Here is a 144,179-nt window from a genome sequence, read left to right as displayed (position 1 = left end):
TCCCCATTCTGTAGTTCATTTCCATCTTGAAAAATGTGATTTTCGGTACCATCTGCAGACCTGCAGCTTGGGTGTGGTAATCTGCTTCTTCATTTTCAAACTGAAGAGGTTACAGGTAAGATGTTATATCTCTGCAGATTTTATTGATCAACAAACCTTTTATCTGGGAGGATAGGACTGACTAATGAACACCTTCATCATAAGCAGTACTGAGTCATAAGCAGTCAGAAAATCCAAGTGACTTTCCAGTTATTTCATTCTTCTGAAAATTTCTGAAATAATTAAACATGATAAGAAGTACATACTTTCTCTTACATCCCCAGAGTTAGTGAAAAATCACTGGAAAGCAACTGTTGTGTCTTAGGAACGACACTCTCCAATTTAGTACCTTCTTCATCCCCCAAACAAGACTTTCTGAATGCAGACACCACCTGCTTGCTCCCCACTCCATGCCCTCCCCCTTCCCACTCAGGGGATGGAGTTCAGAATTGGAGGCACAAAAAGGTGGAATTTACAGGCTGAGATAGGAAAAATTTACGGGAAACACCAATGAGATAAGAAAACGAACAGTGACACCAACAACATTAATAACAAAAGCTACAAGACAAACAATTTACACAGAAGAATCGCAATACCAACCTTCCCCCCAAAAATGCCAGTCCCTTACTTTTGCCACTTGCAAGTGCAAGATGGTATCAAATAGTATTATGCCCTTCCTGACTACTACCAAAATATTAACCCTGTCCTGCCCAAAATCAGTTCACCAACACAGCCGTTTTCTTTTCCAGACAGCATAAGGTTGAACTCAAAACTGGGTACAAGCCTAGGAATGGAATACTTGAGCAGCTGAAGGAGGTTACACTACAGCCCCTGACCAGAGTGACTAATTATATTCAAAATTATTTTACTTTTGCTTTTTCTGTAGTTATTCTTTGGGCTCATTTGTGTGCAATGTTCTATGTTATAATTGTTTTGCCTCCATAGCTCTTGATGAAATGTCAAATTAGTTGATACTGTAAATTGGCAGAATATTTAAGAACCATGAAGAAGATTTTCTTCAACCTCTTCTGGCTTCTATATGTAAATGTCTCCTTGTCTCCTTCAACAAAATTTAGGCTATTTTAGGGGTTCTTTACCTCTGGACATGCTTTCAAATCTCATTATGCAAATCCAGTATGTGACACATAAGCAAAAATAAAATATATTCAAGTTATTAAATGCAAACCTGAATTCTTTTCAAATAGAAGTTAGATACCCAGTAATAGAAATTAGAAATGTTAACTGAAAATCAATTTTCCGGCTGTCAGTTTAACAAACAACAATGAAAGTTTTTTAATCAACTCAGTTGGCTACCTGATGTTTCTTTCAACAAGAGGCATTCTTCCCATGACAGGTTATTGGGAGGAGGCATGACAAACCCCATACACATGAGTAGAATTCCCATAACAAAAGACATCCTGCTAGCAACAGCCCCTGGAAGATCCCAGATCTGACACCCTACAAAGGGGTCAAACAGGAAGTAGAAGGTATCCAGTGCTGAGTGAGAAGAGGAAATGGGGGCACTGTAGTCACAGTGAGCAGAAAAAAAACAGATGGTGCCAGTAGGCTGTAGGATTGTTGATTTTGGTTTGTAATTACAACTGGGAATCATTTTGAACCGCTGCTGTTTTTTTAATTATTGTACTTAGATTGCAACTACCAGCCAAAATCAACAATCCTAGTAATAGAGCTCAGAGTTTTCTGATGAAATGGTTAAACTCCCAAGTGTTTGCACCCAGACCTTACAAACCTGCAATTTAACAGGAAAACTTATTAACAAGAAAACTTCTTGGATCAAAAGTTGTATGCCAATGTATTCATAGCCTAGAACCATGAGAGTAAGAAGATTATGGTGAGAACAGTTGAAACTTTCTTTAGGAAGTTGAATTACAGTCAGCAAAGGCAACACTCACCAAAGTGCAAACAATTTTATGCACTGTTTTGCTGTAGAGCATAGTTTAAGGCAAATGAGTGTCTCAAGACAAACCAAAGCCTGAGGTTTTCCAAAGCAGTAACATTTTTTGAAAATATCACATTGACTTCTATCGCATTGGAAACTATGTTGTGTATACGACAAAACTCATCAAATTTCTTAAGAATTTGCAAGTAGGGCAGGAGTATTTGAAGTCTACCTACTAGGCTCAGCCAGCACCACAGGCTCACACAGGACGCAAAAAATCCATTTTGAGCATGTGAGAGGTGATTGAGCATGTGAGCATGTGAGCACATAAGTGGAAATCAAGTCAAATAAATCTCTTTTTCCTGCTAAATAACATCTCTCACCTCACAGTTGCTTTTAAGAAGGAATCTCATCTTGAAAGGAAAATAAGAACAGAATCAGCAAAAATATTATGGAAAACCCTACTAAAATTACCTCAAGAGTACATTGAATCCTTCTCCTTGCTGAACTATACCCAAGCCATGCCAGACAGACAAGTTCTTCACATGGAGATTTCACAACCTTTCACAGATTGTGCTAAAGTTCTCCTGTCTTTGTTCTCATTATATTATTCCTAACTTTCAGTGGGAATCCTCATTACACCAGTTAAAGCCTGTTATTTCTCATTCTATCAGTAGAATGTGAAAGGAATAGTTTTCCACCCTCCTTTAAGTTATGCAAAGACTGTTATGTTTCCTGCTAATGTTCTTCTTTCTTTACCTAACCATTCCAATTTCTTAAGCTTTTCTTCATAAATCACATTTTCTGCTCCTACAATTGTTGTTTTCAGTAATCTCTTCAGTTGAGCCAGGTGTTTGTTAAAAGTTAGTACTCAAAACTGGGCATAATATTCTAAATGAACCTTTACCAAAACTTAATAGGCTAGAAGATTATTTCAAATACCTTATAGGTAATAGTCTTGTGCAACTAACCTATTAACTCCCAACAAAATCACTTTTTTCTTATCCTGTCAGTAGGTGATTCAGTGTGACGGGAGATTCAACCTAACCTTATATTCTCCAGTGAGGAGGACACTCAATTTTCCAGCCTCTTATTCTCTCTCTGTGGGTGTAAGAAGATTATTCCTGTCCAAGCATAATATCTTGAAATTCTTCTTGTTGAACTGCTGCTGCCTTAGACTGCATCTTTAATGTGTCAAACTCTTTCTCAAGATTAATCCTGTCCTACAGTATGCTCCTTAAATGTTGATAACTTATGAAAGTTCACAAAAAATACTGAAAAGTGATAGTGAGCTTTTAAAAACTTTTTAAATGCAGTTTTACAAAGAGAGTACAACTAGTCTTATTATAATCTGTAGAGTGATTCCTTAGCTAGTTTATGAAATGTCATGAGAGATAAAATCAGAATTTGTCAGGAGAAAGCAGCGTGTCATAGCCTGTTTCTTTCCTATCTATAAGAGAAGTTATTATTTAGTTCCAGAAGGAAATTAGATGACGGACTTTACAGATTTTGGAAAATCTATAATGGCTGTTAATTCATCTCCTCATCATCCTGCAGATCTTTAAAAGATACTTTGAATACTTGTTCCAGTATTACTGCAGAAACTAAAGCCTAGCAGACTAAAGCATTGATTCAAACAGCTGGCGTAAATACAAGGTATGTCATGGTACCTTCGAGTACAATTCTGGTCAGCTGGAGTCAGTAGGTGCACAGCAGTCTGACTTGCAGCAGCCAGTGGCATTTAGGGGTTGTATTGGAGCTCGTGGTTGTAAATGTTTGCAAGTGGAATGAGAGCTGGGATCATGTCACATGCCAAGAAGAGCCACCATCAAAGACATCAGAAGAGCAGATAGCACTCCAGTGTATGACACAGCATCATCTCCCTTCTTCTCTTTATGTGCACATTGGAGGTCAAATGTAGACTGAAAGTGAGGTAATGATGCATTTGGTGGGTTACTGCACCCTGCACCTTGTGAGACATCCCACCCTGTCGTACCTACCTGCAGCTGCCCTTGCTGCACCTGCTGATGACTGCCAGCCTGCCTTTGCCCAAAGCCCCAGGCAGACCTAAAGGTGGACTAAATGGTCCCTTTGCTCTCTATTTTCTTCTCAGTTCCTCATTCTGTAAATAATGAAATCTCTCTCTCCCCCATGCCTCTCCCTCTCTCTGAGCAATGCAATTGGAGCTGTGTCAGGGCAGCTAGTCCTTTCTTTGCTCTGATTGAACAATAATGAAAGGATGGGAAACAAAGACTAGCAGCTTTTGAGATTAATCCCCCTTCTGTTCTCAGCTGTCAGACTTACTTATTTTTTCCTTTTTTCAGCTAAATCAGGTCATTATACTACAAATCTTTACTCTGAATGAAAGATTAAACTCAGGTATTTTATTTTCATCAGGGCATAATATTCACCACAGAATAATTGGCTAGAGTTTCATCTGGATATTTGTATGGGGCCTCCTATCAAATTCCACTAAAACCTTACTGACTCTTTCCGTTTTTTTTGAATTCCTTAGGATCTTACTGTAGTAGACTCCTGGCAAATAGAATCTTTCACTCAGTTATACCTATCTCTACATCTGAGATGTCATGCTTTCATGAAGCCTCTTTAAGCAATCAAGAAAATGAAAAGGTCTTCAGGGTTACCTTGTAATAAAAACAGTAATAGAAAAGTAAAAAATCTATAACCTAACTGTTTGTCCTTGACATAGTTTTTTTTTTTTTCTACAATGAGAAGGAAAAAAAGAGGAAGGAAAAAAAAAGAAGCAGTAAACAAGAAAAGGCTTTCAGACTACATTTAACTGCTTTGAAGACAACAATAAACTTACCACAGTTAAACCAGAAGGCCAACAAGGCATAAGGTCATCAAAACCAAGGCTCATTGAGCCAGTGTGTTTGGAGAGATGCCATTTCCACTTTGTCAGTGCGAAGAGTGCTATATTGAACAGAGAGAACAGAGCTCATGCTGACATAAAATTAAAACCAAAAAACATCAGGTCTATTGTGGTGATCTCACGAGGAGCAGATATGCATTAGTAAACTCTCTGGTGTTACTATTGAATCTACCTTGATGTTTCTTACTTTACTGATTACTTTATTGATAGTGTCTTTTTTTAAAAGACATTATCACACAGGGAATGTGTTTTCTCAACTGAGAAAAGCTGGCTTTATGCCACTTCTGCTCTATCCAAAATCGACCCAACAGTAGCTTTGGGATTTAATTTAAATAGAGATAGACAAAGCATGACAAAGCATAGCACATAATAACGCAACATGGGCCTCTGCTAATACACAAATTTTTGCTGCTGCAACAAATCAGGATATTTCTAGACTTAGTCTTTCTGCTCATGTTTTGCTTTGTTTTCTCTTAAAAAAATATTCTCAATTTAGAAGTAAAATACTACTATAAAGTTCTGCTCCAGAGCTAATAAAAGACAATGGGACTGACTGAAGTTTGGAGCCCTTGAAAAGTTATGCCTTATATTAATGCCTAAAAATATTTATTAAGCATTCCGGGTTATTTCTCTCAGAGGTATCAGATTTTCATAATATAAAGGTCATGGAAAGAGTTCATATCAGAATAGGTCCTGCAAATCCAGTTTTGTTGATTCCTTTGCTCTTATGAATGGACAGCATTTCAGACACATTTTTAGTATATGCAGTGCAAAGCTAAGTTTAGCCCTTGTACTCTATGATACAGGCACTCCATTGACTTTGGGCAGGAGAATCCTAATGAAAATTGCCAGAAATACTGCTTGGATCAGCAGTGGCACTAACAAATTTGAAAGGTACAAGGCAAGCAGTGTCCTCTGAACGTGGAAATTTATAACTCACCTCTTCTTCAGGTTACTCATGTCTTGTCTGATTAATATCCTTCTGGGGTTTTTTTCAGCTTCCTCCTTTGTTTCTCTTGCACATACCACTGCTGGGAAACAAAATATTCTATCATGAGAAACATGCAAATAGGAAATACAACAAGTATAATGTCACAGTGACAGCGGTGGCAAAGGTTTGCTCAAAGGACGATGCTGAGCAGGGGCTGGAGATTCAACCATGGTGCCTCAAAGCCACTGCTCAGGTAGGACTGGGGAAAGCCTTCCTCATAGGCTACCAGCAGGCATGATCCTAAAAAGACAAAATAGATTTTACATCTGAAGAAATGAGGGCCATTATCACCAGTGAGTGAGTGAACCACAGAGAGGAATAAGTGAGGAAACTGGGATGGGGTCCTGAGCAACTGGGTCTAGTGGAAGGTGTCCCTGCCCATGGCAGGGGGGATTGGAACAAGATGATCTTTAAGGTCCTTTTCAAGCCAAATTATTCTATGAATTTTTATTACTCTGAGCTGGCTAAAAGCCACTCAAGATGTCCCAAACCTGAACAAGCCCTCTTTGGTTAGAGCAAGAGCAGGTTGCCCTATTTACATCCTGTAGGCATATCTAGGGACAGTTCTGACACATTTCAATGCAACTGCAGTTTCAAATGTACCCTAGAGAGCACTAGATTGCAGTGATATTAACAAACAGCCCACCAAGCTCTGAAATCCTTTAGAAACCTGTGGGATGTGTGGACCTAACAAACTTCCTCACCTTTCAACATCCCAGGCAGGCAGGCAAACACTATGCCACTATAAAAAATGCCGAATCAAATTTAAACACTACTGAAAACTTCATAAAAGTCAGCGAAGAAATCTTTCTTCTGTTTACTATTAACAGTTGCAAGATAACCTTTATTTATAGTGCCTTGGGGACTTATTCAAGAGGACGTAGTGACACTGATGAGAAGGATTATTTATTGTTTATACAGTTGCTTAAAGATGAAGGCACTGCATAAATACTCTGGAAAGCATAATTCCATGAAAAAAGCTTTTCATAATGCATCAAAATACTTCCTGCATTAAAGTTGTTCTGGACTCACTCTTTGCATCACAAGCCACATTTGCAATGCTCAGAAGGCCTGACTGTATCCTTTATCACACAGCATCTGATATGCAGTCAATGTAAGAATATCATAGTTTCTATCTAGTATTCATGTAGTGCCAATAATCTGCAAGGCATATTGACATCTTTTGAAAAACCAAGGAAACTGTGGGCTTGTTTGACAGAATTTTAAAAAGAAAGTTTCAAAACATACATTAACGGGCCATAGAACTTGCATTCAGAAGTGATAAAATGGTATGATAAGGACTCCATGAGCAACAAAAACCTTCCCATTTTGTGTAAGCACATTAAAATATACCATGTTATTACTAGGTTGTGCATAAGCTCAGAAATATCTTAAGTAATGAAAGACACATTTTTGTTCATAATTTCCAAAACAAATGTAAAAAGAAAATTTATGTACCCAACAGGCAAGTCAGACAGTACTGAACAGAGAGCAAAACCTCTGGTTATCACATTCTTGTTATCATCACTTTCACTCTTGTCACTAGTACCCCAAGCAAATACATTGATCACTGGATAGTTTCCACTGCTTCTGTCCTCACTTTACACCAAGACCACCAACAATAATGACTTAGTGATCAGTTAGATGTGTGAACTATTAGTATGACCTGTAACAGAGCAATTCATGCCAGAAATCGCTCACACTGGAAGGACTTGCTGTTTGGCCCATGAGCCCTTTTGTCTTGCGTTCTGTGAAAATTTGACTTATTTAATTCCTTTATGTGTACTGAATATGAATTTTTATATATTTGAAGAGTGTTATACTAAACTCAACTGGAATCATTCTCCATCACGTTTCTTTTTCCCCTAAACTCCAGGTCCCAGGGTCCAACTTTTCCCAGAGGTAATGTGCGGTCTAAGCTAGTTTTCAATGAATCAATAACATCTAATCAATAGAGCATCTCTAGGGGTTGATTTCAAACACCTAAATCTAAATGGGTGTCTCAGGAAGCAGCCATTCCTCTGTGTCCACTACAGAGCTGGCCACTCAGACCAGGCACTGATTTCTGGTGTCCAGCATCAGGGAAACTGAGTGCCACCATCACTGGGGTCAGCTGAACTAAGCTATAGCAGTACTTAGCCCATAACCTATTACTGTTTCAGAAACTAAAAGTCTGCAAAGCTGTCTTTCTGAAGCCAGAAAATTAATCATAAAATCATAGAATGTTTAGGAGTTGCTATAGTTTTAAAGATCATCTAATCCCAATCTCACTGCCATATGCAGGGACATCTCCCACTTGACCAGGTTGCTCAAGGCTTTATTCAACCTGGCTTTGAACACCACCAGGGCTGGGGCATCTGCAACCTCCCTTGGTTCAGAGAGGTTTAGACCTGTTCCAGTGTCTGAACACACCTCACAGTGAAAAATTTTTATCTTGTTTTTAATGGAGGATTGGGAGAAGAAATGTCTTTATCTTGTGGGAGTCATGGGAACAGAACAAAGAGCCTTTTCAGCTTTTTCTGCGGAAAGCAATCCTCAGTGATATAACTCCTCAGAAATTTTTTGTATGCTGAAAAAGATTTTCCGTTAAACTTTTCTGGGCAAATCCATCTGGGGTGTATTAAGACAAATCTAGTTATACTGATCTATTACTTCTGTCTGAGCACTTAGTTTTCTTCAATTTAAAAACAACATAAGGGAGTAGGAAAATCTTTAACCAATGAGACATGACATACTACACCATGCTGTACTGTTGATTAATGTGTATCCCAGGTGGATGGGGAGTAAGATAAGTGCCTACGCCATATGTGGTGAGTGCATTAATCAATATTAACGTGTATTAACAGGTACAGAGAGAGGGTACTGAAGAAGAGATGGTTTTGGAGCACAATCCTGCTGTGATGGCAATGGGGGATTGAATCTTGTTGACACAAGGAGTCAGCCTGACCTCTGAGACTGTGATCTTAGAAAAGCACGTGCATTTGATGGACTCCACACCACAGGATGTTGCAGAAGCTAAAAGCTTACATGGATCCAAGGAAAGACAGGGAAAGTTCATGGATCAGAATTTTTTTCAGGCTGTAAAATTCAAAGAAATATCTCTAGGTCAGGAAGTTCCTGAGCTGCAAATTATTGGAAGCAGGGAGAGTGCCTAAGGAAGTATCACATACAGTTCACCCTGTTTTTATCCTCTTTTCTAGATACCTCCTTCTGATGGCCATCAGGGACTGGACAAAGAGCTAGAGAGCCATGTGATACAACCCCATTCAGTGCTCTTACAGTTTGATGGTTTATGCCCTAAATTTATGGCATACAATGAGTCCTCATTAAGTCTGTGCAAGTTGTTTGACGTTCAGATTGGAGCAGTGTGTGCAGCTGCATGCATACCTCCACTGATCCACTGGACAGCATGGAGACTCAGGTAACTGCCTCACTGCAAACACTGGCAGGATTCAGCATGGTCTTTTACCACAGAGACCTGGTACCACCAAACATGTGCTGCCAGCATCTCCCATGTCAAAGCTCTGGTGAGGCACCGAGCCTTGAGAGATACTGCCTGCCTGAAGGTAGAAAATCAGCCAAGACACAGACATAAGTCAGTGCAGTGTGGAACACTTCAGGAACCCCACAGCACCACTGCTCCACATACAGGAGAGGACTGGGGTTTTAAGGAATGAGGCAGCAGCTCTTGTTCTCTGTTGAGTTCAGAAACATCCCCATTTTCCACCCTGCCAGACAGAGACCTTATAACACAACTGCCATGTTAGGGAAACCAAAGAAACAACAATAACATATTGCTTATTGGAGCATATTAACATGCCCCACAGCAGTCTCATTATGACTGTTAAACTTTCACCTAAGAGACTGAATTAAATGCGTTTTTTATTTATGGCCTCCTCTCTAGACTCTCTGTTACTTACAGCCCTTCCTACTAGCACAGGAACCAGAGTGGTTCAACAGCCCAACAGCAAAACAATGCTGTCAACTGCCGACTTTCAAAATAAATTAAGCTTCTCTAATGTTTCTAATTTAATGTATTAATGCACACGACAAAAGCAAAGATTTTGGGTTGGCTTTTGTGTGATTCATGTAGTCCTGTGTTTCAAAATCTTTTTTGAGATGCTGAAGTGGGATTTAAATTATAATTTCAACTGATCAGTTAACATATTTGAATGCTGATCCTTTTCCATCACTATAATTTTGAATTTAAAGAACCTTCTATTTTAAAGGCGAAGAACTCTAAAAACTGCACACGGCAGTAAAACATCTCAGCTATGTTTCATCCTTTGTCTCCATTCTAGGCAATATGATGGAGCATCTGTAGCTTACATCCAGCTATTAGGATCTGTCCCTGTGTTGATCAATAAAGACCTCACGACTTTATACTTCGGTTCCAAGCCCTAACTACTCAGTAGACAGCCTGTAATTTCAGCAAGGGAAGAGAACGCCTGCAGGTGTTGAATTAATGCACCATGAAAGCAGAACTCTGCTGTGTTGCAATGGAGTTAAAATCAGGCTTCTCTGCTCTTTCAGGCAGTATTCAGTTCCCAGTATATTTCTGACTTTGGATACATAGGCTACCCAGTAATTTTGTCACATCTTGAAAATAGAGCAGAGGTAAAAATCCAGTAGAGTCTTACGGCCATAGGTTGTATTTACCATTTGCTAACAGGCTACTGTGTTGTGAAAGGAGCCTACTTCCCCAGTCTCACCACAGAAAGTTTCTTTTGTCTCACTAAAACTCTCAGAAAGAAATTCAAAACCTAAAACAGTCACTGATTTCTTAGGAAAATAATGTAAATTGTGATGTTAACCAGGACAATATTCTTAGTAAAAGTCAAACTTCAGGAAAAAAATATATTTTGAAAGAAAAGTGTTTTAATTACTTTTTTTTTAATCAGAGCTGAAACATTGTACTGAGTCTTTTCAATGCCACTGATCCCACTAACTTTGGATGAGAAAATTAACACAAGCAGTGAAGAAAAGCCATCATCAATGCAGCTGTTTTTTAAGCAGACACCTGCTCAGCTATGCCTCTGTGGGTCACATCTAGTTGCCAGTCCATATGTGTGACATTTCTGAGGCCAGATTGTAGCTTCATCTCCCAATACCTCAGTAAAGCTGAGGAAATTCAGATGTCTCACTAAGGCCATGTTGACACCTGTCTCTGCTCCTAACCTGTACCACTGAGCCACCCCATGGGGAGAAAGAGGAAAACCTTCAGTACTGAGGTGGAGATGAAGACGTCTGCTCAGTATTTTGAGTACAGCTGCTCTGTTCCCCAGAGCAAGTTTGCAAGTCCTGAGTAGAACTAGTCATCAAGGTGAGGTGATGTAGGCAGCTGCCTCAGGCAGCAGGCTGCCAGGTGGAAATCAGCCTTTGCTGTGACTACAGCTGGAAACATGAAGGGCAGCAACTACTTCTGGGTGGGAGAATGAGGAGACTTATTCAAGAAAACTACCATTCCCCTCTTCCTCTCAGCAATGATAAACCAGGCTCCCCAGGGGTCTCCCTCTATTCTCTCCACCTTAGTTTTACTTGTCTCCTTGCTAAGAAATCTTACATGCAAAGAAACAGACTCTCCCCAGGTAACTGCTACAGATTTTGATGCCCCAGTGAATGATACAGCTTATGCTACCTGTGACCTTCTGCAAAGCCAGGCCAGGCCAAATGTTCCAGTTAACAAACCTACTCATTGTGTCAGTCCCCTAATATGCCCTGGAGTTCACAGCCTTCTGCAGTCAGAACAGTGCAGGTTGGAAGGGGTCTCCCAAAGTCACCTTGTTCAACATCCCACTTGAAGCAGAGCCACCACAAGCACTAGTCCAGCTTTGCCCACTTAGGGCAAATATCCAACAGTAGAGATCACACAATCTTTCTGAGCAACCTGTTCAGTGTGGCAATTTTGGCACAAGCTTCTTCCTAAAGACAGACCTTGATGCAGTCTCTCCCTGCTGCCCCTGGTTGTATGACCTGCCACCATTGCCAAGCACTGCAGTTATATCATCCTTGTGACTGGCCTCTAACCAATCTACCTTGGTCTAGGTGTAACATTACCAGCTGGGGAAGAGTTATTTTCCTTAGTCTACACACGACACTCCTCCCAACACAGTCTGCATGATATGCCTCCTTTTCAGTGAGGCTGCATTGTCACCTCCTATCCATTTTGGTATCCTCCCAGTCCTTTTCAGCAGTTACCACTTGGCCAGTCAGCTCTCAGTATTATTGGTGAGCTTATTTTAAGCAGAGGAGCAGATCAGGAATAAAAATATGCAAAACACATCCATAGGAGTTCAAAAATAACATGCTCTGTTCCCATTATCCACTTGTTCTCCCTTCTGTACTCACACTGCCCACACTAGGCTCTGCCCCATGTTATTATTAAATTCAGCTGTTGGAACTGCCAGTACCAAAGCATTCACAGACGCTTTTAAAAACAGGCTTAAAATCATGATGTTCCCAAATGTAAATAGGACAACTACTATTGGTTTGATCATTATTTATACATGTACTTACAGCCAGAGTGTATGTAGGCAGGGCAGGGGAAAGAGTCCTCAGTATATTTCCCTGCTAGGTACATACAAGCAAGTGCAGCCCAATAAAGAGGGATTTTTTTTGAGTGAAAGAGCACTGAAGACTCAGCTTACACTTTACCAGAATTTCAGGGCATTTTATTTCTGACTAGCTCCAGTCTATTCCTATGGATTTGATCAGCCATGAACAAAGTGAATCAGGTGCAAAGTGAGAGCACACCTTTCATTTTACTTTCATGCACTCCAAGATGTCTCTACAATGTGAACACAATATTTTAAACTGTAAAGATTATGATTTGTACTCCAGAGGTACTCTCCTGATTTGAATTGAAATGCTAATGAAGAGATACATAAGTTTCTTCTTTGTGCACTTCCTGACCCTACTCCTTGTGTCTCAATAGCAAGAAAAATACAATAACTTAGATTGGAAAACACCTTAAGATCATCAAGTCCAACCTTTAACCTACCACTACCAAGTCCACCACTAAACCATGTCCAGAAGTGCCACATCTACACTTCTTTTAAATACTTCCAGGGATGGTTACTCCACCACAGACCAGCCTATTAAGGGAAAGACGAAAGACAGATATTGCATGAAAAATACTTGTAGTAAAACACAGGCTTTCTGACTGAAAATAATATCTCACGTCTATCAATGTGTGTTTCATTTTACTTTCCTTGACTTGAGCTTGGTTTGCACTCAATTATTCATTTTGCATCATTCAAACAGAAACAAAACAGATAAGAATGTTAAATATAATTATATAAAATGCCTTACTCTGAGGTCCTGAGAATCACTGTGATTACAAGAAAATTTCAGATGTTGAATACCATTTTCTTTATCTCACACCTTCAGCTGAAGAACCACTATTATTCCCTTCTCTGCCTCATGTCTTTCATTGTCCCTTTTTTGCAGCATGTATCAGTGCAAACTTACATCCTTCCTGAAGCATTTGAAGGTTGCTCAGTTTATTTACATCCAGTAGTACATTAATACTTTCCACTGTGCAAATTGAGGTCTTAGCTAATCCTTGGACACTAATTTAGTTGAATAGGATAGTTACAACTCTCTGTCATTGCTAAAGTTAATGATCTGATACTTTACAAGACAAGAGACATTTCAAATGAAATTGATTGTATTAATAGTTTTATTGAGCAATATTAACAGAAGTGTGTTGTTCCGCTGTGTCCTCAAGCAAAGCCTTTATTGGCTCATTAATGGTGACATAATGCCCAAATCCATAGTAAGAGACACATTCTAATTTTTCTAAAATACAATTATGGATAGTCTAAAATTCTACATTAGAAACTGAGAACCATCCCACTCCTCTTGAAAGCCTGTTTTCTGTGGGAATGTTTGGATAACTGCTGCATGCAAATCACCCCATGGCATTGACAGATTCTCTGTTTCCAGCTCTCAGTGCTAGAGAAGAGGAATATCTGGTGGAAATGGATTAATTCATTTGCTTCTGAAGTGTCTGGGAGCTCATTTGCTATTAGGAAGAGGGGAAGGCAGCCAGCATCTTGAAAAATCTTGAAGACTTTTTCAAAGCAGTGATATTAGAGCATTTCTAGTCTATGTGATGAGTGTTGAAAAAAACCTGTGAAGAAGGCAAGAGGGAAGGGAGCTGAGAAGAGCAGGTATACTCTACTTGAGAGAGTCAAAGTAGGCCAGTTTCACAGTCATAATTTAAAGCTGTTGAAAAGCAACTCACACCTTACTTACTGTTTCAGTCTACTGGACCTAAAAGGACTTATTCAAGCCAAAGGTTTTCTTAGCTAGAGGAATGCTGTCCTGGCCCTCATGCATATAGATCAAATGATCTGTTTCTCACAGAGATCACAGCCCTAATTCAAAAACAAGCTTTTCTTCTCACAATGGCCATATCATTTAGGTCAAGTTGAATGCCAAGAATCATTGAAAAATTGTAGAATTTTCAAATTTAAAATTTTCTCCATGTGAGATTGCCAAGGGATCCAGCCTCTGTTTCCAACTCATATATACAGACACCCTTTGTGAAGCTGCATGTAATTATAAACAGCTAGGGTCAATCAACTAATGCCATATAATTTGCAGCAGGTGCAATAGGGTTGTCTGGCGCAGTTAAAGGTGTACTGATGAAGAGAGAGTGTCTTTGCTACATTACTTTAATAACCCAAACAACAGAAAGCAGAAGACAGTACAGCTCAACAAAATTTTTCATCTCCATCTGCCCTTAGCATTGGGTATATTTGCCTACCATGACACATACGGGGAAGAAAACTGAGATCAGGTATGATGTAACAAAATAATGAATTCTGCCTGCAAAGTACTATGTCAGACCAGCACTCAGAGGATTCTACCTTGGGTGCTGTGATTGTTTTTCTCTGCCAATGGCATTAGTTTATCTCTACTGACAGCAACCTGAATTGCACGACTCCCTCAGTGTTAGACACCATAGTAGTCACAAGTCACAGTATAAGAGGCAAACACACCAAGCAGTCTGAATACCACAGAATCATAGTATTGGGCTCTGGTTGGAAGGTAATCTTGAACTTCATCTATGTCCAGTCTCCTTGCCATGGGACACTTTCCAGTTCACCAGGTTGCTCAAGACCCCATCCAATCTGTTCTTGAACACTTCAGGAATGCAGCATCCACAAATCTGGGCAACTTGTTCCAGTGTCTCACTGCTCTCACAATAAAGAATCACTTCCTAATATCTAATCTGCATTTACTCTATCACTCCGAAGAAATATTTTGGATGAGCTTTGAACCTTGCAACAATGGTCAAAACTGCGGCTTGCAAGGGCTTGAAATTTTCAGCTTGTCATCTTTTATAGTTCTTTCAAATAAAAGTGTCAGCCAGTCTGTGGGATGTGGCGAGCATGCACATAACCCACTGAAGAAAAAGGCTTTTGGGGCAAGCCTTGGAGGAGAAGATTCTAGCAGATCATCTCAGCAGCCTTCAGTTACACAGAGTTCTGGTACCCTGCTAGATCAACAAATAGAAAAGGCAATAAAGACCATCCCAACTAATAGGGTAAAGAAGCCTACATGGCAAACACTTTGCCATTTCTTCTGTGTTTTTCTGCTTTCTCCCCAGGTACAAATGATTTCCTGTGCCTACAATTTTCAAGAGAGAGCATTGGAAACTGTGTATGATGCAGCAAAGCTTGACAGCAATCCAGCAAGGTGGGCAGCTGAAAAAGGAGGCAGAGGCAAACAGGGGAGAGCTGCAGACAATTGTTCCACAGCTGAATTGTAAGCCTGCGCCTGTGAACTAAAAAATCTATCTCAGATAATTGACATTTATTTGATTGAAACAGCAGGGTGCCCTCCATCAGAATGGGAGGAGACCATATGGAACAACAGTATGAGTGGAGATAATGTTTGTCTGCTGAGTGTGTCAATGTGTTTAGAGATTATTCATCGGGCTCTAGGGATTCCAGTATGGTAATGTTTCAGCTAAATTAGAATCAGATTAATTGCTCTAATCTAATGGAAAGACAATGTTTATCAAATTATTGCTTCTTCACCACATGATATTGTGGTGTCATTACTCTTTGAGTTAAAAAAAAATAAAATAAAAAGGCTCTCTTGTATCACATCTGCTCATGAGCTCCTTAACAGTGTTGATTACTGCACAAGAGAGACAGTGCAGTTTATAACTCTATAAAGAAATTAATGAATTAGAGGGAAAGTTTGGTAGAAAACAAATTCTCCATACTGTGGGTAGACCTTGAAACTACATTAATTGGAATGACTTTGCCTTGTTTTGGACTTGGGCTTTTTTGGAGGGACTTTATTTTTGTTAAAATTTTGGTGCATTTTTGCCTCTTTCAAATTTTATTTTAGTGGAATGAGCTTGGTTTTTTTCATAGCAAGTGGCACTAAAACTGAACCATATAGCAAAAGAGTTAATGTTTTCTTCATTTTCTTTCATATTCTTTAATTTAAGTTGCATCTGAAAATTGCAATGAAATTACTAAAAAAACAAAATAAGTGTGCAGATGAGATGACTAAAATTCTTCAGATATACTTGCTATTATTTAATGCTTAGGGTCATTTTAGATCACCTGTCAAATTCCAGCCCAGAGGAGATACAGAGCTTTTCAGCTGCATTAAAACAAAATGGAAATCTGCAGTTTTGGTAGCACTACACTGCAAGTGCTGAGCACCTCATAAAGTAAGATACTTCTTTAATCTTTCTGCAGCCTGAATAGTGCAATAGCCTCCAAAAATACCTTTTAAAAGCTGGTTCCAGGCTTTTTACCCTTGGCATTTTAGAACATTTTCAGTACATGTTATACATGCTAAAACACAACATTAAAATATTAGCCCTTTTAAAACTTTATCTAGTAAGCACAATCCTCAAAAGGGGTAGAAGCATGACCTCTTCTCTAAAGAGCTAATAAACCCACCAGGAATACCTCTCCATTCTGATTTTCCACTGTGTTGCCCTGACTTGATGCTACTGAAAAGCGCTGGGACTTTTTCACAAGACTTTGTGTATCACACCAGAACAATAGAAGACAGTCAGGCACTTTGTCTCAGCCTAATTTATAATGGTGACATGGTGTTTGTGAGGCATTCAGGCTACATGCTTAAGAGAGCACTGAACAAATATTTTCTAGGCTTCTATAGTAACTAATAGCTTTTCCTGCCTTAAAAGGGTCATATATCCTCTCAAAACATATTTCAATGAAATTCTATTTAAATAAAAGTGAATACCTTTGTTAGTCAAGCATTCATGATGCCTATTAAACCACATTGTTTATAAAAGTGGGCTAAACACAACCACAAAAGTGATTGAACACTGAGTAGAAAGCACTGCTTATGCATTCTCTCCCCAGTAGCTTTCTCTCCCAGGTACAATTTGGAACAAGGATGCCAAGTTTTTAAGGCCAGGACCTGTGCTGGCAGGATATTTGTTGTGCTTGTATTCTAGGATTAGGCGTTTCCATAACACATTTCCCTCCACATGCATTTTTCTCAGACTTACGCCGCTAAGTTTTCTGGCCTTCTGGAGAGAAAAATTCTCCTTCAAACTTTCTTATTTGTGAGGCATCAGAAGTTCATGGCAACTCTCCCACATAAAGCTTTGAGTTTTAAGTCTTATTTTATAAAATATAGATCAAAAGTGTAGTGACATGTGGAATGCAAATTGGGCTGCATAAACCAGATGCACTCTGAAGCCATGATGACAAAGCCCTAGGCACTTGCTCTTTTCCAAGTTTCAATACAAAGCTGTTGTTAAACCCTTTTTGTATACCCAGGTTTTTATACGTCTGTTTGAAACTAACAGAGAATCTGCCCTCTTTCCCAGAGTCTTCCAACTACTTTTGAAGTGAGTAAGGCTCCAGAACGAGCCATGGTGGATGGCAGACAGACACTTACTCTGTCATCACTTGGTGCTTGGATCTCACTTCATCCCTTTTGTTCCGAGAGCTCCAGCAATAGCTTCCCCATTGTTTGCCCTGCTTTGGGAGCTGTGAACTCCCAGCCTAGCCACTCCCTGCTGGGCTCCTGAGCTCTGTACAGACAAAGATCCACAGTCACGTCGTGCTGGGCACGGAAACATACTTCTCACAGTTATATATAACTTAAGGATGATGAAGCTTGCTGAGGAATACTGTGACTCACTGAATAACCCACATCATAAAAACACTATTCAGGAAAAATACACTAGTTTAGTATGGATCTATAAGCTTTGAAATACAGATGGCTAATCTAAATGCTTAACTTAAACAAATTACTTATTCATGATCTTTAAATTATCCACTACCATTATTTGGAAATGATTTAAAGTAGCTGCAGTCCCACACGGGAGAAATGGTGACATGCTGTCAGGAAACCTTTGTTGGTAAAATATACGGATTTATCTGTTTTGAAGCAAAAAAATGTTGTACACATAGGACACTCCATGTGGTAATGAATTAGAAGATTTGCAAACTAGCAGCAGGGGACAGTGTTTCTGAAGAAAACTCCTTTACTAGAATCGGCAGGGTACTTCAAAATTGCTATTATTACTATCTATTAAAAATCACAGTGTTAAAAATGCATAGAATGCTCTACAAAAAGATTAATGTTATGGTTTATTCCTTGCTCCAAAGAATTTAAAACACAGTTCTGCCTCTGGAGACATTGCCATACTCACAGAAGCCTGAAGGACCCAACAAAGTCGACAGAAGTTGCAGCCTATGATAAAGAGCATGGCTGGGCATTGATTTAATATAGACAAAACAAGAAAAAACTTTAAGAAAAGCAAGATATTCAGATCTGAGAATTTTGACCCTGACTCTTCTTACAGTCTGGTTTAATCGCACTGTATGAAATTCTGCTTTCATTGGGAGTCAATACGACTTTTATCATCTATTTAAATGCAAATTCAATTGACTTCAAGGAGGTTTCTCCAGTTTAGTTTGTGTGTATATATATATATATATATCTTAAACAAACAACAGGAGTAAATTTTGTAAAATAAAACTGTTTGCTTTTTTGATTTTGGCAGTACAGGTTTCCTGCACCCAACCTTTGTCCAAACTGGTATGCACTAAGAAATTACACAACTTATACTTCTTTGGCTTATATACCCAAGCAACATTATAGGAGGAAGATTCCCAGATATCTAATTTTTATTACAGTTTTATTCCAAGTTGTCATTCATACATGCCTAAATAATGCATAAAAATACATGATCTTCTCTCTAGAGAGTCAGAGATAGCTTTAGACCTAAGAATGACTGCAGCGAGAGGAGAATAAGGACTACCACCCTACTTATTTTCCTTTAGTATTTCTTCATTGCTTAGGAGCTGTACCAGCAGAGCAAAAGCCTGTGCTGGCATGATTTGGTAAATATCTCACAACTTCAGTATTCAACCATAGCATCTGCAGAGCCATCACAAACTGTTGCATCAACATGTACAAGGACATACATTCTCAATTACATAGAAGTTTTTTAATGTCTGACATAGATATGTAAAGTACTAAGAGAACGGGTTATATATATGCTATACAGGCAGCAGAGTAGTTTTAAAGCACAAGGGCAACTTTTCACTGTTCAAAAACACAATTTTTATCTAATTATGGCAAATTATAACGCAATTTCTGAGCCAACAACACTGTTGTAACTGATTTTCTGCTTGAGCTGTACAAACACTGAAAAACACCTGAAACTGGCAAGCTCATGTGTGTAATTGAAAAAAAAAACGTTTCTGGTAAACAAAATGTGCCAAGGTTTTTCACCTGGAGCAAATTATTACAGGTGTTAATAAAACCTATTTTAATAGCTTTCCTAATACATGAGAAACTTCTTATATAGCTCTGGATATGGCTCTTTAGTTTTGTTTTATGGGAGCCTAGTAATTGCAGTAGAAATAAAGTGACCATAGAATTCAGTATTGCAGGATTGATGGCTCCTGTAAAGGGATAAACATTGCTGTTTGTCACAGTTGCAGACTTTAAAGACTCACTTGTACTTCTCACCTATGTCGCAAAAAAATCCCAAAAACCAAAACTAAAAAGAGCCCACAACACTTTTTCAATTGATTTGCCCTTTGTCACTGTCACAGATATGTTTTCCCTATTTTGACATGTAGTTGTAATTCTATTAGCAGCCCATTGACTGCCCTGTGAAATCGATCTGTCTTGGGCTAGCTGGGTCTTCTTAAACTAGGTGATTTATTGCTTCTGCCTGCTAAAAAATAAAATAAAATTAAGAATAGGAAAAAAAGAAGAAGGTTTTTTGCCTCCATGGTGAACAAAGTACCTAAGTAGTGTCTGAAAATTAATAATTTTTAGTTTGGCTGCTGGCTGTCCCAGTGGCAGATGAGCTGTGAGCTCTTGCCAGCAGCTTTACTGAGATGCCTCCTGTTGCTGGCATGTAAAAATGATTGTCAATTTCCCTTATTCATTTACCTCAGTGCTTCATATATAAACTAGATCTCATTTACCCAAAATGTTCATCAGTATCAATCTATTGGGTTTACCTAATTTTGTGATTTCTCACTGGGCTGCCCAACTGCCTGACACTGGACAACCACTTGAAAACTATTCAATGCCAATTCACTACTGCAGTCAGAAAACTGGGTGCATTTACCATTGTTGCCATTCTAGTTTAGGTCAGAGAAACAGGTTAGCATCATACTCATTTTATGCAGTGGCATCTGACCTACAATATACCAGGGTCTAAGATTATATCCTGGAACTTTAGATTATGTCCTGGTATCTCCCTTGATTGCACTAATTCTTTCCTCTGGACCAGAAAAATAAATTACTTTTCTACTGGCCAAAAAGCAAATTTATGTTGTTTCAGGTTGTTATGGGGAGCTTTTCTATTATCTGAAAATGTGAATTTATGATTTTGGATACAAAGAGATTAAGAATATTTCATGTACTTGGTTATCTTAACCAAAAGTCAGTTTCCAGATGTGTTTTCTCATAGGTTGTGTAACCAAGCAGAGATTTAAAGAAGGAGAAATTTTTTTTTTCCAAATTTAGTACCCCTGCTTTTTACATAACAGTAGTCATTCCTTTTTTCATCAAATGTGCAATTTGTTAATGAATCCTGAACTATTTTTATCATGTACTAGAAAGGGTTACAAAACTACAGAGATGCTGTATTGTAGATGGTCATCAGGAAGAAAGCTGACCCACCCAAAATGTTGCAGTAGTGAGTTCTTTTTGTCCCAGTCTTTTTTCCCTCTGACTCATTTTAAGATCCATTACGGATCTTAATGCTGACTCAAAAGGCCCAAGGGGTAAAAAAAAAATGTAACCCAGCAGCTGTGTGACTTCAAAAAAGGAGAAAGATGCCTAGAAGAAAGTACACAAGTATGCACTGAAGATAAGGGAAGAAAATTCAATAATATCCACTTGAAGCACTGTAAAATAATACTGCTGGAGGTGGCTATTATAGTTGATACACTATACTTAGTAAAGAAAGAATATACCAAATAAAAGACTGAGATGAGTAGGGAAAGAAGAAGCTGTCTTGCAACACCTACATCAGAAAAAGGATCTAGGACATCTGGGCTTTATTTAGTCCTTTCAAATATTAAAGCTTAAAGAAAAACACAGACCATTGCTTGAGATAACACCTTTTAGAAAGATACTGGAGGAAAGAATTTGAACAAACTAGCAGAAATTTCTCAGGTAAGATTCCAATGAAACATCTCAGAATACAGTGATTGTAGTAATCGTAGGCAAAAGAAACATTACTAGTGAGAAAAGCAGAGCCTGAAAACCAGCAGTAGACAAAAAGGGGTGCATTCAGGGCAGGTTTTGGACAGGACCACATCATGGACCTTCATTCCACAGACACAAAGCTCCCAGCTGGCAAAACACACCCAAAGACCTCAGACTGTATGGTAAAGCAACCCCCTAAACAGAGATGATAGTGGGATCGAGACTAGATGACCTCCCACTTTTCTGGTCTATTCTTTCCTGCCATAGTGCTTTTCTCTGCAGGTGTGGCCCAGGCTTTTGTCAAAAGACAGGGACACATTTACCAGCAGGACCCAGGGCTGGGGTGAGGGTCGTCAAAAAGTCTTCAAAGCCCTACTTATTTTAAAAGCATTGATTTTCTTCCTTGAATTTTATATTGCCAGATGTAGCAGTAATTTTGTTACAGAACATGTTGACTGCCAGAGAACAGTTAGTGAGATGTTCTGGGTGAAACTGAATTGGATTACTCATTATCACAGGAGAAGCTGTCCTTTTGAGAATCTATGGAATCCAGTATTACTTGCAGAGGAGACCTTTTGTAACTGATAAATGTCAACCACACATGGGAGTCTCCACAGAAAACAAGGACCTGCTAGCCCTGGCAGTTGCCCTGTATGGCATTTTACACTAACTTCAGCTGAGTATAAATATAGAGTAGTGTATAAAGGACATTGGCCTGTCAAGCAAGGAGACTCTGAGTTGAATTTAGTTATACAAAAAACAGGTTCTAAGGGAGACTGTGTAGCACAAAAAATTCTTCTTCCTGCCTTCTCTTTTCCCAAAGGATGGGACCTTCAAGCAAACCCATGTTTTTTCCTGTCTTGGAGGTGTATGAAAAGATGGTAGACTGAAGAAATGTAGTGAAGAAAACACAAATGTGAAGATACCAGCAGAGGTTGTCATCCCAAGGGGTGGAAGGAAACCGTAAAGTATGAACTTTACAGAAATAAAAGAGGCAGCAGGTTCAAAATGAGTAAAAGGGTGGGTGACAACAGCAGCAAACTCTACCAATGCTTGAGACATCTTTGCCACAAGAAGCAGTCAGACATATCCCTGAACAGCAGGCTCCTCTTATAATGGTGAAGTTTAAAGGGCAACTCTACCTCACTTAGGTATCTGACTTTAGCCTATATTTTCCACACCAAAAATGGCATTCATGTCGCTCACAGGTCTACACAGCAGACATGAATACATCTGAGTTTATCAGAGGAGTTCAGGAAGCAACTTGTTTGGCCTGCTTTTGGTCAGATGAATGAACTCCACTGATGATCTCGGTTAGATCATCAGCGACCACAGCAGCAAACACGAAACCTACTCACCTAAAATCAGACAAATCAGTCAAGCAGTTCTCTGAAAGAAAGTGCCCAAGCTCACTGAGTAGTGGAGACATGTCCTCTTAAGGGATTTTAGACTTAATTTAGGAGTCCTATAGAAAAAAACTTGTTAGGACTGGTAAGGAAACAATGCAGAAAGTGATTAATGGGGAGCTTGATTTGTTTTGCAAGACAGAACAAATCCTCAAGTTAGAACTGCAGTAAACCTCATCCAGGTTTTAGAGGGAATACAGTCTGTTTGTCTTCACTGAACTGAATCCTCAACATACAACAGCTAATTAAAGACTCCAAAAGTCTGTAAATACTTTGACAAATATTGATATATAAGCTTGTGATGCTCACTTGGCTAGCTGGCTAAGTCCTGCCTCATTTACTTCAGTGATGCTGCAAATGACTGTGATGATCTCATCATCTGAAACTCCGAATAAAACAGCTACTCCAAGATGTATGAAGAGGATCTTTCTGATATAAAAACTGAAGAAATTACTTTTGATAAATGAGGAAAAATGGAATCACTCAGAGTACATGCCTACCGTTGCTAGATATCTGGGAAGAATATTTCCCAAAAACCTTTTCATTAAAATGAACAATAAAACAAATTATCTAATTCAGAGCTGACTTACAGCAGAGAAATGTTATCAAAAATTGGACTCTGCCCGAGTCAAACTATTTACACCACTTAGACCAGTCTGGCCTAAAATACTTAAAACATGGTTGGTTGGATGCTTAGTCTGATGCCTCACATTATAATGTAAGATTTACATACTGAGGAATTAATATTTTTTTCTATGTCTTTTCCTAATTCACAGTGCCACTGGCAGCAAATACCTAGATACCAATTTTTCAAATTACACCTAAATTCTAACGATGGTATCAATTTTTATTATTTTCCTATCCACTTGATAGGTTTACACAGATGTTATAAACATAACACAAGTCAGCAAGCAAAGGTACATAATTAAGATGCATCCAAAATACCCTATGCAGCAAGTAAATATTTTATTTTTAATTATATTATTACCTGGGTTTATGTTACTAAATTGCTACACAATTTCATATATAATTGATTTTCCAAGAAAAGTATTACTGAAGTGATTTTGTAGTTCAAAACAGCATGAACCTAATAATACACAAACAATTTCTATCTCACAGCCTAGAGTGGTGCATGGTATTTGAATGCTGAAAAAAACATTCCTTCATATTAACAGTAATTTTGAATGCAACATAAAAACTCAATGACTTTTTTTCTCTTTATTTGTTAAGAAAAATACTAACAGTGCCTCCTGTGAGGATATATTTTGTAGGTACTTTTGCAGATTATAAAAATAGTTGTGAGGAAATATTTGGATAAAGGAAGACAAAGCTCCAGGTAGCAATAGATTTCATACTGAGTTGATAAATGCAATTAGGGATCAGAAGGATGAACGATTACTTCAGGGGACTTTTGATACCAGAATGCAATATCAGGTGATTAGAAAACTGGAAAAATATCATCTTTTCCCTATCGCAGACACATCCAGCAGCCTCAGCACAAGTGAGAAAACCACTGTGCTATTGCATGCCCTGGAGTGTTCACAGGCCCAGTAATCAAACATGAGCCTAAAGGAATACCTGCCAGATCCTGAGAAACTAAAAAGCTAACATTGCTCCAGCATAATGCAAGGAGTACTGTGAAGAGTTAAAATGAAGAAGATTTGAGGGATATCCTCCTTGGCTTAGAGAGTCCGAGATGGGTGAAAACATTTCCCCCCATGCAGGAGAAGAGCGTGGATGCAGATGACACCACAGTTCTGATGAAAGGTAGATGCACTTCACAACCACTTTTAATGAAGGAACTATGAATGAACCAATGTTAATATCTTGCCAAACCAATTATAGCAATATCACAGGGTTTATGTTACTAATTGCCAATATTTCTTGTCTAATTGATTCTCTGAGAGCAATATTGCCGGCACCATTCCACCACTGCTGAGAGATGCTGAGTGCCTGGGCACTGCCAACTGCCTGAGTTCCTGCCACCTACAGAGGATGCTCAGCCTCCACTAGACTGTGAGGCATGGAATGGGTCCTAACAGTCCTTCAGAGCTGAAGCTTTTGTTTTTGAGGAAAAATTAAACTGAACATGGTAATGGTAACTTAACCTCTGATTTGGTCTCTTACAACTTGAAGAAAAAAAACAAATGAGATAATAAAACCTGTGCTGATTAGCTAAGCAACACTAACTCAGTTTTTGTTTCTATTATATGGCTAATAGTCTCTTCTGAACAGGTTTGATTCTTGTATCTGTTTGCATTAGAGTCAATTTGTGGTATGAGATTGGTATTATTTATTGAATGCTAGACCCAGATATAAAGTTAAAACTATGAAAATCTTCTGTGAATTTAATTACACTACTGTGAGACACAGTCTTGTATAGATGCTATAAATTAAGTTGAGCAAGTATGATTGGTGTGGTGAATGGTTAAATGGAGGTACCAGACCCATGAAGTTTCTCAGTCATTTCAAAAACTTTGTGGACTGTTGTTTTGACCTGCATTGACCAGACATTTTGAACTTTCTTATTTTATGCAGGTATGGATTCAAAATCAAGTCAACTTTACCTAAATATGTAAGGGTGATCTAAGCCTGAATATGTTCAGACTTGGAGGCAGGTTAGTATTCAGTATCACTGAGCAATGTGATTGCATGTTAGTGACTCTTTAATACATTTGGTGCTGCAGAATTTTTTTTCATTACTAAAAATACTTAGTATTCTAAAAGGCAGAATAAATTTGATAGTAACAAACATTAGTGACTTTTTCTATTTTATCTAAACCTTTCTGCTCTAAGTGCTACAGACAGTTTCTCTCTTCTTGATCCAATATGTAATTGACAGCTCAGCCCAATGTTCTTCTCTACCTCTTGATTTTTCCCTGGCTGCTAATAGCATACACCATTTTATACAGCCTCAGTCTATTAACCAAGTGTCTGACCTTGTGGGATGCTGAACACCTGCTGGAATACACTCAGTGCCCGTAATTCTCATTGATTTCATTAGGAGGAGAAAGAACTTGGCCTCTCCCTGGTCATTTAGGCTTACCTCACTCATAAAGACAGAGCTCATGGTGGACTCCTGCTGTTCCAGAAAGTCAGACCAACGTCTGAGGTAGCTGCTTCCAGAGCACCCAACTTGGAACTGATGCCAAACAACATTAATTGTCAGGAAATAGAAATTAGGAGCACAGCTCCTCTTCATTCCTTATGCAGTCAGTGGAGAGAAATGTTAAGAAGTGCCACGCTGGGTCTCTCCAGTAATCCATTTACCCCACTATCATGCTGCTGACTTGCACAAGGAGATATTACTGAGGAAAACACACAAGCCAGGCTGTTTTTACCGCCTTTTCTTTACATAGCCCCAGCACCGACAGCTGTGCTGTAGGTGTGTCAGAAGGAAATACCCTGGTGACTTCAGAAACCTCAGTCTTACCTAGCAGCCTTTTCCTCTCCAGCTGAAGTATTCCACATCTTATAACCCCTCCTCATCAGACAGCTGCCCCTGACTATTAATTATTCTACTCACCCTTGTCTACATCACCCCTAGCCCCCCCATGTCTTTCTTGAAACTGTGCCAGAAGTGCTTACAGTGGTCAAAAATGGGGCACACCAAAGGTATAAAATCAAAATGGTGCCTTCTGCTTATTCTGAGTGATGGAGGATCTGACCTGCAAAGCTTTGTGTTTACATGCCAGTGATCTCCAGCAGCCACATACATCCAAGCCAGTCACCTCAACCTCCTTTTAGGAAGTAGGTCCCTTCAGGCATGAGTTATCTGATTTAAATTCTCATCCATTTTAAGATTAAATAAACAGTACCTTCTAGGTGGCTGCTCCTTCCTGCTGACTGTAAAAGTAGATTATACAGATTAGGCAATTGTGCATGCCTGGGTTATGGCTGTGTCCTGTTGACTCTAAGAACCTCTTCTGGTGTGCCTCTGATTTCCACAGCCACTCCCTGCCTCCTTGCACTGTGATATGGGGAGAAGCAATCTAAGGCATGGGGTCCTGAAGCATCCTGCAGTGAATTAAAACTTGCTTTGACCCAGGCAGGTGTCAGAGAAAAATAGGGGCTCTTCATGTAGGCCACAGGTTTTCTGGGCCAGGCTTGGTTAAAAGGCAGGGGTTTTGGAAAACAAACCCCCATATTTGAAGCATTGTTTGCAGAGTGATGTGAATGAGAATATAAGCTAGTGAGAAAGGAATACTGAAATATGCTCTAATGAAGCCTGCAGCTAAGAACAATGAAAGGGGAAAAGACAGATAAATAACATTTTCTTTTGCTTTGCCCTTTTCTGGAGAACATGTTTTTTGTTTCAGGAATACAACTGGTTTATAATAAAGTGTAGGAAGTTCCAGAGAGAAGAAAAGGTTGAGTGCTAACTGTTACACCACCTATTATGTTCCATTCACTATTGCAAGATTGACTCTTTCTGCTTTAGTTTACATGTCTGTATAAATTTAGCACTACTCAAGAAAATAATTTTGAGGGTTTAGTTTAAAAGAAAAAGAAGAAAGAATTAGTATATGAAAAGATAAAAAATTACCACTACAGTCCAGTCCAGCTTGTTTAAGTATCCTTTAAGCTTGAACAGTGATTAACCTGCAGCAAGACACTTCATGTGTGATTTATTAGGCACCTTGTTTTGGTTTTAGTGGACTTTCCTGGGAGGGAGCACATTATCATCAACTCTGGAACACAGTTAGTCACAACCTCTAACTATGGAGACACAAGCATCCCTTCATAATATTTACTTGTTGAGTTATTTATTTGCAATTCTCAAGGTAGTAAACTAATAAGCTCTCACGAGGCTGCTGAAAGTGATAATATTCTTTCACTGGCATCACTAAATCATGTAATAAGTAACTACAAAACTTTAAAAACCTAGGAATTACAAAGATCAAAGGTGAAAGCTAAGTACATATTCGAAATAACAACAGATGATCCCAGAATTAAAAAAAAAAAAGAAAACACCAGGAGTTTGTAGTTTGTGACTTAAGAGACACCTTCCAGGGAAGTAAAATCATGTATTCACTATGTAGTCACCATTTGTACCAAATCCTTTATACAAATATATCAAATTCTAATAGTAAAAAATATTTCAAAATTTATTTGTTGAAATTTAAGATATAGTTACTAGAAACTACTTGTTCTCCACCATGTGGTATGTCAGCTATGGATCTGTAAAACAGAATTCACCTCATAAAATAATAGCGCATGTACCAATGTTCAAGCACAAATGCAGTGGTGACATCTAAGCTGTGCAGTGCTCCTCCTTATCAGGTCCAAATGATGAAAAATAAGAAATGAAGAATGAATAACAATATAGCTTATGCCAACTGCTTATGCTCTTTTCTCTTCCCATTTGTAATTGAATGAGTGAAACCAAAAGTCAACAAAAACAGCACAGCTGTCTACATGCTCTTCTGTTCCTTTGGTTTTTGGGGGGTTTCTGCCCTGGCTCTAGAGAGGATTAGGTTGGAACACTATGCCACAAAAAAATGTATTGGCTTGCTGAGCACGTATGACTAGAAGCTTCATCTCCTGTAAACTTCAAGAGTTTCCAAGACTTGCTTATCACAGCAGTATATTTCCACATGATATCTGGGAAGTTGATATCTCCTATACGGAAAAGGGCTACTGATTCAGATTTTCCTAATTGTCTATAGAATCATCAATGCTTTCATTCTGGCTGGGCAATCAGTAGTAGGCACAACATTTCCTTTGTTTTCTATCTCTATAGTCCTCACCCAGGGCCCCTATCATCACTAACTATAAGGACTGTGAAGTCAAACTTCTTACATGCAGTGCAAAACTTGCTTGCCCTGCCTATTACTTCTGAACAACCTGTAGCACTCCATCCCAGCATTCCAGTCACAGGACTCAGTCCAACAAGTGATATCACTAACACTAGTGATATCATAGCTCAGATAGCTGACAAATGCCTCCAGACCATCCTCCTTGTTCTTCAAATGCGCTTCTAAAAATTCATGTCATGACAGTATTACTGCTTTTTCCCATCTTTTTGACTGATGAATAAATATTTTTGGGAGTCTCCTCTTCAAACTGCAGCAAAGCTGATGTGGACAGTATATAATTATTGTGGAAGAACTGAGTGATCAATCTGTCCTTCAGTCTATAAACTATTAGAGTAGTGAGTGAAGCTGCTGAATCTGCTAATAATATGCTAAGTATTCACATTTTTTCTTCTCTTGTTTTCATGGGGGTTTTTTTTGTGCAATTGTTACCTGAAATCAATAGGATTTTTCCAGTGACAATTGAAAATACTCCTGAAATATCCTGAGCTGCTATGCAGAAATTTCTTGCTAAAGAGAAAGAAGAGAAAGGCCAAGCTGAGTAAAGAAGCTAATTTTGTTCAGACAAGAAACAAAGTGCACTTTTTCTTTCCCTAAACAAAGCATTTTTAAGAGCAGGATAGAGGACACTTAAATCAATAACCATTAAGAAGCACAAAGCTGCTAAAAGAATATATCTTTGGAGAAAGAAATTATCAGGCTCGGCACAGATATAACTGGATGAAATTCTATTTATGCAGGAGGGATCCAAATTAGATGATCCTAATAGGCCTTTTTGGCATTGAAGGCTGAAAAGCTATGAAACATGAGAACAAAATAAATACTGCTCATCCCTGTCACAGCTTTTACAGAACACTTCCCCAGTGACAAAAAGACTTCACTCATTCGCCTGCTGCACTGAATTTATTGTTTTTCTACATATAGTTTATTAGATTAAGTTTGTCAAATTGTCAGAATCATGGTTTTGATTACTTGAACTCCAAGTCCTTCTCATCTTTTCAGTGAAAGTGAAATATAGAAGAAAGTGAAATATAGAAGAAAGTAAACACAACATCCACACCAACTGACAGCTTTGTCAAGAGCCTGAGACAAAGAGGATATAGGGACAGGACAGGTAAATAACACTACTGGAGTAAAGGATGTTCAATAGATATTAGAATAACCACAAGAGCCTGGAAGCTTCCTCACAGGAAAAGGAGATCCACAACCAACTGAGAGTACCCAAAGCCCAGGAGGCAATAACCAGATCCTGTAGATGCCCTTGGGAATTTTGCCATTCATTGAGGTGAGCTTTATACTATTAAATACTGAATATCTACTTTATTTGTCGCATGAAAAGTGTTAAAACATGGAGCTAGATCCTGCCTAGATCAATACTGGAAGACTTCTATGGTCAAGAAAATATGCAGTCTCAAACATCTGGAAATCTCACTCTCTGTCCATTAATGATTGGATTTAAGGTCTTTAAAAAAATCCTATTTCCCTGGGAAAGATGGACAGCATTTCTCTTTCTGCCTGATGTGGGTTTTCTCAAGCTGCTAGAAGAAAATGGGCAATGATATCCTACAGCCTGGCCTGTAAAAGAAGGTAAAGCATAAATGGCCTCTGTGGTGGCTGTAAACACTCCATTCCTACCCCTGTTCCCACCCTAGTGGGTTACCATGCACTTGTCTCTGGAGCTAAGCAAATACTTGCAGGCCTACCTCAGGAAAGGCCATTTCACTTCCTATGGACAATCCCCAGAGGATGCAGAAACCCTCCATATTTCCACTGGAACAGCTCAGAAGAGTTAAGCTTTCCAGGAAATGCTCTCAGTACTGTGCTTCAGTGTAGCTGACCAAGCATCAGGAGACTTATATCAATGTACAGATATCAGGTTAGCTTCTCTAAGTGCCTCTGCATCTTAGGGTTAAGAGCAGTATGACATAAGCCTCACATTTCTTTTTAAATTCCATAAAGGATATCTAAATACATGTAATCCCTCCAGAACATGATGACACAAAAGATATTCCTGTGCTCAGGGTCGAAGAATATATTGCTTCTCTTCACTGGTAATACATCACAATCTTTAGAATTAGAAATAAATGCCCACTTTTTTTTTTTTACTTTTTTTTTTTCCTTCTAATTTGAGGCAATGGCTTACTTGCAAAACAAAATATATGTATTGATCATTTGGACAGGGGGTGTGCACTGTTCTGGGACATAGCATTTTCATGCCACAAATTGCATTTCAAAGCAAATGAAGATTGAGATTTCCTCACAAGTAAGAGCACTGTGATGTGAATGAGTTCATCACAGATAGGGGCTAGTTCAAGAACTTGAAGGAATAATTTTTAGTGTAAAATTGACTATTGGAATTTCATTAAGGTCAAAATTAACACAACTCATTTCCAAATAGTATCAATCATAGTTACTATAGTTCTGCTTCTGATTGCTCTGATACATCCATCACCCATTTGGAACATAAATAGAAGCTTAGCATACTCACAATTGTTTGTTGTCAATTGACAAAGATGTTACTGAAACAAAATAAAAATTAAGTTGCAGCTTGGAATGATAAAAATGTTTCAATCAATATTCCAGCCATGGTTAAAAATTCTGATTACATGAAGGTATATTATCAGAGTGGAAGTAAAGGCATGGGGAGAAAAAGCAGCATCTAATCCCTCTGTTAAGCAACTTCAATAACTTCACTGTAGTTATACCACTGCCAGGATTAGCCAACGAACTTTGAATTAAAGTATGAACAACATTATTGTATTTTTTTTATTTTAATCCTTGATGAGAGAAAGAAATTGTACAGACTCCAGGAGCACAAAAATAATTGTTACATTTATGATTCTCCAATTATGGCTTATAGGGACTGCTTCTTAGCCATCTCTTTGGTCTTATGAAGGTTTTATAACAAGGTTTTTGAATAAAACAAGTGTTTTCAATAGCACCAGTAAAATAATCACATAATTTTGTAAAAGAGGAATTTTCATTTTGCTTTGATTCATGTTACAACTTATAGAGAATCAACCTTCTATTTGTTCAGATAGCTTAATCCTCACTTATGTTCTTAGTTTAAGTGGATACAAAAAAAAACCTCCAAGGACTGGTCTTTTCTATTTCCACTCCTCCCTACAGCATTGTTGGAAAGAGGACCAACTTTAGGAATGAAGTCTTAAACAGAGAAGAAATGCCAATCCTGTTGTATACTCTACTCAGCCTGAACTACTCTCATAGGGGTCCAGGCTAGAAAAATATCTTCTTTACATCTCAGTGTAGGCTGAGACAGTCAAGCCTGAACCCAGACAGTCACAAGTTACCGTATGTCAGCTGACCTCTTGGTCAGGTCAGCAGGAAGGGATGGCTAAGGGTTTCTACATCCATTTGCTTTACAGTTAATGCTGACTTCTTCAGAAAAGCAGAAAAATTAGTAGCTCACAAATTTTCCCAAGGAATGCTGCTGATTCTCTTCCTGATCTAATAGACTATTCTGCATGAAGTTTCTACACCCAAACACAGATAAAAACAGGAATCAAAATATAGAACTGGCCAAGATTACATAATTTATTCATAAATTACAAGATAATTCATAAATCATAGGTTATATTCTATATGATCTGATGAGTTAATATGACTTTACCCTACAGAACTTTAACAGTAGATTTCTATACCAAGTCTATAATGTCTGTGACCTATAGCCCATATCTAAGAAAAATACTTACCATTGATTCAAAGAATCATGCAGTTGAAAAGATCATATTCCAAGTTAAGTAGATTTATGGATTAATCATCCTCAATACTTAAACCACATCTTGTTTGTTAGTCTTATCTTCTGACTGTTGGACCCCATTATGCCTTTCCACTGCATTAAAGATCTATCTCTACAAATACCTTCCTTACATAGGTGTAAATAATAATCAATTCACTCTTAATAACCTCTTTGGAGAATCAAAATACATGCAGCTTCTTGCATCTCTAAATTTATGACTTTATACATTTTTTGTTAAATCTTGGTGAAAGATTTTTGACAGGGGCCTTAGATTTCCCTGGTTTTCAGAATCCTTCTTGAAGGTATTCCAGCCTGATTTATTAATAGTCCCATAAATATGTCCCCAACACTGAACAATGTGGGACACCAGTTTCCTGTTCATGCTTCATATTTCTTCCTTTCACACCTAAACATTGTGTTGCCCTCGGTCCTTAGCACTTCCCAGTGAGTTCCCCATTCAGTGTCTAAGTACACCATTACTGTTTGTTCAGCCACACATACTTTAGGATATAACTCTAGATTTTTTTTTAACTACAATTGGCCCAATTTTGCTAACATATGAGCTGTTCTGATGAAACTCTGCTATTAAAGAGGCACAACTCAAAGAGCCAGATCCCAATCAGCATCAGTGTACAGAGCTCCGTACCAGTTCATGGTATGACATCAGCTGACACAAATTAAAAGTCTGGCCTTCTGCATTCAACAAGATATTCTTAAAGCCATTTCTCCCACAATCCTTCACATCCTTTTCTACCAAATAGGACAGAAAGAGGGCAAGAGTTCCACTGGTTTTCCCCCAAACACATCTGGAATGTAGGTAGATGACCTGCTTGTCATGGTGACAATAATCATGGAGACCTGACCTGCTGAAATGGAGGCTCAGTTAATTGCTTGGAAACAAGGATACTGCAGATTTCTGTCCTTCAGTGGAGCAAAACTTATTGATTCTGCCCAGCACTTCATCCATTGTGCTGAAAAAATACTAAGAAAAAAAATCTAAACTTATGTCATACTTATATTTGTGCACCCCAGTGCCCAATGACAAGGTTTTGGGGTTTTTTTATCCTCATAGTTACTTTAAGTTTTAACAAAAACACATTTTTGTAACATGCCCCTTTCTAACCTGGTAAGTTTGTCAGCTCTAGAAATCCTTTAGGTTAATAAGGGTCATCAGCAGGGACTAAAGAGGGACAAAGAGGGATTTTAATGTGAAATCAGAGACAGCAATGAGAAGCAAGACACTTGAGAAGTCTGCCAATGTTCGTGCCATAGAAAATAGTGGACCTACATTTAAAAAATTATAGGCCTATTAAAGCACGGAGATATTGCACTAAAGGTGTTAAAATAACCAATTAAACATGCAGTTTTACTCCTGCAAAAATACAGAGCATTTCTGTGGAAAAAAATACCACTGTCAAGAATTCATCATGACTGCTAGAAATCAAAATAAATAAATAGCTTTAATTGGAAAAAGAATATTTGAAACCACAGTGCAGTTTTGTGGGCAATGCAAATCTGTTAGCCAGTCTTTTAATAAGTCCACATTGTACTGGATTCAATTTAGGTTTTCTGTGAACATGGACATAACCTGTTAATAATTTAACACACCTCTGGTAAAGTAGGAATGCAGTAAATAAAAGGTAAACTAATAAAACAAAAGCAGTGGTTGGTTTTTGCAACTAGATGGTAAATTAATGGAAAAGATTGCCATCACAGCACAAAATCTGAAAATGTTATACACACAGAAATCATGAGATCAAAAATTTATGATTCCAAGAGAGGTATTAACTTTATCATGTAGCATAATGCAAATGACATGCTTTTCTTCTGGAAAGGTTTTTATGTATAGTGTGTCCTCTCAGTCCAGCTCAGCAGCACTGCTGTGGGAATTTCATTTTTAGAAATTCTTCACTGCCTTTCTCTACAATTCTTTCTCTACATTTATTTTTTTCTCCAGACAGAAGCAGTGCATATATGATACATGTTCCGAACACATGATTAAGAACATGAATACAAGATCAAACCAGAGCTTTCATACACTCTAAGTATTGCACATTAGTGCAACAAAATTTAATGTATTTATTTGAATGAAGAATGAGGGATAGCTCATAATTGCATCAGGGGTGAAAAAGCACTTTGCGTTAGTTAATCTACCTTGGTATGTTACACTTGCTGATTACTCCAAGCTTTGCACTGAGTGAAGGTGACGGAGGCTATGGAGCAGCAGACCACAGAGGCATGAACAGCCAGCTGCCAGGGTCACCCACTGCTCCCCTAAATTTCTGTCTGAGCAGGCTCCTAGGGTGAGCCCAGGCCACAGCACTGGCAGCCTGCACTGAATACATTTGCTGCATTAGCAAGAGCAGCGTAGCCTGTTGGGCCAATGCCAGCTGGTGAGGGACACACAGTGTGCCTGCTGACTGAGCTGCAGGCAGCTCTGCACACCTTCCCTTCCTGGACTCTGGGGAGCTCTCCCTGAAGGCAGCAGGACACCAAATCTGCTCCCTCCTGACCCCTCAGGGCACCAAGTCCCACCTGAGTCAGCCCAACAAGCCTAGACACTGACTGGCCCCTTTCCTGGAGGTGGGACAGCCTCCCTGGGCTTCATCTGTTCCCAGCATTCAGTGTCCAGACAGCCTGGGCATCTTCTTCACCTGAAGTTTATTCATTATTTATTTATTATTTCCATTATTTCCTTTGCCCTTCAATCTCACTCTTCTCTGTCTAGAAGCAGCTTACAGGCCCAGGGAGGTTCCAGCTGCCAGCACATTTCTGGCTGCATTTGTCACACTCTCGCAGCACTGTGGGTCTGCAGACAGACCCCTTTTGAACAACCCCGGAGGCCAGTGCTGCTCCAGCTCAAAGGAAAGGCAGTCTGAGGAGCACAGCCATCCTCTATGGGATAATTCCTCTATTTGTCAAGCTCTCGTTACCTTCCTCCCATAAATCTTTCCAGTTTCCTTTCCACACACAGTGGAAACTTAAACTGGGCCTGCCTCCACTGTTAAACTTCCACCGGAGGCAAAACTTTGAGTTTAATATATTCTGCCACTTGAGAAAAGCAAGGATTTGAATACTAAATAGAGCTCCATAATCCATAGCCATGTAATTGTATGTTACACCAGTAACTTCTGTTAACAACGGAATTCAGGCAGAGGCACCAAGCTGACATGGAGACAGAGGCTGCTGCTGGGAAAATCAGGGGGAAAAGGATGTTTAGGAGGAAAGGGGGAGGGAGGAGAGAGGAATGTCACTGAGAAATATGTGAGTCCTGGAAAAGCAGTAACAGAGAGCTGATGGGAAAGCAGAGGCAAAGACAGACTGGTCAAGGAGGCTTTATGGCAATATTGTGATGGGAATCTTGGAAGAGCCTGCAGTAGGTGGCTGATGCCACTCAGAGAGACCACAGGAGGGAAACACAAAGACTGGAGCACTGTTTTGGTAGTGTGTTCCCCTGAAAGTCTTACCTACCCTCAGAGGGAATCCGGGAAGTTGAAAAAAATCACTCAAGTGTATCATATCTTTTTTGCGTGATGCACATCTCTAGCAAATGTGGAAGAGTTTTAGACAACTGGTAGTGCAGGGGCACATGGCAGGAGAAAGGCAGATGAAGCTTCCGTGAGGAACTCAAACAGAGGCAGAAATAAACTTGAGAGCTGCTGCCTTCAAACCTGTCCAGCATGGAGTACCCACAAAGGGCTGTGATGTGTTCACTTACACCAGGATGCAGGTGCTGTGGGAAGATGGTGGGGGCAGATGTGAAGACCCAGCAGAAAAGGCAGGATTTTTTTGCAGAGTTGTGAGCCTTGCCATTTGGGCTGAGCTTTGCTAGAGGGTTGCAGATTCTGTGTTTCCTGTATAAGCTCACACAAGCAGCAGCAAAGGCACTGGAACATGTCTGCTTTTCTTATTTCCCTTATACTATATGTCCCTTCTCATTAGACATGAGAGGATCACATTTCCAGTTTAGGATGCATGAGTGAGAACAAGGACAGGAAGATAAGAGAATTGTGCAAAGCCTCATCCCTCTGCTTTTTATTACCCTTGTCATCTATCAAGAGACTGACTGCTTCTCTTGCTTTTGCTTTTTTTTCTTTTTTTTCCTCCAGCATATTTGTAAATGTTATTTACTTATTGTCACTAGCTCCTCCAGGCTGTCTACTTTAATTTTATATCACAAATTGTGACCGGCAGCATTTTGTTGCTGCTGCTTTCTTTATTAATTTGTATCTTACTACTCCAGCAACAATAAACAGTCTTCGGCCCTCACATAATTTGTGCTCCATTTTGGATCCAAATGTCACAGGAATATTGATAGAATTCCAAGCCTAGCAGGGCTGGGAAGGTACTGTGGCACTGCTATGGCATACCCACACTATTGATTCAAGTTCTGGGCCCTTTAACACAGAGGAAAAGATTACGCAACAGTATCATTACCAGCACTATCACACTTCTCTTCACATCACTAAGCATCATCATCAACATATTTTGAAAAATTTTACTAGCATTTAGAGCTTCCATAGTTCAATTATGTTATACAGACTTTAAAATAATGCCTTACCCTTTAAGCACTTTGGAAAGAAAATTTTTTCTGAGTCTTGAGCAGTTCTTCTAGCAGTTCTTTCTAGCAGAAAATCTTCCTTGAACCAATTTACCATGCAGGGTTTATGCCATCAGAATTATTATTCTACTCATGTAATTGGCCTTGCCAAGTTTCTCTTGAGTCAACATGTCCATGTTTATGTACCACTGAATTGACAATCTTTTATCTGTGAATGCGGTAATGGGATTAGAAGCTTGACTCTCCCTATTTATTACTGTGTTTCTGACAGTTCTCATTCCTAATTCTCTTAATTTGGACCATCACATTATCTACAACCAGCCTGTAAACCTGAAGGCAATGGTCTGATTATTAAAAATTACTGAAATCATCTTCTCTTTCCACACTTGATCTTCTTTAAATACCCATGTCTCGCCAGAAATAAAATTTGTAAGAGCAAGTCTTAGTCCTGTCTTTGTGCAGTAGTGCTAATAAAAGCAATAAAAAACATAGGTTTTGTCATTAAAAACTTGTTTGTGTGTGCAGAGTAGGTATTTATATTATGGGATGTTTATTCATGTCTCTTACCAGCAATAATGAAGAAGCTATATTCTGTGAAGGGAAGTTCTCCAGACACATTTGCTGCAGGGATCCCCAGAAGGCACACAGTAGTGCAACAGCTCTGGATTTCTATTCTTTCTCACTAGCATGAATTGAAACTACGGCCTCTGCAGTACATTATATTACATTAAAACATAAAAGAGATATAGCTGAGGGGAATAAGAGGAAGGAAGGCCAGAAATCTGTGATATTAACCCAAAAGAATTAACTTGTTTTCAAATGTGTTTAATTCCTATAGGCTTGAGTTACCATGTTTTAAAGAACCACTCTTTTTCTTAAAGGTATTAGTCAGGGTACAGGAGCTGAGAGATAAAAATAAGATTGGATAAATGTGCCTGTGGCTCAGATCAACACCAGATAAGCAAAAATCTGCCTGTCATTATGCCTGCTTTGTATGCCATCACTGTTGATCCCTGAGTGCAAGGATTCATGGCATTATCACAGCTTCTTTCTCTAGACCTAAATGCTGGCTTCACCACCATTTGTTTTTTTATTATTATACAGTAGGAAAATTGAAAGGCTCACACTGCCCACACACACTGGCTGATGCATTTGTACTCAGCAGTCAGAGCCAAAGGTTGTCTAAATGATACACAGAGTGATGCTTTGAAAATTCACGGCAAAATGAGATCCCCCTCTCATTTCTAAATTACTGTTCTTCCTACTTGCAAATGCATAAGAGGCATCCACACTAGGAAACAAGCTTTTCTGCTATGCCAGGGCTGACCATTCAAATGAGGACTTTTTTTTCCCATCACATCATCAATTTAAAAAGGAAAAAAAACCTCTCTATAGGATTTCACTAGAAATATATAGTGAAAACATCATAAAAAGGCTATTAATGACAATTAATTCTTTGGGGTTTTCAAGTAATTTCTGTAAAACGGCATTATATTTTTACTGAACTTGTTCAGCTTTTTTAATAGATTTAAAGGCTAGAAGGGACTACTGAATCATTTATTCTGACCTCCTGTATTACTGATAAAATAGCATCCAGTTAGTCCTGTCTTGAGCCCATTGCATTTGTCTGAGTCATACACCTTTCTGTTTCAGCTCATTCATTCTGAGGGATCCCTGGGTAGAATTGTTTTTTCAAAATACAGATGGTAATTACATTTGAATTGAAAAGAAAGGAATCTTGTCGCTGTTTTTTTCTAGAGAAGAAAAGGACAGAAATTATGAGAAATACAATTCCTGTAAAGCATTTGAAAATATAGAAATATTGATTACCAGGATTCCTCTTAACAAGTAAAGATATAAATTGCTATCTGTTGTCCCCTAAGCCTTAACAGCCTTTCCCACGGGCTGAACTAATTATAGTGATCTAATTAGGTCACAATTTTTGAAACTAGCAAGTCATAAGACCTCTTGTATTTTTGAGGTGTCTCCTCTGGTATGAAACAAATTGCATCCCAGAAGTGCCTAGTTTTCTTCATTAATTAATGAAGAAAGAAAATTAGCTCAGTTACAGACAGCTGTGCTTGGGCAGATGAGTCTTATTCACAATGACTCGGTATTTAGCTGTCAAAAGGAACAAAAAATTAGAAGACCATTATGTAGCATTTCTCTGCTTCACATAAAGATCAGGGGATCCTCAATACAGTGCATATGAGAACCTGGGATAAACTGCAAATTTAACCTGTTAAAAGGCCTGTCAGGTATTGCTGTCCTGACTAGAAGAAAAAGTCATGAGGAACAGGCTAAAACATTGCTTATTCAGGGTTAGAAGCACCTAACAAGTACCAGTGAGGAAAATGCCTATCCTTCAACAGAATTCTTAAAAGACAGGGCTCTGCAGGAAATAGTTATCTCTCAAGGCTTTGTTAGCAATTATGTGCAGCCATGAAATGGTTGGACCAGACAATAAGGGCAATAATCCAGCAGTGACACACAGCACAGTGCAGCCTTCACTGTCCATCACTCTTGCTCAAATCATGGCTGCACCTTTGTGGTGGCTGAGCCCACTGACAGCAACCCCAGACTGTTAATGGATCATACACCACTGAAAAGTGGAAAAGGTGCCAAAAGTGACCATACCTCTGCTATTGTTATGGGAAATGCTGGGGAACAAGGGAAAGAAAATATACTCACCTCTCACCCCCAGAAGCCAAAAACAGCTCGTATTTGAATAGTGACTGGACAACCTGAAGCCTGTGAGACATAGAGGATCATGCTGGAGGCTCTGCAGCAGACTTCAAGAAGTTTTAGTTACAATACAATAACCTTTCTTTGACACTGTATGCCCACAGTATTTCATTTAGGTTTGGATTTCTCACTCACACCAAGCTCCCAAGGAGCCATATCCATCAATAATGCTTTCTGTTATCTCTGATTGGTTTAAAAACTCCATCCTAAGCAAGTCCAGATTAGTTATATATGCCATCATCAACTCCCATCTGGATTGTACCAGTGCATTTTATTTGAACGTGAAGTAATCAGACCTTCAGAGATACCTACTAGCTGATTACAGTGAACAAATTATATTACTTTCTCCACTGACTCCACAAAATATTGAATTAAGCTCAAGATTGCAGTGTTTATATTCAAAGTACTCCCGGGACCTCACAAAGTTCTGTCACAATGAAGCCTTATGGAGTAAGAAGAAAAGTTATTTGCCTGAAAAAGAACTGCTTTGTGGTCTAATTTGCAGCTCCTGAATTCCACCAAGCATCCCAAAACTTCCTCCACAGTGTATTTTATACTTAAGTAAAAAAATATTCTACAAAATACAAAGCTCATGAACATTCACCCCTTTTCCCCAGGGGTGAACTGGGAGAACAAATGTTATTTGTGGCAGTAAATACTTCAGGATTTTGATGACAGTAAAACTGCTACCGCAGTGAACATGTTCTAGATGTTGCCATCTCTGACAAAAATTGTCTTCTTCAGATGGATTAGTAATCATAGAAACTACAGTAATTCTTCTCCCTTTGCCACTTATTATTCAGCTACTCTTTTCTTGCCTTATTGCAGGTAGAGTTCTGGAATGGACCAGAGAAAGTACATGCAAACAATCTCTTGTATTTACTATGAAATGGCAATATATACTGTGAATAACTTGCTTCTATCAGAAGTTACATTTTCTCAGGCAGACACATGAAGGACAGATTCTCCCCAGTTTACTTCTGCTTAGGAAAGACTCACTTGTCCCCCTTCTTCACCAGACCACTCCTGAGGTTTATTACTAGCTGAAAGATTGTATCTGTAATAATATTATTTTCCTACAAGTAGTGCCCACCAGGAATAACAGATTAAATCGTGTTCAAGCATAGACAACTGTTAGCACACACCACAAGAATTCGTTCCTGCCAGTTTTAATGATTCTGTCCGAGTGTTTACAGAGTCTGTTTCACAAAAGTGCTAACTTGCTTTGCAAACCTTTCACACATAAGAAACTGGGAAATGGGAGAAAGAGAGAGAAAGAGAAAAAAACAATTTTCCATGCAGAGAACAAAGATGCAAAAATTTTGCTGTCAGTAAGGGAAATACTGGAACTAGTTGTGCACAGGGATTTTGGGAAATTTTCAAGGATCATCTCCCCCAAAACAGATTCCACGCTTTCCTCTTGTTTTTCAATCACCTTTAGAGGAGAATTAGCTCCAAAGGTTGGATTTTAAATTGTCCAGTGATGAGGGGCAAGGCAGAGTGACTCTCTGGTGGGGAGGACTGTAAGAGGACAACAGCCCTCAGAGGACAACAGCCATTAACAGCTCTTCCCAAAGAGCCAAGGCAGGGGAACAGCAAGCGTTGTTCCTGAAAACAAATTCATCAATGTCAGTGTCGTCCTTGCTAGCTGAGATGCACAGCTTTCAGCTGGTATATTTATTATTAATTATTATTAAATTTATTTATTTAAGTGTGCTTTGCACAGATAGACACATTGTCAGTCACCAAGGACTTAATATCTAAATTAGTTAGGACAAACAAACACGAGATGAAACAACACTGTAACAAAGAGCATGTGAGGGGATTACTAATGAAGAGAGAAAGAGAGAAGTAACTGTTTGAAGTGGTGAGTTGAGTCTTTAAAAGAAGAACCCACAGATTTTAAAACCAGTGATTATGATCATTAAAATAATCTAGGACAAACATTTTATATGATGCTGAAAACACTCTGTAATGTCCAAATGGACATTCACTGAAATATTTCAACCTAGGTCTTAACCCACCTCACAGGAGCATTTCAATTCCATGTCTATTCAGCTTTTTCTGGGATTATTGTGCTTCCTGAAGAATAGGAAAAAAAAATACTCAGAAGATGAGGACAAAAATGTTTTCCTGATATTAGAAAAAGGATCTAAATTTTAAAGACAATTAAGAAGAACAAAAAAGAAGGCAAGGGAATAAATGGAGCAAGTGAATTTAGAGGGAACCAGAGTATGCCTGCTCAGGTGAGAAACACAGAGTGATCATAGGGTAATTAGCCGTATAGGGTTTTAAAGAGCTAACAGTTGAAAGAGCTGGAGGTAGAAAGACAGTGCAGAATTAATATTATATGTTTAGAGTAGCTGAGAAGGATAATAACTGCATCAGCAAAGCACCACTAGATAAAACAACAAGGAATGAGTAGGGCATGAAGGCCAAATGAGATCTAAAATGTCTTTGGCTCCTTAATAAAGAAAAGCTTTTATCTGATGTCTTTTCCATTTCCAGATAGAACAGACCAGCAATTTCTATCATTTATTAGATAAACCAGAATCCATTCTTCAGTGGGTGACTAGATAAATGTTTGAATTCTTCCCAAAAAAATGATAAAAGCAGAAGAGGAAAGTACAAGGACTCCCAAGCTTTGAAGGTCAGCTACTTCACCCTGGAGCATCCTGTAGACTTGGTCAAAGCAACTGACAAATTACAGGAGAATAAGAGACTTTTCAAAGGTCATTTTATTGGATCTATTCCCTCTTAAGTACATTATTAAAAGATTTCTTTTCATCTGGATCCTGCTGTCCTCTTTGGTGGTCATCTCCAATTGGCAACCCTTCAATTTCTTTCCATAATGCGAAAGCTGTGCTTTAGCAGAGGTTCTCTAAAGCCGTGGCTCATAAAAATGGGGTTACTGCTTGCTTTACATCAGGGTCTGCAGATGTTTCAGAGTGCATGTGAGTTGAGTCTGGCTTGTGCAGGTGTGAGTCCAGCTTAATAGTTTTCTTAGGCTTCAGAAAAGGACCATTTAGGAATAGAAACCAAAACTGGAAGCCAGAAGGCAAATATTTTCAACATCTGCTACTCTTTGTGTGATATTCCTCTGCTTTCAGAAGTAGGATTCTTAGAATTGTTTTTTATGGCTTTGATTCAATCTCTGAAGTGCATTTCTGTAACAAAGAAATACTGTTACTGGGATCTGGTGTCATGGGAAACAAGATTCTCAGATGATAGGGCATAGGCACACCTCCCTTTCCTGCTCATAGCTATGTAGCTCACTTTTCCCCCTGCAAAGATGACTTGTGCCACTGACAGCAAATTCTGACATAGAAAAATGATGTCGGAGAAGCATTTAATCTCTTTTCACCTGTTCTTTATGAACTCTTAAGTCCTGGAAACAAGAACCATACCCATGTTATTAAATATCCCTACCAGCAATCCTATCTATGTACTACTGGCAAACCACTTCAGTGCGATTCCTTCGAGCATATTTTTCCCATCCTCCAGTCTCAAGAGCCTAGCTAAGACACATGCTGATTCTTGTTAGATCTCATTCAAGCACATTTGAGACATTACTACCAGGTCCAGAACACTTTTCCCAGGGCACTGGATATATTTTTCTCTCACAAAGAGCTAATATTATTATCTCCATTAAGAAAAAAATGAAAATCTAAAAAAAGCCCACAGAAAGTGTTATTTTAAGCATTCACATGTGCAGAAAAGTCCCAGAATTCAGGGTACTTCTTTGTGATAAGGGAAAATAGTAGGAAGAAAGAAGCCTTTATCAACAGTAATACATGGAGGTGGTTCAAAAGCAGAGCCAAAAGCTGAAAATGCTGATAGGTCATTTTTCAAGTAGGGTGTGCAGACATTTTATAGACCATAACTTCATGCTTTGAGAAGATATAATCATAGAGAAATTCTTTGCTTGAGATCTGATGCCTAAAGAAAGGGCGCCCATTTGTAAATGTACAAAATGAGCAGAAGCATTTTGTGTACCTCTTCCTATCCCTGCTATCATGTTACCTCTGGCACCATACCATAATACTGGGAACTCTTTTGCAAGCACTACTTTCCAGGAGACCAAGTTCCTTTCAGTTCTTTCAGCCCCTATCTTGTCTCCCCTCATCCATGTCTCCCCTACCCTCATCTCAGTGATAGAAAGCCACATCTTCCAAAAAGAGGAGTATCTCCTGCCATGTTTCCACCCTAGCAGGATCAGTTCTATCCTCTGACCTAGAGGCCATGAAGGGCAAGCTGTTAACATTGACAAATCCTGTTTGTGGATTCAAGGCATTCACTTTGCTTCCAAACAGGTTGTATGGTGCCACATGATTGCACCCCCTTAATTTGGGACTTGCTTGGGGTCTCTCACTTTTCTGATCCACGCTGTTGTGCCTGGCCTTCAATGGAGCCAACAAGGACTTGGATGCTGCTTGAAAGGAAGGTTTGAAAGGTAATAGCAACACTCAGGTCTCCAATTTCTTCCACTCATGAGGAATATATAGAAAATCCAGAGAAAACTAAATAACTTCTTCTTAGAAAGCTCTGAAAGATCACTAAATAAGGCATAGGCCATTGAACATTTTTTTAATAATAGTTAATGTGAGTCTCCATATGTGTTAATTTTTTTTTTAATATAACTGAAGCCCATTCTTATGTCCCTTTCTGCTTTTAAGTATAGATTGTTCATGACACTTGATAATGACCAGCATCTGTAGGATAACTGCTTTATCAAGCTGCCTATGGTATATCCTTGCACAGAGGGTGAATAGAAACAGCCACACAGAGAAACACAATGGATGAAAGGCTGGGCCATAAAAACAGCAGACTGCATTTCTAAAATTGAGCAAAAACCTACCTGAGTCTGTCCTTAGCTTTGAGCATAAGGATTACTCACTGTATCCCAGTGGCTACACTGATACTGATGAATGCAATGGACCAAGGTCTGTCCTCTGCTCTGGAGACCAATAATCCCTGCACAGCACATACCAATACAGCTGAACTCTCTTCCATGCAAAGTACAGCCAAACCCTGATAAACTTTGTCTGGGGAGTCCTTAGCCCTGCCAAGGATTATGCTGACCATTTAGGAGTACACAGACCCCCAGACCTGGGCTAGGGCTCAGGTGTCCCCTAGTCTTATTCCACTTTCTAATATAAATTATAAACTACAAACTACATAGTTTAGAAGTATAGAGATGACCACAGAAAAGTTATAAAATGCAATGGTGGGGTGCAAACACATACAGCTGTTTACAATTGATCCTACAGCCCTCTGCAAGCAACTGGAAGAACCCCACAGACTGCCACAGAGATGGATTAAAACTATTAATGTTTTGTTCCTGTACTTGACAGTGGTTAGGTCTGTTTTCAGGAAAAAAATGCATTCTCCTAAATACTTAATGTTTATAATTTTTTTATGCCTGTAATTAATTGTAGGTACCTCTTTACTTATGTGTAAGTAAAGGGTGACAAAAAGAGATTAATTTCTGAACAAACTTACAACAGCTATTGTTTTAGTTAGAAAACAGAGGAGTCTGAAACAGAGTAATTTTTTTATGCAATAAAAGGTGAAAAAATCTAAACAACAATAATGGAGATTTTTCTGACAATCACAACTTGCAAAAAAAATTTATTTTTAATGAGAAAAAAGTTGAAAAAAGGCAAATTTTAAAAAGAGTCTTAAGAACATTGTGCAATGACATTTGATTTTAACACTGAAGCTTTCTTCTTTGCAAACAAAAGTCCGTCTTTAAAACATGTGCAGAAGAGGATACAAATATAAATCAACTACAGCCAAAACAAGAGCTCTATAGTCAGTACCACAGTACCACCTTGTGGGGAAATAAAAACGGCTTCAGCATTGACTTCTTCCACTGCACAGTTTCAGGAAATACTCATCATATAAACATAAAATTATAACTAAGACAAATGAAACAGATCCAGACATCAGCAATGTATGTGATGCATGATTTCTTCCAGTGTCAAATTACTCTTTTTGAAGAATCCATGTTCCAGATGAAATCTTTCAGTAGTCTACTGTAAAAACTTCCTGGAAGAAAAATGTATCCTTTTACATTTGCTTGCATTCTTTACTTGACTTCCATTTGCTTCAAATTTATTTCTCTAGTTACACTGAATCAAGAGAACAATTGCAACAGGCATGTCAAATTCCACCCACACAAAATGCTTCAAAAAGTTAAAGGCTATGACACAAATAAACTAATGCCAGGATCTTTGAGATGACTTTTTTATTGCTTTTCTGCAACTGATGTAGATATTAGAGACAGTAATATTCCTGACTACATCTGAAGAAATAAGGTTATCAAATCCTCAGATCCCCAAAGGGAATTTTCATCTGCTTTTCTCCATTTCTTTCACATAGTGAAAGAAATTTGTATGATTAAGTAATTGCTGGTTGTCAGAAGAAGTAGTTGCCCAGCCATCATATTTTAAGAACTGTATTAAATGCAATTTTCACCCTTTCAAATATAACTTCTTATAGGCATCTCTGAATTTAATGAATCCCTAATGAAGCAGAACAACTAGTTCTTTCTTTCCCAAGTTGTTTGGATGTTGACCAATGGGGCAGGGGGGGATGGGGAGGGGGGTATTCTTTAGGGATTTTTTTGGACTATTTTATATTTTCCTCCAATATATAAACAAAGTTTAAACTTGCTTGTCTTCTTGCTGTGGAGAATATGCCATTGATGGGTACAGTGCAGAAACAAACTCACAAGAAATTAACAAAATTGTATTCAGGTTTACTCTTCACACAGAGCTAGGTTATGACACTCAGACCTCTAGAGTTTGAGGACTCATCTACAAACAGCTATTCTACCAGGACTTATACTGGCTTTAGCTGGGCTTGGGTCAGATCCCAATGGTGGGATTCTCTTCACCTTACTTTCAGTAAGATATTGGGTAAGCAGCCCAATTGCCCATACATACCTATCTATCATCTCAGATTCCCCAGAATATACTTCCTGGACCTTCAGCTCATGACCTGCATCGCATTTACCAGCCCTATGCAGAGATCACAGAATCCCTGGGGGTCTTCAAAGTCACTAAATGTCTATTAGTAGGAACCAAGCCCTAGAAGTCTAACTGAAGTTTGTCACAGGGGCTTGCAGCAGAGAAAAAGACATCTCCGAAGAGTAATTTGGGAAGAAATGCCCTCTGAAGACACCTGTCTCCCCTTACTGATCAAAGAATGCCCTTTGAAACTAAGTGGGAACTAACTATCAGGGAATTGGGAATTTTGATGAGATTAAACTGAAAGTTAATGTATAACATTTTACAGGCTTCCTATTTCCGCATGCTGACAATATTAGTATTGTTGGCTGTTGTTTCGGTTGCATGTGGTAATGATTTGTACAGTGTGATCTGGCCTATAATTCATACATTATTCCAGGATACCAGTCAGCTCAGATGCCGTTAGTGGTGGCAGTGCCAGCAACTAAGGTCTGATTGCCAGAGATAGTTCATGTGCATGAACAGTGCCTCTGCACCCAGCTGCTCTTTTACAATCACATGCTCTCTTCCCAGTGAAGGCAGCACCCCTCTTCTCCAAATACGCATTTAATTTGCCAGAAAGACAGAAAAAAATTATGCCTCTCTCTCAACATGTTCTCCACAAACCAACACCCTAAAATCATGGCACCACACAAATTCCCCAAGTTCAATCTCCACATTCCCAGTCCCCATCACAGTGGATCTGGCACATGCTCCAGAAGTAGAAGATCAGGCACACGGAACTTGGAGGGCCTGCCATGCCACTAGCCCTGTATGCCCCACAGTCTGGGAGACCCACAGACACTCTCAGATAAAAAGTAAGCAAGTCCTGAAATTAACATTTCAGACTAGCTTTGAAGTTTTGAGTTTTCCACCACAAAACCATGAGATCTAGGTATATATATTTTTTTACTGAAGTTCATTTTCCTTCCTCTTCATGGGTAGAGACCAATGGACACAGATTAAGATTCCCAAGAGGGCAAATACTGCCAGGTCTCATCAAGGTAAATGAATTAGACAATGAAATGCTGAGTTTATGCCAAAAATTAGGTCTTAGCAAGTTAACTGGCTCATCACATCTATTGCATTGATCTGTTGAAGCAACAGCTACAGTAACGGCCTGAAGAAGGCTGACTTTATGAAACCGGACTAGAAGCTTCTAGTCTAGAATAAGAAGTTCTTTCCTTTCTAGAGGAAACACAAAAATTTTTGGTGATTTATCACATCCATATTTACTATGACTTTTGACTATGGTCTCATTTAATTGGGAGCATCATGTATAAAACAGAAGACAATGACTGCCTTTATCATCAAGTGATAAAATGATATAAACTGTTTACTTCCTTCTCCTATAATTTTATTTGCTTTATTCTTCCACTGATAGAAGTATGTTGTCTTGATTACAGATTATTTTTACTGATCATTTTTTAAAGATACCTTATGGAAAGAAGCGCTGTCTTAATGATGCGTGGCAAAGCATGTTAACAAGTACCTCTTTAAAAGAACCAGATCTTTTTGATTTTTATTTTACACTACAGAACACTGACTTACAGCACATATGTGACTCACATATCAATTAGAAATATGATTATCTGGTAGCATCTTTGGGTGCACCATGTACAATCATAGGCTGTTTTCCAAACATACCCACAAGCAACAAGAAAGCAGAGCCACACAGAGGACGTGCCTGTGCACCCAACCAGGCTGGAGCTGCAAGTCCATGTTCCACACTCATTCCATTGGTTATTGCAAACCACACAATAATCAGGGTGCCTTCTGTGAGATGTTTCCAGGTTGCTAGCATATTCTTAGCAGCATAGTACAGCCAAGGTTGGAAGGAACCTTGAAAGATCATCTGCTCCAACCTTGTGTGAGAAAGGGATGCTAGATGCTATCTAGCATCCTGGGATGCTATCTAGCAGTTGTGTCTTGAAAACATCCAGTGAAGGCAACTTCACCATGAACCTGGATGTTGTTCTAGGCAATGGTTATTGTCACTCTTGCATCAAGATGAAACCTGGCACAACCAGCACCCATTGTACCTTTTCTTCCCTATGAAGAGAGGAACTGCATCCTCTCTAGGGAAGCCCTTTAAGTAGTAGAATACTTGTGATGAGATTCTCTTTTGAGCCTTCTCTTCTCAGGGACTAAGGACTGAGAAGGACTAACTGTTTCAGACTTTCCTCATAGGCAAGTTCTCCAATTGACCAAGAGCTCTCTATGTTCCGCGTTTCTGTCAGCTCTAGTTGGTATGAACCAGAAAGTAAGAGCATCTATTCCTGTTTCTCATTTAAATAGCAGAACTGATCTTCTAGAAGAAAAACTTTGAAGGTAAGTTCCTCATACACAGAAGCCTTGGTGTATGTGCTCTCAGACTATATGTCTTATCCCCATTACGTGATAAAGATCATGAACAGTTTCCCCTCTTATTTCCAGTCCACTGCTCCCATGCTTTGTGATACTCCACCCACTTTTGCGTCTTGTATGAAACACACAAGACTGTAAACTCCCTTTTCCAATACTGTTTAAAAATCACACCTGCAACAATTCCTTTCACATGCTCTGATTCATTAATTAGAAGCTTTAAAATGAAAGATATGATATTACTTCCCCAAGAAATAAAATACCAAAAATTTCTCCTACTTCCAATTTAACTTCCTTTTTTAGAATACCACCTTACTCACACAATTCAATGCAATACTTACCTAATCTTAAGAACATGCAGTTCATTTCAATCTATACTCAAGTAAAGAAGTACCACAATAAGAATTTGTTACATTATTAACACTGTTAATAGCACATTTTTATTCAACATATGATTAAAAGATACCACCTTAGGAAATTAATACAATACTTTGCTTTCACAGATAGTTATGACAAATAAATTATTTCATTAATCAGGACCATCCAGTGAAGTGACTTGCCCCAGTTGCAAGGAATATTTACAGGTCTCTAATCTGCATGCATTAGCAGGATTCTTATGCAAAAAGGAGTCTCCTTTTACTTGAATATCACTTTCCATCAGTACTGTTTACCTCCACAATATCTTTATCTTTCCAATCTCTTTAAACAGAGGCAACATATATCCTCTCTGTCTTTGTTTCGCAAGATTAAACATGCCAAGTTGTTTTATATTCCCTTCTGTGGTAAGCCCTCTCTTATCTTGACCATCTTTGTAGCTTTTCTCTGCAACTAGTTAGGTCTCAATTCATTTTTCTTGGAAAGCAGGTATCAACACAATAGAGCCTTTCAGATGAGGTCTGCATAAACTTTTATAGCTTTATTGGTTTTATCAGACAGGATACATAAGCTTGCACATTTTCTAGGTGCCTTCACAGGCCTCCTAAAACTAGTCAAAATATGCAAGTTGTAATTTTCTTCACCTCTTCTTTGTAAGTCTTTCACAGGATAACAAGATGTCATGAGTTTTCAAATTAATTTATGAATGTGTATTCTAATATTTTAAATACTAGCCACTTTATTTCTCTTATCCTTGGAGTCATCTAATTTCCCCCTTTTGATATTCTTATCCTTCTCTCCATCAACTACACAGTCTTAACTTGTGTCTTCAGAAACACTGTCATACTCCTAATTCTCTTATCAACACTGTTAATGAAATTACTAAGAAGCTTTTTCTCAAAATTCAATCCTGAAAAAAGATTTTATTAGTAACTTCATTCCAATACTTCCCTTTTGATAGTCTCTACTGTCTCCTAACCACTCCCCTACTTTCTTTACCCATTTTCAGTTCTTCTAATGATTCTTATCATGTCCAGCTTAATTAACGATTTCCCACAAGACAATATATCAAATACATTCAAGATAGAATAGTTCTACCCATTCTCCTTGCCTAAAAATATCACTGAATTTATCAAAAATGATCTTTTGCTAATCCAAGATAATTGACCTTTGATTAAAAAGATGTGACATTTCATTCCATTTACCTCCATGCTCTTTAGTATTCTCCCCATTACAATTTATTTTAAAGCCTACTGAGAGCAGAGCAAAAGACACTTATATGTCTGCATCTGTTTTTGCATCTTTCGAAAATACCTTTGCTACTTTATAGCTACCACTTTTACACCTCTGCCTAACACATCTTCTATCAGCAGTTTCATGTACCACATCTTTCAGACCTCTCAGTTCAAGATCAGCCAGTCTACGGCCATCTGTCTCCTTCTTCTCTGTGCTAAATTTGTTACTATCTTTCTCCCCCTGGCCACCTAGCCAAGCCCAGCTGCTGATAGCTGTGCCAGAGAAAATGTGTTTCTTTGGTTACAGGACTGAACCTAGATAGTCTCTCACCTTTACTTTGCCCTTACTGCACAGTGGCTGCATTATTTGACTTTCCTGACTCTCTTGGTGATTTAGACAGCTGCAAAACTCTGGGAGATCTAACATGCCCCAGACTAGGAGGCAAAATAAAGTTCAGAAACAAAGTGATCATTTGAGTTTCTGTAATACTCATACAACAGAACTTTTCCTTTTACTAAAGTGAATACAATTCCTTGCATACAACTGAGTTTGCTATTTAGCAAAGCAGCTCATGCATTTATTTTGCAAGGCTTCTTTAGGTTTGTTTTTTTTTTTAATAGATGCATTTTATGACAAATAATAGGGAACACCACCACTGAAGGAATTAATAGCTATTTAGAAGACTTTACATACTATGGGGAAGTCTTCCCAGAATGCAAAAAAAAGCAATAAAAATACATGAAGCATGCTGGAGATACTATCTCAGTGTATTTGGCAGAAGATATCCTTGTTTTGTTTCCCAAGACTTTGAAACCATTAATGCAGGACATAATTGAAGAAGTCATTGAGATTCAAAGTGGAATCTCACACACACACACAATATTGCAACCTGCTCTTGGGAAATATTAATGTACAAGCCAAAGGAGTTGCATGAGAAGAGTGGATTAGGCAACAACTTGGCCATGCAGAGAAACAGAAATCTCTCAATATCATCACAGTGATTTGTCCTCATGAGATATTTCCACCGTACCTGCACTGAAATAAGCAGCAAGCTCCTATGGGATGCCTCCCAGCTGGGACATGAATTTGTGGGGCACCTATGTTTCATAGCGTTCTCCATACTAATGTCACCAGGAACCTGCTCTTTAATCACAAAGGGTTCCCACAAACTGAAATACCATAACTTCATAACAATATTTAACAGGGACAAAATAGAGTCAAACTTGGCAGAAACATATTCCTGTGCTTAATCCAGAAGGGAAACTTTTTTGTTGTAGGCATTCCAGTTGTAGATACCATCCAATATGTTCCACCACTGTTTTCTAGTTTCAATCTTCAATCACCTAAAGTGAGACACTTGAAATATTTTTTTTAAAAATGCATATACTGAAAACAACCAACACAAGTTAAAGTCTTTTGAAAGAAGAAATCCCTTTGTTTTTTTCTAAAGTAAGTCAGTGGAAAATAATGCTTGTCACCTGTCTTTAAAAATTATCAGAGTAATTTGAAGGGAGTTGGACGAAGGGTAATGTATCTGTGCCTTTGTCTGTATTCATGAAAACATGTCCAAATTCTAAGCTGTACAGTCCCATATTATATTGGATAAATTTTCATTAGGATATGCAGATATTAGGGCTAAACCTCAGGTCTGTTAAGATGTCCAGGTGGACTTTGTTTATATTTTGCATCAGACTTAGTGCTGTCTCTTCTGAAAAAACACAGCCCTACACTCTAGGACAGGTGTGAAAAAAGCTCCACAGCAGCTGTCCCAGGTTGGAGTATTTGTGCACACTCTGGCCATGGTACCCAGACGTTTCCAACAGTCTTTACGCAACCTTCCAGGCAATGTAACCACTTTCCAATGTTAGAGAGAGGCTGAGACCCAGAATGTGGACTTCCCAGGTTCTAGGTTTTTCTTCTAAACACAAGAGCTGTTTTTCTCCAAGATAAGCACAGCAGGTGCAGCTTTTCTTTTCCTTTTTCTCCAGTATCTGTTGAATAAATATTTTGGCACTGTACAAGCAATACCCAGTCCACAAAATAGCTAATAGTAACTAATTAAGACTGTGTCAGTCAGGAAAGAAGAAGAAAAAAAAGTAATATCAAAATTACTACATCCTTAAAACCCCTCCTGATCTCCATAGCAGTGACATTTTGATAATGATGGTGACTCTGCCATCACAAAGAAAGAGCTCATTATTTTGGAGATACATATTTCCACATCAATTTCTGAAAGGAAACGAACCTTACAAGCAACTATAATTGGAATGCTCTCTTCTGCTGTCTTAATACCCATCAACAAAATGTAACAAAGGTAACAGAAAAGTCTCTCCACTGAAAAACAGAAGACTGCAACTGCCATTTGCCTGATGCATACCTTCAAGAGAGGTCTGTGAAACATAACAAAAAGCCAAATATTCAGTTACATTTACTGAGATCACCAACTGCCACTCCCTAAAGCACAACCACCCACTCAGCCATCTTTCTAAAAGGTATTGATACAGTTCATCTTTCCCAATGCATATGTGCCCAAAAAAGAAATAAAATGTTAAGCTTTTGGCCTGAGATCATGCGCATGATTGCAACTAAGTATCAAGATGATGGATTTCAAGTATCCAGTGATAGATTTTCACACCTCCCTTTCTTTTCATGCATGCTTTTTCCTTGGCTTCAGTTGACTTCAGGTGCTCTGTGTCTTGATGTACAAGCATTTAGAGAACTGAAGCAATTCATGCAGCAGTATGAAGCCAGTATAAACCAGACTGAAAGGAGTCTGGTTTTCATTGGACTTGCAGCTTTCTCAATACCTCAGAAATCTATATTCTTCATCTTCCAATAACTGATTGCACACTCCAGCAGCTGAGACAGCAGCAGCTGCTTACACAAGTGTTACACTTCCCTGTAAGAAGTTGTGAGGTCCAGGTATAAACGTGATTCTTTATGACTGTGTCACAGCATGACCAAGATGAGCACTACTAGTGGCTTTTGAGAATATGAAAATCAAATGTTTCACTGAGTATAAAGGGGTGCCAGGGTCAGTATGAACATCCATACCTACAAACAACCAGAGAAAGTAGGGGCTCTGGATAACCCCACTGCTGGATGAAGCAGGTATTAGCCAGATTTTGTGGTACTTGGACTAACAGAAGATTCTTTAGATCTTTCTACACCAAATCATTTCAGAAAATCGAAAAGCAACAGCAGAAACTCAGCACATTCAGCATATGAGTCTGCTCCCCCCACACACACAGATTGCTTGGGCAATGTAATTTCACCAACCCAACCAGCCCTGCATACGAGTTCCATCTTGCATGCAACAGAGTCAACATGTACTGTGACTGCTTGGCTGGGATTTCTGGATTGGTGTACCTCTGAAAATTCTGGACAAATTACAAAAGCTGACAGAAAAATACAAGAGGGAAGCAAACAACCCTTAATAGCAACCTGTCACAAAGCGCAGCAGCTCAGGTAGAGGTACTTTCACTTTGGCTTTTTTAACAACAGCTGAGCCACTGTAAGATTAGGTCACTTCCCATATTCATCCTTTTTTTTTTTTTTTTTCCTAGTTAACTGTTTAAGCAGCTTTCTCAGGCTAGCTCTGTAAACCAGATCTCTTTACACTTATGAGACTTCCTTGTGAGGTACAGTCACTGGCAGGCTAGCAGAGGAAGATCTAGGAAAGTTTACTAGATCTACTAAAATTACATACTATTAATAGTATTGTACAATAACATAACTTTTTATATATAGCCTGAAGGCTAAACATATCAAAATGAAGCACAGCTATTCCAGGAGAACACAGCAGCTCTATTCACTCATCTCAGCACTGATTTCACACCACGGACTGCCCTGAGGCATCAGTGTGAGACATTTACCACCGAAACACTAATGAGGTGGGGGCTGCAGCCAAAAGCCGAAGTAGGAGCAGAAGACAGCCCTGGCAAAGAGTGGGTCAACATTCCCTTGGAGAGTGAGCGGTTAAAGTATACGTTCATTCCCCATCCCTTTATTACTAAGCGTTTACATCAACTGCTCCATTGCCCTCCACTCCACGGCCACCCTCCTACACACAGGTTTCCCCTCAGAAAGCACCGCTGAAGAGCACAAGGTCTGCCCTCCTCCCAAGGCCCCGTACACCACCTCCTGCCCTGGAGAAATATAAGCACATATACAGGGGTAAGGGCTGACGCCGGCACTCGCATAGCGGTAACACGCAGCCCCAGGATGGGGCCGCGGCCGGGAGCCGCGCGGAACGCGGGGAGCCCGGCCGGACAGTGCCCTGCAGCCCCGGCTGAGACGCGCGGCCGGGGCGCTGCCCGCCGCTCCTCTCCGCTCCACGCCCGCCGGCGGCTCCCGGCTGGCGGCAGGAACAGGAAGCGGGGCCGGGCAGGGACCGCGGCTGCTCCCCCTGGCGGCAGCGCACGGCGGGGCGGGGCGGGGGCGGTGCCGCCAGCCAGGCCGTGGCCCCGCCGCGGCCGCCCTAGAGGCCGGTGCTGCGGGCGCTTCCCCGCCCGCCCCCGCTTGGCGTTCCCTCCCTCCCTCCCTTCCTTACTCTTTCACTCCGTCCCTCCCTCTTCGGCCGGGGCGGCAGGAAGCGGCTCTGATGTCAGCGGCGGCGGCCGCGGCGCGGCTCTGAGCGGCTCCCCCACCCCCGCCGCGGCCCCCTCTCCCGCTGCCGCCGCTGGGGCTGGCGGCGGAGCCCGGCTGCGGCCCCGGGGGCGCCGTCTTCTCTCGCCCGGGGACGCGCGGCCGAGGCGGTTCCGAGCTGCGCAGAGGCCGCGGCCTAGGGGAGTCGGCGCGGCGCCCCGCGGGGGTGCGGGAGGGCGCGGGATGCGCAGCGGCGGCGCCGGGGCCTGTGCCCGCCGCCAGTGAGGCCCGAGGCCGCCGCGGATGCGGCCCCGGCGGCGCCTCGGCCAGGCCCGCCCCGACCTGCGCCAGGAACCGCCGCCGAGCCCCGCGTAGCCCCGGCTCCGGCCCTCGGCTGCCCGGTGCCGGACCCTCGCGTAGCCCCGGCCCCCTCTCCTCCCTGCGGTGAAAGAGGAGGCATGTCCGCTGCCGCCTCCGCTGAAATGATTGAAACCCCCCCGGTCCTCAACTTCGAAGAAATCGACTACAAAGAGATCGAGGTGGAAGAGGTGAGTGAGGGTCCCGCCGGGTCCCCCTCGCTCCCCGGGCGCGGCCAGCCTGGCCCCGCCACGCAGACCCCGGGGTTCTCCTCCCCAGCGCCGGCCCTGCCCTGCGGAGGGGTCCGCGGAGGCTTCGCGGGTGCGCCGGTGTGCCGTGACCCCCCCGGTGTACCTGACCGGCGCTTCTGTGCTCCCGTGGATGCTACAGTGGCTGGCACCAGCAAACAAAGGCGGTCTGGCTGGGAGCGGAGTGCCAGCTTACTCCTGCCGGCCCTGCTGCTGGATGCCTTCCTGTGGAGTTTTATTTAAACGGGATAGATTTATTCAGGACTTTAAAGTTTCGCCGCCCATTTTGCCACCCGCTTTAGTATGGGTGGCAGGCATAGTTGTCAAGAGGGAACTGTTAATTCTAATGTTTCTTTTAGATCTCTATTTCTCTATGCCCCTGCTTTCACCTTCTGCCACCAAACTGAGCCATTGTATATATGATGATCATAACACTCTTAATGATTTGCTAAATTTACAGCTCTGTGAGCTGTAAGGGTAAACAGGGATTTTTTTTCTTAACATAGGCTAGTGATGTTGCACTCATCGATGTTTAACATTTCATTTATGACCTGTGCCTGTTACGCAGGAAGTGACATTCAGTTATTGTATAACAAAATTGTAAGTGAGTCTTTCTTCTGTGAAATTCACATAGTGAAATTACTTCAAGTGTACCTTTCATCTCTCTGAGGTTCCTGTGAAAGTAAGGGGGGTGTGATCTAGGGTAGCTTGTGTGCTTTAATAACAGGCTCAGTATCTCTATACACTACAGTGTTGTGTGACTCAGAATTACACAAAAATATTGCTACTGTTTTTTCCTTTGTTGCCTGCTAAATTCTCTACGGGAATGAAGTTTTATGAGGCCAGCTTGTAGAGTCTGGACCTAACAGGCACCCAAGATTGCTGAAATAGTCCCTGTGCTTTTATTTGTAGATTACCATCTTTCTTTTAAAGTAATAATTACCCTGTTTTCCTTAAAAAGTTTGTGTGGAAGTGGAGTTTTGTATAGTAGCTTTTATAGGTATGACAACCTGTGTCTCACGTTTTTACAGTTGTTTGCTAGATTCTGGTTTGTTCATAATTATCCTACTGGGCTTGGGTCTCCTGGGATAATTCAGGGACCTTAAAATCTACCATGGAGCACCAGGGTACCTTCTGCTGTATTCAGGTAGTATTGTGGTAACTCTGGCTTTCACCATAGCAGACACTGGGTGCTGGAAATTTTCAGAAGACAGTGTATTACAAAAGATTGCCTTTATCTCTTTCTGTGAATTTGGCAACCAAAAAGACTTTTGTTTCTGTAAGTCTAGTTGTTCTGCCTCCCTTTATGCATTTAGCTATTCTGAAGTGAAGGTATTTTTTGTTGTTTTTGCAACACTTACTAATAGCTGAGGATCAAATCACATGTTTTGGGAGAAATAGCATTTCTCACCCAATGAAGAAAGTTTAAGCAGGTTATCCAGTGTAAAAAGGTTCCCAGTGATGCCTCACTGAAGTGAGTACCACATCTGCTGTTTTAGACATAGCCCTTGAATAAAGTGATATACAAATATTTAATCCTCACAACACCCTTGGGGAGGTGTTAGCAAGGATTGTATTGCTGTTTGACATATAGGAAATGTGGAGCTGCATAGTATGTAATTGGTGTAACTAGCGTCTAGCATTCTAAGGTTTAGTGCTCAGAGCTTGACTGTGTCCCACACATGTGCCTGGCGCTGGCAGAAACAGGACTGTCAGTACAAAAATGTATCTAGAGACAATGCTTTAGTAGAAATTTGTTTAATGCAGTTGTTGTTGTTCTAAACACAGTATCTTCGTAGAGATACAAAACTCATGTGATATAAGCAAGACAACTTTGATAGTGTTGTCTCCATGAAAAAATCTGGTCACAGCTGGCATAGCATTTTGAGTGTACCTGTCTTCCCAGAAGTTCTTACAGGCTAAGGGAATACACTAGTGTTGAACAAAGTCTAAATGTCATTGCACAGAGGAAGAGACAACACTTACTTTACAAGAAAACAGATGGATTGGAGATCCTACTTAGGCCTTGTTTTTCTGAGCTGTGGGTGTTGATTTCTTACTCATGATGCAGTTTCAGCACAAATAGTCAACTTTGTAGTCATAACAAAACACACATCCTTACTGAGGATTTTCTGTGCTCTCACTTTAGGCTCAGAGGTTTTCAAGGATTTTAAGTGGCTGTAATATCTCAAAATGGTCATATTTATGCTTGGCAAACTTCATATGTTTCAAAATGGAGTGTTAAGAGATCTACACTGGAAACTCAACTGCTTTTATAATCATAGCTTTGCTGTTGTATTAACAAGGCTGTCTTGTCAGCAGATAGCAGTCCCACTCTGCCACTGGTTTATTAATAGATATTGAAGTTCTGGAATACTTGCAGGCCCAGAGACCTTGCTAATAAATGTGAGATCTGTAAGTGCACTTTCCTTTAGGTCTGTCTGAACTCTACTAAGATAAAAACAAGAATATACCATATTTTGGTTTAGCTACCATGCACATGACTAACTGTAGTGTTACTTCCCACCAGTCAAACACATCTTCAGCTTCAGGATGCCTTTTTGTTGTTTCAAGTGCTTAAAATGAAGTAAACCATAGAGACAATTATTATGAAAGAGTTGGAGTCAAATCAAAATTGATGTGACACAGCAGGAGCATCTTCAAAACTAGAAGGGGAAAAACAACACAAAACTTTTGTTCAGCAGAAGTGCTCTGTATTTCACTATGCAAGTTTTCGATTGTGAAAATGGCCATTTTAAGTTTTAGTATTGTATAGAAATAATTAGAAACTGAAAAAATGAAATCTACTATAACTGAAATCAAGTCAACAATAAAAAGCTTAATAGCCTTGTTTTAAAATCTCATTTTCAAATCTAGAACAACACTCTGGTTGTTTCTTCCCAGGGGAGTTTCCACATCTAAGCTAAAACAGACTTTGGTTTTTAATTGTTCTGGCAGCCTACTCCCTGCCACTCTTTCCTGAAAATTCCACAGGCCTTCCTCCACCAGGTAACTGGGTAACAGTCCCATACATGACCAAAATATAGACCTCTTCATCACGTGATATGTGTGTATGCTTGGATTGCACAGCCAAAGGTACATGCCTGGTCATGTATACTGCAACCCTGCCCAGTCACTGCCTGATGCAGACAAGTTAAAAAACTAATGCCATATTTGCATAGTTGCAAGTTACTTTTGGATGATCTGAAATGTAAATTATTAGAAAGCTTTTGTTTAATGTTCTACTGGTGTATTGCAGTTTACAATGAAGTTTCTTTTCAACAATATATTTGGGCAGTAGTTAATTCTATGAGAATTAGGGTAATGTTTTCTTTGAGATGAAGAGGTAAGCTTTATAAATATTTATTTTAAAAAATTTACTTAAGGTCCCAGCAACTAAGGACCTATCTTAGTTATTTTTAAAATAGTTGATTAATTTCATTTGCTGAGTAGTGTGCTGAGAACTACATGTGTTCCTTCCAATTCTGGAGCAAAGCAGTTCAGAAGCAAGAGAATGAGCAATACAGCAAGGCACCTGGGTTTTGCTCCCCTTTATATAGTTAACTTTTTAAAAGTTAGTGAGATGCAGTGTCTGATTATGTCCATTACAAGGTAAAGTAGATTTGTGTGAGCTGCTGTTGAACATGGAGCTGTTACCACCTCCATTGTTTCTGTGTCCTGGGGGATCATGCCCACTTGCAGAATACCAGTCTGAAAAATTGGAAGAAATTCCGAGAAGAAACAGATGTGATTTGAGATCTGAACAGCATTATTGGATATCTGACATGAGTACAGAATGATTGGTTCTCAAGAACCAAGGGTGATAGTTAGAAATCCATTTGATCTCAGTCAAACTTCTCAGCCTTTTCCAGTAAGACTTCAAGATGCAAAGCTGGGTATTCAAAAACAAAGGCAAAAAATAAGTACATGGTGAAAACATATGCCAGTATTTTCTCTGATTTTACTCTAAATAAATTTCTGAATTAATTCAAATAACTACTTAAATGTAGTTTAGTTACACCAATGAAAGATATAAGAAAAAGATATAAGAAAATAGCTGAAGTGTCAGTTGGGGTGCAAATTTATAGCGGAAGTTATGCAACGCCTATTCCATGTGGATGAAATTTACTGTGCAGTGAGTTAGAAGATAGCTAATAAGCTAGTTAAACTCTTAATGTGACACTTTACATTCATTTCTACGCATGCAGATATATTCAGTGAATCAGTTTGTATCCTGTAAAAGAGACTCATGCTTTACTTCATAAAGAATACATGGGAAAGAAACCTCATTGATCTTCCTGTTCCAGTGATGAAAGCAAGATCCATATTTATGAGATAATAATAGAGTTCTATGTCTAATACCTTTCCCTAAGAAAAAGACTGAAACAACAGAGAAAGTTTCACATGTCCCTTATTTGTTCAACCCAGTGGATTGTTAGCAGTATTTTACTAGTTGCAGAATGCTTTTTTGTTTTCTGGTTTGGTTTTTTTTCCAAAGACCAGTAATTTTAGACAGTGCCAGCCTAGAAAGCTCATGTTAGAGTCCTGCACCCTGAGTGCTGCATTATCCAACATCTTGTTTCTAAAACAATAATTCACTCTCTGGGCTGTTCTAACAGAATAAATTGATTCATACTAGAACATCAGACAGTTGCTTTGTTAATGTTTTTTAATTGCCGTTAATTAAAATGAGTTCAGTTCTCAAGACAGATGTATAAAACCCTATCAGTGCATAAAAGCTTTTCAATATGTGATAAGCCAGAATGAAAGTATAACTTGATAAACTGCTTACTTTGAGATGCATGCATTTCTTGGAATGACTTGATCTATCAAAATGCAAGGAGGGTTAGTTGCATGTTCAGAGCAAAGGAAGAATTTCTGGAAACATAATTTTCAAGAGCAGGCTGGATAGAGTTCTGAGTAACCTGGTCTAGTGGAAGGTGTCCCTGCCCATGACGAGAGATTGGAACTAGATGATGTTTGAGGTCCCTTCTAATCCAAACCATTCTATGATTCTATAATTTCTGGAACATGTATGATGATACTTTGATTCTTCATAAACATGTTCTAAAAAAGCTGAAAGGAGAATTAGTTCTTAAAACAGAACAAAATTCAGATAGACAAGCCACTGAATGAAAACTGTACAGTGTTATATAGCTCTAACAGATGAAACCCTAGATAGGGACCAACTGTATGAGTTTGTCAAGCAGAAATTGCCTATATTAAGAATCTAAGTTGATTTTAATAACCAGTTTCTTTCAGGAAGAAATATTTTTTTCCTACAGTGTTTGGCATAACTTCTAAGTTCAAACTTGGAAATGAAATCTAAACTAAATTACTTACTTTACTTCAAATTAGTAGGATTGCTTCCAGGGGTTTGGGGGGTGGGGGAGTGGAGAGGATTTGGAGGTTTCTTTATTGCTGTATGAATCCCAGAAAGGAAAAGCAACATTTAGAGTTGTGCTGACACTAGGACAAATAAACTTAACCAGTCAAAGAACATAGCTGTAAGAATTGGCAGATAGATCTGAACTCTTTCCTAAAAGTGCTGCCAGGGTATTGGCCGCAGTCATTTGTGGCATGGGGCCGATTTGCTTCAACCTACTTGATAAAGCATAGCACACACAGAGGAACCAAAGCTGGAATTTGACGCTGGCTGAATGAATGATAGAAAGTGTAGGAATATAATTTTAGACGCTCTAAACTGTTGTTCATGCTTCTTTTGGCACTTTTTTTTAAATTTATACTGCATGTTCCATACATTTCACATATGTGAAAAACTGAAAATATTAGTATACTTTATTGGTGCTGCTGGAGCTCTGGTAGACAGAGAGAGTAGAAGCAACTGAATTTTAAAATATGAATCTTTTTTGTGTTTTTTAGAACACATTATAGAACATTTTTTTCCACTCTGTCTTGGGTAGTGTCTGGAACTTGAGAGATCCAAACATTCAGTTTGCATATATCCCATTTCATTAGCAAATATACCAGTAAACAAAGCAATATAGATATTAAAGATAACTTAAAGCCTATTGTCATTTTGGAAGCATGGGTTTTGTTGGCTTTCTGGTTTTGGATTTTTGTAACTGCTTGTCTTGCTTTCCAAAATCATAAATGAGCACATCATGCAGTAGATACTGAAAATTATGAAGTCAGTTCTCTAAAGAATACTAGGTCTGCTAATCAGGGAGCTATTATATTTTATTGCTGTCTTATATATCCAGTAAGATTTTTTTTTAGAAAGAAAAGCGCTAGGTATCCCGCGTGCAGAACTACCTTACACAGAAACTTTATGGATGAAGAGAAAAACTTTGCATTTTTATGTTTTTGAGTTAATAGAAAACTTGTGGAGTTAAAGCAAAGTTGAAATTAATTCTTCCAAAGTTTTGACATTTGCTAGGGAATTATGGTGCATCTGAATAAATAGAGATGCATTTTTCTAGTTTTACTGGGGGAGGGAAAATTTTTGGTCACATCCTTTAGGACAAAATACATCCTTAAGCTCTTAACATATCTGCAGTCTCTATTTCCTGCATGATTTCTAGTCTACATAACTTACCAGTCAGTATAGTCTACATACTTACAAGTCAGTATCAAGTATCTTTGTTTATGTACAGCATTTGATACTATTTGTACACAGAGACAGAGGTAATGCTTGTTCCAGGGTTCTTGTATGGTTCATATTCTTTAAATAAGACTCTAAATACATTATCTGGAAAACATGCAAGTGGCACTGTCCTTCACCATGTCACTTTGTCACACAGCAAAATGTAACTTTTTACTGGTATTTATTTTACAGGTAGAGGAATAAATTTTAATACACTTTTAAATCTTTGAAACTCTTTAAGTATTACTTCCAGTTTAATATGGTTTTGTGTCGTGTACCAAGTGTTTTTTGACAAACTTAATTCTCTTCTGTGATAAAGGTAGAAGCAGACTTGTTCTTACTCTAATTCTAAATGTTTCATCTACCCTATATCTTCCTTTTTTCTCCTAGAAGATATTTAAAGAAATAGAATCTTTTACTAAAAGAATGTGTTTATTTTTAGATCATTTTCCAAATAAATACAGTTTAACTACAGATCAACTGCTGTTTATTGATTTGTTGTGTCAATAATTCCATTAACTGTGCTTCATATAATTCCGAATATGTGCTATTGCCCAAACATATGGTGTGGCACCAACAGCAGGGGACAAGAAGGAATGGACATGAAGAAACTAAAGTTCAGGCAGTGCCTCCCTCCTGTGATATTAAGTTACTTAGTTCCAGCACGAGGTGCTGAAGGAAACTACATAGTGTTTAAACTGTTCTGACAATATCTAAGACTTACTCCTTTAAAAAATAAATTTAAGGGAAGAAAATTATATGTAAATGGACTCCACCACAATCTGCATTCTGTGGATTATAAAGGGGTTTTTGCTATGAGTAAGGTACTTTTTCCAGATTAAGTAGGAAAAACAGACTGAGTTTTCACATATGGGGAACCAATTTGTGTTGGGTCTGTCATTGTTTCTGATGGTTGGTCCTTTCATGTGCCATCCAAGAGCCTGAGCTGCTTTAATGGAGGATCAGCTCTTCTGTTTTCCCTGTATCCTAGGTAAATATTCACTGCATTCATGTCCTCTTCTCAAGTTCAACCTTCTGCCTAAGCAGGCACCAAGTCACTGATAAATTGTTATGAAACCTTGACTGCATAATCATCTATCAGACTATTTTCACCAACAATAAAATTTACATGCCTGATGGTCTCACAGCTTTCTATTACATAATTAAGGTTTAGATTGCCTGGTAAACTCTTCCTCTTGGTATGCAACACTGAATTTATTTTTTATTATTATTTTTTTCCAGTTATCAGTGGGACTTTTTAAAGTACATCTAATTCTTGGAATTTATTCCACTTTTCATCTAAAACCCAAATATTGTGATATTCATGGCTCAATGTAAAACACTACATGCAGCAGTATACTTGTTTCTGCGAGTTTCTTCATTCAATAGAAACATTGTTAATAAATACAACAGCATTAAAAAATAATTATTTATTTAGTATATTAATTGGAAGTACGTGTACCAGTTCTCAGGATGAAACATGCAAATATTAGTCATGAATTTATCTGCAGGGGAGCACTATGCATTTATATTGACTTATGAGCTGAATTTAACCATGTGGAATCAAATGGAAGAGATACATGGGCTTTCTTTTTTTTTTTTTTGTTATGCATCTCAAAAATAAATATATTTAATGTATAAAAATATATGTAGTATATATTGCATATTCATAATATTAAAATCATATACATAATGCATATAGTGTATTTGTACATATGGACATATACAAGTCTTTTCAGCAGGGAAAGATACAACTAGCCAGAAAAAAAGTAGGCCTGACCCATCACCAACTGTTTTAAGTGATGTAGGCTAAGTGGAAAAAAAAAAGGCAAATTACTTCATTAAATTTTGAGACCAATCTTTTAACTGACATATATCTACTATTTTCAACTCACTCTTTTTGTTTTGGTCGCTGGATTAAATGTAACAGAGTTATAGTTGAAAACTGAAAGCGTGTGAGAAAAGGTATGCTAAGAAAAGGAACCTTAAAAGGTGACTAACAGAGGCTTGAACCATAGGGCCAATTGTATCCCCCTTGGAGAATTAATATATGCCCATCTCCTTTTCCCTAAGTGAAGAGTTCTTTCCACTCACTTGGGTAACCCTGTTTGGATTTCTTGACAGTGTAGGGGGGCAGCAAATGTGGAACTAACTGTATTGCTGCCAATACACTTCATCCTTCACAAGCTGCTCTGTGGCATCCTTCTCTCATTAACTGTCCTTAGTATTCCCAGGTGCTACGTGCTCACTAATCACCATTTCTGTGAAATGCAGACTTAGAGCACACACACCAACTGATGAGATTTTCCTTGTTCAGTAGGTCTGGTCATGTGCCATATAAGGTGGGTAGGGGCTTTGTAACGGACAATTTTTGTAAAGGTGGGGGGCCTGCCAACCCCTAGAAAGTGAGCAATTTTATTCAAAACGTGGTCTGAGAGAAAAGGAAATAACAAGGAAGACTGTTTGGGACTTTTATGTCTTCCAGTGACTCATTGTTTCCAATTTGTTTACGTGTACTATTTTTGTATGCTGCTCATCTATGGTTCATGGCTTGGTGTTTCCAACCTCACGTGTGGAATGCAAGAAAATAGTTAGCGTGTGTTACGTCAGGACAAGATGTAGCAAGGCGCTTTGGCTGGGGGATGAGGTTACAATCAACAGGTTTGGTTCTTTAACAAAGCAGAATTGGGTATGTTCTGTGCATCTCCAGTGCACGTCTTATAACAGACTCTGTCTGTGAATCACTGCTGTGGAAAGTAAACATGAGATGGCAGGAACTTCTGGAAGGCTAAGTGCATGCTGTAATGTAAAAGAGAAAAACATTTCTTACAGTAATAAGGGAATCAGAAGAAGAAAGGGACATTAATCATCATGGCTGTCAGGGAGACAGCTGTATCTTATATCCACATGAAACTTCTAAGAAACATTAAGCATAATTTCCCTTTTTATATCTTTCCTAATTCAAGATCTTGGTGGGGTTTTTTTAATTTATATTTTTCATCTCTTCAAATTGGGGCCTTGATTGTGGACTTTTTCATATCCATCATGACAGCTTAGCAAGTCTTGAGTTATACGTCTACAGCCCTTTCCATCCCACTCCCAGGGGAAATCAGTTTCACTATTTATTTATTTGGAAAGCACATAGTAAGAACCTAACCCAAGGATTACATAAATGGTAGTCAGCCCCTTGTTTTTCCTCCTCTCTTCTACTTCTCATCTTGCCTGCCTTGCATTTTTTGGATTTGGAGAAAGTCCTTTTCCTTCTGTGCCTGTGTGTGCATTAGGTTTCCTTCTCATCATTTTCTTTTGAGCATATGAATAACAACGCACTTGTCTGTGCTTTCCTGTAGTGGCTGCAGTCGCTGTTTTGGCAACACCTTCATTTCAATTTTACAACACACATATATTTTTTTTCATTATTCCTGTATGTTGCCATTTTTCCACAATTAAAAGAAGTGGATTTTCAATTAAACATCATGTGTAATCACCAGTAACTGAAAATGACCTTCTTTCTACCTGCTTTTATTTCTATGCTTGGTTTCAAAGAGCTGCTCTAAATAATGGTGGTGTTGGAGCTTCTTCACAGCAAAAGTTAAGGATTACTTAAACACTATAGTATGCAGAAGCAGCTACTACTGCTTTTGCAAAGTTACAGTGAAGAGTTATGACTCTTGTCTGGGGTTGTTTTTTTCCATAGTTTTAAGTAATGTTAATTCCAAATAAGCTAGAAAGCAGACTTCAACAGAAATAGGGAAAACTTAGTTCATAGACACTTTTAGGAGGACTTGCAGGTTAATTTACTGCTATCACACTCTTGAGTCCTCTGTGAGAAAATGAACTGATAACTTTGAGCACACGGAACATCTTTTCATCATGGTGCAGTTGTGTATGCATTTATATTTCGGAAGTCTTAATTCCTGTTTCTTAGCAAGAATAAACAAATACAGCAGAGATATAATTTCAGGGGTGAAACCTAAAAAAAATAAGGTCTCATTCCTCTAATTTTTTTCTGAGCAAATCTCATTCTTAATAATTGAGATTATACTTTTCTGAGATACTGTCTGCACATTAGTAATAAACTTTTTTGGATGTGTGTTTCCCAATTTTTGCCTAAATGATCTCTTGAGCAAGCTTAGCTAGGACTAGTTATGTTTTAATGACATTCAATTCCTAGTGCAAAACATGAGCCTGTGTATCTTCAATTTTCTAAATTAAATTTCTTTTGTTTGTGAAGTCCTGCACAGCAGATGAAACTGTTTCAAATTTTAACTCCAGTGTTTTATATTTTGTTCTAGGTTGTTGGAAGAGGAGCCTTTGGTGTGGTCTGCAAGGCAAAATGGCGAGCTAAAGATGTAGCCATTAAACAGATAGAAAGTGAATCTGAAAGAAAAGCCTTCATTGTAGAGGTACAGTATGTTTGATGGAAAATATAAGGTTTGGTAGTGCTTGTTTCCTAAAATTCATGGGTGCATTCAGTGTACAAAAAGCTATGTCTTTATCACAAGATAAATGGTCCCTGCAGTACCCAGTTCAGGCCTGGACCCTTGTCTTGCAGAAACGGGACACCTGTCAAAGCACATTGCAGCTCCTTTAGTTTGCTTCTCATAAAAGCTGAGAAGCAAGAGTGTGGAAGAGACAAGGGCACACAAGTAGGGAAATAACAGTTCTTAGATTCTGTCCCAATGTGAAGTCAGGGTGCAGCTGGAATACCCACCAAAGCATTGAAGCTGATTAACACTTCCAGGGGCCACAGCATAGGTTCTCCAGTACAAGCAGGTTGATATTTGAAACTGTTTCTGAGGTTTTTCAACAGTTCTAATAATTTAATTTTTTTCTTCTATGCAAGTATATTGCTACCTTAAAGGCAATTACTGTTTTCATTCAATGTCTGCTTATTTTAAAATGTCTTAAGTAGTTCAGATACACTGATAAACTTCCCAAGATACATAATATTTTCTAGAATCAAAAGCTTAATTTAAATTACATACATTGTGACATGCTGCTTAGTATTTATTCAGTTTTAGCTTAGAATGTTCAGGATACACAAAATATGTTAAAAATAAAACTCTTAAATTTCAAACTAACTCTTACAAAATGTGACACAGTAAAGGGCTGAAAAAAACATGTTTGTAGTAGGCCTTTCTGTAAATATTTATATGTTGTTTATTATGATGGAAAGTTTTTAAGGTTATTAATTTGAGTCTGGTTTAATCCTGAGTAAATCCGATCATTCTCCTGGGATTTTTGTGTTCAAAAGAGATCTGAGTAGATAATCCCAGAAATGCTTCAGTAATTACTGCTATTCGGGAAACCCTGCGCAGTGCAAGCATCAGTTGAAATATTTCATTCTGATTTTTTAGATCTTCTGAAGTGTATAGAAAAAATAACATTTGCTCCAAAGACAGCATAAAGTACTTCAGAAGTCTGTGTACAGGGAAAAAAATGCCTTTTTGCTTGCTTCTACTGTGTACTAGTAAAAAAATCCCAATGCAAAATAATGCAGCTGTCAGTACAAACAGCAATAGGTTCTTGGAACTATGTCATTCTAATATTAAATAATTTTATGGGGCTGTGGGCTTGGGGACTTTAAAACTTTTGTTCTCTATAAAACAGACAGTAATATTCTGATTTTTTAAATTTAATCAGACAATTTTTATGTAGTCCCAAAACTGAAGGCTCCAGGAAGAGCACTGAATCTATAGACATCATAGTTGCACAGTGCTTGTGTCTTGAGTGACTTTACTATAGCCTGACAAAATTACTTTCTTTAAACATAATTTTGTCAAACTTCCTTTTAAAATACAGGTCCAGTTTGGCACAAACCTGACTACATAAATTAAAATGCAAAAAGTGACATAAATCTTGTCATTCGTAAAATCATCATCTGGAGTTATGCAGACATAGAAAACTGTACTTGCTGTTGTGGTGTATTATTTTTAGCTATGAAAATAAAGCATTAGCCTTTTTTTCCTGTGGTTTGAAAATCTGTGTATTGTATTGCAGCTTCGACAACTGTCACGGGTAAACCATCCCAATATTGTCAAGTTATATGGAGCCTGCCTAAACCCAGTAAGTTATAGCTTGTCAGTATGGCAAAAGGTAACTAGCTTAACATATGCAAGCATCAGTGCACAGAACATGTATTTTATATTAAAAATGTATATTTAATATATTTTTCATGTTTTAGCCATAATAAGGAAATATAGAGATATGTAGGTGGGTTGATATTTTCAGGTATTTGTTTTTCCTTTCTACTGCTATAAAAAAATAAATTCTTTCAAGAACACCACAAATCTGTTTCTCAACAGTTATAGTTCAGTTTGTCAAAATGGCATCTAGTGTATTACATAATGTAATTACATTCATATCTACAATTGTATTAATTGTAAATCAATACAAAAAGAAATGCAGTGTCAGGACACAATTGTGTCTTGTAAATCACCTCCTATTTTCATACATGTAATTTTCAGGATTTGCTTGCTTTCTGCCACAGCTGCAAACAGTCTCTCAAATTCTCTAAGCAGAAAAGAGGGTACTGTGACAGGACAGATGTATCCTTAGCTAATTCTTGTATGGACTATTTAATTGCTTAAAATAATGCAACATCCCTTTTCTTTCTTTATACTAGTGAAATTCTTCTGGCATAGTATTGAACAAACTTTTTTTTGTAAGCCACTAAATAAAGTAAAGGAATAAAGTAAAGAGCCATGAATTGCAGTTGGAAGACAGTATTTGCTTTTTAAGCCTGAGGAGGAGGGAGGTCATTCTTTTATTTTCTAACTTCCAGTGGGAACTAAGTGAAAAACAGATTTTTCTTACATGTAAATACACACATTTCAAACTGACTGATGTCTTTTCCATTAGCTTAGGTATGGAGGCTTTGCAGTTGCTCTCAAAGAACTTCTCTTTCAGTTTACAAAAGCTGTTTTCTGCCTCTGCATTGAAAATATGCCTATTTTTTGTCCCCCTTCCCCCCAAAGGTGTGTCTTGTTATGGAGTATGCTGAAGGAGGTTCTCTATACAATGGTGAGTATCATTTCAACTTCCTGGAGTTAAAGTGCTAGTATTAGGGCAAACATGTAAACTACAAGTTGTTTCATAGATATGACTCCATTCTTGGACCTATTCAGAAGCCACCTAAACACAGTCCAGGGCAACTGGCTGGAGGTGGCTTGATGACCTGCTTGGTGGACTTCCAGAGGTCTCTTCCAACTATTATGTGGTTCTTTGAAATTCTTATAATAATTTTAAGGAGAAGGGAGTGTGCCTTTTAAAACCTCTGTTCAGTTCACTGGTTTGTTCTTGATGGCAGTTTCTTATATTTTATATACAAGTAATGTAAAGTTTTCCAGTGGAACATCTGAAAACATTCTTCCTTAATTTGTAAATTCCCTGGGCATTTGTTTAACATAGACTTTACCAGGGATAGCTGAGAACAAGCAACACTTTTCATATTGAATTTTAACATAAATGATTATGGAAAATGTACTAAAAAAATGGGAAATATTTTGACATTTCTGTTATTTTAACAGTCTGCAGAAAGGTATTTTTAGTTCAGTAATGAGGTGTTGGTGATTACTTAGATTCCATAGAGCTTTCTGACTGGTATTTTAACTCCATTGTATCTGTTGTAATATGCAATAAAGTTCTTTTTAGTTTGTGCCTTTGTTTTGCAGTGCTGCATGGTGCTGAACCTCTGCCTCATTATACTGCTGCACATGCCATGAGTTGGTGTTTACAGTGTTCCCAAGGAGTGGCATATCTCCACAGTATGAAACCAAAGGCTCTAATTCACAGAGACCTGAAACCACCAAAGTAGGTTTAGAGTTCATTTTTTATATTTTATTACAATTGGTATTTAAGATCATTTACAATAATTTTATTGCATTTAAAAGAAATACCTTTATTTGGTACTAACTTTTAAATGTACTGTATTCCAAATTAAAGCTGTGCATATGAAACTTCATTTGAAGAATGATGGTTTATGATACAGAAAATTAACTGTATTCAGTTACTTTCTGTTCAATGGGGAAAATACCCTGCTCCTGCAGGGTATCCGTCATGGAAGAGAATTTTTTTAGGAATAGGATTTCTAATCAGAGGCATTTAAAATCTTCCAGTTTTGGAATGGTTATGGTGTTCAATAAGAGAACATTGTGGGGGGGTTGATTGGTTCTGATGTCATATTTAATCTGTTGCATTAGAGCTCTTTCGCCACGTGGCCATCCTCCTTTATCCCCTCCTTCTGCTTGTTTCACTACCCCTGCCAGAAGCTCCCATCACTTTCCACTAAAACAAAATTTAATAGTTTCCTACCCAGTCAGTTTGTTATCCAGCTCTTTTTGCAGCTTCAGATCTGGCTCCACAGATTAGATAGAAACAGATAATAGAGGATCAGCAGAATCATCCCTTTTTGGTGGTAATCTGCAGTTGTTATTACCAGATAAAATTATAACATGAAGCCACAATTTAAATCTTTAGTCCTTTCTTGTATTCCCCATTTTTGATTTAGAGAGTTCACATGTAGCTTCAAGTGCTTCCATTTAAATAAATAGCTACATTGATTGACATTGGTGGGAGTCTTGATTGTTCTTCTTTTGGTAAAATTGTTACAGCACTTGTTGGTTTTCAGCCCCTGGCATCTGAACGTCTACTTTTGTCAGTATATGCTTAGTGGTTTGCTATGGCTAAAGATATTTATTTAAGACCTAGCATATAGAAATATTCATAAATTACATAATATATTGGCTTACTTTAAAATATGTAATATGTTCACATTAGCCATAAATGACCTTCTTTATTTCCCAGATTATAAAACAAAGCCCTGAGATACAAAGCCTAAGATATTCACCTATATTAGAATGATAGTTGTTGGATTAAAAAAAAAAAAAAAAAGTGGTTTAATATCTTTTTTCTTCTTTGACAGTTTGCTCTTGGTAGCTGGGGGGACAGTTCTAAAAATCTGTGACTTTGGTACAGCCTGTGATATTCAAACACACATGACCAACAATAAAGGAAGTGCTGCTTGGATGGCACCTGAAGTTTTTGAAGGTAATAAAAATTCAGTGTTAATATTACATTTTCTTTAAAGGGATGCAACTGTGAATTAATGTGGTGTAAGAATAAGAATGTCATGTAGTCTTTAAAATAAAGTTTACTGAAGTTGTGGCAACTGAAAGAGTTTTGGCAGAAGTCTAACATTTTTTAAAAATTTCTGCAAGTGTATATTGTCGAATAATTGTGCAGAGGTTTGAAGAACAGCACTCTCTGAACCAATTCTCTCATGTTATTATTAGATATTTATTTATGTGAAGATGTAGAATCTTTATTTGTCATTGCTGAGATTTTACATAAGGAGTACCTTTAGACAGCAGCAGTTCCTTCTTTTGTAAGTCAGTAAAATACAGCCAGAGGGCTCTTTCCCCACAGTTTTGCTGTTTCTAAGATTCTTAAATAATTTCAAACTCTTCTGTCATTTAAATACACTGTCAACTACTTTCACTCGCTACTCTGATTTGCTTTTAACTTTAGAATTTCCCTGTTAAGTCTCTAAATTGAACATAATTGCTTTCTTTTTTCATCCCCCACTTTCTTGTAACTCCCATCTTCATCTGCTTTTTGTGTAATCTGGAGATTTGATATACTTCCTCTTTCCTACATACTGAGGAACTTGTTAATACCAGTTAATTTGGTTATGTAGAAAAACAAAGCTATTTCTTGGAGTGTAATTGGGGAAGACTGGTGATACTTGATAATTAGATACCTATAATTGCTGCATGATTATCAGAGAAATAAACCCATAGACATTAAATTGCAGACTAAACACCTTTTCATCTGTCTGTACCTTAATTATCAATGCAATTTAGCAATGGTCTGGAAAAGTCATCCTCCTGCTTTAGGAAGCAGGTATCCTTGATTTGATATATTTGGCAAGTGCCTATGTGCAGCAGTGATTTCCCAGATTCTGGATCCAGGAGGCCTCTTTTCTTTTTACTGTCCTTATTCCAGAGGCTGTCCATTTGCAGTTTTAGGATTCCTCCCAAACATCACCTTTGGAACTTTTGTTCTGAAGGTACCATTTTCTTCCACATATTGCTTAGAGTACCAACTGTAGGATTATTTGTTTCACTGAGATGCCTGAAAATTTTCCATTTTGTCATTTTATATTCAGGCACTTCCTCTATTTTTTTAGCAGGACTGCTTCTTTTCTTAGCACTTGTTTTCTATTAAATTAAATTGTATAAACAAGAGATTTTTTTCTTTTAGAAATAAGTAATTGAACAATCAGTGTTAAAGATAGATTTTTTTTTGTGAAAAATCTTAATATAAAATGGATATAAATAAGTGTATTGTAGTAGGCATTTACAGTTCATATCCTAGATCCTCTAGTTTGAATCCAGCAAGGTAGAAAGAAACCTTGTATTGCAGTTATTGTTGGACAGCACAAGAAGCCTTCAGTTTACAGTTGTTTTTATGTGCTTTTAACTGAAAGCATTTACTGATAAGTAGGCAAATCATTATAAAAACACAAGTATCAAGGAGAGGAAAGAATCTAGTATGATGCATCTTCTACAATGCAGCATATCAAATTACTCTTGGAATAGTCATTAAACTTCTAAAAATAACCACTTTAAATGGCAAAATTGTTAAAAATTTCTTTGCTTGTATTACTGCTTCAGAATTCAACAATGGAATTAAACCTAATATTAATTTGGTGCTGTTCTAGTACTAAGGTTTCTAGGTGAGAACAATAAAGGCATGAGAAGCATCTGTTGCAGAACATGGTGCTTAGTGAACTGGTTACTGTAATATTAAGAATTTTTCCCCCATTTTAAACCTAAGGCTTTAGGGCACCTAAAGCCTTGTATAGATCAAATAATCTAAATGAAAATAATATGCTATAAGTCAGGATGAAGTAAAAGAGAGCAATTCAGGTATAAGAACTCCCATTAGAAGAAACTATTTTTTAAAAAATAAATTGCTTTGGGATAATAAGGAAACAATACAGAATACTTTCTCACTTCTTTTGGACTCTCATTTTTTGAATTAGTCCAAGACTTCTCAGCCATAAAGTAGAATTCCGTTGCTCAAATAGGGGGATAGTACTCCTTTAGTTTTATAGGCTGTGTGTTACAGAAGTTCTGTGACTGCATAGATTAGACTGTTTTGCTTTCCTTAGTGATCTGCCATTGTTTGCATGACTTTTTACTCCTAGCATCTTTGAAAATAAGCTGACTGATAAAGCTGACTTTTTCTTCTTCATACCTTTTGAAGTCATTAGCCACATTCAGCTACTTTGATAGAGGTATAAAGAGTTTTTGAGATCCACATTCTTAGAGAGTTCTGTAAAGTCCAAATTAGTCTCTTCACTTAAAGAGGGCTTGTGGTTCATGCTGTGGCCTGTTTCTTGTGTTTGCCTTGCAAACTGGCTGGACTGGAAAAACTGACCAGAGACCAGGCTGTTTGCCTTGCAGTTTGTCAGAGGTATGGGGGCAGAGGAAGTTGGCTCACAGGTAGTGGATGGAGCCTGTTGCAACTATTGCTATATGGTGGGTATTCACATGGAACTAGACTTCTTTAATTCCGCTGTAACTGAAATGATTACTCTGAATAATGCTTTCTGATTAGGTATAAACAAAAAAAAAACATCTCAGCCACTACATGCCAATTTTAATCCTCCTTTGAAGATAGGTGAGCAAATCTCCTGTAACTCATATTCGTACATTTATTCTCATGTCATTAGCCATTCACATTTCTTATTAGCATTTGCATGAGTTATGGTTACAAAGCATACATTCTTTCTTTGTAGTCACTGAACATTTTTATTTAGTATTCTATGTCTCCATCCTGTCTTCAGCACCTTAGGAGTCTTAGAAATATTGAACTTACAGTCAAAGAATTTTAATTAAGTAATAAAATTACAAAAAGAATGAGAATAATAAACAAGGAGGAAATAAGGTGGTGAGGAATTGAGGACTCTCCTGTTTTGTTCATGTGGTAACTTAGTAGTTCTTCTGAAGACCTGTAATTAATTAAGAGTAATGGATATGAGAGATGTTATTGGCTGGCGCATTGTGACTAAGGTTGGAAGAAGTGAATTGAAGAATATTTAGAGGAAGCAAACACAATCAATTAAACCCTGAATGCAAGAGATTTTTAAAACCTAATAAATTGCAGTTTATATTATATAAGAAAAGTGATGCATTTTATCCTTTCAAGATGACTCCAAATGAAAAGGATTGATTCCCAGAGAGGGGCATTCTTAACAGTCATACTGTCAAGTTATTTCAGACTTACGTTAGCATGAATCAGCCAGCTTTAGAAAAACTGGTTTTTCTCAGCAAAATAAATGTGAAGTGAAAGTAAGTATGTAAAGCTAATTATTTATTGGAGCAAGCTGCCCAGGGGAGCGGTGGAATCAGCATCCCTGGAAGCACTGAAGAAGTGACTCAGCATGACACTTAGAGCCGTGGTTTAGTTGACATTATGGTGTTTAGTGAAAGGTTGGATTCAGTGATCTTGGAGCTCTTTTCCAACCTGATTCTATGATCTGCTCAAACTATATTTCTTTTTGATGTGTTACATAGAAAAGAGTCAAATTATATTGATGGCTTTCTTCCAGGTAGCAATTACAGTGAAAAATGTGACGTTTTCAGTTGGGGTATTATTCTCTGGGAGGTAATCACCCGTAGGAAACCTTTTGATGAGATTGGTGGTCCAGCTTTCCGAATAATGTGGGCAGTTCACAATGGTGAGTTGAAAATACTTTATTGCATTTAAAGTTGTGTATATGACCTATAAATTTGCTAATCACTCTTAACTGTCTAGCTTTAAATTACTAGTGTTTCCATTTTGTGCTGCATTGAATATGCATTTTTGTCACGAAGACTAAACAGTTAGACACTGCCACTTTGTGTCAGTGTGGGTTTTGAGTTACTTGGCTGCTACAGTGTTTGCTACGTGTAACTGGTGTATGAACAAAGAAGGATAAAGAGTAATGTCCACCTTATTACAACACAGCCATTTTAAAAGTGATCTGAGAAAAACCTCTTACCTGGCTGAATGATTTTGTTAGCTTCATTGTCTTTCTTTTACCTTTTTTTTTTTTAACTAGACATCTACAAGAAATGTGTAACTTTAAGTAACTTAACTTGTGTTTAGAAATCTTAGAAACTGTGAAACCTCCTCCAGGACCATTAGGCATTAAAAATGTTACTTTTGTTTTTCATCTGTGGTGTTTTAGGGTTTGTTTTTTTTATTCTGCTGCCTGAATGGTTTTACCTTTATGCCTAGGTACCTCCACTCATGGAGTAGCACTCTACTGTGCTAGGTGCTATGCAGAACAGATTTTCAGGAGCTTAGACTATGAACAGGATGCAGTGGTTGTGTTCAAATGGACTGCTTTCTTTAAAGCAGTAGTGTAACATTGGTCAGTGTAGTAGAGTAGACTGTAGTATCTTCATGCTAGAGGTGTAACTTTTTTACTGCTGTGTTTTTAGGTACCATGGCAAAACAATTTTTTGAGTAATAAAGTAATGATAGTGAAGTAGTTCAGTGAATGTCTGCAAAGAGTTTCTGCCATTTGTGAGAGACAACATCAAGGCAAGCACCAGCTCAAGCAATGAAGGGTAGTATTCTGCCTGAGTGTCATTGCTTCAGTAGTAAATGATAGAAGCATAAGGTGAGCACAGGCATATGCTATTCAAAGAAGAGAATGGGGCAGACAGACAGAATCAATGAGTATTATAGTCTTAATAATACATATAGAAAGATGTTTGCAAATGCCATTTTTGAATGAAGAATGAGATTCTCCAGTTTTTCAAGGACACTGGACATGGAGATGGGAAGTGATAAGTGCCTTGCATAAAAACATTTACTCTAAAATTAGGTGTAAATCTAGTACTAAATTAGGAAGCCTCGGTAAGGTGTGGGAGTACACTTTAAAATTCACTATCTGTATCTTCTTTATATTTTTCCATTTTCTTTTTCCTTTTTCTTAAGAAGGAAGTGTTAGTGCACTTCATCTCACTTAAAACTACTGTGGCATTCTTACTTGATATATTACTTGTTCTGTTTAATATATTCTGAAATATACTTTCTTTGCAAACCATCACTGTGTCTCATATGTCCAGCACAACTGGTTGTCCATTAATAGTTCTTGTAGAAATTGTAATAAGAGGAGGAACTTGATGCAAAAACCAGCTGAATAGTTATACAATAGTTGAAGCAAAATGTTATTAAAAATGAGTATAGACCATGAAAAAGTCTCACCAAATTGGTAGTTCCAGGGCCTGATAATTTTTCAGGATGTTCTTAGGAGCCGCTTTCAAAATCAGCTTTCAAAAATACTTCAAGTCTTTTGGGTTTTTCTGTTTCTTTGTTTTGTTTTGTTTTGTTTTGTTTTGTTTTGTTTCTCTGGGGGTTTTTTTGTTTTGACTTTTTTTTTCTTGTGAATGCAGCCTTATGAACCAAAGACTGTTATTACTTGCTTCCTAGTTTGGCCTAGAACTTTATTTTTCAGAAGAAGTAACATTTCATTACCCTTTGTAATATGCTGCATTTGGTCAGTCAGTAAATGTATTCAAACCTGTACTGAAGGAAAAGTTTAATTTTTTTCTGCTGTGTACTGCAAAGGAACTTTTCTTGTCAGTTTTTGTTTGTGAGAGAGAAAATTAAGTACAAGCCAGTTCATCCAGATTACATTTAATTCTGCATTTTCCTTTGTTTATTTAGCAAAATACTGGAGAGAGATCAGACACATTCAGTTATTTTAGAGTCTGTTTAGAAAGTTTAAAAGTGTTTTCTAATTTCAATTGCAGGTACTCGGCCACCACTGATCAAAAATCTACCTAAACCAATTGAGAGTTTAATGACCCGTTGTTGGTCCAAGGATCCCTCACAACGGCCGTCCATGGAGGAAATTGTTAAAATAATGACACACTTGATGCGGGTATAAAAATTTATTTAAGTATTTTAAACATTCCTTAAACTATTAATCTGGAAAATTCATGTACAATAGGTATGCCTTTCAGTCCACTCCAAAGGTGGGCTTGCCTGTTTTGACTAAAGGTATCTAGTTATTGAACGGAAATAATTTGTCACATGTATGTATGTGTGTGTGTATATATATATATATATATATATATATATATATATTCCCTCTTTGAAGGGGTATAATAACTCATAATAGATTTGAGAAAATAAACAAAGTCATAGGTGTATCTAATGTATTACATTATTAAAAATAATTGCATTCATTTATCTTCTGAATAAATTATTATAAATGTAGTATATAATTTACACTTATAAGTCATGAGGTACTATTTAAATAGTTTTAAAACAATTTTAATTACTTTTTTATTAAATAATTACTGTTTTTTCACAGTACTTTCCAGGAGCTGATGAACCTCTGCAATATCCTTGCCAGTATTCAGATGAAGGCCAAAGCAACTCTGCCACTAGCACAGGTACATTTGAATAAGTTAGAGAAAAAAAACAGCAACATGAAATGATGCAGATAGATTATAAAGCACTTTCTTACATTGATTTTGAGCTCAAAATGGAAAATACTTCCAAAATCTTAAGCATCAGCAGACCCCATTTATTTTGTTAATACCTCATACCATGTCATATTTAGTGTTCTCAGTCAAATGGTTTTGCTGAAGTGTGCTTGTAATGAAGAAAAAGCTTATAATAAAATCTGTCTCCAAATGCCCAGGTTTAATGTCTCCATTTTTTCCCCATGAATGTTGCTAGCAATTGACACTCTTTTACTCATATGTAATGTTTAGGAGTTGTCAATTTAAAATGTTTCACTATTCTTGGAAGCTGCATCTGATTTAAGTTGCAATCTCCACAATTTAAACTTGCATTTGTTTTATGATAAGTTGCAGTAAATACAGTAATTTAAAAGAAGTGCAAGAAAAATCGCTAGAAATTTTGGTGGATGTAACAAAATGTGGGCTAGACTTTCAGGTAGTTTTTCCCTCAAAGAAATCCTTTTAATAATAATAATAAAAAAATCATTGCATTTCTCATTGTTTAGAGTACATTTTTTTCCACTTAAGTAGTTTTCATTTTACATGTCTTCAGCTTCCTCTGCTTGATTGAATTATTTTCTATTACCAAAGAAATTGCTGCTATTTTGGATAAAGCTTCACTGACTACTTTGCAGTTTAGTGATCTTTATATTAAAAAAATCTTCGCAGCTTTAGCATTTCACTAACTTTAGTAGTTTTTCCCCACCTCTCAGCACATGATTTTAAGTGAATCTATCCCTTCAAACTATGAATAGATATTGACTGATATTTTTCAGGTATTTGTGCTGCTCTGTGGTTAATGATGGTGTTTGTCATTAATTGTGAATGAGGTTGCTGTTGTGTTGTTAATATAACAGCTACCCTAAAAATTTCAAAGAGAGGTAAAGATTGGCTTCAGAATGTTATCATAGTATTTAGGTACATATTCTTTTTTCGCTTCTCGTGCCTCTTACACTAATTGATCTGCAGCAGTCTTGCTACTTGTCTTTCATTAAAAGTTTTCAAAAGTGTTGCTTTAAAGGCAAGTTAGACATCTGAGAGCTTTGTTGTGAAGAGATGCACATCAGTATTTTTAGTGGACATTCTCAAATGCTTTTCCTTGTTACTGGTTTCTAGGTTCATTCATGGACATCACTTCTACAAACACAAGTAACAAGAGTGATGCTAACATGGAGCCAAGTGACTTCCAAGGAGCTTCTACCAATGACACTATTAAACGTTTAGAATCAAAATTGGCACAGCAAATCAAAAATACAGCCAAGCAGCCGGTAAGCCAATGTGTGCAATTTTGAACCATAGTATCAAAATAGACATGGGTAGACATAAGTGTTGTGTCTGCTCTGAAACATGTGTCCTCATTCAGAATAGTGCAAAATTGGATCCAGTTAGTTATAGAAGAATATAGAAGAAAAGGGACTGAAAAATGTTTTATGGTACCAAAAAGGTAAACTGGAAGGCTCTAATTTTAATCTAATAAATCCCTTTAAATACATTGGAGATGAATTTAAAGGGATTTATTAGATTAAAAAAGTATGTTTGAAAATTGGTGCCTTAACTTATAACCAAAATAGTAGTATGACATGAAGGGATTTAATATTTTAGGTGAATTTTGAAGTAGAATTCAAGTAGAATGCAAAAATACAAAGATTCTCTTATGACAATATTAGCCTAATTCTGCTGATTTTTTAATCTGTGTGAAATTAGATTATTTTCAAAGCTGCAGATATTTCATTTGTATATACCAAAAATAGTTAAATTATTGCCATTTATTGTGTTGTGAATTTTAAATCTTGTCTCTTTGAAAATGCATATTGCAGAAACATACTGGTGTATAATATGGAGGGGCTTGTGCAGAATTTTGTTTTCACAAAGTGTGACTGTTAAACAGGGTGACCCTGGCCGTTTGAGTTTGCCCCCATCTCGTGGGAGCAGCGTTGAGAGCTTGTCAGATGTTCGCGCACGACCACCATCAGCCCTTGTTGCCGGAGAAGCCAAAAGGATGAGCGCTGACATGTCTGAAATAGAAGCAAGAATAGCTTCCATCACAGGTAAAATTTAATGATGTTTGGGGAGTAAACTAAAGAACTGGAAAGAAATATAGCAGGAAGGAAAATGTAAAACATGCATAGTCTTACAGAAAGTTGACAATAGTAGCCATATTCCTGTAGTCCTGATTGTCCTTTATTAATTGGGGGAGGAAAATGCCTTTATTTATGGTTACACACTCAGCAAGACTGGGTTTTTTAATTGAGTATGTTAAAGGTTTTAGAGATTTTATTGAATTAGATTCTTACCTTTTTAAAAAAAGCATATGAGTCTTCTAAATATCAGTCCTATTCCAAATGCACAATTTTCTCCTTTTTATCTGAAGTAGTGTTATTACATCTCTGCTAGCATAATTATTTATCTAATAATATTTTCTTGAGGGTTGTCTCTATAATACTTTTGAAATTAAGAGGTAGGTTTGAAGTTCATGTTCTCAAATAAGTTAAAAATCCACTGTGACAGATTTCAAAATGAGAAACGTAATTAGACTTTATTCACCAGGTTAAGAAAGCATTGTCTTTTGTTAAAAAAAAGCTGCAGGTGTTTTGCCAGGTTTCCTTCAGATATAAACTGTCATTTCTAAACCTTAAATCTTTGAGAGAATTAGAATTTATGTGTAAGTATAAATACATAATTTTATGGTGAAAGCAATCTTGATTCATCACAGAAGAGTGAATTAATAAAAATGTGTACACTTGGCAAACACTTTCTTGTCTCTTTTCTTCATCAAAGACACTGTTTGTTAATATATGTAAATTTCAGGTTTTAAGTTCCATATGTGAAAGCTTTTTGTGTTATGGTATATAAGTACAGATTTAAATAATTAAGCAAAATTACTTTGGTTAGTTTAGGGTTATTTAGCTGTTTGAGTATTTTTATACCAATATTAAAATTAGTCGAGTAGCTGCAATTAATAAGAAATTACACATCCAAATTCGGGCTTTCTTGTACACCATGGCTGTTTCATTTTTGTTCTTCATTGTGTTATGATTACTCCAGGATCTTGTTTTATTAAATACTGAGGTACTGAAATAATATTTATCTTGCCCTATTTTTTTTTTACTTTAATGTTTTTATTTTAAAACCTTATTCCAAGATCTGTCTTTTGTATTGTCAGTCTTTGACTGGATGACTGTGTAGCACATCTCACCCTGAATATCTATAAAGGTTTCTTAACACAGAAGGCAGCTGTGTACTTACCTGGTAATAACACTGTGCTGGTTTTATTTTAAAACATGTCAGGACTCACTTTGGTCACTGACATTCTTAATGTAACTTTTTGACATTATCAGAAATAGCCTGCCCCTCCTTTGTGCAAGTTTTTGATTTTCCTAGTTTGTCTTCTTAAGTACATTGCTCTGAAATAATAATTACTATTCAGAATAATCTAAGGGCTTTTTGGTGGTTTTTATTATGACTGTAGGGTTTCTTTTCCTTGAAATAAAAGTACATATTGAACATACTATTTTTGGTTCGGGGTTTTTTGGATAATTTTTGGGAAATTACTTCATGCAGTAGTGGACTGTGAGAAATGAGGTCAAGCACATCTGACCATAACTTTTTCAAAAAGAGGTGAAACAGCTCTGTATTGGTTTCTTTTTTTAATCTTGTTAACTGTGTGACAGAAATAATATGCTGTGAGCCTGAAAAAAAATTGCATGGCTGGGTGAGAATTGGGCTGTTGTTAAATCAAGTTGAAAATTATTTAATCTGGTTCCATCGTCCTCTAGATTAATTGTAAGAGTAAATCATGTAATGCACATCACCATTACTTACTGAGATGAGTATGCTACAATGTTCTACTTTTGGGAGATGCATTCAGATTTTTCTCTAAATAGGAACTATTTATCTTAAACTACAGAAGCGGTAAAATAAAAAAAAAAGTATGATTAGATTTTATTTCAAGGTGTATAATGCTTCTTGAACATTATTTAGAAATTAAAAAGCTGGTAGTTATATCCAGTTTTCAAAACAAAAAATATTCACTGGTGGGGCAAAAGAGTAACTGGCAGGAATGATTGTCAAATGTAGTAAAAGTAAATAATTTTTCAGAGATAGATGAGATTTGTTTTGAAAGGAAGTGATTTAAAGGAGCAGAAGTACCTAGCTATTAGACTTTAATAAAATAATTTGTATCTAACACTAAAGAGAAAATGTTAAATTCAGGCAATCATTTTTTTTTCTGGATGTATAGGTGAATTGAAATAATTTAATTTGTTTTCTGTTTGGATAATTACATTTGGTTTTCCCTTCTGTGTTGCCATGCTGCTTTCTGTGTTTGACTTTTGTGTTGCTAACTATAACTAATTACACTGTGTTGTAATGATGGCTAGTTCTGCATTTTTTGCTTTTTAACAGTTGCTTTACTATGTGTAAGCATGAGTGGAAGGCAATGCAGTTTATTCTGCATGACACATTTTTGCATGAACTCTAGTTTAACCAAATATATGAAAAATGCAGTATTAGGAATTTAATAATTTTGCTCTTGCCATTTTAGTGTTTTGCATGTGTATTGTATATGTGTATTTTTTCAGCCTATTCCAAGCCTAAACGAGGCCATCGTAAAACTGCTTCATTTGGCAACATTCTGGATGTCCCTGAGATCATCATACCAGGTATCGCAGACCAGGTGAACGGGTCAATTGGTTAAGATGCCGGAATAATGATCAGACTGCTAAAATACTTCTTGCTCCAGTTGCTTTAGGACAGGCCCAGAAATTATCCCACTAAATTTTTCATAATGCTTCAGTAAAGAGGAGCATGATATTGTATTACAAACTTACTTTTATCAGTAAATTGTTCAATCAATTCTTCTAATCAAATGTATTTCTACTGATAAAGGACTTCTTCCCTTAAGATCTTGATGTTCAGAGTCTTCTTATAGAGAAAAACTGTATATGCAGTCTTCTTATTACAGTACCTCATTTGAAAATTTATGTCAGTGAAAAAAAATTGAAAAGTTGAAAAATTCCTGTCTAGGTAATTGTTTTGCCCTGATCTTTGTTGTATTTAGGCTCCCATTTTTAATCAGATCATAGTAGGAAAAAACCTAAGATAAATGATGTACAGAACTTTAAATCCATGTGATATTTGTCATTAAAACATTAACACTTAGTCTGTGTAATTCTGATATTTGAGTACACTTTTCTAGGGCTAAAATGTGTGTGTGCATGAGGTATTGCTGTTGTGTTTAAGTTAATGCCAACTAAAATTACTAGGAAAGGCTTTTGATAGGAAAAAAAATTAATATAATCAGGCACCATGGATGGGAATATCATTTGGGAATTTAATGAATAATTCTCATGTATTCCAAGTCTTTTTTTAGTTAGTAGAATGACATTTTTCTTTCTTTCATTTCATACTTCTCAAAGCCTAAAAATAAGTATAATCAATCCCAAACTGTGATAGGCATACCATTAACAGTATGCAAGTGACTTCAGAATGATATGTCAGGAGCAGAAAATGAGGAAATGTGAGTGAAAGTATCTAAAAATCCACTAAACCATGGCCCTCCTATTCTAAATTTCTGTCATCTGAGGAATTTTCTTTGTAAATCTTGATATTGTTAGGTATTAAAAAGTTGAATGCAAAAGGTAATTTTGTACAAATGTTTCTTTCAAATAACTTTATTGAAGGTTACAGTAAAAATACAGAATATGAGAAAGTAGATTCCAAAGAGCAATAGCACCCATAAAAAAGAAAACCTCTTTGGCACTGAGGCTAACAAATTGGCAAAAAAGTTTACTAGAGTAGCTTTCCACTGTAACTTTCAAGCAGTCCTAGCCTGCACTGAAATAAATTAAATCCTGAGAAAGCAAGGAATGTGAAAGTGAAGACATCTGTCCAGTTTCAGTGTTAACCCTTGATGAGAGCCTGGTAAATAAGCTCAAGAAGCTAATGAGTGCCTCTTATCTCTAAACACTGTCTGCCCATAACAACATTGGAGCTTCCGAGAAACCTTGAAACTTTTAGACAATAATGAAGAAGTCAGTGAAATAAAATACAATGTTGTTTTCACTAAACAGATTGTATTGTACCAGTCTTTTGGTTTCTTAGTTAAGCAGAGGCAGTCATTAAAAATTCTTCTCCTGGTCTATTTTAATTGAACTTGACAGGATGGGCATTTCAAGAATTTGGAATACATATGAAAGAAATAGAAACCTGTAGAAATAAAAAAAGGTGTAGGGTTGGAGCAAGCATATTAAGGAGTTTTCTCAAAATTTATTCCTAAAGTATTTAAGTGAAATAAGTTTGAGTTAATGCTTTATTGGAAGCAACTATTTTGCTGTGACTGAACAGAAATAGGTAAAATCCAGGGTCATGCACTAACAACAGTTTCTATTAATAAGATGACATGGGATCATAGCACATGCATGCAGATTAATTCCAGGTAGTATGAGCCACGAATCTAATGTAGTTGTGAAAAACTGTGAAATCTCAAGGTGCATTTCTAGGAAAATTAAAGAAGCACTGACACTATTACTGGCCCTTGTTGAGTTTGAATCAGGAATTGAACATACTGTTCTGGTCAGCCATATAAAAGAAACATACATGCACTCAAATAATATGAAGAAGTGTTACTAGGATATGAGGGGTATAGAGAGTATAAAAACAAATCTGAAAGCATGGCTTTTTTTAGCTCACAAAGTGAAAGCTGAGAATGAATAATTATTTTCTATAGAGGAATCTGCTGCTAAGAACTAGGAAGAGATAACTACGTAAGCTAAAAGCACTATTGGCACTACAGAAAAAATATGTAAGTTGTCTGCAAATAAATCTGGGCTTTATATTGAAAATTTTCCAGTTGTCAGAACAGCTTTCCACTAATAATCGCAAAGACAGAAAAAAAAAGAGATTAATCATTACAAGACAGAACATGATCATCTGCCCAGTAAACTAATTATATGCATCTGTATATTTCTCACTTCTTTCCTTTCTTTACTCTTTCAGCACAAGGCTCTCAGTTCTGGCCTCTGAACACACTTTTCACTTTCTATACCCCTAAGCTTCCAAGACCCCCCAAACTGTCACCACCATCTCAATCCCACCCAGTTATGCTCCATGCTACTTCTGCCACAGACCCAGCTCCTCCGGACTTCCCTGGGCACATCCCTCGGTGGGGCGAGCAGCTCGTCCCTGTCCTTGGAGCCGCACAAGTGCCAGTCTGTGCTGCTGCCTGGAGTTGTGCTGAGCACATGGTAGAGCAGCTGCTGCCCGGAGAGGGGAAGCACCAGGCAGGCATGTTACCGTGAGTCAGCTGCTTTGGGCAGGGCTATTTTGGAAGTATGAGTGCTACATCTGCTATCATTGGGGGTTTTCGTAATGCCTTGCCTCAACTGCATTTCGTCCATGAACTGATTATGCTTCCAAGGTCGTAAAATACATACTTTATCAATTAAAGGTAAAAAATATTGTCAGAAGGGGAAGTTTTTAGAATATATTTGCTCTTCTTTCTAAGTAAGTGCTATAAGAGTGAAGAGAGCTATTTGTTCATTTAAGATGTTATTTTGTGTTACTAGCTTACAAAACTTTAAAACTGAAAGATGGGTCAAAAAATTCCTCCTTTGTGTGACAACTTAGCAAATGAGTTTGCAGTTGTGGTATCCTGTAGCCAGATAGCCTAGTGATGTATCAGTTCTTTTTTTTTCTTTTACAGTATGTATAGTACAGGTTATAAGCACCAACTTTATTTTTATATACATATTTATATATAAAAAATGAGAACCCTCATAAGTACAAAAGGTTTAAGTATCTTTATGTTTAAAGAAACAAAAAAATCTGAATTCTAGTTTGTATACTTTTTTGGTAGAGACCATTCAAGCTGCCTCTAGCAAATATACCTACAAGTACAGCCTTCTCTTCACTGGCAATGTTAGACATCTCGTGCATTTAGCATGTGTGCATTTGGCTTTGTAATTTTGTCATCTGAAACTGTGCCACAGCGTTACAATTTTTATAGCATTGACACTGCATAAATGATTATTCAAGATAGGCACATTTTGTGTAGAGGGTCTTTAGAAGTTGGATAGGAATTATGGATGCTGTAGGTTTTCTATCTACTTTTAAAATCAATGTAAAGAAATCCGACCCTTGTCTTCCCAGATCACTTAATTCTTCTGGAATTCAGATCAATGTTTTTACTTCTTCAGGAAGTCTTATAGCAGTGTTGCAGTCCCTTATCATCCTGCACTGTGAGAGAGGCTTGAGCCCTGTAGGTGTGTAAGGAAGAGAGAGGACTGTGAGTAAATACGAAAGTGTAAAAGGAGATGCAAGTATCTGCTAAAGGGCAGGGATAAGAGGTCATAGCTGGTCTGGATATTTGGCGGCTGGGTGGGGGTGGTGATCAAAAGCTTAATAAGTTGTACAATTTATTTTTGCCTAGAGTATGTGGAGCAGGACGTGATGGAAGTTTCCTGTTCCTTTAGAATTTAATTTTAGAAAATAAACAACACTATGTGAAAGGGGTTGTTCTGAGGCCATGAAGTATATTTGGGACATTTGCTTTTTTTTAATCTTAAAATCCTGTAAACCACCAAAAGCCTGACACTGTGCATCAAGTTACTGTGGATTAACTTCTGTCCATGTACAAATCTGCTAGTTTTATAATGAGGAAAAAATATTTTTAAATGGACATGGAGGTGAGAACAAGATCAAAACTGGGAGAGGAAAGCATAAAGAAGTACCCATGATCTTTTCAAAGAAATATTTTTTGTTGTGTTGTACAGTATATTTTTCAATTGAAATTTGTCTTGAATCTGGAGCAATAAGTATTTGTTGATTCGTAGTCTGTTTCTGCCTTGTTGAAGCTATTTGCCAGATGTCTGCAGTATTATACTAATTAAAATGGCATTGCCTAGTTGAGCTTGCTCTTCCCTCATGCTACTAACTTGAAGATATTTCATTTAAAGGTGTTCATTTTTTACAACAGTAGTTCTGGCCCCTCTTTCCCCCCCACCCCTTCACTTCCCGCAAGGCATTTTCTTTTCTTTCTTGCACCCCACCCTGATTATTTTAACATTTTGGCAGCCATGTTCTAATATTTCAGCAACACATGCACAGGGTTCTTTAAATTCACAAATGTTGCTAATCTGAAATGAGAATTTCAGATATTTTTGCGAGCCTATTTCAGCTGAGCTAATTTTATAACAATGTTGTTGAATGAAATGTGCACATAATTTTGTATCAGTCGTGGGTGGATTGCACATATGTTGCATATTGAGATGAGCTGTGGCAGCCAGATGAAGTATCCACAGCACAGAATTTTGTTAAATGTATAATCTTGTTTGTTAAACAATTACATAGAGAAAAAGTTCACTGCAGATGAATAAGTTCAGACATTTTGACATAGATTTGTAATTCACAAGATCCCCATATGAAACTATTAAACTTAGCCGTTGTTGCTTAGGTAAGTATATACTTTCCCTGAATTTCAGAAGCAAAATACCAAGACCACAGAACAGTTTGTAGTCAGAGCAAAATGTATATTCCTGTTTTAGAATCCTGCTTGACTTTCTTATATGCTTGTTTCTTATAGTACCTTCAATAAATTTTAAAACATCCTGACAAATTGATAAAATGACACTAAGCATTTTGTATTACTGTTTTGTGGTAGTGTGTTCCTACGTTTTAATACATATATTAAAAACCTTAAAGGCTTATTAAATATATCAGTCAATATTAAACAGTCTTACATTTTTGTAGCAACTGTTGCAATTCAAAACACGTGTCAGGATAGGCTTGGAGTCGTGGGAATTATGCTGAATGAGAAGTATCTAAAAGGTCAGCAATGTGGTGCTTTTTGCAGGGCTTTGAATGAGCTGTGTTGGTGGCTGAGTGTGGGGCTGCTGGGCGAGGGGCTGCCGTGGCTGCAGTACATGTTTCAGATGCTCCCCTCCAGTAGCAGAGTTACGTAATGCAGAGCTAAGAGCAAGAATTTTGAGCATTGTCAGCTGTTACTCGGGACATTTTGGTGTTTCCTTTTGGACAGCTGACCTGCTCTCAAGAGATAATATAAACAATCACTGTAATAAAAATCAAAGTAGTCAGGGAGATTCTGTTGCATAATCTCCTTTTATTTTTAAGGAGATTTTGTTTCCTGAAAATGCCTTTGATTGCTTGTCAGTGCTAAAATTTAAACTGTTTTATGTAGCTGTCACTGGTGGATAATTGCAAACAGGTGGAAGGAGAAGAGGAAAAGATTACAGCATTGTGCGTTGTAGGTTGATGGTGAGATGTGATTTAGCTGAACGGTCCCCTTTTCACACTTCTCAGAGCGTGAGAACAGGACATAGTTTCATTCCCCTGAAGGAGACAGGAGAGCAGAAGGAAGCGCTTTCGCTTCTTCCTTTTCTTGAGGGGAGCATCACACAGGCAGAAGTCCTTGCTGTGTTCCTTGAGCAAGCCAAAGAGCAACAGGTTAAAGCTGGCAGCCTGTTATCTTTGTGGTTTAGCTTTTAGAAATCCCCATAACGTAACGCACTTGAAATAGATGTCGTCATCAGCTCCTGCCCCAAGTACTAAGCCTGACCAAATACATGTGACAGAAGATGGTGGAGTAGAGTGCAGCAGCTATTCATGTGGTAGGAGTGGTTATTGTATTAGGGTATACTTTTTGTTGACAGGCCAGCATGTTTTGAGTTAAAATTCTGCAGCTGTCTCTCCCCCTCTCTCACTTTGTCTCTGTGGATTTATACAAATTCCAAGCTCCTCTGCAACAGTCGCACCCTTCTTATTTTGTTCTGAATATATTTCACTGGTTTGTTTTTGTTTTGATTTTTTTCCCAGCAGGAAACGGACAGCAGAGGCGCAGATCCATTCAAGATCTTAGTGTTGCTGGAACAGAGTCCAGTCAGGTAATGTCCTTCTCATCTCTCCTTTGCCTTTCAGTAAAGTCAGTACCAAATCTGTACTGGGGAACTGATCTGGAAATCTTCACCTTTGATGCTTTCATAGAATTGATGTGGAAGCTTGGCAGACTGTAATGTTGTTTGTATTTCATTGAAATGAGATTCCATGAGGGTAACTATGAATGAGCTCTAGATGAGAAGCATTTTCTCTATAGCTTATCCAATATTTATCACTTTTATGTACACATGTTTTTTTGTGTATTGCTTAATTTGGCTGAGGGCACATGTTACACAGGAAAGCCTTTTCATCTTTCTGCATGTAGGAAACAATTGTAATTACTACTTATTGTGTAAACCAGTTATATATAGACTCACTTTCTGCATGAAAATAAAAAGCATGTGCATCAGCATAATAAATGTTATTTATTATCAATCTCTGAATCCTGAATAGTAAATTGCAGACATTCTCTGTTTCTTGTGAAAGATTTACTGCAGGGTATTGTCAAAAAGTTGTGTTTAAAAAAATGCTATTTCAAAAAGATATTTTATAATAACATCTCTATTTGTCTGGCATTGTAAATGCCATGGTAACAAAGACAGTGGTATGCTACATAACGTGCTCGTAGTTTCATTTCAGTTTTAAATGAGAAAAGTATAGCTAATGCTTTATTCATATGTGGTTATTTTGTGTTTTTAATGGCTTCAACAATTCACAGAGGCTATTTGGTCCTTAGTGTGAATTGGCAATTTTGAGATCCCTACTATTATTTGAATGTGGGATACTGGTGCTTAGCATATTGATCAGGTTAATTAGGTTTCCTTATTAAACAGCCTACTGCAATAATATAAAATGGGTGGTAATTCTTGGGGGGCGTAATTATCAGGAAGATAACCTTTGATTTTTCTTTAATTCCATGGAGTATGATAGCCACAGAAACCTCATCAATCCTGTAGGTATTAGTAAATTTACTGGGTACATCTACCAGAAAATAACAAGTCTACATAATGTATTTTAATATCTTCAGAGAAGACAGGTTTGTTAGAAAGAAATTAATCTGCAAAATTTAGGAATTAATTTAGCCTATTCATTTAATTATAGAATTAAAATTATGCAAGACTTGAGGGAAAAAATTAAGTGATAATACATCAGTTATACCAAATTGTGCTGATTGATGTATGAATATATTTAATTATTGCTTTTTCATTTAAACGTTTTCATTCTGTTCATTTTAATGAATGGTTGATATTTCAGATTTTCATCATTTGCTTCATATCTTAATAACTATTATAATAATCTTCATTTGAAAGCTGTTCTTCTGCTTGTATGGGTGTTCTAGCTAAATTGTCCTTGTGAACAGGAGGATACAGAAATTTTGTTTTATGTTTACCTCCCCAATATCTCCTGTGGTAGAAGTATCAGAGTCATATTTTACTTTGTTGCTTCTGATTGTGTATGAATTGGAAATGTAAGTGGAAGAATTACAATTGTCTGTTGCTATCCTGCAGTTTCTTTGGAAACATGGTAAAATCTGGAAAACATAATATTTTAACATGCATGTTTCATGCATGTTAAATGAAAAATGTTTCATGAAAAATGCAGTTTCAAAGATATTTTTGCACTGTCCATATAAACAAATAATGAATTTTTATCCCCTTTTTTCTGTGAGGAGAAATAGAGGAGTCTGCTGAAACAAATGCTAACTTTTGATGTACACATGTTTGTATATTAAAAGAAAATTGGAAAACAACGAAGATACAGAGATGTAATTATGGCTAAAAACTTAAGATTAATCTTTATGGGTTTCTATGCATCTTGACCTCAGTGTCTTGATTTTTTATTAGAAATTTTGAGCTACTATCCATATAAGCAATCTATGAGCCAAAGCAGAAAAAACATCTGAGTGGCATAGCTCTGGTGAGTCTCCCCATATGGACCTTACCATATCTAGGGTATCCTTTCTAATGTGAAAATCCCCTTCCCCTCCCTCCCTTCATTGCGAACATCCTTCTTCCCCGCATTCCATTCTCCCTTACACCCACTCTGAGGCACAGCCTTCTTCACCAAGCAGCCATGGCTCCTCTGCTCCCTCACCCAGGCCATGAAAGGCCCTATCCCACTCAAAACTGAAGGATTGCCACAGTGCCTCTTCTCTGGCTTTTAACTTTTTGACACAGTAAAACTGATCAGAAATATTTTTACTGAATGTATTTTTCCTGAAAATTGCTGCTGTGTCTATAGAAACTGGTTCTGTTACTACTACGCGTTTTTAATTAGAAAGGTTTTTCCAATGTAGAATGAAATTTTTCTTAAGGTGAAGGAAAACACCAGGTTTGTATATAAGTAATCAAATATAGGTATATATAATATTAATTTTTTATATATATATTTATATATGCACTCAATAAATATTTAATAATGCATATACCAAAGTTTGGGTGCTTACCTGAAAGTGGTAGTCCAAGAGTCTTGGTCCTGTGTACCTGTTGGTTTGTTTTCATTTGACCACCTTGTATGTTTTATGATGCTATGTCTATTTTATGTCTGTGTGCTCTTGGAAGATTTCTTGGTGTGGCTTGTATGGCTGACAATTACTATGTTTATGTTGTTGAGACGCTTAAGGTCTTAACAGTATTGCTCTTACTGGTGTTTTGAATAGCAGACAGTAATAGTGCAATGCTTTCCAGAAGGTTTTACAACTCAGCATCAGCAGTTTAGATAGGAAATTTGCTAGGTCAAGGTTTTCCATCTTTTGATCAGCTGTTAGAGTGATTTAGTGTTGAGAACACGTGTTCAGGTCTGAATTTTCACAGATTTTAGCACTTGGGGACCTTAGACTGGTCCTTACTCCAAGTGATCTAAGCATCACTAATGCAACTGTCTCTTCTAAAATCAAAACTGTCTCAATCTAAAATCAAATTTGGTTTTGTCTATAAGCTGTGATGCTCTGTTAATTTCTCTTTTTTTTTTTTGAATGGAATTGTTTCTTCTGCCTATTTCCCTGTACATGCACTTACAAACATTTTAGTGTGTCATCTGTCTAGTGCTATTGCTCTTGTCTAAACACCTTTACATGTGCAGTCTCTTAACTGCAACTACTAATATTTTTGAGGATTATATATAAATAGCAATTTGTTATTTATACTGCATGGGATGTTTACAAAATTTCATGTTTTATATGGATACTGAGAAACATATCTGGCATAATGACCCAAGATCTGCAGGTGTGATCTGATGCTCAGTGTGGTATCCACCTCCTTGCCTGTGTGTCTTTTATTGGTTTGGTTGTTTTGTACTCATCTTTCACAGTACTACCATAAATACCAAAACTACCTACTTTCTCTTTTAAACATTTTTTGTTTTGTTTTGGGATTATTGGTTTTTGGGGGAGAGGAGGTGTTATCGCTGTTGTTGGGCCTTCATAACTTTTACAGTTTACTTTGAAGTGAAAAAAATTACTATGTTAAAGAAAGCCATGTACTGATATGAACACTTGAGAAACAAAGTCAGAATGTACACATGCATGCAAGCTAAGTGGGATAATTTGGGGATCTGATATTACACAGATGAATCATTCTGTCCATGAGATTGTGAAATTTGTCACAGATGCATATTCGGGTTTTTTTCTTCCCTTTCACAGCAAGTTAAAATTCACAGATGAGATGAAGAAACAGGACTAGTAATGATGATTTCTTTAAATCTTGTTGCCTATTTAAATTAAGCTTCAGGGAAGATTATTACTCAGAGTGCGTCCGCTTTTCAAGACATTAAGTCTTTGAGAAATGGAAGCTAAGAATGTGGGTTTGACCACCTGGCAAAGATGATTTAAAAGTAACCTGCTAGCAAGTCTGGAGGAGGCAAGGATGAAGGGGTAGCAGAAACTGATAAGTCCAGACAATGGTCTTTATCTGTCAGAGGAGCTGCCATGCAGGTGTCCTAAAGCATCTCACTCAACACACACTCAAACACTGTAATCTAACCAGTGTTCAGTTTGGGAAACTTCTTTCAGCTTCATAGTGCTTTTTAGATATGCTTCAGATGTGATTCCTTCATTTCTACATCTACGGAATTTCATGTAAATAATGATATCAAAGAAATGTGGTTTTGGTTGGTGGACCAAAACAACCTGGTAATGCACTGAGAAATTACTGTAACTAGAGTATTTCTCACGTGCCTTTCACTATCCACTATAGATACTCAACAAATCTCTTTTTGCTTAAAGGACTTTTATGCTGTGTGCTTTCTCTATCTTCTGATCTTTTACATCAGCAGGGTGTGTTTATCATTCATGTTTGAGGACATTAACAGTAAGCTCAGCAACTTAAACCTTACTTCATGTCAACAAAGACTCCAATAGAAAAGATTTTTCAAAATGTTTGATGCCATCATCTTGATAATATCAACCAGATTATTTTTACAGTTTATTGTCTTTTTTCTAGATATTAACATAAAACACAAAATGCTTAATAAACATCACAGAAGAAAGACTATGCATTTGAAATAATGGATGTTTCAGTGTGTATAATCTTGTTATTCCTTGGATCATTACTGGGCCAGAATGCTGAATGTTAAAGTAGGATATTTGGAAATAAAGGCATAAAGAAATATAGTTTCTAGTTAATGTATATTTGAGTGCTTATTTTGAAAAATTGAGTCATTTAATGAATCATTTCATGATAAATGCACTGTCTTGAAAATAGTTGTATTTTAATAGTATCTTTCCTTTTACTTCATTTTTTTCTGAGAAACTTGCTGGGGCTTACAGTCTTAAATCCTTTACTGTGTTAATTTAATGTCACTGAGGAGGTATATGAAATAGAAACACATACATTGTAAATAACATTTCTGAAAAAGCAGCTTAGTAGTGTATTGTGTTTTTGTGCTTTGGTAGAAAAAAAAGATTAGAAAAGTCAAACAGTACATGAAAAAACAACCTTCAGAATTTTGGTTTAGTTCTTAATTTGCTTCATGAAGGAGAACGTACTAATTTTCTGGTTGATGTGCTTCAATTGACTGATCCTTTTGATTAGGCTCTTTTTTCACATTTTCTGAAGATTAACACATAACCTCTGACTTAACAGAGGAACCAGAAGAAAACTGTCAATTAATACATGGTAGTCCAGTTCAGCTACTAAGCTGTGGGTTCTTGGTAGGTTCTTGTTCTAGGTGGTTTTGCCTTGCTATAATTATGAGGGGTAGGAGTCAGCATGAGAGGACTGGTAGGGGGGAGGAGATTTGGTCGATGGATGTTCAGGGGGTTAGGCCTTTGTTTGGGTAGTATGTTTGTGAGCCATGGGAGGCTGATGGTGGCAATTAGTAGGCTGTATAATGTAATGTTAGTTTATAGATGTTTGAGCAGAGAGAGGAAAGTTAGGGGGAGGAGTGTTCCTTTCACTGAATGTAGTTCCATTCATTGATTAAACACTGGAAACAAACTTTATTTCCTCTTTATGTTACAGAGCTGCTAGATTTCACTGAATGATGGTGCAAAAATCCCAAGACATATTGTCATGATTTTCTAAAAAGATTTTGAACACACTGTTCAGCACTGCTTTTTTGTTATACTGAATAGCAAAATTGTATCAATTTCTTTTACACAGTAAAGAAGAAATGGGGATGAAATTATCCCTGCAATGTAACTAAAGTTGACCAAACCATCAGGAGAGCATTCAGGGTAAAAGCTTGAGGAGGGAAAGTATTTTTAAGGAGGATTATAGGTTTAGATTTCTTCAATTTTTTTTTTCCTTTTTAATGATCTTCTCAAAAAATCTTCTGTTAACTTGTCAATTTGTTTTATTTTGTCATTTCAGGAGAGTAGAAACAGCAGTAGATCATCTAGTCCTAGTGTGAGAATGATCACTACCTCGGGACCAACCTCTGAAAAGCCAGCACGTAATCCATGGACACCAGATGATGCAGGTAGTCCTTTGTTTATTATATAATTTTTTTGCCTGTAAAAAAATTTAAATATTTATTTAATTGTGGTATGGAGTGTGTGCTCAGACATTAATAAAAGCAAGCAATGAAGATCATTAATTTTTTAAGTTCTGCTTAAATCCAATCATTACATTACTGCTTGTTTTTCATGTACACTGTAAGAATACTTATTTATAGATTGGTAAATTACATAAACTTGTAAATATTTTGCTTGTAAGAAAGTACTGTAAATTGCAGTGATAATAATACTTAATGAGCATCTTGTTAGCAGTCATTTTTTACTATAGTGTGGTTTTGAAGAATTAGGGGAATAGACATCTTGGGACATTTTAGTCTTGTCCAGTTGTATTTTGAATGCACATTTAAAGATTTCATTGCCCTGACATCTGGAATTAAATGTTATGTAGGTGAGTATCACCTGGAGTAGGTTACTCCTGTTTACCATCCCTTGTAATTTTGCTTATGCAGGATGTAGATGTGCACACAAAATTGCTGGTTTTAAATGCACTAACGTGTCTGTAGAAACATTGTAAATACTTCTACTGTGGCATCACTGTTCTTTTGTTATGAAATAGGTTTAAGAATGAAGATAATTGAATAGTTCAGTTTGATTTAAAAAGTCATAATGCATTCTGTTATGAAAAGAACCAATACTGGAATGCAGGAAAAAATGGAGCCCCACAAATTCCATTTTAGAGTATAAGTAAAAATTACCTTTTTGATACCAAAATGTACATGTTGAATCTTAAATTTAGTCTCAAGATGGTACTTCAGAGTGCCTCAGATGCTGTAATCTTTTTTTTGTGATCTTTTCATCTGGATGATCAGACTCTTTTCCTGTAACCAACTGCAAAATGGCGACTCGTGGTGACTGACTCTTGCACACAAGCATATGTATATATACATAATTATGTATGTATATTTGCACACTTGCATTTTACCAAATATAAGGTGATTATGTAAGATGTACTTTTTTTTTCCCCTGCGTTAGTGGGAGGACAACACACTCTTGTGTTTTGCTTCCCTATTTTCTTCTTTCTGTCCTTTGTTGCTTTGCCTGACCACAAGTCAGTGCCTTGTCACTCATAACTTTCCCAAGCCCTTGCCCACTGCTGCAGCACGGACCCTGAGTTGCTTTAGGCAGTGAGCACTAACGGGAATTGCTGCCTCACATTGGAAGCAAGCTCTTACCCAGTCAAGAGCTCATTGGGAACCAAAAGTTGCAAATTGTAAGCCAGTGAAACAAAAGTTTGTGCCAAGTTTTTGGTCTTAAATGCAGCACTGGAGCTAAAAGTCAAGTTTGTTTTCTGGCCCACAGAAATTGGTTGCCTTATACTCAGGTAAATACAGAATGTGCCATATGTGTATTTTTTCTTGCTAGGTTTATGTAGGCCGTGCACAAAGAATTATTCAAATTTCTGAGGAGAGAAATAATTTTGGTTTTCTGTAAAAGATGCTATGTTTTTAATTTAATGAAGCAAAGTGGTAAAACAAGGATACAGCCATATCTGGTCAATCAAGGAGAATTTGCAGCTCTGTGACGCGGTGCTGAAACACTTGGGAATGTCGCCTGAAGCATTGACATGTATTGATGTATTTTTGAAGCATTGCAATTCATTGTCGCAATATCCGTATATGGCAATAGTCTAATATAGGGAAGGACTTCTCATGTTGATTGCATTTACGATACCGTGGTGATTAAGTCTCTGGTTTTAGGGTTGTTTTCTTTTTCTTTTTCCTTTTTGTTTTTACCACCTTCCAGTTTCCTTACAAGCATACACTTAACCACTTTTTCTCCATTCCCACCCTCTTATTTCTGTTTCCTTTTGAAGCTGCTCTTGGAAATAGCATAGTCTTTGAGGGCAACACCTTAGTTTCTCTACCACGACTACTCTGTGGCAGGTGCTTTTGGGGTATGGGTAAGCAGCCCCTTTTTTTTCCCACCTACCCTCCTCCATATAATCCTCTAGTAGCAATTATGCGGCTGTAAAATCAGTAGTTTCTCCATGTGTCTTTACTCCCGTGTCTCTTAAAGCTTAACAGTAACCGTGTGATCCCCAGATTGTGGGCTACTGAAAGATAAGAATGCAGAAACATACTAGATCTGGAATGAAAGCTCTAGAGAAATCCAGAGCAACTGCAGTGTAAGAAGAGAGCAGCCATGCCCAGGAGACAGACCGATTATTGGGTTCCTTGCTACCCACAAAGTATCTATATGGAGCAGAGAAGATGCCCTAGAGCATGTTGTGAGGAAGATACTTAGAGACCTCACGGGGAGCAGGTTTCAAAACTGAGCAGGAGGTTGTGCTTATTTTATTTTGGCAGAGCTGATTTGCACAGCTTCTAATTTTAAAGTCATTAGATGCATGGGCTGGCTGGCTGATCCTTCATAAACAAGAATGAAATGGCAAATTTTTTATAAACAGAAATGATTGCAAACTGTACAAAAATGGTATTTTTAAAATCTATGTGCTGTTACATGGCTTCTAGAAATGTAGGTTGATAACCATAATTTTTTTTTCTTGATGTGATAGACCATACTTTTGATGTTCTTAACTATCAGAAAAACAAAATGATTCATCTGCCTTGGGATTGGAACGCTGCTATTTCCATCTGCTTATCCACATTCAGATTGTGTATTGTGTAATTACTTAGACTTCTTGTTTTTGTCCTGTAAGAATAGAATTAACTCTTTTTAAATACATTAAAGTTTTCTTGGTATTTTTACAGAGACCAATGGGTCAGATAACTCCATCCCAATGGCATATCTCACATTAGATCATCAGTTACAGGTAATAAATATACAGTTTATTAGATTCTCAAGTTTGCCTTTCATTTTAACATATGACTTTGGAGCTGCAAAATATAGTGCCACATATTTACCTGGGTTTATGTTCTGTCTAATTTTTGACCAAGGCTAAAAAAATATATTATGTAATCTGAGATTGGTTGACTCAGGTTTGATGAAGCTATTAAAAACAAGCCCTGGGAAACATGATCCCTAAAACCAAATGTAAGCTGAGTTTGACTGTCAAAATAAGACATTATTTGCTTGAGTGTTACTGAATCAAATTGTATACAAAATGTATCCAAATTGTTGTATACACTTCATTTTTTGTGTGTGGGATTGAACATTGCTTTGATTTTTGTGACAAGTGTCAGATTAAAAACTTCAGATTTGAGTTAACTTTGACATCGGTGCAGTAATATTTTCCAGGGGATGGTTTAACACTTATTTTTAAAGGCTTACTGGTTTTTAAAAGACTGTTATAAATACACTGCAGAGACATTCTAACACACTATTTACTAAGATATCAGTTCATTAGTCTTTTACATGTCTGATTTATTTTCAGCCTCTAGCACCATGCCCAAACTCCAAAGAATCTATGGCTGTGTTTGAACAGCACTGCAAAATGGCACAAGAATATATGAAAGTTCAGACAGAAATTGCATTGCTGTTGCAGAGGAAGTAAGTGAAATGTGTTTAACCTTTTCTGTTCTTCCATGTCTTTCCTATACACAACATCTCTGTATAATAATAAAAATACATAATAAAAAGTAAATAATAGTCACTGTGACTATTATTTCGGGCTTTATGAAGTAACATTTCATAGGGCATAATTATTTTCCAAGCTTAAACTCAGGAATACTGGGCTGCTCAGTACAGATGAAATATTTAGAGCAGGTAATTGGAAGTTCTAATCAATATCAAGACTTTCCTCCTAGGACTGGACAAGTACTACATAAGTAGTAACAAACTGGAAATGTTTGATTTTATCATCTCAAATGAAACGCCTGAACTGTTAAAGAACCTTGGAATTTAATTTGCTACACTGTCCATTAAAGTATTTTCAATTGTAATTTATAGATAATTGGTTAGTTAACGGATTACAGAATTTTGGGTAATATGTCAGTGTTACTCATTTTGCAGTTAGTTTTAATCCTATCTCTGACTTTCATCAAGCCCTGCATTTACAACTATATTATCAACATTCATCTTACATTTTTCTGCCGTGGCTTGAGGACCTGATGCTTAAAAGCTGTTTTGTGCCGTCTCCTTGTGTGTTGGAAATGAAGTCTTTCCTCTTGCAGTGTTTACATGTATAGGTAAAGCAGCTGCACATATTGTTGTTATGTAAGGTCAAAAATTATTGCTCATTCAGAATTTGAGTTCCTAACAAGTTCTGTTTTGTTCTGTTTCCTGATGCTGGGGACCAGTTCAGAGTCACACACTAGACCAAATAATCAGCTTGTGACCCACCAGTGTCTGAGCCACTGGCAGCTGTTAATAGGGATCTTGCCTTGGTATTTGTGGATTAGATAATGAGAAAAATGTGTGTACCTTTTGTACAGTAGATATAGCATACAGAACGGGAGGAAAATGTTACTGTAAGATTGAACTCCTATCTATATTCACTTTGGGCTTAGTATTCTGTGAACAAGTTGGTTTTTTCACATGTAACTAGGATTTTTAGATTGGATGAGGAGATAACGATGCTAGAGTTAATATCTTAATTTCAATTCTATTTATGTTGTCCCCACTGGTCAATAAATTATTTTAAATATATTTGTTTCAACACTGTTAATTTTCTACTTTTAGATTACTACTGGAGTTTTTTTTCCTAAGAAGTTTGTGTTCACATTTCTTCCAAACTGTTTTTTCTTAGTCAGAATGTAATTGTCCATGGACGTTAAAACAAAAAAAGATGTTGTGATGGATGAATTTAATGCTGGTTAAGGTAGTGATTAGTTCAAACCTCATATAATTACTGAATTTTCTTTAACTGTAATTAAAAACCATATGGCAACAATTAATTAACTTTCTCCTTTGCTATTTTGTTGCAAAAATATTGCTGGCAACTTGCCTTCTTGTCACCTCATAACAAAATAGTAAAACAAACTGCCACATCAGTTTTGCAGAATAAATTATAGCAAGATTATCAGTGTATTTGGGCCTCTAAAATCTTTGCTAAAAAAACATGTTGAACACTTACAGCATAAATAATGGGAAATGCCAGTTACAGAAGTAATTGCCTTGATTTTACTTTTCCACTGCTTTAATAAGTTCAAGTCCAGATAGAAAATAGCAATTCACTAAAAAGTTAGAAAAATTACTGCAATTTTGTATTTGAGGTTGCCTTTTAGAGATTTAAAATGTACATATAGATATATAAAATTGGAGTTGAATATATTAATAAAATTTTGTGTGGCTCCTTAGGTATCTATCTGTGACCTGTAAAACTACATCTGAAAGACGTTATCTAAAGGACAGTTTTAGAGACTGAGGCTCAGTCCTCAGCTGTTTTAAAGTTTAAATGTGGATTTGATTTGGAAGGGAATTTTTCCCCAGACTACATTAAAGAATAACATTCTTTTGTCAACTTCTTTTGCACAGAATATGACCAGCTGTGAGTTCAGATGATACTCAAATACTGATTTGAAACATATGAAGTCATCTACAAACAAATGAAAATAGAATATAAATGACAGTGACATTTTGTTTTCATTTCAGACAAGAACTAATAGCAGAACTGGACCAGGATGAAAAAGACCAGCAAAACACATCCCGTCTGGTACAAGAACATAAAAAGCTGTTAGATGAAAACAAAAGTCTCTCAACATACTATCAGCAATGCAAAAAACAATTAGAGGTCATCAGAAATCAGCAACAGAAGCGGCCAGGCACATCATGATTTCCTGGGACCTTTCAAATGAAAAATATGCACAGAAAAGACTGATTTTTTTTATTGCCATTATTACCCCTTATTATGACAGCTCATGAGTGTTAGCTTCTTGGTGTGATCTGTATGTGTCTGCTACACTTAACATCATTTAATTTTCTTTTTCCTAGGTGAAATCCAGTTCAACAGGTTAATTGAATAGGGTGAAAAAACAGTGACTTGAATTAACCAATGGCCCTCAATTTAAAGCAAGAAGAGTGGCTGTTTGCATGCTCCTTGTGTGAAGGCTAGCCTAACAAGTGTTGAGGAGGCTGCTAAATTGTGAGAACTTATTTTTAGTTTTTGGTGTTGCCTCATTAAGAGCAAAAAAAAAAAGACTTTCCTGTTTAAGAATGGTTTTGTTCCAGTGTTTCATCTCAAACTATTATTATGATGATTATTTTCATAATAAACTGAAACATGCACCAAGCTGCAGAGGTGATGTTGGCTGACCAGAGTAATTCATGATGCATTAGTGATGCCTTTTACCTGTAAACAGTGTATTTTTCCACATGCAAAATGGTAGGCAAGCTGATGCCAGCGTTCTCAGTTCAGTGCTTGATAGCCCTGCATTTTGACTAATATATTTCTTGTAATCTTGCATTCATAAAATATTTGAAGTAAAAGGCTGTATTTTGTTTACTTTTTGGGGGTGAATGACATGCAGTTTCATTTAAATACTGGCCAAAAGTTAGAAAGGTGATCACTGGACAGAATTGGTCCCTTGCATAAAAGAGATATCATCAAAAGTATGTAAAAGTGTGTTTCAAACTTTTAAAACTCTTGTCCCTGTAGAATCTTTGGAAGAAAATTCAGAAAGAAAATTAATACAGTACTTGAAATACTTGCTCCCTTTATGTTTTTGCTCCATTATTGATTTTGTTTCAGGAGGTTTTTTTCCTTAAAATTATTTGGTGAAAAGGATTTACCATAAATGTAAATAAGTTTGTTTTGGATAGAGTGGGGAAAGAGTGTGAGGAAATTACTTTATTTTAAATAGCAAATTATAAAATGGAGTTGAGTATGTGAATAGTGGAAACTATTAAGAAAATGAGGGAAATAGCTTAGATCTCCATCAGGAATCTCAGTTATTCTGCTCATTTGAGCATAGCTCAAAGGAAGTTCATCACAGAATGCCTGCTGCCTTTGTGACTGAAGAATTGCGTTTAATGAGTTGGAGTGGAATATGTAATGCTCAGTGTTGATATTTGCCATTATTACATAGGAGAAAATAATTACTTGTTTACATTGCAGATTGATTATTTGGATTATGAATTAACTTTTAACTGGTACAAAAAGGAGGCACTTCTATATACAATGCTAAATTGCTCCTTACATACATACATAAGTTCTTGATGTTCTCAGTTACAGGCAGGTTTTTAATAACACTTATGTGCAAAATTAAAATAGGAGATTCAAGTTTAGCTACTTCACCCTATAAATAAAAGAGAAGTAATCTGAAATTTGAAGTACACTTATTTCAAATTAATACTTACTCATACCCATGAGCAAAACTTGGAAAAACCTTAAGGGGATAAAACCTCATACTATTTTTTCTTTCTCTTTCTGCCTACTTGATAAAAACCATCAGTACAGTTGGGCTTATCTGTGAACAGCAAAGAGGATGAACAACTTACTAAACATCCTGTCTTGAAAATAAATCTATTGTTGGCAAAGTTTTGGGAGTTAGAAACCTTTCCCTCATTTTATTTAAATAAAGGAAGGGTTCTCATTCCCAAAACCTTAACAGATAATTTGATTAGTTAGCTGAAACTGATATTGGGATCAACTTAAGGGCACACATATTTATAGCAAAATGTAATTGAGGGAGAAAATAACTCTAGTATTAGGAATAGCACATGTTATCCAAAGCATTGCTGTTCACATACATCTGTCTATCTACCAAAATGGAGACACTCGGTGATCAGCAGCTTACTTAACATATGCTGAAGCATTAAGTAGAACAGCATAAATACTGATGCTCAACTTCAGAGGCATTGATAGTTACATACACAAAATCATTTCTCAGGACAGTTTTTACATTTTTGCTGTGTAGGAAAAGAGATATGCTTAGGGTCAATCTGCTGTATGTGAAAAGTCACTTTATGGCAGGGTTTGAATAATGAAAGTGAATGCAGTGATAAATTAATGGTACATAATATAAAAGTAATTTCTAGCAGTTGTTTGTGATTTTCCAGGGTTTACATTAAAAAGGGTCTCAGATTATAAAGTAAGTGCGGTGCTACCATGCACTGTTGGCTTCAATCAATAGTTTGGTTTTATCACACTCTTAATTTTCAAAAGGAATTTGGAGTTTGGCTTTTTGCCTTCAAATTGTCCTTTTCTTAATTTTACCAAAAATTTTAAAAATACTTGCCCAGATTTCTCACTGAGGTTTTCCATATGAAAAAATTTCTTTTATCATTAAAAAAAACTCTAAGGGTAAAACACGGCAGCTTGGGCTAAGAAGAGTTTAACAGCCTAACTTTCAGTGACCTTTATTGTTTTCATAAGGCTCTTGTTTTAAAGTTGTTTACAAATGTACTTTTATTTTTCTGTTAAACTATTTGGACTGTTCAGGAACTTTTTTCATGTACTCTTCAGTTAAAGCTGGTCCTCTAATAATGGAGGTGAAACATCTAGATTGGGCTGGGCACTGCCTTCTCAGAAAAGGTAACAGGCTCTGTTTTTTGTTACAGTCTGTGTTCTGTAAGATATTTTGTAATTGAAGTATGCTTCTGTATACTATGCAGTTCTTCCAAAAAATGCTTTTTTAGGCTTTTTGGTTTGTTATTTTTTCTGATGAGGAGTTGAAGATTGTAATTCAAAACTTGTACATAAAATGGTGAATGATTTCATATGATTCAGGAATGAACAGTGTGGCTTTCTGTTACAGGGTTTTACTGCTTTGTCAGGAGTCTAATTAATAAAAGCTGAGAGACTTCCACAAACATGTAGTAATGCCCCAACACTTGCCAGAGCATCCGTGATCTCTCATGGAATCCCACACTGGGTGGAAGATAATCATCGTGCAGTTGTTCCCACTGCTGAAAAAAAATTCTTCTGCTATGAGCTTGTTCCTTCCTGTATGCAGAACTAGGGTGTAGGATGAACAGTCTTACTCATAACTGAGTATAAAGATATTTTAAGAATGCCACATCTACCTTGTGGATGTAGTGCAAAGAGATAAATGCTTGTTCAGGTCAGAAAAGTGTTGTTCAGGTCAGAAAAATTCCATTCCCTGTAACTTGTCTGTTTGTTCATAATGAATGTTACAGCTTGAGAGGCTCTGCTGCCATACCAGAGACAGATGACCCGTAGAAGTGTCTCATTGCCTGTAAAGATCACAAAATTATGCTTCAGTTCTGAAGTGTTCTGAACGGCTTGATCCTTTCAGGTGCCCTGCTGTAACTTGCCAGGAAAGTTGGAAAAGGTGTGGCACACCCAACCCCTCAGAACAGAGATATCCCTGGTGAGCTGGTTGACAAGCAGATGTTAGAAAAGCAAACCTGTGTAGATGTATATGCAGTGTTACGTGTTTGTGTGTTCTTCCCTACCTGAAAGGAGGATGCAGCCAGGTGGGGGTCAGCCTCTGCTCACAGGCAACCAGCAACAGGACAGGACACAGCCTTGAAATATGCCAGGGGAGATTTAGCTTGGACATTAGGAGGAATTTTTTCACAGAAGGGGTGATTAGACTTTGGAATGGGCTGCCCAGGGAGGTGGTAGAGTCACTGTCCCTGAAGATGCCTAAGGAAAGGCTGAAGGTGACACTTTGTGTCATGGTGTGGTTGACATGGTGGCTTCAGTCATAGGTTGGACTTGATGGTCACAGAAGTCTTTTCCAACCTCATTGATTCTGTGATTCTGAACACAGCTGCATATATCAAATCAGAATTGATAGATATCTTTTTCCAAAATCAAAGCTTTCTTTAGTTTGTATTTACTTCAGTAATGTCACTAGATGGGTGATATTCTATGCCTGTGAAGATCACATTCTTTAGAGGCAGATAAATGGAGGTGTGAGAGTGCATGAGTTATTTTCTGTGCCTGTGTAGCAGTTTCCTGCTTCTTGCAGGGACAATTCACATCCTCTACTGAACTTGGAGAGGTTTGCTACAAATGTTTTAACTTTGAACCTACATCTCTCTAGTCATGGAGCAGTACTTAATGAAAGGGCAAAAAGGAATTTAGACTAAGTAGTTTGAATTTTTAATTATTAATAAAATACTGTCTTAAAATACTTGTAGCACTACTAATCCTAGGGCTTTAGCCTAAACAAGCATTAATGAAGAAAAGATTTTTGTTCATAGCTGTGTGCTTTACACTAAGTAGCTAAAAATTTGAGATACTCTAAAGGATACAACAGGCTTGTGTCTGCATAATTCCACATAATTTGTCAGTAGTCCCCTTCTAACTTGAATAAAGGCGGCCATGCACTTGGGAACCATTTCTTTTTACAGATGGATGGAGAGGAGCACATCATAGAATCACAGAATCATTGGAAAAGATGTGGTGGACAGCAAGCTGTCTGTGAGCCAGCAATGCCTTTGTGGCCAAGAAGGCGCGTGGTGGTATCCTGGGGTGCATTAGAAAAATCATTGCAGGTTTATGGAAGTGATTCTTCCTCTGTGCTCAGTGCTGGTGAGCTGCTGTGTCCAGTTCTAGGCTCCTGGTACAGAAGACATGGAGCTACTGGAGCAGGTCCTGTGGAGGGCAGTGAAGATGATGATGGGACTGGAGGATCTCTCTCATGAGGGAAGGCTGAGGTGGCTGGGCCTGTTTAGCCTGGAGAAAAGGTGACTGAGAATGGTCTCATCAGTGTGTATTGGTATCTAAAGGAGGGTGACAAGAAGGTGTTTCCAGCCTCTTCTTGGTGGTGCCAAACAATAGGAGAGAGAGAGACAATGGACAGAAACTGATGAACAGGAAGTTCCACCTGAACATGAGGAAGAACTTAACTGTGTGGCTGACTGAGCACTGGAACAGACTGCCCAGAGACAGTGTGGAGTGTCCTTCACTGGATATATTCAACAGATGTTTGAATACAATCATGAGTAGCATGGTCTAGGAGACCTTTGGAGCCTAGACCAGGTGATCCACTGTCATCCCTTCCAACCTTACCCATTCTGTGAATCTGTTAACCCTGATGTGCAGCCTGGTAAAAATGCACTGATCTTCCCTTTGCCTGGTCATGCTTTTCTCCCCCACTGATACTGAACAGGAAAAGCAATGGAGGAACTGCATGCAGACTGCTCTCCTGTGGTAATTAGGCAAAAGACCGAGTGGTGACTTGCACTCATATAATCTATGGGTTTAGCATGTGCTGTGGAACAAAATCTTAGTTTATACCAGAAAATTAGAAAAAAATTCTTGTCTGTAGGCAGCTTGGAGATTATATAATCTTTACATTTTCTCTGCTCACAGGGTAGTGCGGCACTGGAGCAGGTTGCCCAGAGAAGTTGTGGATGCCCCATTCCTGGCAGTGTTCAAGGCCAGGCTGGATGGAGCTCTGAGCAACCTAGTTTAGTGAAAGGTGTCCCTGCCCATGGCAAGAGGGTTGCAACTTCATGACCTTTAAAGCCCCTTCCAACCCAAACCATTCTATGATGAAGTGGATATGCAAAGAGCTCTGTCTGGGTCTGTTACCCTTCTTTCTCATTAAGAGTAGCAGCGTAAATGTCACAGCTGTGGCCACCTTTGAGTGATGTGCAAAGCCACATGACTGACCTGATAGCTCCTGCAGTGTGGAAAGAGGGGTGGCCAAACAGGTACTTAAGAAATGGAGAACACCTCATGCAGCTTTGCTACTGTATCTATATGGTAGATGCTTTAGACTACTCAGATTCCCTTCCAAAACCAGGCAAAGTTACAAAGATTAGACTAAAAGAGGGAGTAAATCATCCCATCCTGTGGGGATATCCATATTTGCAAAGCCACCACATGTGAGTCAGATTCTTATTCACGTTTCTTACATCACCTTCATCATTAGCAAATTCCTGGCACAGCCAGGAATTGTTCATGAGGTAGGAGGTGTAGATAATACAGCTCATCCTCTGAGGGCTGTCTGGGAGCAAACTGCTTCTGTCAGGGAAGTGCTCAGATGGGACCTCAGAAGAAGAGTCACCACCAGGAGCCCTTTTGGTCGGTGCCGCTGTGCTTCGCACCAGAGCACAGTGCCGTGGCTGAGGTCACAGGGCTGGTGGTGAGAGCAGGGCTGCTGCTTTTCATCAGCAGCCTTTAGCCACCCCTCTGGGTGTCCTTGGGTGCTGGCAGACACCAAAGCTGCTCTGAAGTGTGAGATTTAGGGTGGCAGTTGTATGCTTATCAAAAACCCTGGTTCCAAAGAGATGGCTAAGGAAGGATTTTGTTTAGTTGTTTTGGGGTAGAAAAAAAAATTGGGGTGAGGGTCACTGAGAGCACTGTATCCCACACCTCTGGATCAGGGAAGTACACCTGTAGCCCTTCTCTGAGTGTGCGACCAAAAGAACCATGTGGTGAAACAAGTGGTAAAGGCTTTCATGGTTGCTTCCCTGAGGACTCTGAGTTCTCAGACCTGAAAGGAAGAAGGAAAAAAAAGGAATAGCCATAACAAAACAGCTAGGGAGATGAATGAGGCTGGTTTATTAATAGTTTTGCATATTATGCCATGATCTCCCCAAAAAGTGCTAGAGGTGGAACTGAGTTTCCAGTCTCAGCTGCTTTAATTCAGTGGTTTTAGGACCATGTAATCTGCACCTCCTGGATAAACCTCAGCCTTCACCTGGCCTTCACAGCTGAATTTGCCCCTCAGAGCAAAACAAAAGCGGAGGAGGGAATATGTATTCCTGGAGCAGGACCTCAGGTAAAGATATTTTTTAATAAAATCCTGTTGTGGTAAATCACAAAAGGTGTAAAAAGTGATAACCATTAAGAATCTAACTTGGTTTTAATCATCTGAAAACTCAGATTTTGGTGATTTTTTTTTTCCTTCCCTGGTGCCCAGTCCCAGAGTGAGAAAACATGTAAATATAACCAATTGCACACAGCTTTTCTGTATTCAATCCAGCTCCTACAAGCTTAGTTTCTGTCATGAGGTTCGGTGAGAGGTCTGGAGCACAGGTCCTGTGAGGAGCAGCTGAGGGAGCTGCAGGTGCTTAGCCTGGAGAAAAGGAGGCTCATGGGGAACCTTGTCACTCTACAGCTCCCTGAAAAGGAAAGTGTAGCCAGGTGGGGTTCAGCCTCTTCTCACACGTAATAAGAGGAAATGCCCCCCAGTTTTGCCAGGGGGAAGTTTAGATTTGAAATTTCTTCACTGAAAGGGCTGTCGAGTGTTGAACAGACTGCCCAAAAAAGTGACTGGGACCCCATCCCTGGAGATTTTTAAAAGCTGTGTAGATGTGGCACTTAGGGACATGGTTTAATGTTGGACTTTGCAGTGCTGGGTTAGTGGTTGGTCCTGATCTTTGAGGTCTTTTCCAATTTAAATGATTCTATGATTTTGGGATTCTATGTACAGAGTTTAGATTTTTGCTAAGGAAAGTAGCAAAACATAATTTTAAAGAAAATTATTCTACTGAGGTTTAGCCCTTACTTGATTTATTTGGGGACAGATTTCACAATGAGTGATTTTCAGAATATCTTTATCAAGCAGAATGCCAGTCTCATGGCTGGTGTTGATGTTGCAAGTTTTTAGCCAGCACTGTGGCTTCCCTGGCCTGAACAGTTACTTCTAGTCTGGATATTGAAATTATCTGCTGGGGAAAAGCAGAGCTTTGGGATCATAGAGAGTAAAACTAGTTAGCTCATTTCTGAAATCAAACAAAATGCTGAAATCTCAAAAATTGACAAGGAAAATGGAAGAAAATGCCAATGAGGAAAAATGAATTTCCAATTTTGGCATGTTATTCCAGATGTCTAAAACTGGCTGGCAAGGAAGTAAATCACATATTGCCCTCACACCTGTACAGAGAGATGCTGTTCTGAAAAATTTGCTTTTATTCTGCTCTGTCAGTTGGTCTGGTATTGTTACTCTCCCAGAAAACCAGAGCTGGCCAAGACCTTTTGACTGTAACAGAAGAATGGTGCTGTCTCTACTCAGCATGTGGCTAGTCTTCCCATACCAACCATTTTCCCAGAGCTCAGCCTTGGAAAAGGTAGCTGGAGGGCTGGTAGAAGTATTCACAAAGGTACTTCCTCCCACTTGCTTCAGGCAAGGGAGACACATATTCTTCTATGGTAAATCAAGCTGTGAGCCTAATTCAGAGTCCTGAAATGGATGGTGCAGAAAATAATTCTCTCTGCCTTACAAGTGAGGCTACACAGGTGGATACAGGAGAGATTACTGTCAGGTGCCTTTAGCATTTGTGAATACCTCAAGAACTCCCCAGTCATCAGCATCTGCCAGTGAGGAAAATCAGAGATGATACCTACACTCATTTTGACCCATCTGCTGTGTTTCTGCTGCTGAACATTATTTTGGACTTTAAAATCTTTTAATAGCTAAATATAACTAACACTTCTCATAGTAAGAGTGCATAGCATAACTTGCCCTGTTATTTGGACCAAGGCTAATATTTTATGTATAATAGCCATTTTTATCTAATTACCCCTAGAATTAGTATTACTGAGAGCAGCACAGGCCATGCATATCCTTTGTGCGTCTGCAGGCAGGCTGCAGGAGGACCTGTGACACAAGGAGAAGTCTGAGAGTCACCACAACTCCTCACCTCAAAGAGCAGCAGGGCTGTTAACTCGTGGCACTGATTTTGCAAGGTTTATGCCTACAATCCCAGCTAACATCACTAATTCACTCTGTGGTTGCCACTCAGCAGACAAATTAATGACGTGAGTCATTGTCAACTCCTACTAAATAAACCAGTGAACTAGAGATGAAAGGCTCTGTATCCAAGTTGTTTTCATTAATTGCACTGTGGGGCAAGGGTAGATTTAATTTCAAGGATGGGAATATTAACCTCAATTCCTTTTCCTTAATTGAGTGTGGAGAAACAAGAGGCGTAAGCAAGGGAAGCAGAGAACAAGGACATGGGTCATTAGCACTGTCATCTGGTCTCACAGGCAGCAGTGCCTTGTGAAAAATGTCATTGCAGCAACCAGGAGGCAAAAGCTTGTTTGGCAATGCACAGAGCATAAGTAATAAGGAAATTTACATTGGTGATTGCATTTTCACCAGTACTTAGATGTACAAGTCTCAGCACAGGCTTATAATAAGATAAACTAGTAACTGGAGCCCATCTTACAATGATTCCTAGGGTGAAAAAACCAGCAAAATCCTGCAGAGCCCTCTCCATGGCTGATGCTGGCTCCATGGGAAGCCTTTAAGGGAAAATAAGTGGTCATTAGGCCTATTTTATTACTGATATATAACACTTGCAGAGCATTTTCACCTGAAAGCTTCAAATCACTTTCCAAAATGCACGATTATAGAAAAATAGAGGCCCAAGGGAGCACAGCTGACCTTCCAGAAAGGAGTAAGAATTTTAGCATAAGATTCATGTTTCCTGCCTATCATTCCATTAACGTATGTGGTGGGCTCCAGTGATTCTGTCACTGAATAATTATCAGTTAAGCAGCAGAGTTCAGGAGAAGTTTCCTGGATCTAGCTTAGCTAGGCAGGAAACATCCTTTTAGCTAGTGAGGATTTGGTACATATTTAATTTCTCAACTGTCTGCGTTGATTAAGCTGATGTGAATGGAAATAAACCAATTACATACCAGGTCAGCTGTCATTGTGAAAGTGGGATGGCATTGAATGAATGGGCACATCTTTTGGGTATGCATAGCAGGGTGGGTGATGAAATTACATATCAGTATGAGATAAGGTGTCTCCTACAGATAAAAGGCTTTAATAAAAGTCCATGAATTTTAGGCTAGCGACAAACTAGCTGACTGTGCCTAATTTTGTTCAAGATCATAACTGTTAAAGAAATAAAAACCTTAAGAGACAACTTTTTGGTAATGCCTCAAAGAACTTTATAGTTCAAGGAGAGAGTAAGATATTCTAAATCAAGCACATTATTACTTGTTAAAAATTCTGCAAAATAATTTTAAAATTAAGGTATCATTTTTTGTTGATGGAAGACTTTAACAGAGATCTGTTTTGTTATATACTTCATGATGTTGGTTGGTACAAGTGACTGTGCTTAATTACATTTAAATGCTGTGCAGTTAGGAAAGAATGTGCCTAAAGCTGTATCTCCACATGCAGTGCTCATAAGAAAGAATTTCTCACCAAGCCCAAATCCTATCTTCTCTGCTATTTAGAACACAGGAAACATAAGATCATCTTTCTTTTATGAATCTAGCAGTGATTGCAAAGCTGTAAATAAAAATGGAATTCTTTCTTGTGATGCCTGTGAGTGAGCAAATAAGAATTAAATAAATAAATGTTTTCCTTACATCTGCAGAAAACCTTTAGGGCTCTACGGAAGAGTAAATTGCGGGAGTCTCTTGACTTAGCTCAGTTACACTTGGTTCCCTGGAGGCCCATCATTTTGAAAGAACTGTGGCCTACTTGGCTTAAGAAACCAGGTCAAACTCTCTTTACTTGGAAAAAAGTAAAAATAAAATATTAATGCCAGCATTTCATGCAGTAATCCAAAGCACACACCAGAATCCAGCACACTACAGAATGGCACTGTTCTGTGCTTGCTCTCGGCGTATCATTGCTGTGTTAGTGAAGATCTGATTCACCATCTCTTGCCAGGAGAGTTGACCTTTCCTGGAGAACCTCTTTGAGTCCTGCAGAAATTTCTGTGCTCGCTCAGCTTGGGGTTCTTTACCCATCCTCGAGGTTCCTGGCCAGAGAGCCAGCCAAGGCCAATGTCTGTCCAGAGGACATGCCCACAGCCTGTGCCACCTATACCCTACACTGTGATTGAAAGATTGAAAGATCAGTCAATTTTTTGATCAATGTCTTCTTTGTGCCCAGCTCTGGTTTCTTTTTCCCATATCCTTCTATCATTGAAACTTAACTGACGCCTTAGGTCATCCTCTACCTGTAATCTTTGTTGTAAGACTGGATATGGGCACACATGAGTTTTAAACTACCTGATCATTGACCTTATTTGCCAATACATACAGATAAATATATGATAGACACACGTTAGCCTTTCAATTCAGGCAAAGTGGAAAAGAAAATTGTGCTACTCCTTTTTAATTGAGCGCACTAGTACACAAAAGCAGTATTTTTTCACTATGTAAGTGATCATAAATGCCGGTAGTTTTTCTGCAAAATTCCTCGGTGTCAGCTTTGCAGTAGCCAAGACACAGCATTTATGCTGGATCTGCAATAAATTTGAAAAAAATAATTAACCAATACTGAGACTGCCAGCAGGGGCTAAATTACGTCATGCTATAACCTGGATTTCCTGGAGGTGAGAGGCTTCTGCAGAAGGAGAGCTGAGCAGGACAAAGCCCCTTTTCTGAGATACACTGCTCACAGAGCCCTTCAAACCATGGCATTCTGCTTTCTAACAGTGATGAGACCCTGAGTAATGACCTGGGGACAGAGAAATGGTGCCAAATAGCCCTCATAATCTCTTTTGTGCAAGGCAATTTTTCCCTTGCGTTAACATGCCAGGGCACTGAAGATTTCATATTTACTAAGACTTTTTGTCTAGCCATTTCCCAAAGAACAGTGAATTTTGTACTGCTGAAAACTGTGATTATGCAAAAATAGGGCCTTTTCTCTCCCTCTTGCCCCTGGAGGGATGTCACTGTTTCTGAAGAAGCGGCTTTGCTGTGCAAAGAGAACCCGGCAGGCTTGGTAACTTTAAAATTTGATTGCCAATGAGCAAGTCTTCAGTTGTGTGCACATTTCATTTCAAGGCAGCGGCCTGGGAACGTTCTCAAGCTAATTAAAATGCAATAAGTAGTCAGCTGGTGGTGCTGAGAGCTACTTTACCACTTGGAAATGGGAATTGCAGTGGTTTCCTCCTTATGGTCCAGAATTGCTGGGAAGGAACATCACATGAAGAACCTAGTCAATGCACAAAGCATCTCTAATGGGTGCAAAATGGTTTGGGGGGTTTTTGTGTCTAAAATGAGACATTGTTAATAGTGTAAGAACAAGGAAAATGTGCTCTTGGGAAGAGGCTAGGCTTTGCAGCTGCTACCAAGAGCCTGCTTACAATCTAGGCTGATCTTGATTGTAGCTGGACAGGCTTGAACTCAAAAAAAAGTTGGATTATAGCCATTAAGAAGCATTAATCTCAGAGGTATCTGAAATTAACCTGTATTTATTTCCATAAATACCTTTTGTGTTTCTTTTGGTTTAGAAAATTCCACATTTAAACAAACCCAACCAAACCACAGCACAATACCTTAGGCCCAAAGATGAATCACTAGAGTAGGCTTTGAAACCACCTGAGGATGCTTGCAGTATTTGCAGTAGCTGCCAAAGAGCAGCAGGACAAGTGCAGGGCTCTCTTGCTCCATGATAACCCCTGATGAAAGCCTCCATATCCATAGTGGCCACTTACTTTTAACCCTGAGAAGCTCAAAAAGCACTTGCTGGAGTCCAGCTTCTGTTTCAGCAGTGGGCAGGGCTCTTGAGAGGGAAGAAGTGGGACTTTTGCACGACTCTCATCCTCCTACCTGGCATAAAAGATGCAGATGAATCACTTGGAGGTGAAGCATCTCTGCGTTTAACTACATGCTGCCTCTGACTACCTTTTTGCAGCACTGCAACCTTTTTAAACTTACCAAAGATTTACTGGAGCGTGACAGAGAGGAAAATGAGGTGTGTTTTTACATTTCCTTCTGCCAAATGAGCACACAGTCTCACAGTCACCTACGGAAACTGGAAGGGTGGAAAAGTGAATTTTCCTTTTCTCATTGCAATTTAAAGAAAGTATATGGAAACTAGTTTGGTGGATCTGCAATCTGTATCTTATTTAAAATTAAAATTGTCCATTGAATAAATTTCCATTTACTCTAGCAGAGCTCTGGTGATTTACATCAGTTAAGAATCAGCTCATCATTTCCTTTAAAGCTACTTATATCATTCTGTGGTTATGAGCACTCTACAGAGCATTTAGGCTGCCTTTTTAAAGAGTATAAACCCTCGGCAAGTTTCCTCTTGCAAATACAAGTTTGAAGTGATATTTCACCATGAAAACATGGTTAATTTCCCTCTTCCAGAGATTTTAGTGAGGTTTAGTGCTATTTTACATAGAGTGATCTGTTTAATAACATGGAAATGTTCCATCCTGTTGGTCTCTGTGTCCGTGTTTGTTCTTTATATTATGCTTTAGAAAAAAGTATTATGACAAGCCATTATTTTTTTTAAACTCAGCATGTTAAAAAAGGCTTTCCTGAAGTTCTGATGTAATATCAATTATTCAATAAGCATGGAGCTTACAACTTAGCTAAAGGTTGTCATCTGTAGTAGATACATCTGCTTGTGTTTTCCTCAAAGCTGTGCTTTTTGACTTTTCTGCTACACAAAATAATAAACTGTTTTTGTGTCTGTACAAACTATGATGACACTGTGGTTTTCCCTCTAGAGTTTGCCCTGCTCGTTTTACATGATTTTGAATTTAAAGAAAAAGAAAATTGCAGCAGCGTGTTTATGCCAGAAAATAAATACAAACACTGCTGTACTCTCTTGAACACTGTCGCTATCATGTAAAGCTTTATATTAAAACCAGTTTTGCACACTGTCAGACTGCACCCCTATGCTTTCCTCAGGACAATGTGCCTGTCAGAACAATTCAACTTTTCTAGCAAATGAGACCTTTTTTAACAAGATAACACTTTCTCAAAGAACTTAATGACTTCAGGATCTGAGCTCCATGCTCAGCACAATGTTTGGCACCCTGAAACCTACATTTCACTGAAGTGGGTAGGACTTGCATTCCTAAAATATCAATTTGCTTTTGAGGATGAGTGCCAGTTGGCCAAACCATTTTTATCTGGAGTAACAATCCCATTTAAAAAATCCAGGTCTTTTGGCAAGTGTATCAGCAAAACCAGGGCCTCACTATTATTACTTCTTCTGGGGTCATTGGTGCCCTCAGCCTTGGGGTGACACAGACCACAGGAATTTGGCACCTAACTTTCCAGATACAAGAGTGGGTACTGCTGAAAAGTAGTCCAGTGATCTCACAGCCAAGCACTGGGGAACAGGCCCCAGTGACAATAGCGGCCAGAGGGATCAGTCTTCCAAGTGCATAAATTTATTCTTTTTAAATGGGACAAAGGCTCTTAAATCATTGGGTGCGGGTACAATTTTTTGCCTGGTCCTACCAGAATTACAATTTCAAAGACACACGGAGAAGTTGCATGTTTGTAACGATAATCCAGAGATGTTTCATTTTAGTACTTGGGGGTATTTTTGTTCCCAACCCACCCCTCGTTCATAACATGAAAAGGAACCTCCCCACGGGGAAGAAAATTTCCTAACCTAGTGCTCAGTACTGTGGTATTTTGGAGTGAGATCTTGCATGTGATCAGCTGAGATGTTTCTCTGGTTTACTCCTAAAGGAAGATATAGACAAAGCTTCCTGGGAGAACTCTCTCTGTTCCCTCCATGAACCTCTACTGAAGCAGGTAGGTAGGCAATCTATTATTTTTAAAGAAAGATTGTTTAAACCTGAATGCCTGGAAGCACCTTAACTCTAGACGACTGGAAATCATTTTCTAAAGCCTCTTATTCACTAAGAATCATTTAATTTTTTGAAATCTAGTCCATTTTCAAGTAATTTTCTACAACAAATGGGACCAGCTCAATCTGTTCTTCACATTTTAGTAATTTAAAAGGACATAACTGAATTTTATTTTAATGGTAATTGCAAACTCATGCAGAAAATGTAAATGCATACTTCCCGATTAGCTTGCAGCATAAACCACGGCTTCTATTAATGTATTCCAATTTGTAATTCTTTGCACAGTATGAGATTTGAAAGCTGTGATTAAAATTAATTAGGTTAAGTAAAGTTTATCCCCCCTGAGCACTGCTATTTGAAGAAAGAAATAGTAAAACACTAGCTACATCTGGCACCGCAGGAGGCTAAAGCATCACTAGGTGTAGCAGCATTGCTTATTCAGAAGAGTTGCTTGTGCTGCTTTTCTTGGTGAACCTTAAGCACAGTCCTTCTAAAAGCCAATTTGGAGCTGTTGAGTTACACTTTGCCTCTTTAAATGCTCTGGAGCTACAACATCTGTATAAGCATCTGACAAACCAATTTTTGTAATACGGTTGTTGATGCTAATTTGCAAGTGGCATCATCCCTACCTAGCTAGGCATTATGGTGCTGCCCCATTGCCGTGGGAAACAAACCTCACAAATTCAAGAAGCAATAAAAATGTTGTTCTAAGTGAGGTCCCAAAGTTTCTGCTTGCTGGTGTATTGTTCTTGGATGGGTTTTTGCCAAATCCTTTTTAAAGTATTTTTTTTTTTCCTCCAGAGGAGTATTTGGATAAAAAGGAGCATAAGTGTTGGGAACATGGATCTTGCTGGGATGGAGAGACCTTTTTGAAAGAAAAGACAGTCATACCTGATCCCCCCATTGTGGTTCAGAGACAAGTACACTGGTTGGAAACAGCCTGACTTTTCTGTGTACACCATTTTACATTCTGATTTTTGTCGCTCCAGAAGCAGCAGCCAATACCTCAAAATCTGGTCTTTTGCCACTCTCTGTTCCTTCAGAGCGACTCATTAACTAATTGAGCAATTCTTCATCAGGTGAAGCCTTTTGCAATCAGCATGTGTCACAGCCAAACTCCTGCATTAGTTACTGGGTATTGAATGTGCTTGACCTAATAACCAGGGCTGTGCCAGAAGCAGGAAGGTATTTTTGGAGACTGATGCCACTGGTGACTCAAGACGAAGCCTTCATGCCTCTCTGATGAAGACAGGCTGTTCCCATCGGGGGAAGGTAAGGGCACTGTGCCAGATGACAACTCCTGAAAATGTTTTGCCCTGCCAGCCAGTGCTCCCTTTGCCTTCTCTTCCAGATGGATCTCATTATAAGCTGTACCAGTGGAGCACTTCCAGCTCCTGTGAGCCGTGTTCCCATGCCTGGAGTCCCTCTGTGTTTGTGTGTTAACCAGGATGCAGCTCAGAAATTCAGTCAGATGGGAGAGTGAGGAGTGACAGGAGATGCATCCCTGCAGAGGGAGAAGCACGATGGGCTTGGCCCACGGCACCCACCAGGCACCCCAGCAGAGAGCAGAGGGACATATTGGCACAGGGATGTCTCCCAAGTTATGCCAGTACAAAACTGGATAAAAATTTTAGAACAATTAAAAAAGTGAAATCTAAAGCCCACTCCAGGGCAGCAGTGAAGTCTGAGAGGAAGCTTTCACATAATTATCTCTGATTCTTCTATGGCATCTGATTAGGAAAAAAATGGAAATAATTTTGCTGTTGCTACCCTTGTTCTAGTCCAATATTAAAAATGACAGCAATAACAAAAGTTGTGTCTTCCTCACCCAAACAACTTCACTCTCTCACATATTTCATTGCCTGCAGTCAGGCACTGTGCAGAGAACTCAGCCCTGGTGGAAGCCTAAGGCCAAGCTTCCCCACATGATGGAGAAGCCACCACAGGCTGGCACCCAAGGAAAAATTGCTGGTTTCTGTGACTTTGATGTGAGAGTTGAAAAAGAAGAAATGGGAAATCCCATTAAAATCAAAATGCATTACATTACCTCCCTGACAGTCATTTCTGAGCAGGAATTTCTTACTGTCCATGCTGTTTCTGGGTTAGAAAGAAAGACCAGGGAACACACAGGTGTGTAACCCTTTAGGTATGCAGCTGCCCAAGATGGTGAAAGCACTGCCACTGGGGTTGTAGACAAAAGGGGCTGGAAAAAGAGACGACTTTGCAGTACTGAGTAAAGCCACAGGCTCCACAAGGCGATTCATGGTTTCCCAGGCTCACAAGGAAGATCTGCAATCCCCAGGTCTATCATCCTTTCAACTCAGGCCAGGGAGTTACACCCAGTAATTTTTGGTGCAGGCCTGTAATTTACCTGAGCTACTGCTCTGTGCTTTAGCCAAAATGGCACAGGGAATGGAGGGAGTGTTGTTAGCCCTGGCACAGCAGTCATTCTGTACTGAGGAGATGTCAGAAGGCTGCAGGGCCCATCAGATGTGGTCCCTCTGGGGTGGGTGGGATGGTGAGGCAGCTCAGGAGGGCTGTAGCTGACCAAGGTCTGCCATGTCCCCTTTGAAGGATGTCCATGGGCACTGAGGGGCTTGTTGCACCCTCCTGTCCTTGGGGCTGTTATCCCAAGCACTGAGTGTGGCATTCAGTCACCAGCAAGGAAGAGACCATGCATAAACCAGAAGCCACTTGATTTGCTAGGGCCAAAGTTCTGCTTCCAATTTTCATCCCACTCCTCCTAGCTGTCCCTTTATCCTCTTTTATCTCTCTCCTTAACCCACCACTGATACTATGCTGACTCTTCCTGCCCTTCTGCTCCTTCCCCCCACTGCAGCTAACACAAGCTGAGCGGTTTGGGTTTGCTGGTTTATTGGAGGAGTCTGAGAGCAGGGGAGGAAAAGGCATGGTCATTGCAGACAAAGGAAATAAACAGGACATGACACTTACTGTGTCGTGTCCCCCACTGTGCTGCAGTACTGCAGCACATAGGTAAGTGGGACTGGGAGCAACGCACGATGATGGATAACAATGGGAAAAGGAGAAGCATTGCATTTACATGGGACTTCAGCAGCTGTGAAAGAATCACAGAAGTGCAAAAAGTGAAAGCTAGCATGGTGAGAGGGGTGTCTGCTCCCTAGCATTCATTCAGCTGTTCATTTTAGGGAGCATGAGAATGGCCAGTCTGAGCCAGTACAATGGTCTCCCAACCCTTCCAGCCTTTGATGGATGAAGTCTTTGACGAATGCTTAGAGAAACAGGGCACAGATTATGAGATCTTTCTTCTGGCAGGATGTCCCAGGCCCGTGTGAGCAGCTTGTGCCTCCCTTGAGCCGGAGGTTGCAACATAAATCACCGTGTTCCTGCTGCAGTACAAAATGAAACCAACCGCAAAGCATCTGGAAACCAAGATCCTCCCACATGACACTAACTCTAGAGGGCTCCCTTTTCCTATGTACCTAAAGGAAGAAGGCATGTTGTCAAGAATTAGGACGAAAAGAGAGAATAATTGTGAGAATAATTTTCCTGTTCTTCTGTAGGACAATATTGTTTTGACAATTACAAGTTTCCTATCAGGACGATCCCTTCATTCACTCCCAGTGCAGACCTGGCTTTACAAAGCTAGATCATGAGTTGCTTAGATGACCCCTAACCTGCTGCCTTATCCAGTACTCTTACATGGGCTTCTGCTGTGAGCACTACAAAAATTTTGGGGAGTTGTTGGTTTGTTGGGCTTTTTTCTTGATGCCAGAATGCTGTATTCTGGGGAAAAGCCCATCTTTCAGATAAGGGATCAGAAGAAAGGACGTGACCAGCTGCCATACAGTAGCAGCATAAACTCTCACTGACCTGCATGATGTCATGGTCCCAAAGTGCTGGATTAGAGAGGTTACTCTGCATGTGGGACTTTGCATAAGGAGAGGTTAATAGGTTTCTGCTGGCCTGGCAAAAATTCATAACAAATCTGCAATTCTGCTTCAAAGATCACCATAAACAATTCAGTGCTCTCGTTAATGTCTACACCCTGCAAATGTTTAAACCACAAGAAACCACAAACCACAAGAAACCTGTGAACTGAATAAACAGCTGCTGTTCCAGAGTCCAAATCAAATTTACAATATTCTGCTAATAGACAGGCATTTGCATTGCAAAATCAGATTTCATATTGCCAATATCTATGTCACAATTAAAGTATAGCTGAGCTTTTAGGTGTTGAAATGAATTCATGATAATACACTCAAGAAAATTATGGCTTCCATTAAAAAAAAAGGAAGCTCTAAAATGTCAAAAGATAAAGTGGCACAGGATGTGGATGTATTAACATCTCAGGTAAATGGGACTCATTAGCTACAATATTTCATACTTTACAATATAAGCTATGCACATAAGAAAAAACTCCCTTGGGCTTTTGCACCATGTGAGCTCTCTGAGTCTTCCCCAGTGCTGTTGCCTGACTTGTTTTAACATTAACATTTATTGTGTGTAATTCTATCTGTCCTCACACTAAAGAAAGCATCCCCCCTTAGTGCTCCTGTCCTTGGACTTGCTTTTGTGGCTGCCTACGGGGCAAGAAAAGAGGAGCAGCCATCGAGGGCACATCCACACTCTGAGTCAGGCCAGTGGGGGATGCTTGGGGAAGCATGCCAGGAACAGAGCAGGTGTGAGGTGACCCTCACCTCACCTCACAGTCACCTGGGAATCTCTGAAGAAAGAATAAAAGGTCTAAAGCTCCTTGGTGGGTGTGAGCTTACCTCAGTGCTTCCCCAAATGTGTGGCACCTCTTTGATATGCATGTCAGGGAAGGGCAGGTCTCATGGGAGGTGCAGAGCCATGCCAGTACAGCCCTTGTTTGCTGAGAGGAAAGGAGCAGAGAGCTATTCAGCGAGGAATTGTTTCATCTTCCGGCTGGTGGTTGAGTCATTCATCATAACAGCATTGATCAGGCTAATTACAGCTACCTTACCAAATAAAATGTGCCTGAGACTGCTTCCAGAGTCCAACACCCACCCTCTCACAGCACCCAGGTAACCTTGTCCAGTTGTTGCTGACAGCTAGGAACACTTCTGGAGGAGAGAGTTCATGCAGGGCATGACGTGCCCCTGCTCAGGGCCCTGTGCCTTGGCCACTGGAGCTCTGTAGCAGAGGCATGGCTGTGGTGTCTGCCCTTCACAGGAGGAGAGGTTGTAATCCCCAGAATATCTGTGTTAGCCAAGGCTGTGCTCGTGTAAAAAGAAGAGTGGGTCAAACAGGAGAGATGGTAGCTCACAGCAGAGCTCGCTGGTTTTCTTAGCAAAACCTGCTGAGCTCTGCAGAAAGGGACAGCAGGAGGTGCCCCAGGGGAACAGATGAGCTTGGGCCAAAGGAGGAGCTGAAATTCCTGGTATAGGTCTCAATGCAGGTGGAGACACCAGCCAGTGCAAAGACAGATAAACCAGAAGAGGAACCTGCACTGGGGAAACTGGGAAAACTCAGCATAACCCTAACATTTCTATTGGTGATGTCCAGAACTGGAAACAGACAAACACAGCTGGGGAGCAGGTTGAGAGGGGTTTAAAGCAATGCCAGGAGCTGTGAGCAGTGAGGAGCTGGCAGGCTGGAGGTCTGAGGAGAGCTGGGGTGACAGGAGCAGGGAAGCTGGGTCAGGAGCAGGCTGCCCTGGAGGCAGAGCCAGCAGACAGCCAAGAGGACAGGCAGGAGAGTGTCCCCTCCGTGTCAGGTGGCTGCAGATGGGGGACAGGAGCAGGAGGCAGGCAGCCAGGCCACAGGCATGGGGTCACACTGATCTCCCTCTTCCTTCCTTCTGTCCTGTGGAAGATTTCTCCTACAAGATTGGTCTTTTGAGAGCATTTACTGGGTCATTTCATCAGCATCCTGGCTGTCAGAGTCCTGCTGAGGGTGTTCACTAGTGGGAGAAGGCACGGTCCATCTCTCACCAAATGCCCTGACTCTGTCCCACTGAGGGGACCCTCGGGAGGGTGAGGAGGGGCACAGCCAGAACCTGGCTCACACGCCCTTTAGCAAACCTGTCCCTGTGGTTTCCCTTCCCATAAAATAGGAACTTGGATCTGAGCTGCCACCAGCTTTCACCAATATGAACCACCCTAAATTTTTGTCTTTTGAGAGCTGTCCTCTATAATTCTGAAATAAAGTGAAAACCTGAGTAAGAACGTCACCTATTTTTTTTAAGGCGTTCTAACCCAACATTCACTCTGAAGTCTGGGACTCCTCTGACTTGAGTGTTGACCTTTGCTTTGGTCCATCAGACAATATTCTAATAAAAAGTGTCAGCACAAGAAAAATACTGGAAAGTCAACCTTGGACACAAAGGTTGGCGTTGCCAACAGCCCTACCCTTGCAGCCGTCCTGGAGAGAACTCCATAAGCACAAGAACCACTAGGTGCCACTATAAGCACGGCTTTATATTTAGAAATAAGATTTTAAAAAAAAACCAAAGTGAACCATCGAGGCTTTCTAACTGGAAAACAGTCCTTTCAGTTGTAGTGCATTTCCTTTGTGCAGGACAGCTTTGCTTTAGGATTGGCATTTTGCTCGACAAACTTTCTGTTACCTCTCTCCACCACAGTCACATCCCCACATACAACAAAACAAAATGTTCCTGTGTGTAGATGTGAGTAGGCCTTTGTGTTTTGCCCTTTCTGGGCCATCCTCCTCAGAAACAGCTAAAGCAGAAATTACCTTTGGCATTCTCTCACACGTCTTTCAAAAGCTCTCCTCTGGCCTCCATCGGGAGACATTCCCGTGTCACCTTGGGCAGAGAAGAGCATTGCACAATCAGCAATGTGCTTTGCTGCACAGCATCGTCAGCCCCACGCTCCTGTGCACACTGACCCCATTTCCTGCAGGACAGGGAAGGACCGTGCCTGATCAGCTTTCACCCTTACATCCCAAAAACCCTGCCCGCGGCAAGACTGGGGATGGCCCAGGAGCCTCCAGGGGAAGGAGCCTTTCCATTATGAAGAGCAGCCCGTCTGCAGAGAGGGCAGGAGAGGGGGATACAAAGGTGCTGTGCCAGGCTCCATCACATCCCAGCCACTCCACGTGTCCCCTCCAGCATTCTGCAGTGCCCTGGGAGAGGAAGAGCCCGATCCCAGGCTGTGTTCCTTTCTCCACAGAAAGAGGACTTTGCCCCCTTGGAATCCCATGCTGTTGAGGCACCGACCACACGCTCTCTCCAGCCCAGAGCAGAGGTCAGACAGCCGCCCTCCACCCTGCAGTGCTGAGCAGGCACATCTGGCGCTGCCACAGGCAGGACACGCACGCTCCGGGGGCTGCTTGACCTCCTTCCTCCACCACCTACACTGGGGCCAGTGAAAGCAGCGCTGGGGTGAGGGGGAAGCCTTGCCACTCGGGAGTCCAGCCCAAACGCCGTGAGCCTGCAGGAGCAGCCACTGTGCTGGTCTCCGTGCCCACGTGGGTCACGGCTGGCCTGGACCAAGCCACCACTCCAGGCGATCCTGGGGAAAGGAGGTTTGTCTTGCTTGCTGCCAGCGCTGCAAACCGGAGTCTGGAAATTAGGCAGTGATCTCTCAGCCTCAATTCGTCATCTGAGAGACATCAATCCTAAGATCAGATGATCCTCACCGTAGATGTGGAGTTGTCCGCCATAATAGGTGGATAAATGAATGTAGATCTCGGGGAAAATGCTTTGCCTTTTAAATTTCATCACCGTTTCAGATGTTAACTATTTAGAATGGAAAAGCTAAATGGAAACTCCTGCTACTCACTGACAACTCCCATCAGGTTTTAGAGCAGTTTTTGAAAAGTAGAAGGGGCATTTGACCGAGAACTGGCGCTAAACACTAAAGATTTTGAGGGGTTTTCCCACTCAATAACTATTTCATTTGAATGCAGAGGAGGTCTGTGGGATATAGGAGGAAATGTACCGTCCTTACTGGTTTTGTACCTCTGTTTTGTTATCATGTTTTAGTTATCATAAAAAGAAAGGTTTTCTTCTGATAGTTTTCTAGTTATTTTTAAAATGAAAAGCAGAGTCTTAAAAATGAGGCACTTAAAAAGTTTTCTCTTCTATTTTTACTTGCACAATTGAATACTTTAAAACCAGAGCTTTTTCCAAAAGGGCATTAATAAAAACTGACAAATTCAAAAATAGATAGGGAGAGCACTGGATATGAGCACTTATTGGGCAGACATGCAAAAAATGAGAAAAAGCATCAATTTTCATGTGAGTCGTACTCTTTGGGGCAGTTGCAGACACCAGCAATCCTCATCACATTTGTGGTAGGGTTGGTTGCCTGCTTTACCCTCTGGAGATGCGCCTGCTAGAAGTCCCAAACCTTCCCAAACCATTTGCAAATGCTTCTAAGTGGAGCAACTATCTCTATTAAAGCAATGAAAACTAAGTTTTTTTCCCCTGCACTCCTGGGATTCTCTCTATTTTGGCTCATGTTCAGGAAGGCAATTAAATATGTGCTAACTCTATGCTCATGAATAGTCACATTGAAATTTAAAGAATTACACATGCCTAAGTGCTTTCTTGAATGAAGCCCAAGGTCTGTATCCCAAAGAGAGCTAGAAGCACTGTGGCTGAAAGCCACACACTGCTCTGAAGGCCATGTCCAGGGAGCTACAATTCAGCAGACGCTCCCAGGAGGCTGTGGGGAGTAAAGGAAGGGAGTCCAGATTTATGGATGTTGCGGAGGAAAATTCACCATTTTCCATTTGTAGTCACTGCCCTACTGCTCTTGAGGAAAGTATGAAGTGTTTTTCTTCTACTCCCTGTTTCTCCTTCCCCAGCTAGAATTTAAGTAGTACCTGATGCTCACTACTTTGCAAAGTTCACCTATAGGATCTGTCCAGCCTCTGTGCTGTGGAGTATATGTGAAGAGGATGCAAAGAGACCCAGGGGAATCTCTGCAAACAACTCACAGGACTTTGGTTAGGCTGGTACCTACCTCTGTGGCCTTAGCAAAGGCAGGTAACTCTCCTCGTTTTCCTCAGCTAATGGTAATAATTTCCCAGGAATGAAAAGTGAAACTCCTTCAGGACAATTTATTTGTTGCCATCTCTGCTGTCATTGGTATTTGTAGTGTTCTCTCTTGGTAGCAAAGCTCCTGTCAAAACAGAGAATCCTTCCTCACTGGCTGCCATGAGATACAGTAGTTTACAGTCTCCTGCCAATGACCTCCACTGTGAAGGCCAATTTTCCTGCCATGGCAAGTGCCAACCCCAACCATGCTGAGGCAGCCCAGCAGCCTGTGTGTGCTCTGGTTGGGCTGAATTAGTCAGTAACCTGAGAGAAATGGAGTTTGCTAGGTGTCAAGTGTATCCTGACAGTATTACTAAGTGGTTTTCCACCACTTCCCTTTTTTGTTTGATGGGCTGATCCCACCTGCTTTGTGCAAAGTACAGCAGAATGTCATTTAGCACAGAGGATAGGGTTTTTCCCTGCAAAGTCACTCTGGACACACTCTGCCAGGAGCTGATGAATGATAATGTCACTGTCAAGGGACACCTGGGTGACAGCTGATAATTCATGTATCATTGACTTGGCTTCTTGGGGAAGAGTCACTGAAATCAGCACACCCCCTCCACAGGTGCCCATGCCTGGCTCACCTGAACACCACAAATTTCTTGTGTGGGCTCAGATGATGCATCCACGCTCCCACCACATTCCTCTTCTCCATTCATTTTTGTCCTTTCCATCTTCAATCTCCATTACACCCTGCACACTGGGAGATCAGGCCCTGTTCTTTTGTGGAGATGGTCCAGGCTGCCCAGTGGAAGAGGTCATGAAGAGAAGACATTTTAGACAAACCATTCTCTTCAGCTCTGCCTGTTGTTGCCTTGATTTGCCAGTTTCGAGTCAATATGCAAAGGCACAGGATAGAAGGAGCTTAATTTTAATTCTTAAGATTGTTTTGAACCATCATGTATCACTGATTTTTTTTTTTTTTTTTGTATTTGCCCTTTTTAAATGCAAAGACTTTAGTTTTCTGTTATGCAGCAGCATGTTTAGTGGAGTGACTTTCGGTTTCAGTTTAGCTAATGGGAGTGAAAATGACCACTTTCTTCATTCATTCACAGTTAAGAAATCAGTTGGGAGTGGAAGAAGCAGTAAAGATCATTTCCTCTTCCAGCCTGTGACTAGAAGCAGGTGGGCAAGGTCAAGACATGCTCATTTTAGAAACATAAAGGATGTGGTTGAGACTTTCCAAACTGCAGTTCAAGCAGGTATGGTTCCCACTTTACAAAACTCACTAATTTCCAGTGAGATGCTTTGGAAAATGCCATAGAGAGCTCACCTCTATCTTTAAGGACTGATATGTCTTTGAATACCTAGTTCTCAGTGACCAGTAACAGCCTGTCCATTCACTAAGCACAGTTACTACTTCCCTCATTTAATACATCCATTGGATGTAGGAACAAAACTTGTTTAGATGCCTTGTCTAGCCAGCCTTCCCCACAAAACACCAGGCACACTTGAAGCAGTTGGGGTTTCGTTTATTAATAGAAAATGTTGGTTAAATGTCGGATTTGCATACTTTTTATTGATTTTCCACTTCCACCCATCAACTCCTTGACACTAATAATGGAACTATTAGTTCTAAGAAATGTTGTCTTTTACCTTTTTCTCATACAACTCTCGTGTGTCTGCATGTACAGTCTTGCTCATGATCGGAGAAATTTGATGTTTACCCTGCTCAATCATCTGGTCCTGTGCCTGAGCATCACAGAGGGTCACCTGGTTACCAGCCACCCACTACAACAAGTAAACATTCATGCCCTTTATAACCTGGCTCTGCAGATGGATCACCCACTCTCCAAAGTTGGGGTTTTTTGCCAGTGTGAGAATAAAACTAATTTCTTGGAAACCTCTGCAAAAGCAGACCTCAGGTGGTGTTCTGCTACCAAATCTAAAATAACTGCAAATGTTTTCTGGAGACTTAGCTGAGTTATGACTTAACCTTTGCTGAAGTTCCCAAATTATTACCTGATCTGTAACCTAAAACTGGTTTCCGTGAGAAATGCTTTCAGTTTGGTTCTTCACTGAGGTCTGAAAATAGCGGTCTGGTACAAACGTCCTGCCCATGTTACCAACCACAATTTTTTATATATAGCAAGCACTCCTGTGAAATAGATTGATTACAGTTAGCCAACAAGAATTATTTCTACCAGACAGTGAGATCACCTTGCGGGTGTGGAGACTGTTTTGGAGGAGGTTGCTGTTTTAAGCTTGCTTGAGGTGTGCCGACAAGTCTGTTTATTCTCATGTATCTTATGTGGTCAGGGTGGTGGTGCTGGAGATTTTCATTTCTGAGCAATTTCTTTTCGTTTATTAAATTAATTTAGTTTCAAATGGAGTGCTGGGTTTTCGTTTGTGGTGCTGCTTTTCCTGTTACTGTTGTTGTGGTTTACCGTCCATGCTGGGGTATTCAAAAACTGCTCTTCAAACTTCACCAAACTTGTTTTGTGATTTGTGTTTTTGCAGTTCTGAGCATTTCTTATTCCCAGGATGCTGAACATGGGCTGGGACTCCCTGCAGGAAGTATCACAGTATACGCAGTGCTGGGACATCACTGGGAACTTGTGGCTTCAGCCAGACTCATTTCAAGTCCGTGTTGGTCAGGAACAGAGAGGATGCAGAGATCCATCCAGACAGGGCTTGCAGCAGCAGTAAGGACTCCTTTAATGTACAGATGTTGTTAAGGAGTTGCATTTCCAGACTGGCTTCTTCCCTATATCCAGCACTGCATTTTAATTGCTAAAGCTACTAAGGGAGAAGAAAAACAAATAAATAAATAAATAAAGGAGAGATAGCAGAGTCTTTCCCAGGCTTAAGCAACGATTTAGAGGATGATGTTAGGCAAGTTTTGGTACTAATTTTCCTATTTGTAAGATAGAGATCTTAAGATTAATCACAGTGGGCCAGTCCCTCAAGGATGTCATGAAGGTTAACTCCTATTAGAAAGTATTCTGAGCTAATCAAAGAAAAGGTTCTACCCACACGAACATAGTGGGAGGCTTGGCATTTCTCTGCTCAGCTACAGTGACGACATTTGAGATCGTGACTCCAGTTCCCAAACATGAGCAATATGGGATTTCAGCTGGGGAGGTAGGAGTGAAACAGCACAAGAACACATCAGGAAAGGATAACTGAGGGCACCATCTGCTCAGACCCTCAGTGGCCAGCAGAGCAGGACCTCCACATTTTCAAGTGCAGGTTTACATCAGTGTATATTTCCGTAGGCTTCGGAAAGATACGGTTTAAACAGCACAAGAAGCACAGAAAGGCAGGAAGATGCCCCCCTTTCCTTTGACAGTAGCTCTGCTGTCAAAGCTGTGTGCTTGGCAAGGGCAACGTATCTGACAAAGTCTGCTCAGACAGTACTTGCAATCATAACAAGGTCTGCTTGAATAACGTCACCTCGAGACTGGGTCTGAGCCTCCCTCAGAGATGCACAGCTGCTTCTGCTGGGAGCCTCTCCAGTGAGGTGTGCACCGTGGGGTCACAGCAGCTGGGGAAAAGCTGCTGCAGCCCGGCCACAAGTGCCCCCCAGCTGTGCCCTTTGCCTTATTATCACATCATGTCTCCCACAATGGTCCTCTCTGCTCCCGCCCTGTGTCATGCCAGTAACCCCATGGCCACCCACAAGAGTCCTTAGTGTCCCTTCATCCCTACTCATCCCAAATCCATTTATTTCTTGCTTGCTTGAAGGTGGACTCACCACAGTCTATAATGACTCCTCTTGCACAGCCCCCCAGCTTCTACCACTGTGCCATTTTCTTCACACCCCAGTCACATCCCAGTCAGCTCTCCAGCACTCTCCCATCCCTAAAGACCATTACAAACAGATGAGTAACTCCCAAACCAACTTTTCCTTTGTTTTTAATAATAAGAGAAGGTGAGTTTCCTGTGTGGTAACTTTTGCTTGTCATCATCATCTCCATCATTCCTCCCAGTATTCAAATCCTTTAAGGCTCTTTGCTTTATGCCAAAACAGTTTTGCCATTTAACAAAGGGAGGCAGAAGAACCCTGTCCATTTTCTCAGCTGAAGTTTGGTGCAAAATAAATATTGGAAACCACCAGCATAACCAGTTCTTAATCCTGTGGTAGTCTGCAATATGTTCCAGTGCTCCATGGTCCTTATCATAAGAAAATGCTTCTGATGGCTAAAATAAATCTTCCTCGCTGCAAATTAAGCTTGTTATGCGTTGTGCTATTGCCACTAGATATGGACAGCATTTTATTACAGTCTCGGTCACAGCTACATTTTACATACTTGAAGACTGTTTCCTTCTCTTTTCCAGAGTACATACAGCCTCATTTTTCAATTTTTCCCCCGAGTTCACATTTACTAGACCTCTAATCACTCTTGTTTCTTTTGTCTGAGCTTTCTCCAGCATGTTAGTAGGGCAGCTAAATATATCACTGCTCTTCTTTGAGATTCAAATCGGTCTTTATGCTATGAATTATCCCCAGAGCTCCCATAGGCTTGGTTAGCAGCCTATTCACCTAAATCCTTTGCTAAACCACCACTTTCTAGGATAAAGCCCCTATTCCTGTAGGTAAGCTGCCTTTATTTATCCCTAGCTTCATGGTCTTTCATTTGGCTGTCAAAACGTGTACTGTTTAACTGACCTTCCTTTAACAAGTAATCCAGATCAATTTTTCTAGCTGACCTATCCCTAATGCTTCTTCACTGTTTTTTTTTATCTCCAGATCTTCAGCCAGGACCAGAAAGAAAACCTGTGGGACCCTGCAAGGAACAGCCCACAGGGGAACAAACTCTCATTTACGTGTAACGTTTAATCTATTCAGGATGGGCTCTTTTGACTTTGCAGATCTCATTTATTTTCACAGCACCGTGCTCAGTGAAATCACATCTTACAAAACCCTAAATGTGTTGTGTCATCGCATTTACCCTTACCAAACCTGAGATCTGCTCAGGAAGCAATAGCAAACCTGCTATCTGGAAGGAACCTACAGCTTTCTTAGGGAGTGGCAGAGAGTTTGAGAAACAAAAGCTGGTGTGTTGCTCGGAAAAAAAAGAGAAATGTAAAGGCAGGAAAACTATTAGACATGGGAGGAGTGTATCTGTACTCATTTCGTAAAGATACGAATTAAGTACTGGAACTGACTATCTAAATTGATTGCATCTGGTAAGCATTAACTGAGCACACATTTCTGAACTGTTTGCTGCTTTTTTGATCCCACTGGGTAGTCAGCTTCTGATATTTCCACTGAACCGTGTTTAATCATGTTTAGCAATATTTTAGTGATAAGTGATAGCTCTACTTCCAGCCTTTGATGCATATGATTATATTACCTCCTTCTTCAGTGAATGCAAAAATCCACTGGTAACTGGTACTATTGACGTCTGAGGAAGTCAGGGCTGTTATTGTTTCAGTGTTCAGCATGCTGCTGCTGCTGCACCGCTTTGATCCGTGGCCTTACGTGGCTTTTTAAAGCGGAGGAGGGTGGAGGGAGAAGGGTTACTGGGCTTGTAAACATTTCTATTACATCAGATTAGTTTCCCTGCCATGTACAATCTGCTGGTGTGACTCAGACCTTCACATTTTATAAAGTCAGTTATGTCTACCGGGACTACAACCATTCTGAGAAATTCTAGATAAATGTGAATTCGTTTTATTCTTATCTTATTACACAATGTACAATTGTACAAAAAAATTGTTGACTTTTAGTGCAGATGTGCAACCACTGGCAGATAATGAGAACAGCATGTTCCCTGTCTCACCAGCTCCTTTATTCTTCGGCTGAAAGTCTTAACCCAGGTTTAGGACTAATCCATGCTCATTCATGGTGTTCTCAGCTGCTCTCCACCCACCTCTACACTTTTCTTTTTTGCACTGGAGCTTCACCACGGAGACCTGAGATAGAAGCCACTAAATGGCTGGAGTCATGTTTCTCAGAGCAGATCATTCAACCACTTTTACTCTGGGAAATAGGGCATGCTTTTTTGCAGTTATAAGATCTGGGCAGGGCAATTTATTTTTGCTCTTGATTTGGCTTAGGACATCACCGGTAGCATGGGAAAAGTGATAGTCATTACCAGCACAAATATTAATGTCTCATACGAAATAATCTGGGGCACCACGTGTAACATTTTCCCTTCAGGACATTCTGGGCAGGATTTTCAAACACTCCACGACAGTCCAAGTTTACAACTGCTTTGTTATTTCCCACACGCTTTCTTGCCAAATGTTTCCATGGTTGTCTGCTATTCAAATAGTTTCCTGCTAGAGGGGTGGTAATTTTCATTGTTTTAGGGAATAAGCAGGGTTAGTGGGTCGTTTGCAGATATCTTTAGCAATAGCTATGATTTCTTCAGCATTGGGGTAATCAAAGAGTGCTTTTCTTTTTGGATGACCTACCTGCCTGCCTCACAAAGGCACATCACCATTTCTAACTTTTCTGGCAACAGTAAATAGGACCCATTCACTAGCCCCAGGCAGAGTAAAAAACTGTACTGCACCCTTGAAGAAATCATGATGATGGTTTGATGATTTGGAGGGAGGCCCCAGAGACTCCCCCAGGGTCCTGCAATGCAACAATGCAGCTCTGCAGCATGGGGAGTCAAAACCTATGTTTTTGGAAAGTGCAGGGTGGAAGTCACAGACAAAAAAAGACAGTGAGCGAGGAAAAAAACAATCGGAGGATTGTGAGCGATCCTTACCCGTCCTTCCCTAATTGCTACTAAGCAAAGAAGACACTAAAAACCACACAAGAAATATTCAAGATACTCGCTGGATCAGCCATCACAGTGAGCTGCAGCTTGGAGGTATCAGCTAGGGTCATGCAGAAGAACTATTGCCACACAGACCAGAATCTCACAAGGGGATGGGAAACAGGACTGGAACACAAATCAAGCAAGAAACTTTCATTTCCCCGAATGAGTTTCTCGTTCTTTCTATCTGCACCTGTATTTAATCCCACTCTCACAGCCAGTTTTGAACTGGGAGGTGAGGCAGGTGCTGAGGAGGACAACCCAGTGCACAACCCCCTCTCCTTCAGGTGAAGGGGGACTTTGCTGTGGGTGGGAGGTGAGGCAGGTGCTGACAGCCCTCCAGCCAGTGAAGCACTTTCACCAGGCTACCATGGATCAGCAGGCTGTGGGACAGGTCAGGAAGATTTCATCACTCAGAGGAGCGCAGGATATGAGCCTAAAGATGCTCTATTTGTGGAAAAGCGTTTTCTTATTAACTAACCAGTTTTTGACAGGGTTTTTACTGAAACAACAGCCTCCCCCAGGGCAGGTAAATGTGACTGTGGCAGCAGTTAGCATTCCCCGGGGCCTTCCTGCATCTAGGATACAATTAGATCCATTTGTCTGCAAATGCTTTAAATATTTCAGCTGGTATGCCATTAAGGAATAAGAAAGGGTTTTATGTAAAGAGCAACTCAGAGCACTGCAAGGCAGCCAACATCACAGACAAGGCATAAGAATGATCTGGGATAGATAATGGTTGTGAGTAATGTTATAAATGATCTCATAGATTTTTTTATTTTTTTCTTCTGTGAAGTAAATGACCTTCCTTCTCCCACTTAGGGAGCCATGTGGCCATTACAGTGTGAAAAATGTTTCTCTCAGTCAAGCCACTCAGTACATTTTTACTGAGGTCCACTGGATAATTTTAATAACGTCTGCTCATTTTCACTCAGCTCTTTCTTGTGGCCCTGCCAAGACACAGCGATGATGGCAAGGAGCAAGGGCTCTCTCACGAGGGGGCAGGAGGCTTCTCGTCTAGGTCTTCTCTGATGTCTGAAACATCACTCATGCACCTTTGCCTTTCCAGCTCCAGATTCAGGGGTAGTGTTCTTATTGACAGCAGCAGGAAGATTTACTCTTATTACAGCTAAATTTATGAGCGTCAATGAGAACCACAGCATAACAGGATGAGACACTACACCCCTGCAGCAGCAAACAGAAGATCCTTCTTTCAAGGATCTGATGGGCAGCACCATGAACATGGCAGGAGTGTGAGGATGCAGACAGTGGCAGTTTCCTGTGAGCAGGAGGCCAGAGAAAAGAGGGTGTGACCCACAGCACCGAGGTGATGCCGCCAAGTGGGTTATCAGTGGGCATCACACAGTGTCAGCAGCTGACCCAGGCTTTCTCCTTGCCTTTCCATGTCTTGCAGGTGCCACGTTGTTCACCCTGTCACTATACGCATAGTCACAAAGCTGTAGTGTGGAAGTTCTAATTTGTGTCATGCCTAGAGGCAGGGCTGCCCCAAGATCCTGTCTTTGCTCTCCTTCTGTGTTAAGGCCTTGACAAATAAGTTCCATTTGGAAAAGAATCCCACTCAGGACCCGCTTAAAAATTTTCCTTTCCTCCTTACTTGGTAAAATTTCCTTCTTTTCATCTCCGTGACATGTGCAAGTGATGTGAAAACAATTATACCTTCATTATGCCTTTGTTTTCAGAAGATACTGGCATGGGAGATCTCATGAAAGGAGGCCTTGTGCCCTGGTCAGGCTTTATTATTCTGGGTGTCCAGAAACGGGAGAATAGCTTGCGAAAGCCTTGCATACTTTTTATAAGTTTAAGTATTTGTAATCATGTATTCAAAATTGTTAGACATTGTGGCTAAAATTCCAACTGAGACATCTTTAGGAAGAGCAAAACCCCCACAAAAAATATTTCTGTGATACAAATTATTCAAATCCTTATTAGTCTCACCCATTCTACTAGTCAAAGCCTATCTGAAGGATTCCTGCATGGAACAAGATTCAGCACACATGGTAACAATTGTGCAAATTCTTTTGATTCCCAAATTGCTATATTTACCACAAAAACTTTGTTTCAGTCAGAGTCCCCTTGCAAATGTGTTTTAACTTAAAATGTCAGTTAAAGCACTTCACAAAACCTGAAGCCCTGCCTCCTTTTTCATTTAGAATTTGTTCTGGCAAAGCTCCCCTCAAGTCAAGCAGAGACACCGCCACTCCGGACAAAAGCTTCGCAGTTTGACTCAATAAACTTGTCATCCTCACATAAAGAAATGGATAAAGATGCAAACAAGCCATTGTCCTGACATGTCACATAGCTTTTCGGCAGGACGCTTTGTTCAGCCTCTAGGCAGGCCACCACACCAAGGCTGGCACTGTCAGAGCTGCTGAGCTTAAACCTTCAGTCGTGGCAATTCTGCAGTGATTCTCAGGTCACTCTGCTGTGAGCAGCTGTGGTGGCCCCACAGGAGCAGGTGACAGCCCAGGCCAAGCTCTGATGCATTTCTGGGCTCACACCAGCACTGCAGTCCCGCCCTGCCCCATCTCCTGGCGTGCTGGGAGCACACTCAGGTACATCCTCTCTGAGCGCTGGAAACCTGCCAGCCAAGCACCCATCACTGCATTATAGCCTCTCTGCCAGAACACAACCACGGTTTCCCAAGGCTTCCTCCCCTTTCTGTAGGAAAGGTCTGACAGTGCTAGAGTGTGGGCTGCCTGCTGGTGCCAGACTCTGAGATGTAATTAAGGCACGGGCAGGTGACTCCCATATGGGGCATGCTGACCAGTTGTGTGCAGAGACCTCACACTTGACTAGTAAATTCACATAATATTTCCAGGGAGAGTAGATGGTGTGCTCATGCCATATTAGAGCACACTCTGTGCTACATTTAACAGAATATTAATTGCAGGTTCAGCAGTGCTTTTTGGAACCCGTAGACCAAAATATCTAATGTTTTGGTAGCTCATTTACCTTATGCTCAACATCATCAAATATTGGTCCCTTAAATTTATGGGCATTCAGGGTGACAGATTGCCTGCATTTGAGATAGATGTCATTGTGCAATAAAATGTTCATGTTTGGAGTTGAAAAAGAAAATGATTTAGTGGAATATTGATTTTATAAGGAGTGGGGGAATTACAATTGGTGATTGGAGTCAGTCCAGCTCTGGATGAGTCAAAGCAAATAAGAAGATTCATGCCATTATGTTAGGAACTTAGTTTCCCTTACTTAGATAATTACTTATCTGTCATTGTAGCAAACCTTAAAAATACAAATGCAATGTCCCTGTGAGATAGGGAAGAGCTGTTATCTTCCATTATGCTCACAAGAGAGGCCCAGAACATTCAGGCAATACCCTCACAGTTTATTGAGGCTCCTCTTGAAGCCACCACCATGGTCCCAGCTGTTAGTGCACCCCATCTGCCATCAGATCAGGGATATGGCTGACCATGTAACTCAGCTCAAAGGATCATTCTCACACTACCCCCTCGGCTGACATGTTTACATCCTCTGATCCCAGTCCCTGTAAGTATAGATGCATTAGGTATCCAAATCCCTGCAGGTTTCCAGCTTCCCACTGACCATGGTGCTATGACAAACTGGTATGGGTGAGAAGAAAAGAACCTTTTGGAAAATGGTTCAATATCATCACCCATGTTGGGATCAAACACAGAGAGCCCCAGGTAGACTGCTCTCCCTTACACCAGGAGCTCTGAAAATTTCTAGAGGCTCTTCCCACCATGTTCAGACCTGACAAGCTCAGGGCACGACCATGACCCTCACTTCTTTTTGCACAGAGGGGACGGAAGACACTGCATGAGCTAAGAGTTTGCCCAAGGCTCTAAATCAAACTAATAAGCAAATGTAGAGGGAAAAACTATTCTGCAATTGTCAAAAGCAAAAATCTCTGTTCTCTAGTGCAAGAAAATTATAATGATCCCCTGCAGAGAAGTTACTGCCAAGGGGTAAACCCAAAACCAGTCCTCATTCAATAGCTTTGCACCATTAATGACTAAAAGCAACACTAAACTTTTACAAAAGTTCCAGACTTCCTCACTGGGGAATGCACAGATAATAGAGGTATTTTCACATCACTTTTTAAAAATTTTTGCCAGCTCAGATAAAGCACAGACCACACACTAAAAGACTGGTCACTCTCTGTTAAGGCAGCCATCTGGAATCCCCTCAGACTAAATGTGCCCAGGACACCACTGGTTTATGGCTGCAATAGGCCACTGCAGAAGAACAGAAAGCATGAAATTGTGATGTGACCTAAACCTTAAAAATAAGTAAGAAATGTAGTCTGCCCTTCCAGCACTTTCTTGGGGTCTGAAGAGGTTCAATAAATAAAGAATGAGAGCCACTAGCCCTTTCTGACTTACAATGTCAGGTATCAAATCCAGATTATGAGCTAGCCATCCATCTTCTTGGTAATGTGGGTTTGTTTCCATCCTCTATGAAAGAACACAGATAACCAAACATACCAAACAAAAAAAAAAAAAAATCAAATATCCTGGTGATCTTCCTCTGGATCCTGTTCATATTTTTCATGCTGTCCTTTACCAACCTGGAGAAGCACTGCCAGCTTGCTTGCCTGGCTCAGAAGCTGAAGTTCCACAGATGGGGCTGCTTGGTAGGAGCCCTTGGGCTCACGGTGGTAACACCAACTGTTAACACCCGTCCTGATGCACAGAGGAGGTGCAGGGATAACTGTGGCTTGTTCAGGTGTGGTCTTGCACCAGAGTCAAAACCTGGCAGTCACATTCCTCCTGTCAAGCATCCCCAGGATTACTTGCATTGCTACTCCTCAGGGTCTTCCCTTCTCCTTGCAGTGGTGGCTTTTCCAAAGCAGCAATCCTGTATTTACTCTTGCAGCATGAAAAGGAGCACCTGGATTCCAGACAGGCCATGCACAGGGATACATCTCGTGTCCATGCCCCAGCAGTTCTGTGGAGGCCAAATGCAAGAAGGTGCAGTCTTGCCAGTTTTCTCACAACTTCAGGGCTCCATGCAGGACTCAGAGTAAACTCCAGAGTGGGTATTGCTGAACACTATCTATCTTTCCAAAAGTAGAAGCTGTGGAGGGCAAACACAAGGCCAGCTTTCTTATAGATTTCATGCCTAGAGATGTTAACTGAAGTACCCACTGCTTTGGCAGCTGGGCACTCAGGCAACAAAAAAAAACAGCCTTGAATTTTCCAGCAGGACCACTTTTGTTAGACTGTGCTGGATGCATGATGACATGGCTCAGGAGAAGAGCACAGAGTAAGATGCTGAAATTCAGGTCTCTAAACGCAGCTGTCAATCTCATCTGGCTGTCCTCATCGCTGTGTGTCCCCTTATGCAGATGCCTACGCACAAAGCAACCCCCATTTAAAACAAAACAAAGCAAATTTTTCTTATCACCTACGGGGCTTTGTACCACATGGCATTGTTTTTCTTCCAAGCATAACAAAGGTCTGTGGCAGGATTTGTCAGCACACCAAAGACACTCTTTACTCAGCGCAGGTGAGAGAACAAAGCAGTGCCTCCCTGCCTGCCCTGGAGGACCTTGCACAGTGCCTACACAAACATTAGCAATGTGTGTAGCTGCTGCACTGCGCACTTGCAGGGTGGAAGTGTCAATCTGATCTCCTGGAAAGGTATTTTTCATGATGCCTCATGACATAATAGTCTTGTAGCATCTTTAATTTAAAATAAAAGCTCCTGCAGAGGATTGCTCTCGCATTCTTCCCGACCTGAAGAGCTCGTGGCATGCAGACAGCAACACCTTGGGGGATTCCACCCGTGGCTCTTTCATTGTTTGTTTGACGGTAATGCAGAAAAGGTGCAATCGAGATCAGCATCAGTCGTGCTGCGTGTCACCCAGATACACAGAGAGACGTAGAGGCAGGTCTGAAAATCTGTAGGCATATTTAAGTGGCTGCTTTTGATCTGTACAGCACTGTGAGGCAGCAGCAACTCTCACTAGACAGATGAGCAGAGGCTGAAGGAGCCAGAGGTCAGGTCCGTACAGTGTCATCTGCAGGCATGTGCACTGACGCTGTTAAACAAGGTGGTGTCAAAGAAAAGCTGCCTGATTCATCAAATCATGGACCTGCCCATGCACTGTATCCATTCTGAGAGTGATTTTAAATGGATTTTGGCCGAGGGATTTTAAAAATATACATTTGCACCTTTCCTCACACAGAAGAGATGCCTGACCGAATTTACAGTGGGGACACACAAGGAACATTGTCAGCACAGGTATGGGGAAGAATCCCTGTGGGGAAAAAGAGTGGCTGAGGGTGAGGTGGAGGTCCCTGATTTGGCATTGACACCAGCACTGGGGTGTCTGCAAAGCTCAGCCTCAGGAGCATCAGGTCTGGGTACCCCACTGCTGCCAGACAGCATACATCCATTCACAGCTGTGTCCACAAGAGGATCAGGGGGAAGCGAAGGAGACTTAGAGCATACCAAGAGAGAAAATATATCATTGGCTGCACAGGAACGCTGTTTTTACTTACTGTCTGCCATTCCTTTTCCTCCTTTTATTCTATTTCTCCGACATGAATAATTTAGAAAATTAATAGATTAAAAATTAATATATGCCATTGTAGAATGTGAATAAAGGCACATTGCAAGGGATTATCCTTTCCCCATTCATACTGCGAGCCCAAAGCTGACCTTAGCTTCCCCACTGGACTCAAACATTTTTATTTTTTCCTTTGTGCATTTTGGATCCAACAGCTCAAGGAAAACTGAACAAAGCTGGGAAATGGAATTACCAGCCTAAAAACAAGACGGATCATGACTGTGACATTTCTACACTGAAAACTGAAAAATAAAAGCGCAGAGAAAAGAAGGACTGACTGAAAGGGTACATGAAGAATTCCCCCTTGAGAACCTGTTTCTGTGTCTTTTGGGACTAATTTAGTCAAGGAGGGGACTGTGGTACATTATAATGCCTGCTGTTTCAAATGAAGGCTATTCTAAGCAAACAAAATCTTAAAAACACACAAAATCTTAAAAATACACAAAGCAAAGCCTTAAGCCCAAGAGAGATGGCTTTGAAGTAGTATTTTCGATCACCCTGTATCTGGTACAAAAGTTTCTATTCAGCTCAGTTTACAACAGTTTAAACAATGTTTTTTTCAACAGGAAAGGAAAAGAAAAATAACATATTTCATGGTAAGCCACATGGTTAATGACCATATGCAAGGAATTGCTTTGCACTCACCAGGAAGGCAAGTTTTGTGATCCAGCCTTTGGGCTTGAGACAAGCTCCAATTTTAGTAGAATCCATTCAATGCTTAATTTTTCCAAGGTAAACTCAGCGAATATCTGTCAGAGTTCTATCTGTATTTACACCATTAGGATTCACTTCACTCTATTTTCTAAGCTGCTACTGTGTGTGAACTTTTATGAGATCTTTCTCTGTTATCTGCCTGACATAAATGTGGAATATTTTGGTCAGGGTGAGGCTAAAGTCTGATACAGTGCACTCAAAATTTTCCACAGTACAGGCTGGCTTTTCTCTGGCATGGGTGGATCAAACTTTTGTTTCAAGACTTTGCAAACCATTTGTGATCTGTTCACTCGGGGTTCACCCTCTGCTTTCATCTGGTTTCTCCCATACCCTCATTCCTTACCCCTTCTCCCACTTGTCTTTTATTTCCACTTGCATTGGGCCTTTCCAGCTGGAGACACAGCCCTACACAGAGGAATCCCCCCCAAAACCTAAACCAAGACACAAATCCCACAAGAATTTGCTGCCATCACAATATTTGCAGTGCTTAAACATAGCATCCTATTTCTTCCTGGATTGAGAACTAGAGGAAGACACTTTGGCAGCGGAGGCCACCCTACTCTCCTTTTTAAGTATGGCTTTGTGTCCCTTCTCCTTCCCTGCCACAAGCACTGAGCATCCAGGCTGGAGTAACACAGGGCAATGGGACAATCCATGGGCTGGGGGCCGTGTGCCCTCATTGCCTCTGCCCCAGTGGGTGTCTCACCTCTTGCAGAGAAATGCAGCAGCAGCAGAGGCAGCTAAATCAGGGAAGGTGAGGGCTCTGTGTAAGGTCACCCTCTTACAGCGAGGGACAGCTTTTGTCTGCAATTCTCTATCACAAGTCTTCCCCTGGGTGGCTTTCCAGGGACTGAACCCTGCAGTGTGGAGAGCTTGGAGCTCTGCAGCCGAGTTTCATGGGGCAAGAAACTGGGGTCTCTGCCCTCTACAGCTTAAACTGTAAAGCAGGGATGCTGGGAACACACCCCTGTATTCAGGGCTCATCCCAGAACATTTGATGCCCTCATCCTTAATCCTGAGGAGACTACAGTCCCACAGGAGCCCTCACAGTCACTACCACTACCACTATCCTAACACCATCAGAAGACAGAAGGGCTGCAGCACATTTACCTCCTCCTGGCACCTGTCTTCTTAGGGGTAATCAAGGAAAAAGTTTCCAGCCTACCCATTGTTAAAGCTTTTTTCTTTTTTTCTGGCTGTCTATCTGACCAGCAGAAACCAGCTGCTGTTTTCGCAGTGTCTGGCATGCTCAGGTTGCAGTTTTGCTGGCACTTTAATAATTTTGTTAATAATTATTATGGTTAATTTACATTGTCCCACTCCACAGTGTCCACTTTGGCCATTCAGAGCAGTTGCTTGCAAGTCTCGTCCCCCAACACAGCTGCATTTTCTGTGGTGTGCCTGATCTACCTGTAATTCATGGCTCAGCTGGGATTTCTGTGGCACAAATAGCATTACACCATTATGAAATGACAACAGATGCCAGAGCTGTTATCTGTCAAAGTGGAGCCTGAGAGTGCAACTTCTACCAGACTAGCAGCAATTAGGTTTGCAAGTGTAACCAGATCCGATTGTTAATCCCAATTCTGTTTGGGCATCTGTAACAACTGCTTATGTCGCAAGACCACGATGGCTTCCAAGGAAGAAATCACAGCATTCTCATTATGTGCTGAGTGTTCATCACATCAGATCCATTTCTCAGTATTTAATGTTAATTACTAGCTTGGGTTTGTATTAGCTGAGAGCTAAATGATGTAGTACTGCAGAAAACTATTAAGATCTGCGTCACATAGGCAAACATGACCATCCACTTCCAGAATGTGAAATGAATAATGAGTGGGTATAAAGGAGTTCTCAGAAACCCCAGCTGAATGCATTCAAGAGTAGTGCTTCCTCTTTAATGGGCTCTCTGCCAGAATGACACATCACTCTGCCTCACTGAAGCAATTTATAAACAGTCCTTCACAACACTCTTTTCTCTCTAGCGTGTGCTGCTTCTCCTCACAGGGATAGCTGCAGAGGGAGGATGCACCTGACAGTAAAATTCTGCTCTGTTCAGAATAGCAAAACTCCTGGAGAAAGCGAGAGCCTAACTCTCCCCAGGACTAAGCCTAAAGGAAAAGGGAGGGCAGGGTGATGTGAAAAACAGAGTTACATAGAAGGAGTTGGCTACTGACCAAATTGCCAATTCTTTGAGGCTGACTTGGGCTTTCCACTCGAAAGCACTGCCTCGCTTTCAGACTGTAATGCAATATCTGAAAGCATTCTGTGTAGCTCCCTGCGTTCCTGGAGAAAGCCAGGCCGGAGCTGGAGGCTGGAGAAAAGGCCTGTGAGGTTTGTGCATCATTCCCCCCAAGGGACAGTGCTGAGGTGTATCAAAGAGAGCGTTTAAAGGGAGGGAAAGGAGCTTCTTAAAACCTCTGTGTACCTTCCCCTCCCTTCCTCTCTTTCTGCCCAAGCACGCTGCCATGCCATGAGTCACTGGTGGTTGCCACAGGCTTGGGATCCCCACTGTACAATTCAGTACACATGAACACAGTCCTTGCTTACAACACAAACATGAAAAACTAGATCCAGAGACACAACAAACCGTAGGACAATCTCAGCCATCCTGCAGGACCAGCAAACTACAGACAGGATTTCAACCTGCAGTTTTCAAATGAGAATCTTCCTAAAAGCAGGAGCTGGAAGAAAGGGAGAGAGCATTACACATTTTTAATCAGGAGCTCCACCCAAGCCCGAGGAGAAAATAGCAGAGGTTCTTGCTTGTGGCTGATGAAGGTGGAAGTCAGTCTCCTGACAATGAATGAAGGTTTATGGGCAGGGTGGGGACAGCCTCGATTAGAGCTTGCAAGCAAAGAGGAATTATTTCTGCCTGATATCACAAAGAGATGAGCGCCAGCACAGGGATGTGATCACCACAGAGAGAAAGGAGCCAGCAAAGAAAAAGTGATGATTGGGTAGTCTAAGCAATGGGCAAAGGAAATGACCACTGCAGCAAAGTTCCTGCTGCAATAAAAATGCTAAGATGCTGGATGCTGAGAGCATATGAAGCCAGCCAGCCAGGAAACACTATATGTAGATGAAGTATGAACAAGAAATCTTTGAGGCATGAACTTGGCATGGTTTTTTTTAAGAGAAAATAATAATTATTTAGGTTGGAAGAAAAAAATTCTTCCACTAATGTCTAAAAATCCTTATGCCAGAAGGCCTGTTACAGCTTTCTCAGGAAAGGAGAATCAGCTTTTCCTTCGGGTACCTTGCCCATCAATTACCTGCTTCAACAAAGTGATTCCTTTGTCCACTGCCAGCTATTTATAGACTGTGACTGTTTATACATGGCCCTACAGACATTCTCAGCTTGCAGTCTAGATGTGAAACTACAGGCTCACGTCAAAAGCACAGACAGCCCTGTATCAGGAAAAGATTTCCTAATCAGACAAATTCTGATCCAAATCCTTTAGCAGAACTTTAAAAGATTGCCCTGCCTTTAACTAATTCTGTGTTATGAGATACAGCACTGAATCTAAGATATAGTGGATCTGCCAGAAGAGTGCTGGGAATTACAAGGGAAGCTGTTCAATCACTGGCTTTATAGAGAGAAACTATGTGTATATCCTTCCTTGCTACAGTTTCTGGGGCTTTAATGGCCCTTCCCTTTTGTCCCTTTGAACATGCAGTACTTCTGCCTCCATGCCCTAGAGCCTCTGTTACTTCAAAACCATTGTTGGGAATTTCCACAATTGCAGCCTTCTCCTACTGTTGGAGGAAAGGATGGCTTCTGACAATGAACTTCACATACATGCAGACAAGAAATGCATTGTGTGGCTTCCCACTTGCCTTTGTTTCCCTGTTTTGCAGAATTTGCTTCTCTCATCAACCTGCCTAGGGCTGCCAGGGACTAATGTTGCCAGTGTGGTGTTGGATACATCAGTCAAATGCTGAGCTTTGAGCAGAGTGTATCTTCCTTTACAATTAAAATGAGCTGTTCTCTGGGGAAAGGTAAGGCTGTCAGCTCCAAGGAAATTTAACTTGTCCAGTACTCTCCTCCCTATTTCAAGACTCCATGACCTCCGTGAAAAGATATTACAAATTTTGTTAGTATAGCTCTTACAGTAATTCAGCTAAATCCTGTTGAACTACTTGAACTACTTCATCTTTAACAGCAGATTGGAACCAGAATACTTCTGTAAACTGAAAACAAATGTAGCTTAAATACCCAGTAGGGATTTCTCTATCTACCCCAAAAGCAACTTAGACTTTTCCCTCTTCCTAGCAGTACCAACAACTTCTTGCTGGGAAAAAATGACTGGGAACACAGATGAGCTTGCAGCAAATACAACAGGGTAAACCAAAAATGCAACAGCAGTGGAAGATAGAGAGGAAAGCACATAGAGTAAGAAAACAATTCACATCTTCACAAAAATCTCTGGCTCCATCCTTTCCTCAGTATCAGTGGCTTCAAGGCAGAATAACTGGGAAGGACAAGGGACAGAGGTCTTCCCAAATAACAGGGTTTGCCTCCTGTCTAGGGCTGACTTCAGAGGCCAGTTTCCCAAGGAGCTGTCCAGAGTCAGTGGAGAAAGTCAGGCAGCTCCAGAAGATAATTCGTGGGACCTTAAGAGACTTCAGATCTGGAATGTCCTCAGAGCCCTTTCACTCCAGCACGGCAGCAGAGAAGTGACACTGGCTTGAGGCAATTTATCAGCTCCCTTCTTGATATGGTAAAGCCAGGGAGAGGACCACAGGGAGAAAATGCAGCTCTTGTCTCTGGGCTGAGGGTCAGAGTAGGTCTGCCCACTGGACTGAATGATTTATCTCCATGGGCTGTACCCCTCAAGGTGCCTGCTGTGGCAACAAAACCAGACACCAACTTCTACCTGGAGAAAAACAGGTTTCTGAGGAACAGCACCTTTCTTGTGAAGAAGGGATGCTTTCCCATACACAAGTGAGGTCCTCATGGTTCCTGACACGAGACAGCACTTGTACAAGAGTGGCTCTGCTCTCTGCTGCGTGGTGCTGCTGGAGAGCTGGCAGGAGCCCAAGCAGCGTCTGAGCCAACAGGCTCGGGTCTTTCAGAGTTATCCTGTACCCCGTGGGCCAGCTCAGTTAGCTGGGTTGTGTGTGCAAAGGAGCATAGCCATGGGTCATAGCCTTAGCTAGTGCTCGGAAAAGAAAGAGAAAAAGAAAGGAGGGAAAAGCCACCCCAGCAGAGAAAGTTGATAGCAAAGTTCATCATTAGGAGAAAGGACGTCAAACGTTTCAAGGCTCTTTCACTGTAAGTCACCAAGCTGGAACACTCAAAGAAGAGTGAGTGTGGGTGTTCAGCAGAGACAGATGCCCCCAATCAGTAATTATCCATGTCTTAAAGAAAACTTTAAAGTTTGCTGTCTTACAGATTTCACTGGCAGGGTTACTTGTCAAAGGAAGTGCATATGCATAGTAATAATGTTAGCAAGGAGTGGGATTTACAAATTACATTTATCTCCAGCATTTAAAGAATAATAGCTGAGGAAGTAAAGAACTAAGGAGTGCTTGTTTGGCTATTTCATTACTCTGGTACTGTCAAAAACTGGCATGCTTATCTCTATGGCTCTTGCATTCTGGACTGTGACAAATCAGTCAAAAGACAAAAAAATCTTCATATATAGAGAGAGAGCTATATATAAAGAAGAGAGTGTGTGTGTGTGTGTGTGTGTGTATTCCAACGTACACTGAAAACATTTTCCCTGATTCTTCCTGAATCATTACGATGATCTGCGATCTTTTTTAGTTTGGCTAAAAATATGAAGATTGTGTCATCAAATATGGCCAAGAGGTAGCACTATCATAGATATCCTTATCAGCAGCCATAAACAAAC

The 144,179-nt window shown here is 39.3% G+C and overlaps 1 protein-coding gene across 6 annotated transcripts; it reads left to right on the top strand.

Moving 5' to 3' along the window:
* The first annotated feature begins 55,374 nt into the window (after nt 1-55,374).
* Nucleotides 55,375-101,538, top strand: MAP3K7 (mitogen-activated protein kinase kinase kinase 7). Of its 6 annotated transcripts, none has more exons than XM_084203411.1 (18): nt 55,375-55,936; nt 66,896-67,006; nt 68,604-68,669; nt 69,581-69,626; nt 70,277-70,415; nt 71,527-71,651; nt 75,223-75,351; nt 77,420-77,550; nt 77,986-78,067; nt 79,256-79,407; nt 80,028-80,187; nt 82,519-82,557; nt 82,720-82,800; nt 88,973-89,037; nt 94,840-94,948; nt 97,697-97,758; nt 98,320-98,435; nt 100,479-101,538. In XM_084203411.1, exons 1-18 carry the CDS (start codon nt 55,847-55,849, stop codon nt 100,657-100,659), a joined length of 1,884 nt encoding a protein of 627 aa, XP_084059537.1. In that variant the 5' UTR covers nt 55,375-55,846; the 3' UTR covers nt 100,660-101,538. The 6 variants fall into 6 exon arrangements, with proteins under 6 accessions (XP_084059537.1, XP_084059536.1, XP_084059539.1 ...); XM_084203410.1 differs by having other exon boundaries at nt 88,970-89,037; XM_084203413.1 differs by lacking the exon at nt 82,519-82,557.
* The last annotated feature ends 42,641 nt before the right edge of the window (nt 101,539-144,179 follow it).

The sequence above is a fragment of the Fringilla coelebs genome, assembly GCF_963513975.1.
Source record: "Fringilla coelebs genome assembly, chromosome: 3".
In the NCBI taxonomy this organism is placed as follows: Eukaryota; Metazoa; Chordata; class Aves; order Passeriformes; family Fringillidae; genus Fringilla; species Fringilla coelebs.
Note: the sequence above shows the minus strand (reverse complement) of the source record. Positions and strands in the feature narration are given on the sequence as shown.

What these genes read in the sequence shown, in the direction of transcription:
- MAP3K7 (XM_084203410.1), top strand. Translation starts at nt 55,847, where the DNA reads ATGTCCGCTGCCGCCTCCGCTGAAATGATTGAAACCCCCCCGGTCCTC. An exon ending in TAATGACACACTTGATGCGG is followed by an intron (nt 77,551 to 77,985) that starts GTATAAAAATTT and finishes GTTTTTTCACAG; the next exon opens with TACTTTCCAGGAGCTGATGA. An exon ending in CAACTCTGCCACTAGCACAG is followed by an intron (nt 78,068 to 79,255) that starts GTACATTTGAAT and finishes ACTGGTTTCTAG; the next exon opens with GTTCATTCATGGACATCACT.